The 142,879-nt window shown below is 45.8% G+C and overlaps 3 protein-coding genes across 13 annotated transcripts in view; 2 read left to right on the top strand and 1 right to left on the bottom strand.

Moving 5' to 3' along the window:
• Nucleotides 1–31,949, bottom strand: part of ENTPD3 (ectonucleoside triphosphate diphosphohydrolase 3) — a 35,650-nt gene extending 3,701 nt beyond the window's left edge. The window contains exons 1-11 of the mRNA XM_020993403.2: nt 31,487–31,949; nt 29,390–29,443; nt 28,345–28,389; nt 21,089–21,216; nt 17,857–17,974; nt 14,490–14,640; nt 9,815–9,974; nt 8,582–8,815; nt 4,066–4,338; nt 3,805–3,915; nt 2,034–2,171 (exon numbers count right to left, since the gene is read on the bottom strand). Of these exons, the coding sequence (XP_020849062.1) occupies nt 2,034–2,171; nt 3,805–3,915; nt 4,066–4,338; nt 8,582–8,815; nt 9,815–9,974; nt 14,490–14,640; nt 17,857–17,974; nt 21,089–21,216; nt 28,345–28,389; nt 29,390–29,429 (1,398 nt within the window). The 5' untranslated portion in view covers nt 29,430–29,443; nt 31,487–31,949. The remainder of the gene's footprint in view (nt 1–2,033; nt 2,172–3,804; nt 3,916–4,065; nt 4,339–8,581; nt 8,816–9,814; nt 9,975–14,489; nt 14,641–17,856; nt 17,975–21,088; nt 21,217–28,344; nt 28,390–29,389; nt 29,444–31,486) is intronic.
• Nucleotides 31,950–81,521: 49,572 nt separating this feature from the next.
• GGCT (gamma-glutamylcyclotransferase) lies at nt 81,522–89,682 on the top strand. The gene is made up of 4 exons (XM_020993363.2): nt 81,522–81,957; nt 84,221–84,366; nt 85,817–85,952; nt 88,978–89,682. Exons 1-4 carry the CDS (start codon nt 81,811–81,813, stop codon nt 89,113–89,115), a joined length of 567 nt encoding a protein of 188 aa, XP_020849022.1. The 5' UTR covers nt 81,522–81,810; the 3' UTR covers nt 89,116–89,682.
• Nucleotides 89,683–92,624: 2,942 nt separating this feature from the next.
• NOD1 (nucleotide binding oligomerization domain containing 1) lies at nt 92,625–139,071 on the top strand. Of its 11 annotated transcripts, none has more exons than XM_020993243.2 (12): nt 92,625–92,795; nt 114,035–114,340; nt 116,544–116,718; nt 118,499–120,320; nt 122,917–123,000; nt 124,872–124,955; nt 125,404–125,487; nt 127,047–127,130; nt 127,816–127,899; nt 129,771–129,854; nt 132,548–132,631; nt 138,261–139,071. In XM_020993243.2, the coding sequence occupies exons 2-12, from the start codon at nt 114,140–114,142 to the stop codon at nt 138,328–138,330; spliced, it is 2,856 nt and encodes a 951-aa protein (XP_020848902.1). In that variant the 5' UTR covers nt 92,625–92,795; nt 114,035–114,139; the 3' UTR covers nt 138,331–139,071. The 11 variants fall into 11 exon arrangements, 9 of the variants coding, with proteins under 9 accessions (XP_020848902.1, XP_020848904.1, XP_020848905.1 ...); XM_020993245.2 differs by lacking the exon at nt 92,625–92,795 and adding an exon at nt 94,131–94,479 and having other exon boundaries at nt 138,755–139,071; XM_020993242.2 differs by lacking the exon at nt 92,625–92,795 and adding an exon at nt 94,132–94,479.
• The last annotated feature ends 3,808 nt before the right edge of the window (nt 139,072–142,879 follow it).

Below are 142,879 nucleotides of genomic sequence, written 5' to 3'. Positions count from 1 at the left end.
CTCTGCCTTTTTCTTTGAAAGAGAAAAGTGGGGAAAGGCAGAGGGAAAGGGAGGAGGAGAAGGAGGGAGAGAAAAGAGAATGAATGAAAAGGAGAGAGAAAGAGAAAGTGAGAGAAAGAAAAAAGAAATAGATGGAAGGACAAAGAGAGAAAAAAGAAAAAAGGAAGGAGAGAGAAAGGGAAAAAAGAAAGAGAAGTAAATAAAGTGAAAGAAGAGAAAGAAAGGAGGAAGGAAGAAAAAAGAGGAAAGAGGGAGGAGAATGAATGAAAAGGAGAAAGAGAAAACAAAGAAAGAAAAAGAAAGAGGGAAGGAGAAAGAAAAAAGATGAAAGAAAGAAGGAAGTAAAGAGGGATAGAAGGGGGAGAGAAGAAAATGAATGAAAAGAGAAAGAAAGGGAGGGAAAAAAGAAATAAAGAGAAGGAAGGAGAAAGATAGAAAGGGAGAAATAGAAGAAGGAAGGAAAGAAGGATGGAAGGAGGAAGAAATTTGCCAACTTTAGATACAATATAAAATTAATAACAACCTGTATAGTAGCCTCAGATGAAATCTATTTCTACAATTCCCTAGCAAAATCCATTCTGTCTTTCTTGCGGTGCACTCCAATAGTTACCAGCCTGATCCTACGGAGGATGAAAACGTTTTTGTTGCCTTAAACTCTTACTGTTGTTTGCAGGGGATAAGATGCCAATTATGCAGGTCATTATTCTTATTAAGTCAATTCCACATCTATTTCTATTATCCGGAATGAGATCACCCATGGAAGCCAGATAAAAGTCATAACTACATAATTTTATTAGATGGAAAAAAAGGAAGCCAGGAAGGAGACTTCTCATACCCTCAAGTCATCTTTGGGCTTCTCATATTTCTAAAACAGAAATTTCTTCTCATAGGAAACATAGTACTAGCTGAAGATATTGACAGGATGAAACTTGAGCCAAGATTGGAGCCTCCTAGCATGAATGGCCATGTCATCCACTCTTCCAGATCAGGCAGGAGCATCCCAGAACAAAAGCAACGATTCTTTAATGAAAGTCTTTTTTTAAAAATGGTTTTGCTATTTTATTTATTAAAGGTACCAAAATCTTTTTGGCTCTCACTGAAAGAACCTACTTTTAATAATGGTTGAATAGGCTTCCTTTTTAAAAAAATTTAAATTATGGAATAAAACAAGCATTTCTATAACAGTACAATAAAAAAAAGATGATTGTACATGAAACTGCAAATCTGCTATGCACATTTCTTGTATGTTTCTTTCAAATATACAACAAAATTATCATGTAAATTTCTTGTTTTCTCTTTTTTCTTCCCACACCCCCCCACCCGAGAGATCCCTACCATTAGACACAAATATCTATATCAATATCTATAACTATATGTATGTTGAAAGTCTCTAAAAGGAGACTTCTCAGCCTTTTTTTGGTAACTCCATGACTATTAACTGTCAGGAAGCTCTTGTTGAGAGATAACCTAAGTCCTTCATGCTATCATTTTAGCCTATGGTAAAGAAGGCAGAAGAGCTGGTCATTATTCTCTTTAAAGGGAGGGGGAATGTGTAGAGGACAGTAGGTACACTGAATTGAGAATCAAAGGACCTGGGGTCACATTCCAGCTTAGCTACCATGGCTAGTAGCCATGTGACCCCAAGGTCATTTCTCTTGGGGCCTCTATTTCCTTCTATCTGTAAAATGAAAGGGGGTGGTACTTCCAAAGTCTCTTCCCGCTCTAAAGCTAATACCTTCCTGTTCATGACTAACATTGTTAAATTGCTCAAAAACTTAGTTCCTTAGCTCCCTCTTAGTAGTCTTAGGCAACAACCCGTCGTCCATTTGAAAGTGGGGTCAAGGACATATTCAACTCAGATTGCTTTACCTTCCTCCATAGTCCACAGGAGCACCGTCAGACAAATGCTTAATTTAATGAGAGTAAAATCCACCAACATCCAAGTTTCTAAATGTCTTTCATGTTAATGCATTTACTTGGAGAGGGAGGAATAATGGGAGAGAAGAATCAGTAGCCTTTTTTTTTTCACTTACTTCTTTTTTAAAATGTATTTTAGGCCAAGTCTGTCTTGAAAATTTATAGCCATATATTAGCAGATGATAGATATAGTGAGCGGAGAAGCAGTAGGACCGGGCATATACCTCATCAAACTTGGGCAGCACCAGATGAAGCTGGAAAATAGATTAAAAAAAAAAACACAACGTAAAAATATGGCGGAGGCATGCCACACACACATTTTATGGATGCATGCTTCCAGAACACATGGGTGACTAAGAATAGAGATAGTAAAAGGCACCTAGATTTATCCCCAGGATAAAGGTGAGAAAACAGAGATTTAAGCTATAAAACAAGCAGTTTTCCAAAGAAGATATAAGAATGTTAATAGTCACTTGAAAAAATATACACAAACACACTAATAACCAAAGGGATGCAAACTGAAACAACTTTCTACCTCGTACTCATCAAAAATTGACAAAGATAATGAAAAGCCAAGAAACTCAGCTGGAAAGGCTGTGGAGAAACAAACTCATGCATTATTGGTAGAACTGCAACATGTAGGAACTTTTTGGAAAGCAATGTAGCAATACACAGTAAGGGCTCTAAAAATAATTATATCCTCAAATCCTATAATTCTGTTGTTGGGGAAACACTTTGAAAGTATTATCAAAACCACCACCAGCAAAAACCTGAAAGTTCAGCGATTTTCTGACTTCCTCACTGGAGGTCTTCAAGCATAGGATAGATGACTACTTGGTTGGGTAGGTTGGAGGATGGATTCTTGCTTAGTTATGGGTTGGATAAGAAGGCCTCTAACATCCCTTTCAACTTTGAGATTCTGCGCTCTGTGAGCAAAAAATTAGGAGCAACCTAAAGGTTCTATAATGGGAGAATAAATAAATTATACTACATTCATGTAATATATAATGCAATTAAAATGGATAAGCATAAGAAAGACAAAGACACATGGAAGAATATTTACAAAATACTACAAAACAAATGAAAAAAAGAGCAACTTTGAAAGAACAGTAGATACTAACTAGTAAGGGCTAAACCACCACCATGGAAAATTATAACATATCATATTAATCATCTGGTATACAAAGATGGCAGGAAAGTATATGGCTTTATCAAATAACAACAACAGAAAAGAACAATAGACACTCACTGTGACCATATAAGAGAAAAAGTACACAAAAATGAATGGAAGAATCCTGATGGACACATAGAGGGCCTGATTGAAAAGTGCTCAGAGAGGCAGCTAGGTGGTACAGTGGATAGAACACCGGTCTTAAAAGTCAGGAGGACCTAAGTTCAAATCTGGCCTCAGACACATAACACTTGCTAGCTGGGTGACTCTGGGCAAATCATTTAACCCCAATTGCCTTTTAAAAAAAACAACACACAGACCAAGAAAAAAAAAAGAAAAGTTCTCAGAACAGTCTATATATTGGAATTCATTTATCTAAGTGTAAATAATCCCAAAGCAAATTTAATTGGGCTTTCTGGTATTTGATATTTAGTGATTTAGGCAATCACTAAAGAAATAATCACTGTGTATATGCAAGCAGATCACTACCTTTCAAACCGAAGCTGTGTCTGTCAACACGTATTGATTAAGAATCCGCTATCTGCAGGCACTGTGCCAAGCATTGGGGATAGAAAGAAAGATCAAAAGACTAAAACTGAAAACCAAGCCCAGCTCTCAAGGAGCTCACAGTCTATGGGAGAAGACAACAGGCAAACAATGATGTACAAACAAGATTCTTGCAAGTCCTTAAATACCTCAGAAGAAGCCCCACTGACCTGACTCCAGCTGTGCAAACAGAAATCCCACACGCTCGTGTTAAAGGCGTCCAAAGAAAAGCTCCCCGTGAGGTTCAAAGCGTTGGCGGTATAGTAGAATCCGGAAAAAGCCTACAAATCCAGCCACACAAAAGCAATGTTACTGGACAGAAAAAGAGGGGGAGGAAGTAGATGGGGCATCGGTAGGGGCAGGATGAAGGGTTGATCGACAAATACATATTTTTTTTAAAACATTAAGTCTTCTGTGGGTTTCAATCTTACCACAAATGTCCCTTTAACCTTTGGCTGATAGATCCCATCAAACGAACAGTCTTCCCGGTCACTACAAACTTGAAAGTCGAACAGGGAATACACCTTTTTTCTGCACAAAGTGGGGTCCCCAGTCCCTTCCAGGGAAATTTTGTATCCTGGGTTGTAGTTGGCTGGCCTTAACCCTTCTGTACACAGACTTCCAAATATGTGTTCCATCGTTAAATTGGTCACATAATCCCGAGGATAGCAGGGGTTGACCAGCTTGCCTTTGTCTGTGGAATTCTATAGATTGAAATAGTAAGGCATAAGAGTCATAATTCTCTGATTAAAAATTATACTCCAGAAACGGTATAAAATTCTCCCGCCTACCTACATTACTCTCAAGTTGCTGTAAAATATAATAATAATAATAATAATAATAGTAACAACAATAACTAGCACGTACATAGCGCTTTAATGTTTGCAAAGCAATTTACAAATATGATCTCATTTGATCCTCACCAGTGAGATAAAGGCTATATTTTCTCCATTTTACACATGAAAAAACTGAGGCTGAGAGGGTAAGTGATTTGCCCAGAGTCACACAACTAGTAATTATCTTGAGTCAAGATTTAAACACTGACTCCAAGTCCAGAGTTCTATCCACTGTGTGCCTCAGCTACCTTGAAACTCAAGTATTCACCAAGACGATTTTATTATTTAATAAATTTAGAGGAAACCATAGCATAGTAAATAGAAGGCTGGTTTTAGAGTCAGCAAGACCTGAATTTATATCCTGACTCTGCTACATACTGGTTATATGACCTGTCACATCACTTAACCTCTTAGTTCTCAGGCCACTCTGGAAAGACTAAAAGTTAGGAGTTGCTAATCTGCCCAAGTGAATGGCCTTTTGTTGTGTCTGACTCTTTGGGACTGCATTTGGGGTTTTCTTGGCAAGGATGCTGGAGTGGTTTGCCATTTCCTTCTCCAGCTCATCCTCCAGATGGGGAAACTGAGGCAAACAGGATTAAGTAACTTGCCCAGGGTCACATAGTTAGTAAATGTGTGAGTCCAGATTTGAACTCAGGTCTTCTTGACTCCATGCTCTATCCACTGTACCACCTAGCTGCCCCCAAAGGGCTTTCTATCCCTGCACTAATAAAATCACAGGTCTGAACCAAAAAATAAATATAAATTAAATGATGTGATTGTACATGTAGTCTATTAGGGACCAGTCTTCATCCTAAGTAATTCTTAAGGTATAGTGGTGTTCCACTAAGAAAGTTTTCATGTGGTCTAGTTGAGAAGTAGAAGGATGGGCTAATTAGTATTTTCCACAGTTTAATTACAATGACCAAGTTTTGTCCCCAGAGAAGAATTGAGAAAATGAACCTTCTTCCTTTCATTGCAGAAGTGGGGGACTATGGGTTTGGAATATAGCATACACTATTAGACATGGTGGATACGTTGGTTGGTGCTGCTCAAATGCTCTTCTCTTTCTTTCTTTCTTTCTTTCTTTCTTTCTTTCTTTCTTTCTTTCTTTCTTTCTTTCTTTCTTTCTTTCTTTCTTTCTTTCTTTCTCATTGTTCCAAGGAATGGCTTGCCGGGGGCAGGGAGAAGGGAGGAATATACAGAGTATTTTAAAAGGTATTAAAGCTTCAAACTGCACTAAGTATCAGAAATACTAAAACTCAGAATAAGCTGAGGCTGGCAAGGAAAGCTAAGAACAGCAGTTTTAAAGCTTTCCTGCTGAAAACAGGAAGATCAAAGAAAGCAGAGGTTCTGCCCAAGTTGGATGGGCCAAAGATAAGAAATGACAGAAAGGAAAGGTGGAAGCCTCAACCTTGTTCCCGTTTTCTTTGTGAAGAAGATTGGTCTCTGGACCAGAAAGGGCAGACTGAAAACAGCTAATACGACAGCATAAGTGAGAAGATAATGAGAATACATCACTGTCCTAGGTGAGTTGAAGTGCCTGAGAACCACACCTCACTGACTGACCTGACATAGAGGATGGGTGAGTCTCAGTGAGCTTCTAAAGATCATGGGGAATGGGAGAGGCACCCACAGGAATGGAAAGAGGCCAAGATCCTGATTTTCAAAGAGAGAAAGAGAGTGGAATCTATAAATGATAAGCCTGTGAGTTTGACTTTGATTCCTAGCAGAACTGTAGAACAGATCATTAAAGGGATGTGTTACAGGAATCAAGAAATGGAAGTGATCACAAAAAGTCAGCCTGGCTTCCCTAAGAATAGGTCATGCCAGACTAACCCCATTTCTTTTTTGACAAGGTGGCTAGACTAATTGGACAGGGAATGTGGTGCAATATACCTGGATGTTAGCTAAGCATTTGACAAAAGCTCTCATGCAATCCTTTCAGATAAGATAGAGAGCTAGGGGCTAGAGACAATTGGTTGAAGATCTGATTGATTAACTGGACAAAAAGAGTAGTCATTGATGACTCAATATCAACTTGGAAGGAAGCCTCTAATGGAGTGCCATAGGGGTCTGTATTTGACCCTATATGCTTTCACATTTTTTAGATAAATTCACTCAAAGTATAGATGAGAGGCTTATCAAGTCAGAGACGATATAAAGTTGTGAGGGATAGTTAACACGAGATGACAGTTGGGGTCCAAAAAGATCTCAGTGCACGAGAATACTGAACTCAATGATTTAGTAGGAATCAATATAAAATCCTGCACCGTCTTGACTTCCCTCCTAGCTCAACTAACAGTCTCTCTCTCTCTCTCTCTCTCTCTCTCTCTCTCTCTCTCTCTCTCTCTCTCTCTCTCTCTCTCTCTCCTATCTCTCTCTCTCTTTCTCTCTCTCTGTTTCGTTTTCTTTCTGTTTCTCTCTTCTCTCTCTCTGTTTTTCTTTCTGTTTCTCTTTGTTTCTCTTTCTCCTATCTCTCTCTCTATCTCTCCTCTCTGTTCCTCTTTTTCTTTCTGTTTCTCTTTATTTCTCTTTCTGTTTCTCTCTGTCTTTCTCTTTCTTTCTTTCTGTTTCTCTTTGTTTCTCCCTCTCTTTCTCTCTCCCCCTCTCTTCCTCCCTCCCCAGCCACCTTCCCATTCTGGAGAAACCTTTGCCCCGAGGCACCACTCTCCTGATTGGTGACCCTCTTATTGGCACCATCATTTCTAGAGGGGCTCCAGTCACGTTTATGTCACTCCCAACTTGACTCATGCTATGCTTTATGAGTGTTTTCCCCCTATTAGATTGTAAGCTCCTTGAGCAAACAGACTGTCTTGTTTGCTTGTCTTGGAATCTGTAGCACTTAGCAGACTGCCTGGCATATAATACATACTTAATAAATGCTCTATTATCTATCTGTATATCTATCTATCTATCTATCTATCTATCTATCTATCTATCTATCTATCTATCTGTCTGTCTGTCTGTCTGTCTGTCTGTCTGTCTGTCTGTCTGTCTGTCTGTCTATAGTTAATTCAGATAATCAGCTTCACAAGTATAAGAACGGGTAAGACGTGGCTAACTTTTTATCTGAAAAAAAGTCCGGGCATGTTAATAGCCGTCAAGATCAATACGCATCCAGAGAGCACCAAGCCGGCACAAAAACGCTCATGTGACATCGGGCTGCGCTGAGCAGCAGCATATCGAGGACTAGAGGGGCAAGGGGCCCACGGCACTCTGCCTTGGCCAAGCCACATCTGCAATATTGCGCTTAGTTCTGGGCTCCACATTTTAGGGAGGAGAGTGACAGGCAGCAGACCAGCCAGAAGAGGGCAACCAGGAGGGTGAAGAGCCCCCGTGAAAAGCCACACAAGAGCTGGACGAAAGAACTGGGGCTGTTGAGTCTGGGGAAGAGAAGCCTTAGAGGTGAAGGGCTGTCAAGTGGAAGGGAGATTGGATTACTCCAGGTTAGAACCAGCAGTAATGGCTCTAAATGGAGGATACACAGATTTCAGCTTCATGTGGCATGCTCTGGTCCACGGGGTGATGAAGAGCTGGGCACAATTGAACAGCAACAGCAACAAAATTCCTTCACTGTTAGATCTGTCCCAAACCGGAGAAAGCAATGGGGCTCCCCCCCCTTACTGAAGGCTCTCAGGCAAAGGCTGGATGGACGACCCCTTGGGGGGATGGTATAGAAGGGAGTTCTGTACAGGTTCTGGTGCTATGGTCCTGTCCAACTGTGAGATTCAGTGATTCCATACACACACACTAGTGGTCATTCAAATGATATTTATCAAGCCCTACGGTCCCAGGTAGAAACCCTCTCCCTGGAGGTCAATTCGTTTCTTAGCCAACGTTGGTCAGGCTGTCTGACTCTTCCAGGGTTACACAGCTAACAGGTGTCTGAGTCAAGATTAGAACCCAGACCTCACTGATTCAAGTTTGTTCATTTTGCCACAGCCCCCTCTCACTTGGTCATTATTTAAACCCAAGAGATGCAGCGCAGATAGGAGGGTTTGTGTCTATGGTTTTATATATCAAGGCTTCATTTGTGACCAATCACAAATACATGAGGAAAGACTAGATACTGTCATGCCACCCCCAAGGCCCCAACCACAGCTGCATTTACCTGGAAGAGCCTTGCAAGAAACCGCTTCTCAGCTTCATCTCGGCCATAGCATTGGAAGCTGTGGGTGTAGAGAGTGTAGGTATAGCCATAGAGGGACACCTGCACCGTGCTGTTGGCACCGTGCCCAGCCTCCTCTTCGGGGGCGAATGATATCTGGGTAGAGGCCCCGCCAAGGTCCAACGCCCCTGTAGTCTCCACCCCATGAGGGTGGCTCCACGTATTCCACACGTTCTTCTACATCATAAGAAAAGGAAAGGAAACATCTAATGCTAGTTTGTCTGGGGCCCTCTGAGTGAGCTCCTATACACATCACTCCGTGCCCTGGGGAAGCGGCCGGGTGCCAGGCTCTACATCAGGAAACGTGTCTTCGGGAGAGGATTTTTCTTGGCGCAGAGCAGGCACGTAGCCATTATAGATACTTAGGGGAATAAGGTAGTGGGGAAGCCCAGTTTTAGAAGGTTCTAATCAACTGCAGTGGTACTAAGATCACAGATTTAGGGTTCAAAGGGACCTCAGGGGTCACCCTAGTGACAGAACTATAGATTAGAGGTGGCAGAGGCCTCAGAGGTCATCTAGCGCAATACCCCCCCCAATTTACAGGGAAGGAAACTGAGGCCCAGGGAGGTGCAGTATCTTGCCCAAGGGCACATACTAAGCGTGAGAGAGATCTTTCCACTACACAATGCCGTCTCCATATGGAGCCTCAATGAAGGCCCCCAGTAAGTTCACATTGTACATGTCCAATAAGGAGTCGGGACAAAACCAAGCATACGGTTTCATTGATCCTCTTTAGGAAAAGGGTAGGGGAGCTGAGAGTTGCTTTTACACATCTCCAGCACCTGAAGCTGGGCTCCTTTTCTATAAACCGGCAAAGAAGTGTCTCTCCATCCCACTCCCAGCCCCAGTTCAGTTTTATGTCAGCACCAAATTATCTTCCCAGCTGTAAGCACATGTGATTGTCTTTTCAATGTAATCCAGCAAGCATTTATGAAACACCCATTGCATGCAAAGAACTATGCTAGGCATGGGGGATACAAGAGAGAAATGAAGTCTGCCCTTCAGGGGTGTCTTTCCTGAGCAGTCACTTGAAGGGCATTTTCCTGGCTCCACACGCGTAGGGAATTCTACCCAGTGACTACGGCGGGTCAGCATGCACGGGTGCGGGCTCAAGCTCGCCACCCCAGTGGACACTAAGTAGCGAGCTGAAGAAACCCTGCGGTTGTTTGCACACACCTCCAAGACGTTGCCCATTAAATAGTTGGCTGTAATCCATCCATACACCCCTTCCTCTTGCCCAGAAATGATTTCAGCACCCCTAAAATCAAAGGGCTGAGACTCGAAGTAGGTCTGAATGCTTGCAAGGACTTCTCGAGCCGCGGATTCGTTTTGCAACCTATGCAATGCACAGAACACAAAGAGCTGAGCAAGGGGAAAGACAGATCGTCCTCTCGGCTTCACCCAGGGAGCGGGACTGCTGCCCCTCATCGCCTCTGCCTCTAGGGAAAGACTCCTGCAGGAGCAGCTGTGGCATAGCACAGAAGTACCCCGCGCCAGCTGAAGCCGCCCCGGGTAGCCCCCAAAGCACCAGGCGGCCACTTTGAAGTCGGAGAAAAGGGGTGGGGGGTCCTTGTTCTAGACCTGGCACTTCATCTGTTTGGAGGCTTCTCAGGGTGGAAACTCCCTCTACCAATGCAGATCTGTAACTTAGAGGAGCTTCGTAGGGCACTGAGCAACGTGCCCAGGGTCACACAGCAAGATGTGCCGGAGACAGGTAAAAATACTCCCTTTTATTATCGCGTCCACCAGCACCCTCCCACCGCCCAGCAAATAAGCTGGTCAGGTGGGAAGGTTTAGGAAGGGAAATAATAATAATAACAGCTAAAATTTACATAGCGCTTTAAGGTTCATATGATTGTATATAGATAGGTATGTGCATATGGATATGTGGATGTGTGTCTGCATGTATATATAGGCATGTGTATACACATAAATGTGCATATATAGAGATATGTGTATTTATGTATGTATGCGCACATATAGACATAGGTAGATATTTGTGTGTAAAGATATATGTGTATATAGAGATATATGTGTGCTTATATCATAGATATGTATATTATAAATACAGATATGCATGTGAATATGTAGATATAGATGGATATATGTGTATACAATGTATGTGTGTATGTGTGTATAAAATGTGTGTATGTATGTGTATATATGTAATCTCACTTGATTCGCACAGGAACCTCATGAGTCAGATGCTATGATTATCCCCATTTTACAGAAGAGGAAACTAACGTAGAGAGTCTGAAGCAAAATTTGAACTCAGGTCTTCCTGACTCCAGTCCAGGACTCTATCCCAAGAAAGCCTTGCAGCCTGTAAAAGAACTGGGGAGGCAGGGACTCTGGGGTGCAGCCACGGCTTCAGAGCCATTCCATTCAGGGTTAAAGCCCTTCTACCTGCGTATGTGGGGGCAGGCAAATGAAAAGGGGGCTCTTTTATCTGTTTTTCCTGTCGCATCCTCTGGGGTGGGGCAGCATCCTCCTTGTTAATAAAGAAGTCCTTTTAGCATCGGGGGTCACGGACAGATCTGGACAGGACCTAGTCCGAGCTCCTCATTTTACAGATTAGGAAACTGAGGCCTGGAGAGGTATAGTCACAGGTTGATCCAGATTTAGAGCAAGAAGGGAGAGCAGAGGTCATGTAGTCCAACACCTCATTTTACAGAAGAGAAAACTGAGGTCCACAGAGTTTAGGTGCCTTGTCAGTACTTGAATCCAGGTCCTCTGACTCAAGGGCACTCATTCCCCTTTCCACCAGCCAAAGGCTATGCCATTGTACTGCCCTTGTCAAATCCTATTGTTTCTGCCTTCCTAACGTCTCTGGAAAGTGCCTCCTTCTCTCCCCAGCACTCACAATGCCCCATCACCACCCAACCGCACCCCTGCAGGCCTGAGCATTGTACCAGCTGCTGATGCTTCCAGTCTGTCCCCCCTCCAGTCAATCCTCCACTCAGCTACTACAGCGATTTTCTAAAATGCCTGTCCACTCAGTCACCTCCCTTCCTAACAGTCCCCTTTGATTTGGTCCTGCTGCCTACCCTGGGTAAATGCTTGCTGACTGAATGGGTGAGGAGGAGGAGGAGGAAGGGCTGTTCTCCTAGAGGGGATGCTGGCATTCCTTTGAGAATGCCCTGCTACCACCAATTGTAAAAACACACAAATCACTATCTTCCCAGTTCCCATCATAACCAAACATCCAGTTTCAGCTTATTTTCTGCCTTTGCTTTTGCTGGGACTCCCTCATTAAAGGTTTTTATAATTACTTACTCTTCCTCTTAGAAAATAAATTAAATTCTGATGCCTCATAGGAAAAAACACTTGTTATGAAATAATTCATATTTAATTTTTTCAAGTGAGCCTTTTTCCAAATAGCAAACCCTCTTATGTGTTTGTTTCTGTGAGTAACATCAACAGTTTCTCACTGAAGAGGAAAGGGGGGAAGCCAAGGGGATGTTTTGGAGCAATGGTAGGGTAGGGCTAGGGAGTGGACAGGTGAGGTCATTAATCGAGGGAGCTCTGGGACAGGGAAAGGTGTTATTACCCAGGGCACGTCAGCATCTTCTCTGGAACTCAGAGGCTTAGAGATTTCCCTAGACCAGTAGGTCTAGGGAAGTAAAAATGAGGGCTTCATATTGACTTGGAAAACCACTAACATTATCTATGTTGTGCTACATTTTATTTAATCTGTTTGTTGAAGATATTTCTCAATTCCAGTCTCCCTGGAACAGTGAGGAGATAAATGACTTGGCTAGGGTCACACAGCTAGTGTGTGTCAAACATGGAACTTGAACCCAGGTCTTCTCGGCTCCAAGGTCAGATTGCTATCCACTACACCACAATCTCTCTTTGGAGCAATCATACTAGGGGAAATTATGGAGGAAAAAATGTCCACATCATTTGGGTTGAAGCAAATCCAGTCTGACATTGAATGCATCTGGGGTTCCTCAAGCAAAAAGCTGAGACTTCAAATTCTCTCCCTACTCCAGTTGCTCATCTAACGCAACTACAGAGAAACAAAGGCAGAGAACTACAGGGAGGGATGCCTGATGTATCTGGGAGAATGACACCCTCACTGGAGAGCCTAGATTTTCAGGGGAATCTAGAACATGAGAGGGCATCAGAGAAGAATGAGCCTCTTTATCTTAACAACACAGACCTATAGGCTAATGCTGGGAAGCTCATGAATTCAGACTTGGAGCCAGGGGAGACTTCAGAGGCCACTAGTCCAATTCCCCCATTTTACAGGTGAAGAAACGTTGGCCCAGAGAAGTTCATGCCTTGTCCAAGGGACAGAATCTCATGGCTGAGTATGGATATGAACCAAGGACTTGGGATTCCAGGTCCAACCCTCTTCCACCTTCCCATCCCACTGAAGGAAGTAGTTCTTGTTTCTGAAACCAAGGGCAGCCTCAGCTTGGCAGGACTTTACATGACATGGTCCCCACCCACATTCCCGATTTTAAATTTCAAGGGAATTATACAGTAGAGAAATACTACAAAGGACAGTCAAAGACAGTGGGATTGGGCCACAAGTCATGTGTCCAAATATAATTGACCCTAAAGAAATGTCTCTGCTTTAATTGAACCACCCAGTGTTTGAAATCTGTCCATCTGGTCCATGATAACCTCCAAAGGAGCTGGTAGATTTATTTGGTTTTTTTGTTTGCTTTGGATTGGACCTATGATTTCATTTGGGTAGAGTACTACCAAGAGGGAAACTACTTTTACCAATACAGACTAACACCAGGTCTTCTTAGAGAATTGCCTAGAACACTGAATTAATAATAACAATAGTAGTCAACAGTTAAATAACACCTACTATGTGCCAGGCACTGTGCTAAAAGCTTTACAAATATTATCTCATTTGAGATTGCACTTCACTAAGAAATGAGGTGACTTGCCCATAGTCACACGGCCACTCTGGGGCAGAGGAGTTTCACTGAATAGCGTCTTGGGTCCTTCCTTGCCCTCAGTCTATCAGCCTGTGACTTCTTCATTCTGAGGCCATTTCTCTACCCACTCCACCATGCTGCCTCTCCTGATTTGGATGGAATGTGGTATAAACAGAGAAGTATCAATATACTACTTTCAGTTGAACTTGAGATTCAGTCTACCATCTTGAGAAAATGGCAGCCAATAAAAGATTTTGCACGGAAATAGATCCTATAACTTGACAGCTTTTCATTATGCTTGATAGATAAAATGTAGTTATAGAAATATGTAACTGAAATGAGTGAAGCCTTATTGTTCAAAGAACAACTAATTACAGAGAAAGCTAAATTGAAGACCGTGTACTCCAAAGCCTACATTTTTCTATGGAACCACAAGGAGATGCCATGAGCAAGACTCGTTGTTGTTGTCTTTTTCTTTTTCTTTTTTTCATTGCAATGACTGTTTGCCTTCCATTAAATTGTCAAAGAAAGGGAATCATTTGGGAACCTCTAGTTCACAGAATCTCAAAATTAGAAGAACTGAGCAGGAATTCCTTCTATATTATCATTGATAAGAGGCCATCCAGCTTCTGGTAATGGAGAAGCCCACTACCTCTTGAGGTGGGACATCCCCCTTTGGGATGGCTCTCCTTGTCAGAAAACTCTTCCTTATATCACACTGAAATCTGCTCCTTTGTACCTTCCACCCACTCACTGGTCCTCATTCTGCCATCTGGGCCAAGAAGAAAGACACTCCAAAGTCCCCAGTTCTTTAAAAATCTAGTTTTCTTTCAAATAATGGGCTTCCCTTCTTCCGACTGGTCTCTAGAGACTGTTCTATGACCTTGGTGAATTCCGCCACTGAATGCTTGCATATTTCCGTAAATCGGGTAGTATTTCCAAGACCCTACCTTAGCAGCCGCATTCCTGCTGTGGCTCCCAAATGAGCCGGTGTGCTTTTGTGGAGATCAGCTGGAATCTTCTCCTTAACTCTTTGCATGCAGTCCTCAAAAGCTCTGGGAACAGCTTGGGGGTTATTTCTATAACTGGAGATCCCAGAGCCTAGAAAGAGAAGCATAGAACAGTGTTTGGCATCTCATGATTAAGAAATTCATTCAGCTTTCAGCTTTATCAGTCAGCAACAACAGATTGTCTCATTATTTATTTTTTAAAAAGTTTTAAGAATAGGATTCAGAGAGAAAAATAAGGGATACAGTGTGGTATCCTATGAGAAAGGCTCTTGTGGGTAGGGCCCATGAGGGACTGAACTGCCCCATCAGAGTGAGAGCAAGAGCCCAAGAGAGGGAATAACATGGGAGCAAAGCCTGGGCTGAAATTAATGAAGGACTGGTTTTCAAGTAAGAATCACTGATAATGCTTTAAGGTTTGCAAACTGCATTTTACACGACGACCCTGTAAGTTAGATACTACTGGTATTATTATCCGCATTTTACAGAATCTGGCAGAGAAGGGTCTTACCACCAGAATCAGAGGTAGGGCTTGAACTGAGGTCAACTTTCTAGCCTCAGTGGACACCACTCACTGTCCCACCCTCAACAATCCACCAGACTTGCCTGTTCTCTGTTCCTCGTACACGACACTCCAGTCTCCTGTCCTTTGTACTTCCCGTTCCCCATACCTCGAACACATTTCCTTCTTACCTCTGCCTCTCAGAGTCCTCTTCTTTCAAGACATGGCTCAGGCACCACTGGTTGTATGAAGCCTTTCTTAATCCCCTCAGTTACTACAGCCTTCCCTCCCATCTGATGTTTATTTGTATTTATTCATTTTACTTTTGTTTTTTATATGTATATATACACAATTAATATAATAGATATAGAATATATGTGATATATTAATATACATATATACATTGTATATGTATGTATATACAGATATGCATGTGCACATTTGTGTGTATATATATTTTATATGGGTTATATGTATATGTATGTATACACACAAATATATATGTAAATGTAGATGTAGATATAGATAGATTAGACAGATAGATAGATGGATAGACAGACAGTCAATCAGTCTCTTCCGTTAGAATGGAAGTTCCTTGTGAGTAGGAATCATTTCATTCATTGCACTTGTATTCCCATCACCTAGCACAGTGTGTTTGGTATGGAGTGGGGGCTTAAATAAATGTTTGTTGATTGATTAAATGGCCTTTAAAATTCTACGATTGTGTGAAGTTCTACTTTTTGTCTTCCCAACTCTTCCCTTTTTGCTAATGATAGGAATAGAGAATCTTACATAATGGCATTGGGATGGGAATAGTCCACTCCTTGGTAGATTGATTTCTCACTAACTTCTAGGACAGAAGCTCATTAATGGTATGGTTATGGGTGGCTCTGTGGATATCTGGGCTGTGTGGGAGCTTCTAGGTGTGGCAACCCATAAACAAGGAGAGTGGGGAAGGTGGACTCCCTTGTCCAGAGGACCATCATGTTGTCTTGGTTCTGAGGTTGGGGTGGGAGGTTGAGAGGTGGCCCAAAATTAGGGGGACATCTGGGACCAAGGATGAAATCAGTGTTAGAATATGGCTGCTACCACTCCAGAAAAGAAAACAAACAGGTCCCAAAGACTCACTAACGTGTGGAGGCACTGTCATCTAGAGGGTAGAGCATTGAACTTGGAGTGACAAGGACCTGAGCTTGGCATGTGGTGTACGGTGCTGGTCTAAACCTCATTTCTGCCAAATTGCCTTTTCAGTTTTCCAAGCAGATCTTGTCAATTAGGGACTCCTTCCTTAAGCACTTTATGTCCTTGGGTTTATTGGACACTGGATTATTGAGTTCACTTGTTTTTTAGCCTATCTTTATATAGTCTATTCCTCTGATCTACTTTTCTACTTTTTAATCAGTTCCAAATAGTTTTGATGATGACTGCCTTATAGTATAATTTGAGATTTTAGTCCCCTTTCGTTAATACCTTCCTCCTATTATTTCCCTTAGGATTCTAGACCTTTTGTTCCTGCCAGAAATTTTTGTTGTTATGTTGTGTAGCTGTAGAAAGTACTTGAATTCAAATCCTGTCTTAGTTATTAGCAATTTGGCTCTGGGCAAGTCACTTAAACCATTTCAGCTTCAGCTTTCTCATCTGTAAAATGGGTACAATAGTTCTTGTAGTGTTTATCTGATGGGATTATTGTGAGAGTCCAATGGCAAAATGTATGTAAAGAATTTTGCAAGCCTTAGCACCTTAAATATAGGTCCCTCTTTACTATTCTCGCCTGAGTCACTTGCTTGTGCAGATGGATGGATACCTGCCTGCTCGACATTCAGAGAAGCTCCCTGAAGTGTCTAATTGCCTTGGACTAATTTCAGACACCCAAAGGTAAGCCAACAAGGATGAAATCTGGGTCTCCTAAAAGGAAAGTCTAATGTAGGAACGTTCCCTTCCACATGGGAGCTTATTCAGAGGGCTGCTTAACCACACGCTACCCACACACATATCATTTTCCCACTCAGAAAGTACACATCTCATTTTCAAAGGCTCCTAAAAGCACAAGTAATTGCAGAGATCTCTCTTCCGTGGTGGTCCTGAAAATTGCTGAGGGGGAACCTCACCCTCTTGTCCCCTGTATTTTCACACTGTCCCTCTCCAAGAAGTTCAAAGAGCTTTAACTTCGTGTGTCTATACCACAAAGAGAAGCCATTATCTTATTCCCGTTGGCTGGAGCCAGGTACCTTACCCTTAGAGAGGAGTGGGGACAGAGAACCTCTAGAATGATAGAATCATTGCACTGCAGACTTAAAAGGGACCTTGGAGGATGGACTAGCAGAGCTGGGAGGGACCTGAAAAGCAGTGCGGTGTAGTGGTTTGCACACTGGACTTGGAAGCAGGAAGAATTGGGCCCAAATCCCCACCTCATACCTTCACTAGCTATGTGACCCTGGGCAAATAACCTTTCTCAGCCTCCCCCTTCATACAGACACAGGTTAAGTGACTTACTCAAGGTCACTCAGTTGTCAGCAGAGCCCTCTTCAGGCCACTGCCCTGCCTCTCTCCCTCTCCCTCTCCCTTCCTCTCTCTCTCTGTCTCTCTCTGTCTCTCTCTCTTTCTCTCTCTCTCTCTGTCTCTCTGTCTCTGTCTCTCTCTCTCTCTCTGTCTCTCTCTGTCTCTCTGTCTCTCTCTTTTTCTCTCTCTCTCTCTCTCTCTCTCTCTCTCCTCTTGTTTACCACTGAAGGAAAGACCCTCCCCACAGGCAATGCACTCAGCCCTCTCTCCCTCTCCCTTGTTATTGGACCCCCAACTGGAGGGTCTTACCTTTCACACTGCACCTATAGGTCTGATTAACCACACCTGTGTTGTTTTCCTTCTCTGCTGGCCACTGGTACACGTAGACAGTGGTCCTTGATGATCCGGCATCAAACACTATGCCGTACTAAGCAAAAGAAGGAAGGAATATCAGAGACTGATGGGGCCCCAGAACCGACTCCCCTGCCCCCAGGCTTCCGAGAGCTATCACTCAGCTCAGTTTAACAAGCATTTATTAGACATCTTTTTATGTGACTGCCACCCAGATACAAAGACAAAATCAAAATAATCCTTGAGCTCAAGCAGCTTCCATTCTATCAGGGGAGGCATACAAATATTATCTCATTTGATCCTCATAGTAACCGTGGAAGGTAGGTGTTATTATTATCCCCATTTTATAGTAGAGGAAACTGAGGCAGGTAGTGGTTAAGGGACTTTTCCAGAGTCACACAGCTAGGAAGTATCAGAGTCTGAACTCTGGTCTTCTTGACTCTAAGCACAGGGCTCTATCTGGTTATCTAGCTGTCTCTCTATCTCTGCTGTGGACACTGTTCTGTATGAATCCCATAGGCATTGAAGGCATATTTACTGACTGAGGTGGTGATATCTAAGAACCAATCCTGTCTATATCAATTTGCTTGCCTTCTCAATGAGGGAGGAGAGAAGGGAGGGAAAGAGAGAATTTGGAACTAAAAAAAAAAGTTAAAAATTGATTTTACATAATATTGGAAAAAATAAAATATTTTAAAAAAACGAAGCAATTTCATTTTAAATTTCCCCATGCACATAAAATCTAGGTCAGGCCACATTACAAAACAAAGGGACGGAAGGATAAGTCCTCCCAATATGGGGGAAAGTATTTGAAAACAAGGCTTTCTGAAGAGTCTAACATGCATATTAAGGAAAAGGGGACTTCAGAAGCCCAGTCCCAAGGTTAGGGCATGTCTGATCCCCTACGTATCTGGCTGTAACCTGGTCTTATTCCTCCAGTTTCAGCTTTAGCATTGCCTGGAGAAGACACAGAGCATTTGTCTCACCAGCCATGGGAAAGAAAGCCAGAACCCTATGCAGTAAGCCAACAGACAACAGTAAGAGGAGTGGCAGACATGCATGTAGCTACAGATGCCACACTGTAATCCTATCTAGTCTAAGTAGGAATTGTTCACGGAACTTTTTTTTTTTTAAGATGGAAGGGATCTTAGAGATCACTTAATCCAATACCTTCATTTCACAGTGGAGTGAACAGACCTAGAAAGGGTAAGTGACTTTCCTAGGATCAAACAGAAAGTTAGCAGGAAACCCGGACCTAGAGACCAGGATTCCCCCCCTCCCATTTTGGGGCTCTTCCCATCACACCACACCCATGAAGTAGAGCAAGCCCATTACAATCCTAAACACTGATTACAGTGCCCAAGTATGACGGCTTCCAAGCTCAGCCACTGATTTCAAAGACTAGTCCTACCCTCACATAGCCCCAAAGGAAACAAGACTAGAGTCAGGGTTCTAACTTTACCCAGCAGGACTAGACATGCTCTGTAGAACCTAGAAACTAAATGGAGAGAGACCAGAGTGGTAGAATGAGAGGGCCTGGGTTTGAATCCTTATTCTGCCTGGATCTCAGTACCTGTATGGTCTTTGGATAAGCTGCTTCACCATTCCTGGGACTCAGTTTCCTCACCTGTAAAATGGGAGGGTTGGTCTGGATGACCGTGAAGGTCCTTTCCAGCTCAAAACCTATGATCTGACTTTGACAACAAATATTCGATGAAGTGCATTCGAAGAGGGTCTGGAGGATGTCTCCTCCTGCCCATCTGGTAGTCACTCCTCCACGACACCACGGCCAGCAAACAGGACCTTTACAAACAGCTCTGTTGTCAACTCCAACAAGTTTGATGTAGAAAAGGCTTGATCAAAGGAGGGTGTGGATTTCTCAGCTACTTCCAGCCTAGCCACAGGCTCACAAGACCACAAATAACAGAGTAGGTTTGAGCTAATTAGTCCTCACCGACAAATGAGAGCTCTAAGGGAAATTCAGGGTCACTAAATTCAGTTCAGCCAGCTAGGCTCTGCAGGATACGGAGACAAAACTGTCTCTGGCAGGAGTTTACATTCTAGTGCATGATTATTTCTTCAAAGCCTGTTGAGTTCTCTACCCCTCCCCCCCACATTAGACTGTAAACTCTGAGGGCAGGAACTATCTTTTACCTTTCTTTGTACTCCCAGCCCTTAACACAGTGCTTGGCACATAGGACTGCTCATGTATAGCCTGCATCAAATTGCTTGCCTTTTCAAGGAGCAGGGAGCAGAGGGGAGGGAGGGAGACAATTTGGATAGTGCTTAAGAAATGTTTGTTATTCACTAGCTGTGTGACCCTGGGCAGGTCACTTAACCCCAATTGCCTCGTGGCAAAAAAAAAATGTTTGTTGACTGACTGAGCAACCCTGTAAGGGAGGCACTCAGGAAGTTAAGAAGTAACTCCAGTCTCCCACAGCTGGTAAATATCAGGAGTGATTCTCTTCATTCCTTCTCCCTTCAGCCCTGCACTAGGAATTTATCCCCCTTCCATAAGCTTTGAAAACTGTGGCTCTCTCTTGCCTTTGAAGTTACTCTCCCTGTTGTTTACAGCTCTTCACTAGAGGCACAGTACCTACATGGGCACATGTTCAACCTAAATACCCATGTGCAACTAGGGAGCAGAATTAAAATTATGTGCATTGGTCCTTTTTCTGCAAAGGTGGGGGGCTACTGGTATGGAATGTTGCACGCCTTGTCAGTTGCATCAGGATTTCCTTTTCCTTCGTTATAAGGGAAAGCAAAGGCGGGGAGAAGGAGTATGCTCAGAAATGACTGGTGGGCAACAGAAGATATCAATAAAAATTAATAAATAAAAGCAATTTAAAATGAGTATTTTCTTCATAGTCCACCCTTATCCCCACCACCTCCAGGGCCTGCACTGTGCCCTGAGTGGCTGCTGTCTCCTTAGTCTCGGCTCTGAACCAGAGACAGAGTGAGACAGTTTGGGGTGTGGCTGCCCCCTCCATCACCCAGCGGATTCAGTCATCACCACAGAGCCTATTCAGAGTGTGAGTGGCACCTTCCTCCCTCCCACTAAACAGACTTGACACAGAAAATCTTCTCCTTACTCCCAGATCTTTCAAACAATGGAGTGAAGCCAAACCCACGTCACACTGTCTCTACAGGCCTCCCCACTTCACATCCCCTTAGTCAGGGATCTTCTTACCTTCAGGCCTGGGCCCAGGACTTCTTTCTGGTTGATCTGAATGAGCATTATAGCCATCAGCACAGCCACACTTATGAGCAAGACCACCAAGGCAACCACAGCGGGGGTCCGGGACAGGGCCTTAAAGCCTAAAATGGAAAGACCGGCCCCAATACATATAAGGACCCAGGCAGCACACAGTCATTGTCCTCTTGAGCTGGGTGTCTCTGGGGAACTGACCTTAAGATTAAGAGCTAGAAGGACATAGAAACCACCCAATTCATTCCCTTCAATGTACAAAGGAGGAAACAAGCCCTAGAATGGGGAAGGGGCTCCCAGGTAATCAAGAAGAGAGGGGGGATCTGAATCCAAATCCTCTGGTTTCAAATCCATCTCTTTTCCTTCTGTCTCTCACTCCAGGACTCTGCTGCTCTCATGGCAAGTATGCAACTCCCCTCCAGCTAAGGACTAGTCATTTTATGGCCATTCTACAGATGAGACCATTGAGACCCAGGGAAGTAAAGTGATCACTAGCTAGAGACTTTGGGATTTCAAACCCAGGACAGCAGAGTCTGATCCTGCCAGATCCTTTGAGAAGTACAAAGTGCTCTAAAAATGTAACGTGCTTCATATCTCCAGTTAAAACAAACTCACTGTGTGTTGCCAGCTGACTGAAGGGCACTCTCTGCTCTAAGTGATGGAATATTTAAAAATGTTCCCATTAGTGATGTCTTGTCCTTAGGAACTGTAAGTTCTAAGTTACTCAGTTGTTGGAAGGCAGTGCTTGCAACCTTGAGGTTACAAGCCCAGCCAACGCTTCCACATTGCCAATTTCTTCCAGGTCTTCATTTTGACCTTTCTGTATTGTGTTAATACTTTCCCCCATCCCCCACCCTGGGAGAAGGAGTCAATCTTGTAACCTGGCAGCCCAGTAGACCCAACCCTCCTCTTTGGATCTCTGCCTTCTCAGTACTGTCTTATCATGTTAAGTCATACGTATCAAATAACCTCTCCTTCACCTTCCACCTGTACAAGGTGATTTTCCTAAATAATTAACAACAATAATAATAACTCCCAACATTCATACAGCACTTTAAGATTTGCTTAGTGCTTTATAAATATTTTCTTCTTTGATTCTCACAACCCTTCAAAGTAGATGCTGTTATTATCCTCATTTACAGTTAAGGAAACTGAGGCAGACAGGTTAAGTGACATGTTGAAGGTCACACAGGTAGTAAGTGTCTGAGGCTGGATTTGAACTCAGGCCTTCCTAGTCCAGGTCCAGTGCTGTCTCCACTGGTGTCGCCCCAGTGTGGGGTGGGAGGTTTTCTATAGCTGAATCAATTTCTCCCAATTGCATAGGACCTCTCTAGCATCTCTCCCCTAAGAGAGAAGGGTCTTGAACACATCTCTTTGGGATTGTCCCAATTTTCCTTCATTTGCATCATCGATTATGAACTCATAAATCTCAAAGTACTGGATTTGAGATCAAGAAGACCTGAGTGTGTGCCATCACACTCACTCACTAGCTATGTGACCCTGAGTAAATCACTTAACCTCTGTCTGCCTCAGTTTCTTCGTGTGTAAGACAGGGCTGATAGTAACTGCAGTACCTATCTCAGAGACATGTCATGAAGACCAAACGGGATCCTCAGACCCCAGATCTAGAACTGGAAGGGACTCAGAGGCAATAGGACAATGAGCACCTGTGCCAGGCATCGTGCTGAGGCTAGAGGGAAGAGAGGCAATCCCGCCCACCATTGCTGTCACTTTAGGAGTAATCTGAGCTGGAAACCTGGCTTACATAGAGTTGGGGAAACTGAGGCAAGGTGAAATGTCTTGCCCAAAGTCATATAGGTAGTAAGTGTCAGAACCAGGATTTGCACCAAGGCCACCTGATTCCAAATCTAGCACTCTTCTCACTGTACCCACAGAACCCCCATTACCAGGTAACAACAGAAGCACCGGTTCCAGGAACCCCTGGGTTTGCAGATTAAGTGCAAAAGTCACTCCCCCATGTCAGAAGCAGGGCACTCCTTTGTAAGACAAATTGTTTTTGTCATTGCTGTTTTTTCCTCTAGTGACATGGGTGCTCGGAAGAGGCACAGCTGGAAAATCTTAGTGGAAAAAGCCCCAGATTTGGCCCCAGAAGACCTGGGTGCAAATTCGAATTCTGCTGAGATCATCCTTGTGACCTTGGACAAGTCACCTCATCTCCCTTGGCCTTTGGAAAATAAGGGGGTTGGATAAGATGTTTTCTAAGCTTCTTTCCAGCCCTACTCCCCCGATGCCATAAGGAGCTCCCTGGAGCCTGGCTCCACCCTCAAAGGCCTGGGGGAGGGGGGGAGAGGGCCTCCACCCCCCAGCCAGCCCAAGCTCTGGGAAGCAAAATCCAAAGCTCAGCCTCGAGGAATTTTCCCAGGTGGTGACTTCACTAAGTGGAAGGACCTACCTCTCCGGCAAGTTGTGGCCTGCCCTGCTGAAGGTGCACCTTGGCCCCTGGAGCCTTAGTAAGCTTGAATCCTGGGCTCTCTGCTCACCCACCTCTTCTCAGAGCCCTGGTCAGCCTAGGCTCTGTTTGCTGCTGGTGCATTGCAATGGACATTGAAGGTGTGCAGGGGAAGGGACGGATTGGAGATGGTGAGAAGTTTGGGAGGTGGGTCCTAGGAAAACGGGATTCAGGACGAGGGGATACGGAAATACTGGGAGGCTGTGAGAACCGGACAGTCAAGGTCATCTTGTCCAACCTCCTCATTATAGATGAGAAACTAAGGCCATGTAAGTGACTTGCCCAGGGTCACACGGCTAGTCCATGTTTCTGAGGCAAGACTTGAACTGATATTTTCCTAACTCTCAACGTTATGGCATGCTTCCTCTCCAGTCTCCTTCCTTGGAGACTTTAAAGAAAACAGGCTGGGGGCAGCTAGGCTGCGCAGTGGCCCTGGTGTCAGGAGCACCTCAGTGCAAGTCTGGCCTCAGACCAAACACTTGACACTTAACTAGCTGTGTGACCCTGGACAAGTCACTTAACCCCAACTGCCTAAAAAAGAAAAAAAGAAAAAAAAAGTAGAAGAAAACAGGCCGAAGGGGCAGTAAGTGGCTCAGTGGATAGAGCACTGGCCCTGGAGTCAGAAGGAGCTGGGTTCAAATCTAGCCTCAGACGCTTACTAGCTATATGACCCTGGGCAAGTCATTTGACCCCAATAAATAAAAAAGAAAGAAAACAGGCTGAGATAACTAGTGTATTTTTTAAGCTCCAGCAAAAGACGGTGCGGCGTGGTGGTAATTGGAAACAGGAAAGAACTGGGTTCAACTACCACTTCTGACATTCACTAGCTCTATGGTGACCACAGGCAAATCACTCTTCCTCTCAGAGCCTCAGTTTCCTTCTCCGTAAAATATTTGTAAGACTCAACAACCATCTATTAGGCTCCTCCCATGTGCCAGATACTGTACTAGGTGCTGGGGATGCAAAGGCCAAAAAGCCCCCAGATCTCCTGCCTTCAAGGAGCTTACATTCTCCTGAGATGATGATGGCACTTGGAGCAGCAGCTTTACAGGTTTATCATTGTTGTGAACCTCAAACGAGATGCTCATAAAACATTCTGCAAACTTTAAAGGGTATATGAATTTCAGATGGTTATCATTAGAATAAATACACGTTTATGACTCAGAAGCTATCACACACAGGAAGAAGACAGGATTCTGCCTTGGAGTTATGCCTGGCACCGTGTATCTGACTCTGGCTGACCTTAGAGGTCATCCAGCCTGATCCTTTCATTTTACAAATGAGGAAACTGAGGCCCAGAAGAGGTGGAGTTTCTTGCCCAAGGTCACATAGGCAGTAAGTGAAGAGGCATGCCTTCAGTTTCTTCTGAATATCTCAAGTAGGGTATCCAGCTCCAGGCTAGACACTAATGGCCATCAGTGAAACTATCAGTGGAAGTGAAGGATTCCAGCCTGATATTGTCAGGAAACAGCCCACCTAAAAAGTATTTCTATAAAGGCATCTGTAAGTTATAGCTTAATTAAAGTCTTCAATTTAGGAAGATGTCATCCGATCAGCCTTTATCAGTTTTCGCCTGAATGATCATCTAATGTTTTCTCAGTCCTTGTTTGTGGCCTTGCTGAGATAAAGAACAGGACTGGATAGATGTGTAGGAATCGTGACGGGGAAAGGAAAGGAGCCTGGCCTTTCTAACAAGACCATGATAAACTTCCTACAGCCTCCAAGTCATAACATAGGCTATGGTTCCTTGCTTAACTTCATCTTTCCTTACCCTTATTTTTCCTGACTTTCCATGTCACTAGAGGAAAGAACAGCAATGACAAAAACAATTTGTCTTACAAAGGAGTGCCCTTCTTCTGACATGAGGGAGTGACTTTTGTACTTAATCTGCAAACCCAGGGGTTCCTGGAACCGGTGCTTCTGTTGTTACCTGGTAATGGGGGTTCTGTGGGTACAGTGAGAAGAGTGCTAGATTTGGACTTTCCATTTTACAGGATATGATTTAAGGTATATGAAGCACCTTACAGCTTTCCTGTCAGGGCATTTTGGCAAGGTTAGGGTCCTTTCAACAGACAAAACAGTGATGCCAGGATGGAGTGAGGAAGAGATTGAGTATAGTCAACAATTCTTGGCATGCAGTAGGTGCTTAACAAATGCTTGTGGATTGGCTAATATCAAGTCAATTACTTTAAGCAAATGTCTTCCCTCTCTGGGCCTCAGTTTCTTCATTTGTAAAACCAAAGGGCTGGATGAGGTGACTTCTAAGGCACCCGGAAGCTTTAGATCCATGAAATGGATAAGCAGAAAGTAATAATGAGGCCAACCGAAAAATGTGGCTGTAGCCTCATCAATTATATCTCCCCTAGCAAACTGTCAAGAACTGAACTTTGCTTTATTTCTTCTGGCTCAATGCAAATGGGCTTCATATCATGGTCCCTTTAAAAGTCAGGAAAAATAAGGGAACAAAAGATGAAGTTAAACAACGAGCCAGGAACGGTTGGGTGATTTTCCATTTTATCATAGATTGAGAAGAAGATGGGACCTTGGAGGCCAGCTAGATCAACTTGCTCATTTTGAAGGTGAGGAATGAGCCCCAGGACTTCAGGTGACTTGCCCGAGGTCACACAACAAAGAGCAGATCCGGTCTTTGAACCCAGGTCCTTTGACTCCAAAGTCAGTTCTTTCTCCCTTGACCTCCCTTGAAAATATGGCTATTAAACAAGATTTGGGAAGTCTTTGGAGAGACTTCTTCATCATCCTCTTGGTCATTCATAAGCTCCTCGTACTGGGCCATTGTTCCATCAACCAACTGTCCACCTATCCCATCCCCATCTCTCCATAGCCCGAGGTTCACCGATGTTCCCTGAGCTCCTACTCAGTCCAAGGCACTGGGCTTGATGCCGACCCCAACTCTTGCTTTTGGTTTCCCTATTCTGATAATTATTTCAATAGAATTCATTTTCTTTGCAATCCTATGCATTTTGTTTTATGCACTTAAAAACATTCTTCTGAGAAGAGGATCTAGGCTTTACCAGACTTCCAGGGGGTTCCATGACACATACAAAAATTAAGAATCACTGATCTCTCACAATTGCCTCATTTTACTGATAAGGAAATGTTAGATGACGCATCTAGGGTCACATGGTCGGTGACAGAGACAGGACTTGAACCCAGGTCTTTTGACACCTAAGGCAGGGTTCTTTCCCAGATACTTCACTGCCTCTTAGATTCCCATATTCCCATATTCCAATGTGCCTATGAGCTAATCTAACTCCCACTGCCTCTTAATTCAAGCAAATGAATTCAAGAGAAGCTACCATATTTAATTTCCAAGTGTCTTTTAGAATAACAAGAGAAGCTACCATATTTAATTTCCAAGTGTCTTTTAGAATAACAAGAGAAGCTACCATATTTAATTGCCAAGTGTCTTTTAGGATAACAAGAGAAGCTACCATATTTAATTGCCAAGTGTCTTTTAGGATAACAAGAGAAGCTACCATATTTAATTGCCAAGTGTCTTTTAGGATAACAAGAGAAGCTACCATATTTAATTGCCAAGTGTCTTTTAGGATAACAAGAGAAGCTACCATATTTAATTTCCAAGTGTCTTTTAGGATAACAAGAGAAGCTACCATATTTAATTTCCACATGTCTTTTAGGATAACAGAAAATAGTTCAGTCCTAGGGATGAACTAGCACTGAGGGCATGCTCTCCTTTAAATCCTCCCAAATTGTAAAACCCATTTACTAGAAGAAAAGCAAAAAAATAAATAAGAAACAAACAAACAGAAAGAAAACACTTCCTTAGGTTAGGAAATCAAAACCAAAGAAAAGTCCTGGAGAAAATCTGTTTGTAAGGGCTGCCTAAAGTGGAAGGAACTAGCATAGCATAGTAGAAAAAAATGCTGGTTTGGGAGTCAGAGGACCTGGGTTCAAATCCCAGGTCCTTGGGCAACTCACCCTATGGGCCTCACTTTACTTATGTGTAAAATGAGGAAGTTGGACTCCGTGGCCTCTAAGGTAGCTTCCGATTACAAACCTCTGATCCTATTAATCTCCAGGCCCCTGATTCTGCCAGCTGACTCGTGGCGGGCCTCTTGAGGAGGGCTATGAGTACAGAGCTACAAGGCAGCATGATGGGACGCGGCGAAGGAATTGGGGATTGTTAGTCTAGAGAAGATTCAGGAAAGACATGACAGCTATGGTCAAGTATTTTAAGGGTTGTCTTTGGGAAGAGATTCACTTTGCTTGTTCGTTTATTGTGTTCCTTCTCAGAGGATCAAAGACTTCAGGAGGGTGAGGTCTTGACTTGCAAGTGAATTGGTTTTAAATGAGGCAGATTTTGCTTGGCCCTACCTAGAGGGAACAATTAAGAAGAATAGGAGGAAGTGGAGGATAGACTGATTTAGGAGAGATATGAGAAAAAGCTTCCAAACCATCATAGCTGCCCAGAAGCTAAATAGGCTGCCTTGGGAACGGGACCTTCCTGGAGGTCCTCAAGCAAAGCAGCTTGTCAGCTACGTGGCAGAGGGGAATCTTATTTATGGGACTAGGGTCCTTCCCAAAACTGAGTTTTATATGATTCAGCAAAACTTTCCTGTAAAAATTCCTCTTTCCAGCAGTTTCCATGGCAGGAAGAGTAAGTTTTCCTCTACTCTGGTTCAGAAAATGTCACCACAACCCAATCAATATCCATGTGGAAGGTGCCTTGTGGGTTATGCAGATAATGCAGAGGTTTGGCCAAACATTTCAATTATATATTTCGTACCTCGCTGTGGCAGAGCTTGGGATTTCCACGATACTGGAACGCCAACTGCAAAAAAATAAAAATAAAAAGCCACCTAGGAATGCTGGGCAGAGGTTCTGCTCATGCCCAGCTTGGCACCTCTGGACAAGTGTTTTGTGTGAAGGATGTAGGTATACATTTCTTTCCCATGGAGTGTATGCAAATAACCTATTAAGAAAAACTTCGATTTACCAAGTGCTCAAAAGTTTGTAAAACACCTTACATAAATGGGAGTATCTCATCTGAGCTTCACAAAAACCCTGGGAGCAATGTTCTATTAGTCCCATTTTACAGGATATGATTTAAGGTATATGAAGCACCTTACAGATATGATCTCATTTGATGCTAAACAGGGAGGCAGGCCTCTTGGGTGCAGTGGGAGGAGTGGAAGGTTTGGAGTCAGAAGACTTGGGTTTAGGTCATAGCTCTGCCTCTTCTCTGGGTCTCAGTTTAGCTCATCTGAAAGTGGGATGACAATTTGACTAGATGATCTCCAAGAATCAATCTGCAATCCTATGATGCTCATAACAACAAAATGAGGTAAATACTACTGATATCATTAGTCCCATTTTACTGAAAAGCAAAACAAGAGAGGTTGACTTGCTTGTCCGTGGTGGGACAGCTTTTAAGTGCCAGGAGCCTGGATTCAAAACCAGATATTCCTGATTCCGAGTTCCATACTCTCTCCAAGATGCCATAATAACACTTCTGCGTCCTAGATTTACTGGTTAATTTATTCTAGAACATAGTTTCTTAATCTGGGATCCATAGATAGTCAAGGAGTCCATGGACTTAGATGGGAAAAAGAAATTGCACCTTGATTTTCACTCACCTCTAACTGAAATTGAGCATTTCCTTAAATTATTTAAAAATATGATTCTGAGAAGGGGTCCATAGGCTCCAAGGGGGTCCATGACACAAAAAAGTTAAGAACCCAGTGCCCTGTTCTTCACCCAGGTTTATGCCCTAAGCTAAAGCCCATTCCCCTAAGGCTCAAAGCCATTTCTTCTCTTTCCCAGATACTAACCTGGTTGTTGGCAGGGTTGACGGGAAAGAACGGTAAACATCTTCCTTTTTTAAACTGTGAGATAAAAAACCACATCAAGACAATCTTTATTTATGTAGACATCAACTAGTGAAAGTCAAAGTAACTTGCGCACATTGAAAAACAAATACCCCAGGACACCCTCTTCCCTCCTCAAATCAAAGCATCAAGGTCATGTTTGGTGACTGTAGTTATTCAGACCAGGCAAATAAACCAAGAGTCAGTTTCAGAGTGCCAAAAGTCCTCAGGCTATCATGGAATCAAACCCCTTTTATTTTACAGAAGAAACTGACCTACAGCACTTGCCTAGGTTCACACAACTAAGATGCATCAGGGTCCAGGTCTTCTGAGTATCATGGTCCAGTATTTTTTTCTACCACTCCATGCTGTTATCATCATGCATTTTAGAACAAAGTCCTGTCAGATAGGAGAGTTCAAAACGACTTTGAAGACTTCATTTTCAGAAGCTATTGCTCACCTTACTGTTATTTATGTAGATGGATATTTTGTCCAGCTCCTTAAAGAAATAGCTGTGTGGCTCAGTAGATAAAGGACCTGTGATTTAAAACTCAGAAGAAGCTGAGTTGGAATAATACTCCAGCTGTGTGACCATGAGCAAGTCACTTAAAACTCTGTGTACCTCAAGCAATTCTATATTACTATAAATAGACTCTAACAAGGAGAATATTCACTCAGTAATTCCATTTATTTATCCAGGGTTTGTACCCTGTCAAACTCTTACCTGTTAGAATGCAAGCTACCCGGAGGCAGGGATTTTTACATTTTGTCTTTGTTTCCAAAGTGTCTAGGACATGGTAGACATTGAATCTTTTTAACTGAATTGACATTTGGGGAGCTATGGCAGCTAGGTGTCATCTGAACCTGAAGTCAGGACCATCTGAGTTCAATCCCACCTTACGCATTAACTCTTGTGACCCAAGGTAAGTCACTCAACCTCCATCTGCCTAAGTTTCCTCATCTGTAAAATGGGGATAATAGCACCCACCTCACAGGATTGTTGGGAGGATAAAATGAGATGATATTTGTAAATCAATTTGCAAACCTTAGAACATTATATAAATACTAGCTATTATTATAATTATGCTTTGCCTCTTCTGAAATTGATGAAGAGAGAGGGACAAAGTATGTTTCCTAGGGGTGTTGGAGTGATTCTGTTAACTCACAGCTCTTGCTTGAGACTTTCATATTGGAACATCAATTGCAAATCCTAAATTATTATCAATGATTTAGAGCTAGAAGGTATGTTGGAAATAAGCAAGCCCCACACCTTTTTTACGAATGAGAAAATCCCGGATCAGAAGGGAAGTGACTAGCAGGCAGTAAGTAGCAAAGCTGGGTTTTGAACCCAGAACTTCTAACTCCAAAGCCCACGTGTCTACCTTCACTCTTTGGCTCTCCCCAGATGATATTTAAGGTCCCTTCCATCTCAGTCTGGGAGGCTATAATTTTACCCAAGGGTCCCAAAGCCTTCTAAAACCTAACAGGGCAAAGATGAAAATCTTTCTTGTAAAAGGTTCAAGTGTCCTACCTACAGGCTGAGGCAAGATTCTTTCTCCTCAGAGTAGGGAGCCCAGCTAAGCAGCCTTTTACCACTCTGTTCTCTGGCTCACCAACTCCAGGGAAGACGCTTTGGAAGTTGTGCTGGTCAGCATCTCTTGGAACGCTTAATGACAGTCTAAGAAGGTCTTAGCTAGCTCTGCTCAGCTGAAGATGTATGATCTGAATTTTTTTTTTCATTTTTCTTGGGGCGGGAGAGTGGGGGACGACTGGAGTCCCCTGGGCTTGAGCCCTCTTCCCTGCCTCTAACACATCTGTCCATCCTTTGCATGCACGCGTTCATTACGTCCCGCGTGTCCGCAATTGTCTCGACTTCCCCCCCGGGATTCGGGTCTGCCCTTATCTCTTCCCCCTCCCCTGAACCCTTAGGAATCACGTTCACTTTCACCAGTTTTCTAGATAAGCAGTTCGAACCCCCACCCCCAACTCTGGAGGCTATCCCGCCCAGCGCTTGGGTTACGCTCTTTCCCAGTCCCCCAGGGGCAGTCTGTCCTTCCTTACCAGCCCTCGAGATACAGGGAAAGGAGGCGAAGATCTGATCTGTCAGACTCCGGTCTTCGGCCGCGACAGCAGGCGGAGAGGAGGCGGACGCTTGGGAAGGGGAAGTCCGGAAGGTGGGGGTCGGGAGGCCAGGGTACCTGCCTCGGGCTGGAGTGACTGTAAGCGCGTAGGAGAGTCACTCTCTCGTCACTGGGGAGGTGGGGAAGGCATGGCAGTCTCAGGGAAGGGGGAGCAGCTTCCGCACCACCTTTCCTATTCGGAGACTCCCCAGGGGTTTCCTACAGGCTGTCAAAGTCCCCGGGGAGATCCCGGGTAAGCTCCCCCGGCTCCAGACCGCAGAACGAGGTAGTGGCCCGCCGGCATTCCCCGCCCCTTCTAAGCAGGCTGCACTTTGTCATGTAATGAGTGGCCCAGAATGATTTTCTGCCACCTCTCGCCGACTGCCCTCGCCTCCGACCTTCTCAAGCACAGCAGCAAAGGATGCTCCCTGGGCCCCGCCCCCATCTCCCCAGCCTGCCCAGGGAAGGCGCCCAGTGGGTTTTGGGTGGGAAAGAATATGGCACCCAGCCTGCTGGGAACCAGGGCAACCCGAAGGCACTGAATGAAGCAAAGGGCACCGGTGCCAGCCCAAAGATCGAAGGATCATAGCTACAGAGCTGGGAGGACTCTGGGAGACAGTCTGACATAACTCCCTTCGTTTTACAAAAGAGGAAACTGAGGACCTCTGGGAAAGGTTCTCTGCCAAAGTCACACGCGCAGTAAATAGCAGAGTTGGGCTTCAAATCCAGGTTCTCAGCCTCCAAAATCCACTTCCCCCTAGGCTACCTTGTCAGACTCTCCCTTCTCATAGTGCACCCTTCCCCCAACACTTCTATATAAGTGAAATTGTGTTAGACTATGAATGTCAAGTTAGAGCTTGAAAGGGAAGAAAAGGGGAGGAGATGTCCCAAAATGACAAGGTGTAACCACCAGGGGGAAGAGAGAAGGAGCTGGAAGCCTGCCACACCTACCCTGCCCTCAGGCAGGCACCAGCTCCCTAAGCCACTCTACCAGGCTGATCTACGAAGTGGAGTGGTAGGAAGGGGTCCAACTCGTGGTCTCTCTCCCACTACCACATTACACATTTCTACTCTCCTAACAGCCCAGGGCCTTCAGGAGTCATTGGACAGAGGACCAGGGAAATTTGAGCTCCAAAGAATGGGGGGGAGGGGGACATCTATTACTCTCTTTTTACAGTTGAAACAATCAACTCAGAGAGATGAAAGAATTTGCCCAAGACCACACAGCTAGGAAGTGGCAGAGCCAGGCTTTGAACTCAGGTCCTTTGGCTCCAAATCCAGGCAGGTAAGTATGCCCCCCCCTGCCCCCCGCTGCCCTCCCCTAATTTCTGCACTTTGCAGACAGCTATTGCAACATTTCTCTGGAGGAGCTGGGTATAAACCTAGTATGAGGGGTAGACCCATGGTCTGCTGAAGGTGTAGGCTCACCCTAAACCTGAGAGCTCAGATTTGGGTGCCAGTCCTGGCCCTTACTCTGGCAGGGTCATTTTAGGCAAATCCTGTTGCTCCCCTAGTACTCAGTTTCAAGCTGTCTTGTGTGAAGTACAGACCAAAATATCTCTCTTCTAAAGAGGCCACAGGATCAAATCTGTAAGACATCTGCAGGAGCACGGGAAGGGCTAAAACGCTCCCCCTCCTGCCTCCACCTCCCAGCTTCCCTGGCTTCCTTCAAGTTCCAGCTCAAATCCCGCCTTCTAAAGGAAGCATTTCCCCATCCCCCTTAATGCTTTCGCCTCAGATGCTTACTCTCAGTTAACTTCACTGGTTCTTTGTCACTCCATTTGTAAAATGAAAGGGTTGGTGCTGATGACTTCTAATGTTTCTTTTAACTTGAAATCTCTGGTTTTATGATACCTCCCCATAAGCCCCCCAAGAGGGAGCTGACCAACAGGCTGGGACCCTCCTCTGATCAGTTGGTATTGTTCAGTAATGTGGGCTCTTCACTACCTCATTCTCACTAACCCTGCTTCTCTTCTAGGCACAGTTCTTGAATGACAACCTTTATATCACTAATTCTGCTCAGTTCTTTGCAATTGCAAATGAAGTAATATCTGTAAAACATTTAACACAGAGTCTAGCACATTGTAGATGCTTAATAAATGTTTCTTCCTCTCCCTCCTTCCTTTCTTTTCTCCTTCATTCCTTTCTTTCCTTTCCTCTATTCTACTTCCTTTCCCTCCCTCCTTTCTACTTTCCTTCCTTTCCTCTTTTCTACTTTCCTTTCCTCCTTCTTTCCTTTCTTTCCTTTCCTTCCTTCCTTTCCTCTTTTCTACCTTTCTTCCTCCCTCCCTTCCTCCTTCCCTCCCTCCCTCCCTCCCTTCCTTCCTTCCTTCCTTCCTTCCTTCCTTCCTTCCTTCCTTCCTTCCTTCCTTCCTTTCTTCCTTCCTTCCTTCCTTCTTTTCTTCCTTCCTTCCTTCCTTCCAGGTCAGGTGTTAAACAGCTTGCTCATGCTCACCTTGTACATCTTCATTCCTTTATGGGTGACCCTCAACTTTAAATCTTTGGTGTCTGTGGCATTCTGTGACTCACAGTCACACATCACCGGAAGAAAGCTATTATTTAAAAGAAGGGCTTCCCTTTTGAGAAGAAGCTTGGGGTCATTAACTACACTGTGCAATTTCCCTAAGATAATTCAGCCCTTTTTCCCCTTGTTCAATTCTGGGTCCAGTTCATTGTTCATCTGCCTTATTGGCAGATGCTTGTCCAAGACAGATATGCTGAGGGTCCAGCTCTATGAGTTGCTTGTCCAATATATCATTGTTCGGACAGTAGACATTTTTCACACACTTGGCTTCTCCTGTGTGGATTGTTAGGTTGAAGTCTTTTGAATGATTTCCCAGGTAGCTGGGTGGTGCAGTAAATAGAGCGCTGGACCTAGAAGACCTGGCTTAAATCTGGCCTCATGCTTCCTAGCTGTGAGACCCTGGACAAGCCATTTGTCACTGTTTCAGTTTCCTCATCTGTAAAATGGCCATGATAATAGCATCTACTGCCCAGGGTTGTTTGGAGGATCAAAGGGGATAATATTTGTAAAGTGTTTAGCACAGTGCCTGGCACATAGTAGGCACTTAATAAATCATTCCTTCCTCCTTCCCTCCCTCCCTTCCTCCCTACATCCTTTGTACAAATGCCCTCAATCCTCCCTTGTAACAATGAAAAACAATTAAACAAAATCTATGGCTGCAGTCATTGCAACTGTTCCCATCTACCATGTTAGTCACCCACAATCACCTGTCCTCGGGGTTCAGGATCAGTCACTGAATGTGGGGCTCCTCCCCCATCCACTTAGCCCAGTAGAAGACAACCCAGCGTCTGAGTCTTCATCTTGGTAGGACCAGGGACTCTCTTTTCCATCTGTTCTTTTCCTTTTTGATGCCCTCCAGCATGTACATGCTAAAAGGAAAAGTGAGTCCTAGGAGGCTTTGGCTAAAATCATGGAACCTAGATCTTGAAGAAATTCTTGAATTCAATTCAATTCAACAAGCATTTGTCAAACATCTACTGTGTTCCAGGGGCTGGGGTTACAAAAACAAAAATGTGCTGGAACTGACAGAGAAGCTAGTATTTATATAGGCCTCTAGGGTTTGCCAAGTACTTTAGCTATGTTATTTCACTTAAGCCTCACAATTATCATGAACAAAAATGACCTCTCTCCCAGAAACGATTTTGTATTTAATTTTCTAGCGCTGTGGTGCCCCCTCACCCCCAATGTAGTAAGCTCTTTGAGAGGAGGGAATGGTTTGTTTCTGTCTGTTTCCAATGCCTTGAAAAGTGCCTGACCCATAGTTAAGGATCATTGAATGAATGAATGAAGGCTAAGAGAAAAGGCATTGGTAAAAATACAGGGGCTAAAAGTATTGTTTACCGGATGTTTTGCCTCTCGGGAAAACAACATAAGAAATAAGCACATAGTTAATGTGGATGTAATATAACAGCTCTGACACAGTGTTTATTATTAGGCAATATATTGAATTTGCAGCTGATAAAATTGGAATATACTAATTAAACTTCCTGTCAACCTTCCAAATTCTGCAAGAACTGGCATTGCAAGTTCAAATGAATATTGTTTTCTCTTGCCTCACCTACTGCAACCCATATACCTTGGAGCATGGTAAAGCTTATGAGGTGGCTTCCTAGGACAGCCATGCAAATACTATTACCCTGTTTTACAAATGTGGAACATGACAACATTGCCAAGACTCTCTTTCTCTAGCTCCCCTTGCTTCTCCTGTAAAAACATTAAAAATTTGGGTTCTGACGGCAAAATTGTAAGCAGGAAGGTGCAAATGGAGTTTTGCCCTCGGGTGGCACTTTACCAGATGCCTGAATTCTTGATCAACAGACAAGCATGTCCCATGCTCTGGTCACAACTGTCCTGTCTGCCCTGAGTAGACAAAATTTTGTCAGATGTCCTGGTGGAACCTGAGGTCACTTACCACCATCTCTTCCATTCTTCCTCTTCAGCCATGTATCCATCTGTGTGTCTTAATCACTCATGCACAGCAATAAATAAAAGCTATTCTGTAAACAGATACTGCCCTCTAAATTTGCAATAGCTCCCTAGTCTCTCAAAGGGCAGGGGGGAAAACAGTGTTCTCTGAAACTCCGATCATTTCCCCAACAAATGTTCCAAATTATTTCCTCCACTCACTAGGAAATTAGTCTGAACCTGTCCAGCTATCCGGTTACATGTGACTAAATCACTGGGAGTTGTACCTCTGTCCTTCTTTTCCTCCTATTCACCCCCATCGTTCCTTGCACTTCCCCCACGCCTTAAACTCCTTCCTCTTTGTTAATGGCAAGCCTGAACAAGTTTTCTTATTATACTGTGGTTTACACATAATTCCTTTCTCTGGAGTGCAGGGGATACATTTCACATATCTCTAGGCAGAAAAAAACAAAATGAGCAGATGTGGCATTTGTAGAAAAACCAGTTGGGTGTGCTAAGAAATTTGAGGATAACTGGCCTGTTTGACAGGTTTGCTTATTGTAGACCCTTATGTTCAATTCCGGGCAAAACAATTTAGGAAGGAAATGAATAAGCTGGAGAGGGTGACCAAGATGGCAGAAGGCCTGGAGTTTATACCACATGAAGATGAGTTGAAGGAATTGGGGATGAGGAGACTTGGGAAGAAGAGATCCAAAGGAGACCTGATGGTGGTTGGTCTTCAAGTATCTGAAAGGCCATCATAGGAAAGAAAGGTGAGACTTGTTCTGCTGAGCCACAGGGGGCAGAACAATGAGGAACTGGGAAAAGGTGGATTTAGGCTCAAAGTGAGGAAGAACATCTTTTTTTAATTAGTTTATTTATTTTTAGTTTTCAACAATCACTTCCATAAACTTTTGAGTTTTAAGTTTTCTCCCCCTCCTTCTCCACTGCCCCAAGACAGCACACAATCTCATATAGGCTCTACGTATACATTCCTATTAAAGATATTTCACATTAGTGATGTTGGAAGTAAGAATTAGAACCAATAGAAGGAACCACCAGAAAGAGGAAACAAAACACAACAGAAGAAAAAAAACAGCAAATAGTATGCTTCGATCTGCATTCAAACCCCATAGTTCTTTCTTTGGATGTGGATAGCATTTTCCCTCATGAGGTCTTTGGAGATGTCTTAGATCCTTGCATTGCTGAAAACTGCCAAGTCTATCAAAGTCAGTCATCGCACAACGTGGCAGTTACTGTGTACAGTGTTCTCCTGGTTCTGCACACTTCACTCAGCATCAGACCATACAAAGTCTTTCCAGGTTTTTCTGAAATCTGCCTGTTGCACAATAGTATTCCATTACCATTACATTCATATACCACAACTTGTTCAGCCATTCCCCATTTGAGGGGCATCCTCTCAATTTCCAGTTCTTTGCCACCACAGAAAGAGCTGCTATCAATATGTTCGTACATGTGGGTCCTTTTCCCATTTTTATGATGTCTTTGGGCTACAGACCTAGAAGTGCTATTGCTGGGTCAAAGGGTATGCACATTTTGATAGCCCTTTGGGCATGGTTCCAAAGTACTCTCCAAAATGGTTGGATCAGTCAAGAAGAACATCTTAACAGTCATAACTGCTTTAGGGCTTCTGTAGCAGGCGGTGAGTGAGCGCTCCTTCTTTTGAGGTCTTTCTACAAAGGCTAGATGACCCCTCAAATGAAATAATGGAAAAGGGGTATCTTTTCCAGGTGGGGCTGGGCCAGACAGCTGCCGAGGCCCCTTCCAAATTTGAAATTCTATGATTCAGTGATCCTGAGACTCGCCCCTAGTTGGATGTGGGTCACAACTGAAATCTATAAGCACTTTTCTTCTGTAATAATTCCACCTTTATCTATAGAATATCACTTCTCCCAAGCCTTCCCAGTTGTCTAGATTGGGTATTGGATTTCTGAATCTTACAATTCACCTGGTATTGTTTTAATGCTTTGCAGCTCCTTCCTAAGGAAACTGTTGCAAAATGTAGAGCCTTAGTAGGTTTTGTTTTCTTATATATCTACTGTTTTCCAGGGTGTTCATTCCTTCAGCAAGCATTTATTAAGTACCTACTATATGTTGGGGATACAAAGACAAACAGGAAATAATCCCTGCCCCCAAAGAGCTTACATTTTACTGAGGGGAGGGCAGGGGAATAGACGTAAGTAAATAAATAAAGAATAGCTACAATAACCTTGAAGGGGGGCACACTAACAAATGGGGAATCAGGGCAGGCTTCCTGTAAGAGGAGGCACCTGAGCCTTGAAAGAAGCTAGAGATTTTAAGATTCAGAAGTAAAGGAGAGCATTGTAGGCGGCCTGGGCGAAAGCAAAAAGATAGGAGATGGTACATTCTGCAAAGGTAACTCCCTAGTGTCATAGTCTTAGCAATTTAGAATTAGAAGGAGCTTCAGGAGTCTTCTTTGTCTGATACTCACCCCCTACCATTTTACAGATGAGATAACTAAGACCCAGAAAGGTGATGTAACTTGCCCAAGGTTGCATGGAAAATAAGTGGCAGAAGGAGAATTTGAACTCAGGTACTCTGATTCTAAATTCAATGTTCTTCTATTCCTCAATTGGCAAATGATCAAAGGATAAGAACAGGGAGTTTTCACATATATACATATATATGTATATATATATGTATATATATGTATATATATAGTACATATGTATATATATTATATATATTAAGTACATAAAATATATAAAAGTACATAAGTATATACATTAATATATTTATATATATATTAATGTATATATTAAGTACATAAAATAAAATACAGAATATTGCAAAAGAAACCAAAGGTTAGTGAAAATAAAAGTGTAATTGTTATCCTTTCTAAGTTTACAGACCCTCTGAAATCTATCCATGGACCCCTGAGGGAGGAGGGAATCATGGACCCCCAGGTTCAATCCCCTTATTTTTGTGGTTGTTGTTTCTAATTAATTAATTAATTAATTAATTAATTAATTTTTAGTTTTCAACATTCACTTCCATAAGATTTTGAGTTTAAAATTTTCTCCCCCCCCCAAGATGTAAGGTATATGTATACATTCCTATTAAACATATTTTCACATGAGTCATGTTGTAAAGAAGATTTAGAACCAATGGGAGGAATCACAAGAAAGAAGAAACAAAACAAAACAATGAAAGAAAAAAGAGATCAGATAGTCTGCTTCGATCTGCATTCAGACTCCATAGTTCTTTCTCTGGAGGTAGACAACATTTTCTATCATGAGTTTTTTGGAGTTGTCTTGGATCATTGCATTGCTGAGAACAGCTAAGTCTATCAAAATTAGTCATCACACAACGTGGCTGTTACTGTGTACAGTGTTCTCTCCTGGTTCTGCTCACTTCAGTCAGCAACAGTTTATGTAAGTCTTTCTAAGTTTTTCTGAAATCTGCCTGTTCATCATTTCTTATAGCACAATAGTATTTCATTACATTCATGTACCACCATTTGTTCAGCCATTCAATTTCCAATTCTTGTCACCACAAAAAAAGCTGTTATAAATATTTTTGTAACGTGAGTGCTTTTCCAATTTGTATGATCTCTTTGGGATACAGCCCTAGAAGTGCTATTGCTGGGCCAAAGGGTATGTACAGTTTTATAGCCCTTTGGGCATAGTTCCAAATTGTTTTCCAGAATGGTTGAATCAGTTCACAACTCCACCAACAATGCATTAATGTTCCAATTTTCCCACATCTTCTTCAACATTTATCATTTTCCTATTTTGTCACATTAGCCAACATGATAGGAGTGATGTGGTACCTCAGAGGTGTTTTAATTTGCATTTCTTTAATCAACAGCGATTTAGAGCATTTTTTCATACGACTATACATAGCTTTAATTTTTTCCTCTGAAAACTGCCTGTTCATATCCTTTGACCATTTTTCAATTGGGGAATGGCTTGAATTCTTACAAATTCAACTCAGTTCTCTATATATTTTAGAAATGATACCTTTATCAGAGACACTGGCTGTAAAAATAGTTTTCCAGCTTTCTGCTTCCCTTCTAATCTTGGTTGCATTGGCTTTGTTTGTGCAAAAACTTTAAAAAAAATTTTTTTAGGCAATTGGGGTTAAGTGACTTGCCCAGGGTCACACAGCTAGTAAGTGTCAAGTGTTTGGTCTGAGACCAGATTTGAACTCAGGTCCTCCTGACTTCAGGGCCAGTGCTTTATCCACTGTGCCACCTAGCTGCCCCTCTGTGCAAAACCTTTTTAATTTAATGTAATCAAAATTGCTCATTTTGCATTTCATCATGTTCTCTGTCTCTTGTTTGGTCATAAATTCTTCCCTTCTCCATAGATCTGACAGGTAAACTATTCCTTACTCTTCTAGTTTGATTATAGCATCACCCTTTATATCTAAATCATAGACTCATTTTGACTTTATCTTGGCATAGGGTGTAAGATGTTGGTCTATGCCCAGTTTCTGCCATGCTCTTTTCCAGTTTCCCCAGCAGTGTTTGTTAAATAGTGGGTTCTTATCCCAGAAGCTGGAGTCTTTGGATTTATCAAACAGTAGATGACTATAGTCATTGACTATTGTGTCTTGTGTACCTAACCCATCCCACTGATCCACCACTCTATTTCTTAGCCAGTACCAAGTAGTTTTGATGATTGCTGCATTATAATGCAATTTAAGAGCTGGTACCGTTAGGCCACCTTCCCTTGCATTTCTTTTCATGAATTCCCTTGATATTCTGAACCTTTTGTTCTTAGAGATGAATTTTGTTATTATTTTTTCTAGCTCTATAAAATAATTTTTTGGTAGTTTGATTGGCAAAACAGGCAGTTTTCTAAGGAAGAAATCCAAGCTACCTATAGCCGTATGAAAACCTGCCCTGGGCTCCTTTTCCTCTTGCGCAGCTTTTGTGTTTGCACTCGGCCCCTTGGCTTCCGACATGCAGAAGGGATGCTGGCGAGCTCGTGGATCTCTATGTGCCCCAGAAATGCTCCGCGAGCAACAGGATCATCGGGGCCAAGGACCACACGTCCATCCAGAGGAACGCGGCCGAGGTTGACAAGGTCACAGGCAGATTCAATGGCCAGTTTAAAAGTTATGCTATTTGTGGAGCAATTTGTAGAATGGGAGAATCTGATGACTCTATTCTTCGGCCAGCAAAAAATGATGGTATCATTTCAAAGAACTTCTAATTGAAGAAATCTTGTGGAAAATGTCTTAATAAACCAGAAAAATAGCAAAAAAACAAAAACAAAAACAAAAAAACAAAAAAAAACCTGCCCTCAATCATTACAGATCAGGTAAAAATGCTAATTAAAATAACACGGAAGTTCCATTTCACATCCATCAATTTGAAAAAATGACCAAAAAGGTAAATGACAAATGTTGGAGGGGTTATGGGGAGATAGGCACCTTAACGGACTATTGGTAGGGTTGTGAATTGGTCCACCCATTGTGGAAAGCAGTTTGGAACGCTGCCCAAAACCTTTCTAAACTGTGCATGCCCTTTGACCCAGCAATACCATTACTAAGCCTGTGTCCCAAAGTGATTAAAGAGGAAAAGGTACCACCATATGTACAAATTTTCATATATATCTCATATAAATAAAACATATGTGTGCATATATGTATGTATATATGCATCTATACATGTGCATTCACATATACATATGCCTGGGAGCTCTAGCCATAGTGATACAATAGTTCAGGATTCCAGACCAGGTATCACAGCCAGACCAGCAGGAAAGGCCAGAGACCAGCCCGGTGGAACTGTGTGAAACTAATGCTATGTAGGAATGGAGTCAAACTGTGAATCTAAAAATCATGGCCCCATTCCTAGATACCGGGGCAGTATGGAGAGGATGATGTCCACAGGTGTTGGGGGACAGTGTGTATGTTTACTCTTGCTATATTTTTAAAGTAAATATCTCTTTGTAAAAGTTAATCTGGTCTTAAATGTTGTTGTTCAGTTGTGTTCAACTCTTGGTGACCCCCTTTGGGGTTTTCTTGGCAAAGATCCTGGAGTGGTTTGCCATTTCCTTTTCCAGCTCATTTTACAGGTGAGGAAACTGAGGCCAACAGAGTGAAGTGAATTGCCCAGGGTCACACAGCTAGTAAGTGTTCGCGGTCAGATTTGAATTCAGGTCTTTCTGACTCCAGGCCTGGCACTCTATCTCCTGCACCACTTAGCTGCCCTAGCTGCCTGGTCTTAAGTAGCTAAATGGAAACGGTATACTGATCACTAGGCCCCTAAAAATGGAGGGAAACATCATTGATGGGGGCTCAAGTCAATGGCAGAGAAAAGATTCCCAACCCCTTTAGAGTGCTGGAAAAACATGAAGCGGTGAAATCTGACAGGCCTGGTCCTGAGAGAGTAGGGCCTGGGCAACATTGTTATGTAAATATTAAGCATACATGAACTGAATTAAAATGATGTGTCTTCCAGTTAGTCTAGTAAAAGAAATACATTGGCGGGGGTTCATGGCTGTGGTTTTGAGTGGCTGTTAACCTAAAATAGCTGGGTGCAGCTAGGTAGTGTGGTAGATACAGTGCCAGGCCTGGAAGACTCATCTTTGTGAGTTAAAATCTGGCCTCAGGCACTGTGTCACTTAAACTTGTTTGCCTCAGTTTCCTCATCTGTCAAATGAGCTGGAGAAGGAAATGGCAAACCACTCCAGTATCTTTGTCAAGAAAACCCCAAATGAGGTCATGAAGAGTCAGACATGACTTTAACAGTTGAACAAAAATCCAAAATATCCTTTAGACCTCGGGTAGCTTTCTGGGGATCCAGATGTGAGGAGGCCCTGTATACCATGCTGGTAATGGCATGATACTGGAGAGCTCCTTCCATCATTCTTCCTGTAGCTGATTTCCCCTGAGTATTTAGAGACTGCCATTTCATAGGAGAGATACCAGGAAATTGTATTATGGTTGGTAGATGGAGACTAGCCTTGGTCATGAGACAGTCGAATACTTTTAGAGCATTTTATGAGCCTGTGCCAATGATATTCAGTCTTGGGTATTTTCCCTTTGTCATCATTGAGGCATTCACATGTGGGGAGGAGGTATTCACCAAGTATTTATATTTGTTCATAACTTCTGGGGCTTTAATACTCACAGACACCCTCGTACGTAAGAATTGGGGGAGCAAGTTATGATAACTTGGGTGACACACCCAGCCCAGCCTTGCCTTTCTGGACTCTGCTTATTAGATTTGCTTCTAACTTCTTGTCCACAAGCAGGGTAGGGTGCCCTGGGACCCCGGGTCATCGGATAGACATTATCTCATTGGATTCTCACAACAACCCAGTCATGTTGCGTGTATTATGATTCCTACTTAGTCCATGAGGAAGCTGAGGCCCCAAGAAATTGAATGCTTTGCTCAATGTCCTACTACTTGTCATTGTCAGGCAGCAGAACACAGACTCGAACTCAGGCCTTTGGACTTTCTACTCTAGCGCATTTTCCTCTCTTCTATGTGGTCTTTTGATCTTCACACCACTGAGCTAGAGCTAATGGTCAGTGTGGCCATGGTATCCTTAAAGTTGAGTTTCAAATACTGATTTACAAAAGAAACAGGAAAGGATCTGCATTTGGCAGCTGAAGAGGAATATTAATGACTACCCTTAGAGATGATGCAGAACTCTTCAGCGATGGTTCTCCAAGCCCTTTCATGGAGTTCCTGGAATCTCAGATTTATAGAATTACAGAAGCCCAGAACTAGAAGGGAATTCAGAGGCTAACATTCACATTTCTTCTACCTCATGTTCAATTGAGTCAACAAGCATTTATGAAGCACCTACTATGTGCCAGGCACTGGGCTAAGCACTGGGGACACAAAGGAAGGTAAGACAGCCCCTGTCCTCAGGGAGCTTGCAGTTTAATGGGAGAGACAACGTAGTACAAGCAAGGTCGAGACAGGAAAAACTGGAGATAATTGAGGAGGGAAGTGGCCAACCCATTAATCTCCAGAGGCAACCCATTCCACTTTTAAATAGTTCTAATTATCAGCAAGTTTCCCCTCAGGTCAAATCCAAGTGCATGGTAGATAGAATTGTGCTAGGAAATAGGAAGATCGGAGTTCAGATCCTGCCTCAAACACTTGCTAGGTGTGTGATTGTGGGCAAATTACCTCTCTAAGCCTCAGTGTCCTCATCTGTAAAATGGAGATAATGAGAGTAGCCACCTCCCAGGGCTGTTGTGAGGATCATTATAAAGCACTTTGCAGCCCTTAAAAGACTATAAAATGCTGCCTTGGCTCTGTCTCTGTGGAACTTCTACCCGTCACTCACAGTGGAACAATACTGCCTACCCATTTGTGTGGCGAAGATGGGCAAAACGCTCTTCCTACGTTGTCTAATTTCACCTGTAGAACTAGCAACATGGGTGCAGGCATTACTAACCCCATTTTAGAGGTGAGGAGACTGAGGCTCAGAGAGGGAGGCGTAGCCACCCAGCTAGGAGGTATTGGAAGCTGGATTGGAATCCATGTCTCCCTTGACACAAAGTCCAATGCTCTTTCCAGGGGAGCCTATGATATGGAGGCGTGTGGATGTGGATGTATTACACAGGCAGGTTATTGGTGTGATCTGTCCTTCATTCTCGAAGAGGACCATGACATCAGGAAGGTGATGCCTGACATGCAAGTGAATTGGATTTAAGTGAGGCAGGGCTGTGCAAAGTCACCAGCCTCACTTTCTCCTCCATCTGAGTTCAGTGGACAGATATAGATCAGGATGACTGGAGATGGCCCAGGTCACAGTGGGAGACCTTGACCTTTTCAAGCTGAGCACGTAGGCAGGACAACAGTCCTGGAACCCTGTGGCAGGTTCTATGGAGGCGAGAGGAAAGGCTCAGCCCTCTAACATTGGCTAAAGCAGCTCAGTAGCTGAACACTCTCCCAGGTCGGATATAATCCCTGGGGGACCAAGTTAGAAGTATAGGATTTCCAGGCACGAGGGCCCCTTTTCTATTGTTAACTCCTGAATAACTAAGTGACCTTTCCTCTCTCTCACAGAGACCTAGAATTATGAAAAGAGCATCAGAGGCCTGGGTTCTAATCCAGACTCAGCAATTGATGAGCTCTGGGACCTCAGCCAATACTCTTCTACCTCTCTGGGCCTGGCATCCTCACTTGTAAAATGGGCAGTGTGTGTGTGTGGCGGGGAGGGGTGGCTGAACTCGACACATTCTAAGATCTACCTCCGCTAGCTAAGTCTCTGCATCTAGGATTTCCTCTTAAGGCACACGGAGCAGACGCCACTTATGGAAGAATGGAATTCTGGTGGTCATGGTGTAGAGGGCTATAGATGTGAGAGTCTTTGATGAAGAGAGGAAAGATTGAGAATTAAGAAACCGGCCAAGGAGAATCAGGTAGAGCAGCACTCTCTGGCCAAATGGAGACTCTGGGTACTGTGGGACTGGGAGGTTCCTTTGCTCTGTTGAAAGACTTATGAAAAGACAAGGACAGGGCCTGGTACCTAATAGATGCTTACTAAATGCTTATTGGAGGACTAGAGGAAAGAAGGAAGGAAGGAAGGAAGGAAGGAAGGAAGGAAGGAAGGGAGTAAAGGAGGGAGGGAGAAAGGAAGGGAGGGAGGGAGGGAGAAAGGAAGGGAAGAAGGAAGGAACAAAGGAAGAAATGAAGGAACAGAGGGAGGGAGGGAGGAAGGCTGGTTGGACAAGAGGAAAGGCAGGTACCAGATGAAAACACAATCAGGTGGAGATGGGGCTGGGGGATTAGGATGCACTTTGGACCACTCAAGATCAGCCAGCCAGGCTCTTTCAGGCAGTGTTTCCATGGTAACCTCATAGTTTTGACAGCATGGCAACCACTTGCTTAGCAAGGCACATCTATTCTGAGAAGCACATTTCCCTCATCAAGTGAGAAATAAAAAAATTCAATCACTTCCAAAAGAAGGAGGAGAAACCTTTTTATTTTCTATTGAGGGCCACAGACCCACAAAAACTAGTGCTGCAAGGCCACGTAACTAAAAGTGCAATACAGTGGGGCTACAGGGGTGTGTGTGTGTGTGTGTGTGTGTGTGTGTGTGTGTGTGTGTGTATGGTTTGATTTTTTTTTTTGGGGGGGAGGTGTTTGTTGTTTAAGAGAGTGGAAAAACATTCCACTCATCCACTTTTTAAATTAAGAATAGAGAATACAAAATATTAATCAATATAATAAAACATGTAACATCTTCAGTAATTTTTAGCAGTAATAATATGCCACGGACACCCTTCCCTACCTCCTTTTCCTCTACCCTTGGAAATTTTCCAGGTCTCTCATGTATATGGTACTTTAAGATTTGCCAAGCCCTTGTCATATCTTCATCTGGCCTTCTTACCAACCTTGTGGGGTAGGATTATAAACCCTCTTTTTTACAGATAAAGAAACTGAGAGATGGAATGATTTGCCACAGGGCACAGAAATAGTATGTGTTAAACACAGGATTTGGACCTAGGACTTGTCCTAGTAATATTTGGCCCACATGAAGAAAAGAGAGTCTAGTACCAACCAAGGAAGCTATCCTCTTCCAAGGTCTGACCCCATCGGGAGGATTGGGTTCAATTTCAGACACCGCATTTCAGAAAGGGCACTGATAAGTTGGGGAGCGTCCAGAGGCAGGTGACTAGTGTAGGGAAAGCTTTGGGATCATGCTAACAGAGGATTAGGCAAAAGAACCAGAGATGTTTATCTTGGAGAAGAAATGACTTGATTATGTTCCTATATTTGAAGAGCCACCATGTGGAAAACGGATTAACTCTGCTCTGCTGGGTCTCTTGAATAGAGAACCAGTAGCAGTAGGTAGCATCAGTAGAGAAACAAATCTGAGCTTGATGTCAGGACAAACTCCCTAATGACTGGAGCAGTCCAAAAATAGGGTGGGCTGCCTTGGGAGAGAGGATATGAACTGTCCTCACTAGAAGTCTTTAAGTCAGAGTCGCCTGATGACCATGTGTTGGGGGAGAGAGGGACAGAGACAGAGACAAGGATATGGACAAGAGAGAGACAGAAACAGAGACAAAGTAAGAGAGAGGAAGAGGCAGAGGCATGCACACTGAAACACATTAGAAGAGAACCCACTTTTGGAGAAGGAAGACTGGGACAGGATGGAAGGGTTGGGAAATGAATGAACAGATACCTAGAGGAGAGTGAGAGGGAGGAGAAAAAAGGCAAGCCCAGAATCTCAGGCTTCAGAGCTGAAGTTCTTCACCTTTTGTGTGACCTGGACAACTGAGGTGAAGCCAGTGATCCCTTTCTCAGAATGCTTTTAAATGCATAAAATAGAATGCATAGGATTACAAAGGAAATAAATTATATTTGAAGAGTATGTGTGTTGCTGATATAGGTATGTCCACATGCACTGTCTAAATGTGGTTCATGAAGAAGCACCAACTTGCCTACCCATTTACAAGAGAGATTTTTGATTCCTGCCTGTGGAAGCAGGAGAAGGGGCTTTGTTACTGGCCAAGCAGTTCTCTGACACAGAAGAGTACTGGGCTAGAATCATATCTCTCTGGCCCCTAAATATTGCTGATCTAGGGGAATTATTGTTTTTAGACTCAAGCTGCATTCATGGTCACCATTCCCTAAAGAAGAAGGGGTACCCTAAACTTACTTCTTCAGGTTTGACTCTTTCCCAATAAATAAGCCCAGTCTCAAGACTTCCAGCTCCTTTCATGTCTCCCCAGAGTCTTCCTTCAGCAACCTGAAGCAGGGTTGGCCTCATCCATCTTTTCTCTAGAAGCTGGAAGCTAGAAGAGTCCAAAGCAACTGAAGAGCCTGAATCCACCCTGCAGTTCAAAGAAGATTCAAAGAAAACTCAAGAGATTGAAGCTTTCTCTCTTCTCACTAAGGGTACCTCACACAGGTATGGGCATTGATTGATCTCCACTAATAAAAAGAGAATCCTCTACCAATGGGTGGGACTGGGGTTACAGTTAATTACACGAAAGACCATAATGAATATTGAATTTTGAGCAAACTCATTTATCCAAGAAGACAGCAAACAAAAATCAGAGGTCTACAGATTAGAATACACCAGAACATACACAGAGTGAATGAGTTCTCCCACCGGGAGCAGATCTCAGCTCAACCAAGAAAGAGTACTTGGGAAAACTGCCCGAAGTCTCTAGGGAGGCAAGCTAGATATAGTGAAATGCTGAGGAGTCAATTTCCCCCAAAGCGTCTGCCTTCCTAAGTCTGTTCTCTCCCTCCACCAGTCTTTTCCTGAAGATCGCCTGAAACCATGCGTGACCTCTCTAGGAGGGAGAATTGAGAACTTCTCTCCTCCCAAGCTCTGTTGCCAACTCCACCCCTCAAACAGGCAATCATTGTAAAATCATCATTGTTTCCACGAATGAAGAGCATTTTATGCAAATGCTCCAGGATTGAAGCTGGGGTTGGATATTGGAATAAAGATATGATTCATTCCTCATCCAGGTCCATGGGTTCTCTGACACCCTTCCATGTATTGTGGACCCCAAGTTAAAAAGCCCTGTTTTAAAGGGCCATTAGAAGTCTCCTGGTCCAGCCCACACTCAAATAGGAATCCCTTCAGTGAAGAAAAGGGAATTGGGACAGAAGAAGGGACCAGTTTCGATTTAAGGGGGGGGAGGGATGGAATGGAGTAGGTTTCCCTCTGCTGCCAACCCTCTTCTTGCTCTAATATTAAAGGAGAAAAGTTGATGGGAAGAAGCACAGGCAGGGGGAAGGAAGATGTGTGAAGGACATAAGTCAACCCAGTAAAGATTTACTGCACATTTCTATGTTAGGAAAGGGCAGCTAAGTGGTAAAATGGATGGAGTACTATGACTGGAGTTGGGAACACTCATCTTCCTGAGTTCAAATCTGGCCTCAGACACTTACTAGCTGTGTGACCCTGGGCACTCTGCCTCAGTTTCCTCATCAACAAAATGAGCTGGAGAAGGAAATGGCAAACCACTCCAGGATCTTTGCCAAGAAAACCCCAAATGGGGTTATGAAGAGTCGACATGACTGAAATGACTGAACAACAATATGTATAAGGAAATGCGCTGGCCCTTATGGAAGGAGGGTATCAAGAAGATGCAATACCTGTCCTCCAGGAGCTAACAGTTCAGTTGGGCGCTTCAAAGAAAAGCCAGGGAATTAAAGCCTCTGTCAAGTCCAAATGCTCCAATCTGTCGTCTCACTTTCTCCTGTGTCAAACCCAAAGGGGGGAGGGGTGGTTTGCAGGTGTGGGAGGGGAAGAGGAAGAGGAAGAAAGAGAAGAAAGAGGAGAGGGAGGAAGGGAAGATAGAGAGGATAAGAGAGGAAAGGGAAATGGACTTTCGAGTCATTCTGGAAGCCACATTCAAGAGCCAGTTTCCCTTCTGACTTCACAGTGGATGGTTCTCCACACCCCTAAATGAGCTTACAGTTGATTGTGATAGATGAAGAAGCCATTCAAGAAGAACAAAAATCTTCAAATAGAATGAAAGAAAATGAAAGGGGAAAAAAAGGCTCAACAGAGCCTGTCCTCATGCCCTAATCCTCGTCCCCTCGGTCATCATCCTTTTGTCAGTGAGTTGCCAATTATATGGGATGCTTTCATCTCTTATTTTATTCAGTTACATATGATTAAAAGCTTTTTAAAAGCTAATTTTCCAGACCACCAGAGAGCTTTTTCAGTTTCAAAAAAGCAAAGCTGATCGGCTTTCTTGGCAGATATGATGACTCTCACTCCGCCTCACACAGTTCATAGCCTGCGATTTCATTGTGCGGACAGGCTCCAACAGGGCAAAGAGGAGAAAGAACAGGTGAGCCACATGACTGAGATAATATATCATTTGGTGCAGAAAATGGTACGCAAGGTCCTAGCATAGAAGCAAGGAATAATAATAATGATGCTCTTAACGATGAAGAGGGGGAAGATAATAATGGCTATTGCACATTTAAATACTCAAAGGATGTGATTTCATAAGCATGGGAACCTCTCTCCATCAATACAGATAGCAACCCACCCATGACTCAGTAGATAATATCTCCCTAGTTATCTGGTGCACTAGGGTTTGCAAAGTACTTTACATGAATTATCTCATCTGATTTGATTCCAGTAACAACTCTGTGAGGTTGGTACTATCATTATCCTCATTTTACCAATGAAGAAACTGAGGTTAAGTGATTCAAGGCAAGCTCTTCCTGACCTTCCTGTCAAGCTTCCTCTCAAGTCCTTGGCAGCTGCTTGAGGCACGTAGAGATTAAATGACTTACCCAGGACCCCACAGTTAGTTAACGAAAGAAAGGGCCTGTGAGCCCCCATCTTCCTAGATCAAGCCTGATACTCTCTCCTCCAGGAGTGCTCCACGCTCTCCCTATTACTGTTCAATGTTGGCACGGTAGTCACCGCATTTGTCAACTTCAGTAACAGACATATAATGTGTAGCCAGGCGTCAGAGGTGTTAAATGATGGAAAGGAAATCGTTTCACTTTTTCACCCTATTTATTCACGATTTAGATGGAGTTTTGGTTTTGTTTTCAAAGGAAAAACAGCACTTTCTAAGTCAGGTTTGAGTAGAGGTTAAATGCTTTGTAAGCATAGAGTGATGCTGGTAGTGAAGCCGACAAGCATTATGTACCCGATGCTGGGGATATGAAAAAATAGAATAAAAAAATAAAATAAATACAGCCTCTGCCTTCAAGGAGTTCACAGTGTATTGTGGGTGGGGGGACAACATGCAAACAGCTATAAACAAACAAGAACAGACTGGATAAATTGGAGCTGATTGACGGAGGGAAGCCAATTAAGCATTAAGGGAATGCTTTTTGTAATAGCATAGAACCAGGGACTAAGGGAGTGTCTGTAAATCAGAGATTAGCTGAACAAGTTATGGTATAGGCATATGCTGTGGTAGGCATGTACTATAAACCTAGGTCAAGTATTAAGGGAAACCAAAAAAGGCTTTTGTAGAAAGGCTTTTATCGAGACTTGAAGGAAGCGGGGAAGCCACGAGATGGAGATGAGCAAGGAGAGAACTCCAGGCCTGGGAGGAGGGGCAGCCAGTGAAGATGCCCCGAGTTGGGAGTTGGGGTGTTTGGGGTGAGAAACAGCCAGGAGAAGGGGCAGCCAGGTGGTGCAGTGGATAGAGCATCGGCCCTGGAGTCAGGAGGACCTGAGTTCAAATCCATACTCATACACATAACACTTACTAGCTGTGTGACTCTGGGCAAGTCACTTAACCCTAATTGCCCTCACCCCAAAAGAAAAAAGATTTTCTAAAATTAAAAAAAAAAGAATAAATTTAGGGGACAGCTAAGTGGCACAGTGGATAGGGCACCGGCCATAAAGTCAGGAGGACCTGAGTTCAAATGCCAACTCAGACCAAACACTTGACACTTACTAGCTGTGTGACCCTGGGCAAGTCACTTAACCCCAATTGCCTAAAATTTAAAAAAAGAAAAAAAAAAGAGAAACAGCCAGGAGGCCGATGTCACCAGATTGTAGAAATCTAGTGGACTTTTAATCATCGACTGAAAAAGCCCAGTGGTCAAGGATCCTACCCACAAAGGAAGCAAGGTATTTCTGGATTTGGGACAGTTCTAGGAACTATGTGTGCCCTGAATTCAAAGCTGGAAGAGAAAAGAGAAGGGAGATCTTCCTCATGCCTATTACTGATTCTTTTAGTGGCAGAGCAGGGGAGGGGGAGGGATGCCTGCCATAGTTAGGATTCTCTTCCACAGGCGATATTTCCCACACCTATTATTGACCCCACTGAGGAGCAAAGCAAAGGAAAGGGAGGCTTGTCACACTGCAGTGATTCATTGGAATGGAACACAAGGCAGTAATTAGGGAGTGTTGGAAAAACAATCAGGAAATGGTTAGAGAGTGCAGATTAAGAACGTCCAATTCCCCTTGGGGTGAATTCAGAGGAAGATGTACTATCATCCCTTTGCATAGGCAGATTTCTTAGCCTAGAATACCCCCCCCCTTATTTTTCAATTAACAAGCATTTATTTTTTTTCTTTGCCTCCCACCCACCAACCCATTCCCAAATTAAAAAGAAAAAAACCCTTGTAACAAAAACGCACAGTCAAGCAAAATAAATTCCCAGAAGAGTTGTGTTGAAAAAAAACTCTTCCTCTTCCTTCAGAAGGTAGGTAGCTCTTTTCTTCAGTCCTCTGGAATAATGGTTGATCAGAGCTCTAGAGTCTTTGAAAGTTGTTTTTCTTTAAAATGTTAATGTATAAATGGAATGATGCATAAATTGTTCCCCTGGTTCAATTCACTTCACTCTGCATTAATTCATTCCAATCTTCCCAGTTTTCTTTGAACCTCTCCTTTTTATCATTTTTTAAAGCATGTACTCTGCCATAGTATATACCTACCACAGAATATACCTATACCATAACTTGTTCAGCCAATCTTTTATTTATAGGCACCCCCTATCTCATTACAAAAAGGGCTGCTATAAATATTTTTGTACCTATGGGACCTTTTCCTCCTTCTTTGCCCTCGTTAGGGGCACAAGCCTTGTAGAGCTATTATTACTAGGTCGTGGTTCAGGGAGTTTTAAGGCATAGTTCCACATTGCTTCCCAAAATGGTTGTACTAATTCACAGCTCCAGCAACTGTATTAACGTGTCTGCTTTCCCACATCCCCTCCAACGTCTGTCACTTTGCTTTGCTATTGTCTATGTCAATATGGCGGACCTGAGGCTGTATCCCCTTCATCAGGACTCTGCAGTTCTTTCAAAGGAGGGCTTGGGTACCACCTACCACACAAGTTTGGCTTTGCTTTCCTGAGGCCTTTCCCCTCCAGTTGCTAATACCCTCCCGCTCTCCTCAAATTCCTTTACATTTATTTTGCACAATTTTGTATTTGAGAAGTAGCATGGAATAGTGGGTAGAGAGCTGACCATCAAGTCAGGAAGACCTGGGTTCCAGTCTTATCTCCCATACTTATTGACTGTGTTATCTTGGCCAAGTCCTTTAACCTCTTAGTGCCCCAGAGCGCTCTCTAAGACAATAAGCCGCAGCACAGTTGCCCATCTGCCCCGGTGGAGGATGTTTTCCTCCTGGGAATTCCCTACAATGATGAAATGATAGGTTTATGTCCCACAGGCTGGATATTCCACTCCCCCTAGTTGGTCCAGGCACTGGGCTAAGCACCAGGGAGACAGATGGCCAAAAGAGGGAGAAGACAGAACTCTTTCTTGGGCTGGAGTTCATTTGCCCTCCTTGGTCAAGTAGCCACAGCGTGGGAGCGGGGAAGAAAGCTAACTAGAAGCTCAGGATCCAAATAAAGCCGTCGACTTGCCGATGGTTTAGGGAGCTCTGTAGGTACTTTAGTGGTTCTCCTGGTCGCAGTTACACAGGAGCACACGACTACTCTCCAGAGTCCCAGGAAATCTCCCCTACTGGGGACAAGGACTCTGCTCCCAACTGCTCTTGCCTCTTTCTGTGCCTCCAATACCAAGGCTGAAATCCCCCCCCACCCCAAGCTGACATCCTTGGGCGCTGTTGGATGCTGGTCTCGCCTCCAACACTGACAGTGACAGCAGCATGGGACCTGTGCTCCTCCAGTCTCTCTCTTTTGCCAGGGAGCCTGGTCACCTTCCATCACAATCCCCGCACAACCCAAGTCTAGCATCCTCGGTGGGCTTGGCCTGGAGCTGGTGTTTCATCTGTGAGAGGTGGGGGGCATGCCAGGCACCAAGACAGCCTTTTGAAAACTCCCAGAAAAAGCACAGGAGCCAGAGTCAGGAAGAAATGGGTTCAAATTCTGCTTCCCACTCCTCCTAGCCATGTGCCCCTGGGCAAGTCTTTTCATCTCCATGGGACTCAGTCTCCCCATTTCTAAAACTGAGATAACAGTGCTTGTGCTACCAGCCTCACTGGCCTGTAACCCAGATTGTGGAGTGGTATAGAGATTGAAGCCACTGGTCTCATTATGACATTATCATAACTGACTTCTTTGGTAATTCCCAAAGACTTATCCAAGCAGATGATGACACATAAGCCGTCCCTGATTCATACAGACCAGTAAGTAACCCAGCTGGGAAAGGGTTACGTTTCACATTTAGAGGGTTGCCTTCTCTGCCACCCCCCACCCCCAGTCCCTACCATTTCCTCTCTAAAGTCCTTTAAAAAGAGACAGCCGGTTATCTGGTTCCCAGCGGGCTACAGGTGCCTGAAACAATTAGGCTGCCATAACTTCATTTGGGCGTCCTTGCTTGAGCTCATGGAGTGGAGAGTTATATTCTCAGAGAGAGGAAAGTGCTATTTTTGCTCCTTAATGTCTCCATGTTTTCTTCTGGGACTCCGCTGGCAAGAGCCCAGAGGGCTAATGGTCCCATTCCTGGCAGTCAGAACCCTTCTTGCTGGGGGCCTGCAGCCCCATTTACCTTTTGTGGACAAGGTCCATGGGAAGCTGAGGAATTTCACGTCCCTTTTTTTTTGGTGATGATTTCACTCTCGTCTGCCCTCCAAAGGTTTTGCCTTGAGTGCACGGATTCCAAGTCAAGGCCTCACAAGCCACCATATTCTGTATTGTTTAAACCTGCCTTTGGTGCTGACTTTTAAGATCGGCCAAAGTTAACAACTAAGAATGACTAGCATTTATATAGTGCTTTATGGTTATGTAACACTTTATGTAATAATGATTATAACCAATAATAATAAATATTGGGCTCTGAGGGTTACAAAGTGCCATACAGATGGTGATTGGATCCTCAGAACAACTCTGTGAGATAAGGGCTATTATTATCCCTGATTTGCCCAAGGTTATAGTGTCTGAGGCCAGATTTGAACTCAGGTCCTGCTGACTCAAGGATTATTCTGAAGACCGCCCTTGAGTAAAAGGCAATAGTTAGAATAATCAGCTAAGTGGTCTAACGGGTAGAGCCCCTAGCCCTGAAGTCACAAGCATACGTAGGCAGCTCTATGAGCAAACAGCAGTATCAGAGGCAGAGGAAGGGTCCGGCAGGAACACTCCCTTAGGAGTGTGAGCTCCCCCTCTATCCCAGGCCAAACTCAAACACATATGGGGTCCATTAATCCACACATAACAATCCCCATCGGCTGTATATTACCTTAATTTAAAATGTAATATTATCTGTGTTCTATTGAACTTTTATTTATTTTGTTAAATATCTCCCAATTACACTTTGATCTGCTTCAGGCTGCACCGGAGAATGTTATGGGACCCATGCAGTCACAGGGTTGCTACATATTAGATACCGCCACTCTATAGGCATATCCCCTCATCTATATTCACCAGCCACAAGTGCTTACCATGCATGTTCCTGGTGCATTTTCCCTTGTCACTGATAGTGTGGTCAACTGAGGGAGGATGTTTCCTGGGAGTTTAGGAGGGAGGCAGTCCTCCTCACTTATCTTGCTATGTTATTTAATTACTCATACTTTGCTTTAAGCTAACAGACCCTTTGGTTGCCTTGCAAAAGAGACACCTAGTGGGGGCTCATGGGCTTAAACAATGCCTTGACCCGAGCAGCTGTCAGGGCATATTTGTGAAGGGGATCCTTGCTACTGGAGAACATTGGCGTGGGAGTTAACTATCCTGTACAGCTCTTCAGGCCCCAAATGATTATGCAAATTTAATTCCAATCAGGCTGTACCTACTCAGCACAGATTTCTGCAGAAAAAAACTTCAAAGAATTGTTTTTCCATGGGCTGTTTTGGATCAAAGGAAGAGCAGTAGGAGGCCCTGGTGTAGAGGAATGAACAGGTGAAAGATTTATTAAAGGTGAAACTCCTGTAGGGAGTGGATAAAGAGGCACATCTCTCCATTCCCTCGTGGATAATTAGCAGAGAGAGAAGTTGAGAAAGAGCCTCTGGAAAGGCATCATGTGCTGCCTGATCACTGTCCTGCAATGTGTCTCTGTTCAGCTTGGTTCCTAAGTCACTCCGGGGTCCATTTACTGGGCCCTGACCCCAACCCTTGGCCCATCTTCCATCAACAGCAGGAACCCCGGAGGGGCCTAGAACAAAGCCATCCTCCTTGCCTGGAGGAGTCCCCTAGATAATGGGGAGAAGGTGCAGGGCAGCTTCCCTTGGGCCTGTAATAAGATTTTATGCAATCTCTCTTCTCTAAGTTTCTCTAAGCAATGGCCAGTGATAAATCCTAGGCCCTCTGGGTAGCGACAGTTGAAAGGCCTTCATTGAAAAATGAAAAGCTTGCCAGTGGAGAGGGTCCCATAAAGCAGAGGTTACACCTGGGCCTGAGAATCCCATGCCAAGATAATCACCAAGGAACCTGGGCTCCTCTCCTGCCTCTGTGGCCTTGAGCAAGTCACCAGGCTCTCTGGCCCTCAGTTTCCCTATCTGTAAATGTTTATTTTTTTTTGCTAGGCAATGGGGTTAAGTGACTTGCCCAGGGTCACATAGCTAGTAAGTGTTATGTGTCTGAGGCCGGATTTGAACTCAGGTTCTCCTGACTCCAGGGCTGGTGCTCTATCCACTACGCCACCTAGCTGCCCCTCCCTATCTGTAAATGAAGGGATGGGACTTGATGGCACAAAAGGTCCCTTTGAACTCCAAGTCTAATGCCCTAGGGCACTATGCCAAGGCACTGGGGGGAGAGGGGGCTCAATTGTTTCTGTTCCTGGGGTCTGAGGTATGATGGGCTTGTTTTTGTGGTTGATGTCTGGTTATTTTGCTGTATTGTTTAAGTGAGGATGACTCCATAACCTCCTCTGAAGCAGCTCAACATCTCTCCTGCTGCAGCTTTTATTCTCAGAAAATTACCTGAGGTGACAGGAGCCAGGAACCCACAGCCCACTGTCCACTGCAGGCCTCAGCGTTCAGTCCTTGCCTTCAGGGGGCTTTTACTCTACTGAGGAGGGTCCATCGAGCACAGAGAATTGAAGCCAGGTCATCCTCGGGGTGTGGGGTGGGGGATGGGAGAATCTAGGCAAAGCAGGTGGCCCCCAGCGGAGCATGGAAGCAAAGCGAGGCACCTTCTGAGCCTGGGGGACGAGTCTGGGAGTCTGGTGGGGAGGATGACTGAACAGGCAGGGAACACAGGGGAGGCTTCCAGGCTGTGCCTTTGACTGTGGTTGTTTTTAAGGGTGTGTTTTGTTTTTATACACAGGACACTCACTGACATAAATACTACCACCACCCCCATTCCGGGTGTTCTCCCAGACTCTGCCCCCCAATATGCTCTGACCTCATCAGCTCCCATGGGTTCAATTATTATCTCTATGCAGATAATGCCCAGCCCTCCTCTCTCCCCAGTTTCATCCCCTATCGCCAATTATCTATTGAACATTTAAGCTAGATGTTCCCTAGACATCTCAACCTCAGAATGCCCAAAGCAGAACTCATTATCTCTCCTCTAAACTCACCCTCTTTCCAGATTTCCCTATTTGTCTCAAAGGCACCGCTATTCCAGCCCCCTGACCCAGGTTTGTATCTTCATCGACTCCTCCCTCTCGCTCCCCCCACGTCTCTGTTCAGGTGCCCACACTTGCTGTTTTTATCTCTGCTAGCTCTCTCAAATGCAATCCCTCATCTCCCTCGAGGTCGGTGCCTTCCCTCTGGGACGATCTCCGCTAGCTTTCTCTTCTTACTCACAGACCCAGGCTCTTTCCACACTATGCCTTCCTATCAGGTAAACATATAACATCATAACATTATTGATTTAGGGCTGGAAGAGATCTTAGAAGTCAATGCATCCAACCCCCTCGTTTTTAAAATGAGGAAGCTGAGATCCAGATGGTTAAAGTGACTTATCCAGGGTCACACTGTTGGTGTTGCATAGGATTTGGACCTCAGCACAGTGCTCTGTGTACTACTCCACCATGCCTTTTCAAGGTAAGGAAGTTGTCCTACTGACTTGTTGGGTTACCTCCCTCGCTGGCCAATGCCAGGGTCTCATCACCCCAAATTCCCTACAATCTCCTCCTTTTGGATGCTCCAAAGTGCCAATCTTTTCCATTTGGATTGCATGAATGTCTGCATGGAAAGGGATCACAAATCTTTGGGTAGAGTCACTGCGAAGGGCCAAGCTCTCCTCATCAAGCAGGAGGAGCCTCCATCATCCCACCATCTTGGGGGAGAGGTCACAGGGACTCAAGAGCTTATAGTAGGGAACGTTCCTGGGACCCATGCCCATCAAATCCATTGTCACTCAACTGCTCCCAGGAACGTCAAAGAGGGAAAAATAAGGTAAAGAGAAGCATTTGACAACATAGAGCCTTGAAAAGAGATTTGGAGCCAAAGGACCTGGGTTTGAATCCCGCCTCTGAGACTTAGTAGCTATGTGGTTGGGGAAAAGTCCCTCATCTTTTCTGGGCCTTGGTATCCTCATCTGTAAAATGAAGTTTGACAAGACAAGCATTGAGATCCCTTCCAGCCCTAGACTGGGAATAACATTACTTCCCAAGGATGGCTCAACAGCTGCCTTCAAGGGTTTACAGGCCTGTGATGGAGAAGGCTGTAACCCGTTTCTACAACGAACATCTACTTTGGGGAACTTTACGGATAACCATCAAGCCCCTGTGTTAATTTAGCTGTGGCTAACTCAGAGCGCAGGGGGGCTGGATCAGAAGTCAGGTTTCTTCCACCCCATTTCTTTGGTTAAAGGGTCTGCCTCCATGCAGGAGAAGGGCTCTCCCTACTTGACCCATAGCTATTTCGGCATTTCCCAGCCTTAGCTTGGGAGCACTCCTGGGGATGTTTATTTTCCTTCAGGGTCTCAGGGGTGTTGGAATCCCAGGGAAAGGGGGTGACATCATGGGGTAGCACCAGGCTGCGGTGTCTTGCCTATTTTTATTCCCTCTTATCTGCAGGGCCCAAGAGCACAGTGTTGTCTGATGACCCCTGAGAATCAGACCATATTTAGATGCAAGAGGCACTGAAGGCAAACTTTCTCACATGCCTTTGCTCTAACCAAGAAACCTTCTCCTTCATGGCTGCTGCATTAGGGGTTTCAGAATCTTTTTTTTTTCCTGTATCTAGATGAAGTTCGTCTTTTTTGCAAAAGACTAGCCTTCCTGCAGTTCTTCACACACAATATCATGTCTCCTACCTCTGTGACTTTGCACAGGCATGCCCTCCTTCCTCCCTCCAAGTGACACCTCTTACCTGAAGCCTTCCCTGATTTCTCTAAAGCTTTTCTAGACCCTTCCCCAGCAAATTACTTTGTATATAACAATGTGGGTATATCCATCTCCTGATAGAAGATAAACTCCTGGAAGGCATTTCTGTCTTTGAATTGCCGGCACCCAGCACAGTGCCTGGCACAAAATGAGCCATTAGTAAAGGCTTATTGGGGCAGCTAGGGGGTGCCATAGTGAACAGAGTGCCAGACCTGGAGTCAGGAATTCAAATCTGGCCTCAGACACTTACTAGCTATGTGACCCTGAGCAAGTCACTTAACCCCATTTGCCTCAGTTTCTTTATCAGTCTAATGAACTGGAGAAGGAAATGGCAAACTACTCCAGTATCTCTGCCAAGAAGACCCCAAATGGGATTATGAAGACTCAGACGGGACTGAACAACAACATTGGCTTTCCTGAGCTTAGCTTTAGGAAAGCCACAAATGGAAGACAATGCCCTCATTAGTTTAGCCTTATTTGATTTTGATGCCTAGCTGATTCATTTACACCATAATGGATCCTTAGGCTTGGGGTTACAGCTCCTCATTTGGGCAGATCCAATATGACAGCTGAAATGTTATTACTGGAAAATATTTCAGGGCTCCCAGTCAGGTACTAGCTACCCTCGGAAACTCAATTATGCTCCCTGCAGGGTATCAGGAAACAGTATTAGTCAGAGGAAAATGCTGCCACTCTGAGCTCTGAGACACACATTGAAGAGATCAGGATACTACTAAAAACTCATTCATCCATTTAAATGGCTCCTCTTAGCAATGGATGGATGGATGGATGGATAGATGAATGGATGGATGGATGGATGGATGGATGGATGGATGGATGATTGGATAGGTAGATGAATGGGTGGGATAGGGTGTGTGTGAGGTAGAGGTGGGGGTGTATTCTTTACCGATGAAGTAGACCTGCCCTGAAAGTATTACTACCTATTCAAGAGCCCTTTGGCCTGCAATCTCCATTCTCCAGATAATAGAATTTTAATCAATATGATTCTACTTCAGTGATAAAAAAGGAACCCATCCAATTCACCAGGACCAAGCATTATGTTTTACTACGTACTTGGTTTTAATGATTGTGTGACTAGAGTGCGTGTGTTAGAGGCAGCTAGGTAGAGCAGTGGGAAGCATGCTAGATTTGCTGTTAGGAAGACCTGAATTCAAATCCAGCCTTAGACATTTACTTAGCTGAGTGACCCTAGGCAAGTCACTTAAACTTTATCCTCCTCAATTTCCTCAACTGTAAAATGGAAATGATAACAGCACCTACCTTATGGGGTTGTAGAAGCTTCATGTGAAGTTCTCTGCAAGCCTCAAAGCGCTATAGATACGCTAACCATCATGATGGATCTTCTTTGAAGGCGTAGTCTTTCTATCACATGACATTCTGTGGGATTACTCCAGGTGAATGTCTTTTTCTTCCATTAGTTCCCAGCACAGGATTAGATGTCTGTATCTTCTGTCAAACAGTGTTTTGCCTGGAACTGTACACAAAACTTCAGATGTGTCTAACCATGGAATGGGAGAATCTGCCCATTGTCTTGAATAGTATGGCTCTCTTCTCTAATCCTCGCACCACACAGATTTTGTTTGGTTGTTTTTTTAGTCATTTCTACTCTTTGTGACACCATTTGGGTTTGGGTTTTGGGGGGGTTTTTTGGCAAAGATACTGGAGCGATTTGCCACTCATTTCCTTCTCCAGCTCATTTTATAGATGAGGAAACTGAGGCAAATGGGGTTAAGTGACTTGCCCAGGGTCACACAGCTAGGAATTGTCTGAGGTTAAATTTGAACTCAGGTCTTCCTGAGTCCGGGCCCAGTGCTCTATCCACTGTAGTGCCACCTAGCTGCCCTGCCACAAAGATGCAAAAGGGCTATTCCTAAAGCTCAGGTCTGACCATGTTACTCCTCCACTCAGGAAGCTCCAGTAGCTTTCTATTACCTCTACATCTTCCTCCTCACCTCCACTCCTGTTCAGTTTTCTTCCAAGCTCAGCTTTGTGCTACTACTGCACAAGGTATCCCTGTTTCCTACATTCCCTGAAGAATCAAAATTACCACTGACGCAACAGAGAGACATCAGGCTGAGTTAAGCAGACTACAGCATATTGCAGTGATGATCTGTGCCTAAGAGGTGCTGTAAACAATCTCATCTGAGAAATAAATGGTAGGAAAATGAGTTGGACCACTCACCTAGGAAAGAAAGATGGATAAGAAATGGACCATACAAGCACAGCACTGATGCCTGAGGAATGTCAGGGGACCCAAAGGGAGACCCCAGAAAGTTGAAGGAATCATCCATGGAGGATTTGTGGGAGGACAAGGACACGAATCACAGAGAATGTGTATCAATGGTGATCTGTCCTTCCCACACTCTTTGGTCCAGTCACATGGGCCATCTGACTTCTCCTCACACATAACTCTCTATCATCTGCATGCCTTTCCACAAACTCTTCCCCATACCTAGAATACACCCCTTCCTCACCTCTGCCCCTTAGAATCCAGAATTTCCTCCAAGGCTCACTCAGATGCTAGCTTCTACATGAAAACTTTCCTGATCATCCCAGCTGCTACTTCCTCCCTCTCCCCCATAATTACCTCCTGTAAGGGGTAGGGAGAGATTTGGCTCTCCCACCCCCCTGGTTTAGGATGAAATTATAAGATGACATAAAAGTCAACCTCAGGATTGTCCAGTCACTCTGTTGTATCCCTTTGTGACTCCATAGACCATAGCTATCCATGGTGTTGGGTTTTTTTTGTTTTTTGCAAACCCCAGGATTACCTCCCAGGATAAAATCATAAGATAATAAGCTATTGATAAGTTAACAGATTCTGAATACTTTAGGAGTCTGAAAGCCTTGGCAAAGTTAGAAGGGTAGATCTCCATTCACTGGCTGAAGACAAGCCTGAACTTAGGGCATGCACTTAAAAGTCAGTCCACTTAGTTTAAGAATGTTCAGCAGCTGAAGGGACTTGAGGATGGGAACCAGCAGAACCTCCCCCTCTCCCCTTCCTCTACCCCCTGTCACTGGCCATGGAACTGATCCCTTCACCCAGAGGGAGACACCTCATTAAGCAGCTGGAAAGTCAGTTCAAGAAGGTTCAAGGCACAGTTGAGGAAGCAGAGACATACAGTATAGTAGCCAAGGAAGCAGAAAGGTGGTCACTCCAGGCTAGAAGCAGCTTCTAAGCATCCAGAACACTAGAAGCAAAAGAGAGAGCTGGATGAGCAGTAGAAAACAAGACATGAGCCTCTCAAGGACTCCAGAATCATAGTAACTCAAAAGAAACATGAGATGCACAAATGTAGAATATCTCCACTCCAGATGTTCATGTGGACCATTTGTGCCTGACCTGGGGTAGAGCCTTCTGAGTTCATATTGGTCTGATCAGCCAGACACACTGTACCTTGACTCCAACGTAGTGATGGCACTTTTGTCCTTTTGGAGAGCAAAGGACAACCAGCAACCCTAGATTCATCTAGCTAAGAAATGACCAAAACTTGGCTCAGAAATGCAATTTTTCTGTGATCGCACAAGTATCTCCATAACACAGCTAAAGGCTTCCATGTTCCTGCTCCTATCTTTTCCTTTCTTATCCTTATCCCTTCTGTCCTGGAAAATCAAAATATCCACAGTCACTTTGGCTTCCCCCTTTCTTTGGCTCAGGCAAATGGAGACAGCTGGAAATAGCAGCCCTTGGGATGTTTCGGTGGCTTGGAAACCCAGTCAACGAGTGGCCAGCTTGTCCAAAAAGAATGAGACAGAGTTGGTCATGAGGATCCTAAAGGGCTTCCTAGTTAGTCCAATTTCATGCTTCATTTTTTACTAAAGATAGAAGGAAAGAAATAAAAACATACTGTGTGCTGGGACAGTGCTTGCCAGCTTCTCTTGGCATTATTTAGATTTTGGCAGCTTTCGCATAGAAGTACCAGTGCAAATCTTCCTGTGACCATCATTATCATCTTATCAAATCCAGCCCCAGATACTTCCTAGCTGTGTGACCTTGGGCAAGTCATTTACCTGTTGCCTCAGTTTCCTCAACTGTAAAATGGGAAAAGTGATCACTTATCATCTCTGACTCTGTGGTTCCTTGTCTTCCTTCAAGGTTCAGCTAAGGTGCTTTCTCCTCCTAGAAGCCTTTCATAACCATCCTTCCTTCCCCACTCCCAAAAAGTGCTGTCTCACTCTTCAAATTACCCATAAGTTCCTGATCTAAATTAGAAGCTGCTGTTGCAGACTCCACTACCACGTATATTTCTTAAGGGTACAGACTGTCCCTTTTTATCCATATATCACCAGTGCCTGACATAGAATAAATGATTTTTAAGCAGCACCTGCCTACATGGTCCTGCTTTATTCTGTGTCACTATTTGTCAAACAAGCCGAAGATCCCCAAATAAAAGACAAAGAAGCATACCTCCCTCCTCCTGAAGGCTGCTGGGGCAGAATTCCATCCCCATTGCCAGAGGGGTTCACTGTCTGGTGGAGCCCTACAAGATAGGGCTCAGTCTGGAGGCTGAGAAGGGGAGGAAGACTGTTTCCAGAAATGACTGTGATGCAAAAACAATAAAACACTAAAAGTGAAAAATAAAACCAGAAGATTCAAATGAAATGAACCACTGAGACTTCCTGTTGCCTATCCCTGAGAACAAGAATCAGTCACCCTCATTTTCAGCCTTTCCACTGATTTCCATTTTAAAACTGGAATCGTGTGTACAGATACAACTTCCTTCAATAGTCACTCATTTTAAAAAACTCCTGCTATATCCCAGTTACTCTCCCAGGTGCTTTGGGGGATGTAGTCCCTGCCCTTAGGGATTGCTCCTTTATCACCCCAGAATCTGATCCAAGCTGCCCTGCCCCAGCAGTCTTCATTTCCATTCAGTCACCAATACCAATCGAATTCAGCCCCCAAGAGACACAATCTTAATGTTGTGCTCAACTCGTCTATGCCTGGTAGAATTTTTATTCTTTCTAGGCAGCTCGTTTCTTGGAATGAGTTCTCCAGAGTTCAGGGGATGTCCTCTGAGAGTAAGATCAGTAGATAGCCTGAGAGAGACCAGGATGGAATAAGATTTAGAGAGCTCTTAGGAAAGAAACCAATATGGTGGAAGGGCATAAAGTCATGCCCGACGTGGAGGATGGAAGGAAATCGAAGCTCCTAGCTCACTTAACCTGGGATGCCCTGTGTAAAAAATGGATCCTGCAGCAGGAATTAGAAGCGACCTCAGAGGAGGAAGGAAAAGGAATGAACATTTATTAAGCGCCCATTACATGGCAGGAATTATGCTAAACAAATACTATTACATTTGATTTTCACAGTAGCCCTGGGAAGTAAGTGCGATTATGATCCCCATTTTACAGTTGAGGAAACTGAGGCAGCAGAAGTTAAATGACTTGCCCCAATGTCTCACAGCTAGGAAATGTTTGAAGGTAGATCGGAACTCAGGTCATCCCTACCCCAGGCCCAGCGCTCTGTGCACTATGGCACCACCTATCTGCCTCTAGAGGCCATCTGGTCTAACCTCTTTAATTTCACAGATGAGAACACTGAGACCCAGGTTGGTTAGTGACTCATCCAAGGTCACAGGGTCAAGTCTGAGGTAGCCCCAGGTCCTGTGACTCCAGAACCCATGCTCTCTCCACAGTGCCATGGGTCACTTCCCAAGGTTTGTTTGAAGAGGAGCCCTAAGGCCACCATCTGGAACATCCAAGCAAAGGGATTAAGTTCTTTGGACAGCAAAGGATGGAACCAAAGTGGTCAACAGAGAGTTCAAATGCAGGACACTGAGGAGACAATCAGGCAGCTTCTAGTTGTCCATAATGTTCAAGCCACCAAGCTTGGATGGATGTATTCCCCCAAGGGAACTGAAAAACATGGCTACAATTGCTGAGCAGCTGTCAGCGAACTCTGAAAAAAAAATGAAGAATGGGAGACGTGTCCCAGAACTGAAGACAGGCAAATCTTGTCCACATTCTCAAAGAGGGGGGAGAAGGGGAGTGTCTGCCAACCATCTGCCAGGGATCTTGGACAAAAATCCTGGGAAAACTCTAGGATTTATGAGTAAGCAGGATGTTTGGTGAGAATTGAGAAAGGGAAGCCACTAACACCAGGAGCTTGATCAAGAGCGCCATGCCAGACAAAACTCACTCTATCTTATCAGTGTTACTAGAGCTAGTAAATGTCACATAGGACATATATATGGATTTTAGCAAAGTTTTGACAAAGTTTCTCATACTATTCTTGTAAACAAGATGGAGAAATGCAGGCTAAATGATAGTCCAGTTAGGTCGATTCCAAGATGGTTGAATGGTGAGACCCAAAGAGTAGCCATTAATCAACTAGTGTCCATGTCAGAGAAGATCTCTAGCAGAGTGTCCCAGGAATCCATACATGGCTCTTGGCTTGGCTTATCAAAGTCAGGAGAGGTGGATAACTCATCGGATGGCTGAGGCAGTATCCAAAAAATTCCCAACAGTCTAGAATGTTGCCTCAAATCTTAACAAGTAGGGCACCTAGGTAGCATAGTTGGTTTCCAGTTTAGAATTGCAATGTATGTGTGCCTGTGTGCTAAGCTGTAACTTCCTTCATTCAACATGAACTTGGAATCAAGGAAATCTGAGCTTAAACCCTTCCTCAGACATATCTCTACTGTGATTCTGGGTAAATCACTTAACCTTTCTCAGCCTCAGTTTGCTCATTTGCACAATGGGTAGCCTACTTCACAAGGTTAGAATCAAATGAGACAGTATTGGCAAAGTCCTTTGCAAACCTTAGAGTGCTAAGTGTTAGCTGTTATTATAATAAGATGATAAGACCATGGATTTAGAGCTGGGAGGGACATTAGGGGTCATCTAGTGATCTTTACCTTTAGGGATGAAAAGAAAGTCTTAGACCTGGGTTCAAAAAAATCAATTCTCAAGTCAAAAAGTGGTGTTGTCTAAATAGCAGTTCATATTTAAGAGAGCTAGGGATAGGGACAGTTAGTAATCTGCAAAGGCCAACACAGTAAAAGTCTTCCCCCCCTCCCCCGGACCTTTAATTTTGTGGGTAGATCAGTCCAACACTTGGATTGTCTGTTTTTTCACTCTTGCTCCCAGAGTCGCCTCTTTTCCAATCATTTATGTGCTGATGGTGACTTTTACACCATTTCTGGTCTGCCCAGTCATCCTTGGTAACACATCCCATGCCTACTTACACCCAGCAAGCGTCTTTGCATTGCCCCTTGGATCACCTCCCTTTGGAAGGCTGTGAGATCTGCTGTCAGATGACCTCAGTTCCAATTCTAACTCTTGTTGTCTGTATGAGACCTTGAGACATCACTGAGCTCTTCTGGATCTCACTCTCCTCAGCTCTGAAAGGAAGGTACTGGGCTGGTTCTAAGGTCCCTTCCCATTTCAGCTTCTCTGCACGATCCATAAACATGTAGCATCACCAGGAGAACATGGATGTTAAAGACAAAAAGATGGCCTTTGGCAGGAGTGGGTGCACTGGGATCTAGTGAGTGCTGACTGGCAGTACGATTCAGGAAGGATTCACTCCACAGAAGCTGCTCTCTGAAGCTACCATGGTTCTCTGATGGGCTTTTCCTCAGTTGTCATCTTCTTGACTTATCTGGTCCACTCTGCTCTGTTGACTCATGGCAAAATGTGTGCAGTTAATCCTTTATGGACGCTCTTTGGGTCTTTCCCAATGGATAGCATGAGTTTCCGCTCAAGCAGGGTGACATGCAAAGCTTACTCCACAAGGCGCTACCTCAGGAGCAAGCCTCCAGTCTCTGTCTCTTTCACACTAGCTGAGTGTGTTTGTGGAGCTTTGGGAAGAGATGTGGCACCAGCTGCCTGAGTACACAGTCCTGCCCCAGTGTCTGCAAAGAGAGGACACAAGGACTTACTCACAGAGACCATCAGTCCTTTCTTCCTCAAAACAAACTTTGGGAACCACCTCCACCCTTACTAACCCCATATTTGTAGTGTCTTAGAGCATAGATCTAAAGCTACAAGGGGCCTCGGAGACCAGCTGCTCAAGCCCTTGTTTTATAGGTGAGGAAACTGAGATTCAGAGAGTTGAACCCAGGCTGGGTCACCCCAGGTGGTCAGCCATCCTCAGAGAAGCATGGGACCTGTTTTCCTATGCCTGCCAACGGCTGTCTTTGTTGGCATGGTAGGTATAAGTTGGTATTTCAGGGTTATTTGCATATGCATTTTTGTTATCATTAACAGCAAATAGTTTTTCCTTTGCAAACAAAAAATGTGTAAAGAGAATAAACATTTATATGAGTCTGACTCTGTGCCAGGCACTGTGCCCAGCCCTGGGGATATGAAGGAAAACAAAACAGAGTCCCTTTGAGGAACTGAAATTTTAAGGGACAGCCTGGGGGGTGAAAGAGGATTTCTGCTCCCCACAGTGACCACAGGCCCCCATACTCTCCAGCACCAGGAAAGGACAGCCCAAGGACCTGTTGCCTAGCCTGTCTTTTCTTGTCCCTGTTGCCGTTCAGCCATGTCTGACTCTTCACGATTCCATTTGGGGGTTTCTTGGCAAAGATACTGGAGTGATTTGCCATTTCCTTCTCCAGCTCATTGTACAGATGAGGAAACTGAGGCAAACAGGGTGAAGTGACTTGCCCAGGGTCACACAGCTAGTAAGTGTCTAATGCATGTCTGAACTCTATGAAGATGACTCTTCCTGATTCCAGGTACGCTGCTCTGCGCACTATGGCGCCACTTAGCTGCCTGTATTAGACTGATCTCCTTGAGAGCTGGAACTGTAGGAGCTTAATAATAACTGTTTGTTGGCTTGACTTCTTTGGGGGTAAGGAAGGGACCGTAGCCTTGTTTTATAGGTGAGGAAACTGAGATTCAGAGACTTGAACACAGGCCGGGTCATCCAGGTGGTCAGCCATCGTCAGAGAAGCATGGGTTACAATCCCACATCCCGTTACAGTGGAACAGCCTGCCTTCGAAGCTCCCCAAGCTGCCTCTGGAAACCCTTGGGTAGCTCACCCAGCCAGGCTGCAGATGGCGGCCTCGTGATGCTTCTGGGATGACCAGAGCACTGGGGAGGAGGCAGGTTTGAAGCAGAGGGAGGCTTCTTCACCCTCCGGGATGAGCTCCCGGACCCTGAAGTACAAGCATGAGAATCAGCAGCTCATGTGGGGCGCTCGGTGCTAGCATCACCATTTTGTAGACCTAGGGCTGGAAGGACTGAAGATGCCATCTGGTTCAACTCCCTCATTTCACAGAGTAGGAAGCTGAGGCCCAGTGAAGTGACTTTGCCAGGGTCCCACAGTCTTTATGGAGCAGAAGCATCCCCCCTAGACAGATGGGACAAGCCCTCTCATCCAGCCGTGTTTTTGAGCTTGGTCTCCCCAGGCCAGCAAAGAAGGCCCTCACACCGGGTCCTAAGAGAAGCAGCTAATGAGGATGAATCCTCCCTTCAGCACAACCCAAATCCAACCCTTTAGCTTTCAAATCCCATTGACTGAGAAAGAACATGCATAACTAGCACTGATCTTTATTTCACAGTGGAGCGAGGGCGCCCCCTCGTGGTCCAAGTGTTCTAGTGCAAACGCTGCTGGTCAGCGAACCTACTGTTAAGACGCCCTGCTCGTCTCACCCAGCGTCATCTCCCCTCTGTGTTCCTCAGGGGGGCAACAGGAAATGGGAGCCTGCGCCGCAATGCCAACACCTCCTTGTAGTCAATCAGACCGGACACTCCATCTTCCCTTCTGGTGCATCAGTGCGCTGTCACGCTCCGCCTCCTCACTGCCTGGCTGACCGCACACACTCCTTTCTGCAGTAAACCTTTCCTGTCCCCCTGCCTGGCCCGCCCCCCCCCCCCCCCCATCCTTGAGCGCCCAGACTGGGTTTTTGCCTTTCTTTGTATTCTCCAGTGCCCAGGCTCAATGAATGCTTGTTGACCATGAGGCCAGAGGGAAGGACAGGGGGTGCCAAGCGCCGGCACAGTCAGGTGTCCAGGTGTGCACAGCTTGATCCTGGGGGCTGCCGGAGTAGATGACTTCTAAGGTCTCAGCCAGCTCTAGATCACAAATTTCTGAGCAGACCAGCCGAACTGTGGCCACAGAAGGCAGCCTGGACAGTTTCTGATTCACCCTCCTGCGGGAAGGACTAGATAATCTCTCTGTGTCCCAGACTGAAACTGCCTTTGTTGTAACTATTTGGAATGGGATGCAGTGTGGTGCAGTGGTCAGGGAGCTAATCCAGCCTTGGACCAGAGCAGAATGCTCTCCCCACACCCCTTTCCGCCAACACAAGGCATTTTACTCCTCTGCATTGGCCCAACCCCGCAGCTATGTGTGTCAATTAATAGTTACTAAACAGTCGCAGAGTCAGTGTTGGGTGGTAGCGCATGCAACACTGGGCCTGGGGTGAGCAAGACCTGAATTCAGATATAGTCTCAGACACTCACTGGCTGTGTGATTCTGGGCAAATCATAACCTCTGCCTACCTCAGTTTCTTCAACTATAAAATGGGAATAATAATATCATCTACCACCCAGGATTGTTGTGAAGATCAAATGAAATAATATTAAAAAAAATTAGCACAGTGCCTGGTGTATGAGTACATAACAAATTCTGCCTGTATCAATGAAATCACAAGTTCTGTTCTAAAAAAAGAGCCACAATTAGCTAAGTACTATATAAAATATTCTTCCCTCAAGAAAGAAAGAAAGAAAAGGTACTCTGTTCTTTCCTAATTTAAATTCACAGGCTCTGACTTTCTTCCTGGTGCTTAGCTTTGTCATCTGGTTAGTGTCTGAGTCTCCTGAGCTAGGCAGACCAAGTTTTTAGTCTTCTGGCATTTCGCGTGACGCATGGATGACAGATCATCCCTCTGGCAAATTGTCTGGCTTTTAGATCTGAGAAGACCTAGCAAATGGATCTGAGGTAAAGCAAAAAGTAAGGTCTTGTGAAGCAGAAAGAAAAGGGAAAGCCTGAGTGATTTAAAATAGACCCAAACAGGGCTGAGGAATGCACATCAGGAAAATGGGGCATGACACGGGTAGATGGTGGGGATTGTGAAGAAGCTGAACTCCGTCTCCCTCCCCCTGTAGAATCCCTGGATTCCTCGGGGCTCAGCTGAAGGTGTGCTTGCTATGGGAGGCTTTTCTTGATCTCCCACAGTGCCAATGTATCCCACCACCCTACAATCTTTGATTTACTTTGTCTATCTTTGGAATGTAATCATAGAAGAGTAGGGGCAGGAGGAAGTTGTGGGAGTAAATCAATCAAATTACCTCCAGGGTTCAAAGTAACTAACAAGAAGGGAAACCTTTGAAAAATTGAATCAGTTCATCAAATGTGAATCAGTTCAACTAAATGTGAAGAGGGTCTAGCTATCTCCCTTCAAGGGTGTTTCAGTGAGGTGACAGAAATCTCTTTGGATTGGTCAAGAGACTCGGTCACACCCCATGGGGTCTGTTTACAACCAGAATCTAGTTTGGAGTCAAGATGTCCAGAGGAGGGTGGCTGAGGCTGGAAGTTCCAGCCTAGGCCCCGAGAAGGGGCCTCGGTCTAGGCCTTACTCTCCTTTCCACTCCCCTTGCTTAGGAGGGGACCTTGTGGACTTCAAAGACAGATTCAAGATTCTACAAACAATGCAGCAGAAAATCGATGCCGTATCTAAAGGGGACATTTTGACACTCCAACAGAAGGACTTCTAAGAACTGTGTTACCTTTCCACTCCAAGCGCTCTCTAAGCTTGAATCCACTTTCCCCAGACACTGTATGGACTGGTGGGAAAGTATGTTACAGACTTTGAGGTTTTGCTCCAACTTTACCATTTTAGTAAATAATCCTTTCTAAAAGTTAATTAAGTCTGGCTGACTGTCCTATCAGACACTGCCAGTTGGGTTGTTGAGGTCTGAGATGTTGAGACCCCTCAAAGACCGAAGGACAGGACGGGGTGGTCTGGAATGAATTCATAAACTCAAGCAATCGTCAAGTTAAGTCGGCAAAAAGTTTATTGTTACGCTTTTCAGTGGGCAAGGATTCTTAAGGAACCTACAAGACATTGAGGGTGGAGCTAGGGTTTATATGCAAACGTGGATGGGAAAGGAATGCCAGGGATGCGAATTAGGTAATCTAAAGGTCCAGGTGTCTTTGGGAGCTATGGAGGGAGATGGCAGAGGTATGGATCTTGGGAGTCTGGCAGGAGGAAGAGTCCTTGGGCTGGGGAGTGGTTGTCAGAGACAGTGTTTCTGAGACTAGGGAGAAAATGGGGTCCAAGAACAAGCCCAAGCACCCGAGCACCCCGTCAGGGGCTTGTGATCCTCAGAAAATCACACGTCCCTGAACTCTCACTGCTCTAAAGGAGATAGAGCACACACCCTCTAGGGGTCCAACCTCTGGTGAATTGGAGCTGGGAAAGCCAAGAGTCTGTGGTCTGCTCAAATGTGCAAAGGTTTTTCCCCTGGTGCATTTAAGTTCCTTGAGGGCAGGGATTGTTTATTCTTGTCTTTGTATTCCCAGCACCTAACTCTTTATGCATACTTCCTTAAATGTTTGTTAATTGACAGATAAGTGAAAGCTTTGCCCCCTCAAAGCCAGTCTCCACTCTCTTCTTCATCTCCTCCCACCCTCCAATATTCACTCAGCTGTCCAATCCTGTAGATTCTACTTCCACAACATGGCTTCCATCAGTACTCTTCTCTCCACTCTCAAAACCACCACCCTAGTTCCGTCTCTCAACTGCTCTCCACTAGACAATTTTTTAAAAAACCACATTCTACTAATATTTTTTATTTTTCCATGTGCCTAAATGTTCTCCTGTATTCCCTGTTTTCTCTACCTCTCCCCCTCCCAAAAAGCCACCCTCTATAACAAGTAATTTCCCTAGATTATTAAGTACAACAGCATATTTTTTGCAGCGAGGAAACCTACAGGAAGGAGACCCATTACTGCTGGATCTGTCCTCTTCCAACTGTGTGCTACAGTTACCCAAAAATAACACTCAGAGATTTTCTAGGTATAAAGTGAAAGATTTATTACGTTCTCGTGAGAAGAGGGCGGCTGCTTCCTCCGGAAGTCCAAGCGAAGCGAGGCGAGACACAAAGGTCAGAACAAAGGTTATATAGTCCTAACGCAGAGACACCCACCCACCACTGGCTGTAAATTCCCATTGGACAGGAATTTCAGCCTTACAATCTAAGACGCGAAAATCTACCCCAGAAACAAGGAATCTCATTATAATACTACCAATCCTAGCTATTTTATCCTTATTTAGCATTAGCCATTACCTAATACTAATGTAACAGTACAGATCATGTGTTTTCTAGGAACTTGAAACTTGGGCCTATTCAGGCCAGCGTAACCAACCTTGAGTTTGTAACAGTCTACAAAACTGTTACACTCAGTCAATCTGAGAGATCTCACACTGTTTACATTGTCTCACTCACAACCATTCTCCAACTGGCTGGCAAAAGATATTCCTCAAGAACAAATATGACAGGGCAGCTAGGTGGCACAGTGGATAAAGCTTCCAGCCTTGGAGTCAGGAGGACCTCAGTTCAAATCCGACCTCAGACATTTGACACTAACTGGGTGACCCTGGGCAAGTCATTTAATCCCAATTGCCCCCCACACCATGCATACAAAAAAAAAAAGACTACTTCTCAAGAACAAATCTGACCTTCTGAGGCTTGCTATTGACTCAAAGATAAGGTAGAATCTCCTTTATTTGCCGTGTAAAGGCCGTGACAATTTCCACTCACCTTTCCAAGTTTATCTTACATTATGCCCATCACACATTCTATGGTAGCTAGTTTGATGTCCCCCTAACTTGGCTTTCTACCTCTGGCGGGCCTGCGACTTTGCACTGGCGGCCTCTCTGTGCCTCCTCACCTCTGCTCTCGAGTGTGCAGCTCGCTCCAAGTCTTAGTTCACGGACCTCCTACAAGGGGCCTTTCCCGATCCCACAGACTGTTTCCCCTATACTCCTCTCCAATTTTTTTTTTGAGGCAAGCTTGCCCAGGGTCACACAGTTAGTGAGGGTCTGGGACCAGATGTGAACTCAGGTCCTCCTGACTCTAAGGCCATTTCTCTATCCTAGCCACTTAGCTGCCCTTCAATTTAGATAGATAGATAGATAGATAGATAGATAGATAGATAGATAGATAGATAGATATACATACGTATATATAGATAGATAGATATAGATATAGTGAATTTATCACCAACAAACACAAACTTCACAATGCAAAGTATAAGAGGATTCCAGAAGAAACTTTGAACATCTGTGAAATCTAGCTTTATATAATACAAATGTATTAAATATATGTGTACATGTTTGTATGTATTTATGTGTGTGTGTGTGTGTGTGTGTATAAAATTCGTATGCATATAAAACACCAAGATAGCATCAAAATTTCTCTACTAAGTCCCCCTCTGCATCTTCATGCCACAGTGGCTGGAATGCTGGGCCAACCTCAGAGCAGAGGCAGATAGATCCCCTGACTGCTTCCTTCTGGCCATGATGTCAGGTTTCCTCCCTACTGAGGCAGAACTCCATTTATCTCTAAAGGCAATCCTTCCCCTCAGGCTTCCTCTTCCTGCTGGTGTCAGGGTATTAGGGCAAGTTTCTGAGCCCTGGAAGGTCTCGGGGAAGGACTGTCCTTCCCACCAGATCCTGAGTACATGGCCTCCTAGGCAAGCGTGTATCTGGGATTCAGCCACCTCCTGCTCGTAGCGTCTTTCCTTGGGTCCAGGGTCTTGTGAGATCTCAGATCTGACACCATCCTCTACACCAAGCACCTGACCAACAGGTTATTGGCTATCAGAGCCAAGAGAGCAGCAGAGCAAGGAGAGGAGAAGCAGACAAGCATTTATATATCACCTCCCGTGTGCCAGTCACTGTGCTAAGAGCTTAACAAATACCTACCCTTCCAGGTAGGTAGAACAGCAGGCAGGGAAAGTCACCCACAGAGAGAAACCAGCAGAAAGAAAAGAGCCCACTTAGGGTTTACCAGGCTGTATTTAGAACAGATGAAATGTAAAGTGGCTAGTGAGCAGCCCCTACAAAGGTCCTGACAGGGTGCAAAGCAGCCTCCAACTGACTTTAATATTTCTGTGCATCTTTACAGTAGGGTTCCCTTTTCTGTGCATCTTTACAGTAGGGTTCCCTTTTCTGTGTGGTAATAAAACTGCTTATTCCACCCCTGACTCATGTTGATGCTGTGGGAACCTTTCTTCCTTCCTCTTCCCTGCTGGGGAGGACCCCTGAGACTAGAACCGAAAAACAGAATTGTTCCCCAGGAATCTGAGCTGTGGGGGGTGAGGCAGGGCAAGGGTACTAGCTCCCCTATTGAGGAACCAGATAGCCTCAGAGCGATGATTTAAGGCAAATTGGGAGGGCAGGTGAAGAGGACTGGTGAAAAGTCCCAGCTCCTCGGGCCTCAGCTGTGTGCCACCTGGGGCTGGGTCTGCAAACGCACCATTTTAGAGAAGTATTTTCCTGGGTCGGTGCAATGATTTGGAATCATCAGAAGCAGCAGATCTCACACAGTCCCAGGAATCAAGCTTCTCCGAAGGTTGGCATTCTTAATGGAATGGCTAAAAAAACCCAAACAAGTCTGTTTATGAGTATGTTATGTAACTAACCTATGTGTCAGCACATCACATTACCTGGCTGGAGGCCGCACCCCAAATTCTGGGAAAACGTCTCCACTGCACAGCCTAGTGGACTGGCTTCCCAGCTGGTAAACATACAGACAGCCACAACATAGCCAAAAGGAAGCAACATGCTTCATATCACCAGCAACAAGAAAAGTGTTGCTCAGTTGTGTCCGACTCTCTGTGACCCATTGGGGGTTTTCTTGGCAAGAATACAGGAGTGGTTTGCCATTTCCTTCTCCAGCTCATTTTACAGATGAGGAAACTGAGGCAAACAAAATGAAGTGAGTTACCCAAGGTCACACAGCTAGCGTCTGAAGTCACATTTGAACTCAGGTCTTCCTGACTCCAGGTACTTTATCCACTATACCACTTAGCTGCCCTAACAAGAAAATCACAAGACCCTAAACTCCCACAGTTTCTCTGGTCCTATAGCTTCCCTTAAGGGGGAGATAGGTGGTTTTTTTTTTTTTTAATAAAATTCCTCCTTGGTGGGAATAAGATACCAGAGAAGACATTTCCTATCTTGAGGGCATAACCCTTCCCTCCCCCCACCCCCATAGGAGGATGGTGGGCTGGGGGCTGGCAGGGGCAGCTCTGAATTCCAGAAGCCATTGTCTTTCCTCCCAGAGAGACCTCAGGCCCCTTTGCTTTTTAAGTTATGTGCTGAGAAGGATGTCTGAGATCTTTGCCTAACCTGTGTTTCTTTCATCTGGACATCTCTTCCCCACTTGTTCAAGGCTTGGGGTGGGGCCAGGTCACAGTTCAGTTTATTCTCATCAGACCTTGGACAGGAATAGATTACCTGGGGATCTTGAGGCCTACTGTTGGTCAAAACCTCTGCCCCAGCTAAAGCTACATTTTAAGTAGCTCCAAGAAACAGAGATGGCCTGGACACCAGCTTTTCATTCTTCCTAGTCAGCACAGCTACATGTGGAGGACGCCCAGAGCAGCGCAGTTGTGAGAGCCCTGTCCTGGTCTTTGCTGGAGGGGAATTCTCTGAACTTTGTTCTAGAAAGATCCTTCTTGTTGGGTTAGTCTAGAAGTAGGCTGGCATCTTGCCAGAGGTGGTATAGAGGCCCAGAGTCGGGAAGACTCCAAGCTTACCCCTACTTGCCTCCTTCAGTTAACCAAAATGTTAGTTACACAAAAGACCACCACAAATAGTGAATGCAAACTCATTTATTCAAGTAAATAGGGAAATGTATATAGACTGGAATACGCCAGAAAATAAACAGTGAAAGGGCTTTCCCACTGGGAGAGAGCTCTCAGCTCCATGAAGAGAGAGGCCCTGATCCATCTATAGGGAAACAAGCCGTGCATGGTGAAGGGTCAGTTTCAAAGGCAGTCGGATGTTTCTCCTTTTCTTCGTACAGGGAAATGCTCATGTTTGCTAAGTGCATAACAATAAAAGGGGAAAAAACTTAAAGAAATTATTTGGGACAAATATAGGAACTAAATCAAACTTCTCTAAGGTAGAATTTTTTAAAGAAAACGAATATTTTGTTAGAAACTTAACAATGAACATTAATATAAATGACTAAACGTGATAGCTATTTACATTTAACTAAATTGATTTCATGCATTAAATAATCGTGAAACTCGTTCAGTCACTTCTTTCCAAATCCCAATCAGGATTCTTTGAATGTTCATTTCTCCCGAATTTTTCCTCACATTTGGGCCAAGTAGAATCTTTTGAAAAATTTCCAATAAAAGTTGGGTTTTTCCCAAGTATGAACTATCCTATCTACTCTAACCCATATAGTCCTGGCACCCAGAAGTAATCACTCTCTCATTCTAGGACTGCATAAAGTTCACTGTTGCTCCCAAGACTTTCGGCAGAATGGAAAACAATCAAACATGAGCACAAGGGTTTGTAACAACTAGACCTCACCACATAATCTGTCCTGTCAATTTATTAGTGATTAAATTTAATTTTAAAAGCTAATTTATATTTTTAAAAGTACTAAAAATCAAGTTACAGTGAAAAAAAAGGAATTGCTCAATGAACAGACACTCCAAATTGGAAGTCTGGAAGGAAAAAATTTCTTTTTGCAGAAGAATTATTCATTAATATTTACAGGCACTAAAATGTTTTCATAAGTAAATGCCAGTATTCAAATGTTCAAAGTTGACTGGCCTCACAGGATCTACCGGTCTTGTTAAAGACAACTAGGTAGGTTTCCATGTAGTTGCCTAATCATAAAACGTGTAAACTACTTTACTGGTACTTTGGGTTGGAGATGGGGTATGATGGACATGTGTGATTTCATCACTGTGAGAAACTTCTGGTGTGGAAGGGAAGTTTATGCTGGAAATGGTTGGAACCTGGTATGGAAACCTGGTTTTAGACAATAGGAGAAAAGTTCATTTATCAGAGCCCAGAGACCAAGACTGGGTGGTTCTAGTAGGAGATGCTTGAGGAGGATGGCGGGAGTGGAGGCAGCTTGATTCAGACACAGCTAGGAGGGCCAAGAATGAGACTGTTTCTAGGTGACAGCTGTGTCCCCCAGAGGCACACATTTCTGCTGTCACTGGATGGACCCTACGGCACAGACTTGAAGTGGTTACTACTGCCTCTTGGCTTTCCTGCGGCATTGTCCACTCAAGACAAAGTGTGGGATTGGAGACAGCCAGATCGGTAGAAACCCCTCTCCATTTATAACACCCCACTGGTTTTCTTGTGACCTGAAATACATTCTTGAAACGCTTGCATTGCCCATGTGGAGGAAGCCCTCTAACTGAGGTGTTCCTGTCTCCATCACACTGCCATCTTGAGCTCCCATCAGATAGGCCTGATGGACAGCGTGGGAAGTCATTCTCTGGATGTTCTGGACATTTCTTTTCCATGAGTGCACTGCTCTGATACTAGCATGTTCACTTCCTTGTCACAACAAAGATGAAGACCGATGGACTTGAGTCAGTATGTAACAGGGTCAGGAGTCACAAGAGAACCCCAAGAATCATTAGATCTTATGCTTCTCTGCCAGACTCTTCTGCAATCCAGTGAGATGATGGACAGGCCAGTAATGAAGTACTCCCCAGCATTTCAAGATCAGACTCAATATTATAAATGTTAGCTACTATGATAATGATGAAAACCTTTGCAGCTATGTTGTTCGAGGGGAGAAAGCATCATGGGAGAAAGCCCCCAAGAGGGTAACCTGGAGATGGGTCTGCAACTACCACCTGGATACCCAGGACCACTCCCACTCCAGACATCAGCAGCAACGGCAGAAAGCATTTATTATGCACCTACCATGTACCTGGCTAAGCGCTGGGAATATAAAGAGAGGCAAAAACAGCCTCATGGAATTTACCTTCTAATGGGCAAGATCCCACAAAAACAACTATGCCCAACATCCCTTCTGTCCTTGGAAGGGGAGACCCAGCTAGGAAGTTTTGCCAAACAGCTTCTGCATTTGTTTTAAGGCAAATCATTAGCCAGATTCAGTTAGCTTGGAACCGTGGGTTCCTAATGCCACCGAAAGGTGATTGCCTGGGTCCTGGGAAACCGGACCCCATACGGTGCAATCAACAGGAGTGTTTACTCAGTTCCCCCGTGAGCAACTCTCTGGTTTTGATTGCTTCTTTGGACACCCAGAGCTACCTAATCAGCTGAGAAGATCCCAGCAATGATGCTAAGTAGAGGTGGTGATTTGGGTCAACTTTATCCAAAGGTCTGGGGCTCTCTCGGAAGAGGATAAACAGGAAATGAGCGGATGGGTGGAGTATTCCACCGGCCAGCTGCCTACCCAGCAGTCTGACAAGGACACAGGTGATTTGTATTCTTAACACCCTTTTAATCCCATATCTCTAGGGAAAGTTAAAAATTGATTTAGTTGTGTTAAACAAAGCCAAAAGGTGAAATTCAAGAGCATTATTCAAGGAGAAATTCTGAAACAATACTCTTCCCAGATGCGAAGGGAAGGTGAATATTCCTAAACCCCTTTACAATTGTGCATGCTACAAAGCTGATAATAGTTAACTATTAATATTAATAGTTAACATAGTACTTACTATGGGCCAAGTACTGTGCCGACAAGCTTTAGGCCCCTAGCTGCTAGGTGCTAGCAGAGTGCGAGGTTTGGAGATAGGAAGACCTGGGTTCAAATCCAGCTTCAGAAACTAACTGTGTGACCCTGTTTGCCTCAGTTTCCTCATCTGTAAAATGGGGATAATATTACAGCCCTTATCAGCCAGGGTTGTTATGAGGATGAAGTAAGGTAATAATCATAAGGTGTTAAGCACAGTGCCTGCCACATATTAGGTACTTAATAAATGTTAGCTATATGGAGTTACATATGGCGAATTTACGGAGATCCTGGGGGAAAGAAGGGAGGAGAGCGGTATCTGCTCCCTCCCCTCAGGGCATTTCTTCAGTGGCCATCAAGGTCTTCTCAGTCAGTTGCCAGAGCCCAGAATGCTGCTGGACCACATTACTGGATATTCGGGGCACACTGCTTCAACCGGCCACAAGCCCACCTAACACAACCAGGCACTTGATCTTTTTCCACCTTGCCCATAAGGGCATCATGAGTCTGGGCCCACAGCCTTACTGAAATCAGACTGTCCTCTCCATGGATGGCAGTCCCCTGATCCATTAAACCTTGAAATAAGCTTCTACTTTCTGATTTTTCGGCCCGTACGTTTAAACTGCAATATGATTTCCAAGTGCCTGATGGACGTCATGGAGACTGGAAGCCATCTGATAAAGCCACAGCCTTCCTCAAGTGACCTTAAGGCAGCATGATTCGAGAAAACGAGTTTGAGAAGAGAAGCTTGATGAAGCAATGAATAAATAAGACATAATGAAAAAGCAATGAATAAATAAATGAATAAGCAAGACAAAGAAGAAATAAGACATTTAGTAAGCGCTTACTGTATACACTGCTGGGGACACACACACACTTTTCTATGTGTGTGTCCCCAGAGCTCTCAAGGAGTTCCTGTTCTAATGTCGAGACAATCCAGAGGGAAGGCTTCAGCTACGAGTCGCTAAGAAAGGCTCCCACCATGTTTGCTTTTCTACGAACATGGAATCAAGTCCGGGAACCTTGAACACAGGCCCAGAGCCCTCAGCTGCCCTCCTGGGAAGCAGCCCCCATGGAGAGGCAGCCTGGACCCGCTCCTGCAGGGGCTGCACACACAGTCACCGAAGGCCCTGAGTCCTGGGCACCAGAAATCGAGAGGATTTTAGAGTAGAGATGACGCTGAGGACCCTTTGCTTTGGGGCTGCTGCCCCCAAGGACTATGGGACTCCTCCATCTGGCTGCAGCTGGAACTGTCCCTAGGGGTGGTCTCCCCATCGGCTCCCTGAGAGAGGGGCGGTCTCACTTTTCTCCATGCAGGGATCTGTACATAGCGCTCAATCAATCAATACGTATTAAATGCCTACTATGGGCCAGGCACTGTGCTAAGCACGGGGGGGGGGGGGGGGGGGGGGGGGGGGGGGGGGGGTGGGTACAAAAAGAGGCAAGAGACGATCCCTGACCTCAAGGAGATTCCTGTCTAACAGAGGAGACAACAACCAAACGTGCAAGGAAGTAACCAACGGAGGGAAGACACTGGAATTAAGAGAGGATGAGGAAGGCTTCCGGTAAAAGAAGGGATTTTAGTTGGGACTTAAGGGAAGCCAGGGAGGTCAGTGAACATTTGTTGTTCAGTGGTCTCAGTGTGACCAACTCTCCGTGACCCCATTTGGGGTTTTCTTGGCAAAGATATGGAGCAGCTTGTCATTTCCTTCTCCAGCTCATTTTACAGATGAGGAAACTGAGGCAAACAGGGTGCAGTGACTTGCCCAGGGTCACACAGCTAGCAAGTGCCCGAGGCCGGATTTGAACTCAGGAAGAGGAGCCTTCCTGACTCCAGGCGCGGGGCTCCCACGCATGTGTAGCTCTAGCACTGAAATGGGGCCAAATCCCCTATTTTGTCGATGAGGAGAATGAGGTCCTGAGAGCTCCTGTGGCCAGACGAAAGCGTCCTGGACTTTGGGGCAGAGCATGGTCCCCATCCCAGTTCTCCGACAATTTCTTCCCCTCTCCGACCCCGCAGGGCCTTCGGCTGCAAAATGAGGGGCCTCCGCTGGCCTCCAACATCGATGAACTCTGAGACGAAGGGGAGGAAACTGACCGAGCCGGCTCCGCCTGCCTCTCGGTGGCCGCCCGGAGTCAGGTCAGCGAGGCGGGCCTGCGGGCGGTGCAACACGCGCCTGCTCTCCCGCCCCTGCAGCCCTCCTCCACACGGAAGCGTCTGGGGCTGTCCTTCGCCTGCTTCTCTCCTCCCCTGACACCTTGACGATAAGCCACAAAGGGACCGCTTGGCATCTAGCCTGGTTACCCCTCCCCCCCACCCCCTGCCCTCACATTCTTCAGTCCAGCCAAACCGGCTTTACCGTGGTTTTCCATACTTGACGCGCCATCTCCCGCCTCCGCGCCTTTGCAAAAGCCACTCCCTCGCGCCCGCAATGTTTCCCCTCCGCCACTTGGAACTTCACCTCCTTTCTCGGTTTAGCCCGAGGGCCACCTCCTGCAAGAAGCCTTTCTGGGTGCCCCAGTTGGCTCGGCCAGCCCACGATCTAGGCCAGACAGCTTGGACCAGCGCCCAGGTGTGCCTGTCCTGCTCTCCTCCCCACTCTCTCATTTGCCGGAGTTTCCCTGCGCGACCACGCCACTCCACCCACCCACCAATGGAAGGAGAGGGGAGGCGGGGCCTTGGATTCCTGTGACCAATCAGAAAGACGCCCGGGGACAGTTGTGTTTGGGAACTGTTAAAAGAGCGGGCCGGGAGTTCGGGAAGGTGGAAGGAGGAGCCGGCGCCGGGTCGGCCAATCAGGGGGCGCTGCGCGAACGAGCCGAGGGCCAGCGGCCAATCAGGGGAGGCGTTGCCCTCGGCCCGCCGTGCCGCCGGTCCCCCGGCCGGGAGCGGGCAGCGGAGCACCGCGGGCAATACGCTTGGGCTCCGGGAGGCCTCCGGATCGACCCGGCGGGGAAGGGAGCCTAGACGCGGGCCCCGCAGGGAGGCCCGGCGCGGCCTGGACCTTGGCCCGGCCCTTGTCCCCTCCCCCCGCCGGCGGCCGCGCATGCGCGCAGCGGTCCATGGAGTCGTGGGGTCTGGCGGCGCACGCCGAGCCCGGGGCGTTGGGGGAGCACTTTCTGTACTTCGCCTACGGCAGCAACCTGCTCAAGGAGCGGCTGCGGCTGCGGAACCCCTCGGCCCAGTTCATCTGCGTGGCCCGGTTGCAGGTCAGGAAAGGTCAGGGAGCTGGGGCGGCAGGCGGGGAAACTGAGGCATGCCCCCCCCCCCCGCCGTCGGGGCATGCGGCCGGCCCTGGGGCCCTGAAGTGGACGGGGGCAGTGGTGCTGGACGATGGTCGTCGGACCCGGCGTCCACCCGAACGGCCGGAAGGCATGGCCCAGGGTAGTAGCCCAGCTGGGCGCCGAGGCAGGATCCGAGTTCAAGTGCTGCCACTGGCCGGGTCGGCTGGGACCCCTGGCCTCCGCCCCCTCCGTCCCTCTGCCCCGAGGGCGGATCGCTGGTCCTCATCTGTGAAATGGGATCAGAACCCGGAGGAGGGATGGACACTTGCCGGACACAGCCTTCTGCTTGGGGTTGGGAAGGCGTGGGAGGCGTGGGGGAGGGGCGCGTCCGGAAGGGTCTGGACGCTAAAAAGCCAAGGCACCAGCGAAGCTCTTGTTTAATGAGGCGGTGCCCCTGCTGGGCTCAGCGCCCAGAGGACCCTGACCCCTGCGCGGCTGCCCAGGGTGGGCCAAGGGACGCGGAACGGGGCCCCCATCAGAGGATGGCCAGACAAGGGCCCCTGGCCCGGGGTGGTGGGAGGGGGCTCACCTGCTGGCCTGAGGCCAGTCGGAACCTGACCGAGACCCAGCCAAGCTCCCAGGATCCTAGAACTAGATTTGGAATTGGAAGGGACCTTACAGGCCCTCCTTTCACAGATGGGGAGACTGAGGCACAGAGCATGGCCTTGCACCCCCCCACCCACCCCCGTCTGTCTGAGGTGGTATACAAACCAAGATCTTCCCGACCCTTCCGGGGCCCTGTCTACCCGTACCCTGCCCAAGGTCATGGAGGTAACAAGGAGAAGGGCTGTGGGCTCCTAGCCCTGCTGCTCCTCCCGCAGGTGGCCATGTCTACCCTTCCTGAACAGGAATTACCAGGGACACACTGCTTCACCCCTCGGTGCCCCATTTACAAAGGGCAAAGTGACCTGAATCTAAGGGCCACCTGGGAGTTGGGCCTGGCTGTGAAGTGGAAGGTCTTGGTGTGGGTCCTGCGCCCGGCCACCTCTGCCATGGTGAGGTTGTTCTAATGGCCCCTTCTGTTGGAAGGGGGGGGGGATAAGCATTTGTTAACTGTCTACTATGTGCCAAGCACTGTGCTAAGCGCTTTACAGATATCTCATTTTGTCCTCACAGCAGCCCTGTGATGGAGGTGCTGTTATTGTCCCCATTATACCGCTAAGCCCAGGGTCACACAGCTAGGAAATGTTTGTGTCTGGATTTGAACTCAGGTCTTCCTGGCTCTTCCAGGCCCAGCACTACGCCCACTGCACCACCTAGTTGCTGGAATCATGTCTTGTCCTTCTCTGAGGGTGACCCAGAGTTTCTGAAGTCACCCTACTAGCCCTGCCCAGTCCTCTTCATCTAAAAAAGGCTTTGGTTGTGGCCTACCAGGCACTGTCATTGGAGGGCCAACCAGAGCACAGCACCAGAAGGTTGGCCACCAGGTGTTGAACTAAAAAAAAAGTCGCTCATGGCGGTCTGTTAAAGTGGAGAGGTATCGTGATCTGGGAAGTGTCTACACAGCCGTGAAATCCCAGATTTGGTGATGTTAAAAAGCCACTTTGCAGCCTGTAGCAGTAGGTGACCAACAGAGTGAAGTGTGGGTGTGTGTGGGTGTGTCAGGGGGAGAGAGGAAACAGGGTGACCGTTTGGGCCAGCAACCCCTAATATGATTGCTTCTTCAAATAGTCAGTAAACCAGATGAATCTAGTTTGTGAGGTCCAGCAGAAATCCTGTGTGATAACTAGGTCTGTGTCCACCTTTCCAGAAAGGTCTGGCAGATAACTAGCCAGCTGAGGACAATTGGCAGCCGATTGTGACAGTCTTTGCAGACTGATTGTCAGTTTCACTGGTATTTATTCAGAGTATAGGCACAAAAATCCACTAGGGAAGCGAAATCTTTAGAGACAGGAATAAAGGTATTTGTATGTTTAGTTAAGGGTTTGATGGATGGATTGTGTATAGAATACAGAACCTCCTTTTAATGCAAGCCACTCTAGGGGAAAGAACAAAGCAGACCAGTAAAGAATTCCTTGGATATTAAATGACCGTAAAAGTGGAGGAGCCTACAATGTTTGCCATTGATGAGAAAATGCTCATTAGTCCGTATTGTGGATAGGACAGCCTTAAAAGGAAATCTTGATACTGAGGGGATCTCGGAGCAGAACCAAAGACTGATCATAATTGCACTGGTTTTCCTTTACAGGATTTCAAAGTTGACTTTGGAAATTATCAGGGTGTAACAAGTACCTCTTGGCATGGAGGTATAGCTACTATTGTTCAGAGCCCTGGAGATGAAGTTTGGGGAGTCGTATGGAAAATGCACGTGAAAAATATAAGTTCTCTGGATGAGTAGGTGACTCCTAATTACACTTTAAATAATACTAACTTAGAAAGAATATGTGTACGTTGGGTTCTTCATGGTGCTTAGCCCAGTGCCTGGCGTACATCAGGCACTTAACATATGCTTGTTGACTTCTTAATGCTATGTAGCATTAAAAAAAAAACAAAAGAAAAAGAAAAAAAAGAAAGAGGAAAAAAGAAAAGAAAATACTATGTAGCATCTCAAAGTGTTTATTTTTTTAATTATAGGGATGTTGGGCCTGCTCTATTTAAAATTATTTTAAACCAAACTTATACCAAGGGGTTGATTTTGTTTTCACATGTCTGTGATGTACTTTGCAATTTATCAGGCTTGTTCCAGCAGAATGTAATTTCTTTTTCAGAGCCCTTGGAGGGGGGACCCTTTGCAGTTTCTGACTCATCTGAAGATAAATGCCTTTCTTTCTTTTTCTTTCTTTTTTTTGGTAGTCATTTGACTTTTGGAAAATAAATACATATCTAGAAATTTTTTTACTTTAGATTCTGAAAAATGAATGTTTTAAACATAATTTGTTGCCTATTTCTTAGAGATTTCAAAAGATGTCCTAGCTTTATTGGAACGGTTCTTATAAAATGCCATTTACTTCTGATGGGAGTGGTCTAGAACAGTCATGCAGTGATGTAAACATTAAGGGAGCTATCCTTCTTTATGTCATTAGTCCTTTCTGAACTCTGCTCTAGTGCATGCGGTAGCAATCATCTACCAAGCTGGGGTGGGAGAGGGGCCCAAGAGGCCGAGAGGAATGGATCAGCTGTTCTTGATAAAATGTCAGATACTTCAGTAGGAATTAGAGACACCTTTTTCTCTCTCTCTCTTTAGAAGAGATAGACATTTTTGCCAAGTTCCATACATTTATTTCATAGCAGAAAGGAATAATATTGCAGGGGTGCATAGATTGCAATAACTACTTAGCAGCATGGTGTTGATATATTATTTTTCTGATAAGAGAAGCTGAGAGTTACAAGTGAAGTCATATTCATTTGCAGGCTTACCTGGTCTAAATGATTTGCTTTTAAGGCCAAAGGCCGCTTATCCCACTATTCCAAATTACTTCTAAAAACATTTAGAACATAAATGTACCAAAAACGTCTTGAGTAGAGGTCCTGAACCTGCAATCTGTAGGCTTTTTTAAAAAAGTTCTGATCGCTATCTAGCTATAATTGGTTTTCTTTTTAATCCTCTGTATTTTATTTGATGTATTTAACAATATGGCTCTGAGAAAGGGTCCATAGGCTCCCCTAGATTGCCAAGGGGTCCAGGACACTCACGTGGTGAAGAGCCCCAGGCTAAAAGAATCAGTATTTTTTATACAGCTGGATTTTCATTCTGTGTGTGTGCTCCACTTTGAGCAAAGGATCTTGCAGAATACATGAAACTGGGAAAATCCGCTTATGGGGGACATCTGGTTCTCTGTTTCAGACAAGAAGGAGTTGGAAGTGGAACGTATATTCCGATAGAAATTGATGTTCGCAATCAAGAAGGGAAAGTATTAACCTGCCGAAGTTACCAGATGCTAGATTACGTCCCTGCGCCCCCCTCACCGCACTATAAAAAGGTAAGGAGTGGTGGAACACAGACCTGCGGGAAATATCTGTTTGGAAAGAAATCTGATTTGTTTTAGGGGGAAACCTGTCTCTAGTCAGTCAGCATAGTAGTGTGGAAAGTAGGGACGGTTTGGAGCTCAGGACGTGGGTCCACATCCGAGCAAGTGACTGCTGCTACGACTTGTGTGTCCTTAGGAAATCACTTACCTCTCAGAGCCTCGGTTTCCTAATCTGTAAAACATAGGGGTTGGAATAGATGATATCAGAAGGCCTCAGTAGCTCTGAATTTATTATCCTATAGGCATCCACTTGTCATTAGAGAAAAGGATTTTCAGTGTCGTTTTGGTTTTCTTAATTATGTTATGTTTTGTTCTGGAAGCAGAAGGGAATAAGCCATCATACACCGCCTACTATGTGCCAGGCACTTTAGATGAATTTCATTTGGTCTTCACAATCACTCTGGGTTGGAGGTGCTATTATTATCCCCCTTTGTAGGCAACTGGCACCCCAGTGGTTAGAGCGCTGGGAGAGCTGAGTTGCAGTCTAGCCTCAGACACTCACTAGCTGGGCAAATCCCTTCACTTCTCTTTGCCTTGGTTTCCTCATCTATAAATGGGGAAAATAACAGCAGCTCCCTCCCGGGGTTGTTGTGAGGACCAAAGGAGACAGTATGTGTAAAGCATTTAGCACAGTGCCCTGCACACAGTAGGTGCTATAGTAATGCTAGCCATTATCTAACAGCATCAGTATCATTATAAAGCAGTTAGCACAGCTTCACCGGGTACGAAGTAGGTGCTGTCTAAATGCCCATCCCTAATCTGCAGGCCCCCCCCAGTGCTTTTCAGCCCTCCAGCTCTTTTGGCTTTTGCCTAGAGTGAAAGTTTACCAAATGTGTTGAGGTGAATCTTATTGAAAAGAAAAAAACATATTTTAAGAAAGTAATTATCTCTTAATTTTAAAAAAATTAATTTAACTTAAAATCTAGAAATACAACTACAGAACACCTTTTATTTACAGAAATAAAAGAAGACAAATTCTTATGTGTTCTGAAAACACAAATTGATTTTTATAATGGGAAACTTCTTTGCTTAGGTGGTGACTTTGGGTGTAGAACATTGTGTCCTACAGGACTGAGTTGCTGTAGTCTGATTGAGTTGTCTTCTTCCTCTTTTTTTTTTTCTTTTTTGGTGAGGCAATTGGGATTAAGTGACTTGCCCAGCCTCACCTAGCTAGTAAGTGCCAAGTGTCTGAGGGCTGGATTTGAACTCAGGTCCTCCTGATTCCAAGGCTGGATCTCTATCCATTACACCACCTAGCTGTCCCTCCTCTTTCTTTTTTATTGTTATAAGAGATAGCTTTCTGGGTGAGGAAGAAGGGGAGAGACATATTTGAAGGTGAAGGTTATAAGTAAAGATGATATCAACAATTTAAAAAAATTTTTAAATATTAATGGAAAACATGATTTCATTCATATTATGATTCCAGAAAGACATCAAAGAAAAATAGTTTGCTCTGAGCAGAACATATAGGTTCTTGCCAAGTTGTTCCCAGTCAGCCACGGCCAGCTAAGTGCTAGGCTCAGAACCCGGGCTCATCTCTGACTGTTCCCTCTCATTTCCTCCCCACCCCCACATCCAGTCAGGTACTAAATTCTAGTGATTGCTGAATCTTTAATATAGATACATGATTTAATATAGATACCTAATACAGAAATACCAAGGTTAGCTTCTCATCACCAGTGCACCTGCCAGACCTCTGCCCAGTGACTTCCAATGGCTTTCTATTACCTCCTAGGTGAAAAATGAAGCCCTTATTTTGGCATTCAAGGCCTGCCTCTGGTGTAATTTAAACTGTTCTTTTTCGTGGGTTTTCTTTCTATGCAGAAAATATTGGGGCAAAAGGTGTTAGTGGGTTAATAAGTTGGGGAGCCTATACGCACTAGACAGATTCTAGATACATCCTATATTTGTGACAGTCATGTCTTTCAAGGTGAGTCTTTATATACTGATGCTGAAACTAGGGAGATCATTTCACCCATCTAGTAATTAAGTGTTATAACATTTTAACAATCACAGAACGACACCACAGGGGGCCATCTCCAGTTGTCCTGAGTGTATCTGGCCACTGGACCCCGATGGCTCCGGAGGAGAGAATGAGGCTGCTGACCACACAGCCCTCCCTCGCCTAAATCCAATTTACTTGTATGTCATGGCGTCACCTCCCTGATGTCATGGTCCTCTTTAAAGAGGAAGGACAGCCAGCAACATGACATAGTACCAGGCAGCAGGAAGTGAAGGAGACAGTTTCTACTTAAAACTTCTCAAAGAGATTCTGGGTGTAATTCCTCAGAGCCGGACAGTGATGTAAGGGGCGAGGAGGGCTGCTTACAGCCCCGGGCCTATATGCGGGGTCTCTGCAATCCCAATGGGGGAAATGCCATCAGATTAGTAGAGGTGTTTTGGGACCGCTCTTCTCTGTCTCTGACCCAACTAGGAAACAGCTTTTGTACATTCATGCCCTCTTGATGGAGTGTGAGCGCCATGAGAGCCCTGACAGTCGTAGGTTTTGTCTGTGACCTGCACTGCATCTCACACAGAATCAATGCTTGAGAAGTGACTGGGTGTGAATTGAATTTTTAAAAATGCTTTGTTGATAGTTTTTGCCTTTCCATCACCTTCATTTCCCACTGTATCCATTCACCCAACCCACAGCTATCCCTTAAAACAAAAAATAAAAAAGGAAAATCGGGAAAAACCAGTTCAGCCAAATTAACTCCCATGTTAACCAAATCTGACGATAAATGCTGTGCTTGACACCCTGAGCCCCCCTCCCCCTCCTCTACATCCTTATTTGTTTATGCTTATCCTTTTTGTTTTTAAATGCTCAATGTATAAAACAAGGCATTTTATACTTTGCATGTAGGCACTCATTTTCTTTAAAGGCCTCTGCTATCTGTAGTATGAACACAATTACCCCCTGCCCATCCTAGCCAACCGGCCTTCTGAAATCCCTCTTTCGTTTTCCATCCATTTCCAGGTCATCTGCAAGGGTGCCAAACAGAACGGCCTGCCCTCTGACTATCAGAGGAAGTTAGAAGAAATTGAAACGAATCACTACGAAGGACCCGTAAAGGTGTTTGAAGAAATTGAAGCCGTCATCAAAGAAGCATTGTAGCAGATGTCCACTATAATTTTAGACCATGTATCTAACCGACTTTTTGCCTCAATTTATTTTCATTACTGTCTCTCCTTGACACTTTTGCATTTTTTAAAATATTTGATAATATGAATCCCAAATTGTCCATAATAACATTCAGGTGATATCACTGCATTAATGTATTCATAACCATTTTCTGAAATGCTGCTACCCATTGGTAGTTTCTCTTGTTTCTAGCTTTCTACGGGGATTGGGGTCAAGGCTAGGCCATGACAATTGTGAGACAGTGTAAGAATTGTGCCTGGTGAAAATTCTTCTTTGGACAAAGGCTATGATTTTAGGTGTGGTGTGATGAGAAGGAGACTTACTTACGACCTTTCCCCAAAGTATGGGGGGGGGGTGCTGCTTCCTTTTGTTTAGCTAGGGTGGGGAAATTGGAGATTGCTTGAACTAAATGGTGATTTTGATAGTAAAATGAATGTGAATGCTCTGTTATTGTTAGAGGAATACCCTGACCTCGTGGTTCCACATGGATTCTGCTCTTACACCAGATTGGAAGAAGTAAAAGTTTTTATCTGAACCATCTGTGCTCTGTGTGAGAAGGTTCCTGGTTCCTCGTTTTTTCACCGTCATTGTCTTGGCTCCTTTTTCATTGTGTGTGTGTGTGTGTGTGTGTGTGTGTGTGTGTGTGTTCCCATAAATTAAACAAGGCTTTTGAAAGCCTAATCTACAAGGTTGTGAAGGGGGGAGGGATAAAATGTCTCCCTCATGGACCATGAAGCCGAGTTCTTGGCAGTCTAAGGGCTCGATAGAGAGCTTCCCCCCCACCCCCAGCTCTGATCTGCTCGCAGGCAAATCACTGAACCTTCCTCAGCCTAAGCTTCTTCATCTGTAAAACGGGGATCATAATAACTCCCACCTCCCAGGGTTGTGAGGATGAGAGGAGAAAACAACAGGCACTCTCCAATTGCAGCCCCAAGTTCAAGGCCCCTGAGTGTTGACTTTGTCCCCTGGGCCAACCACAACCTCTCAGAGCTCCAAGCAACTTTGTGAGGCTAGATGTAGAAGAGAGGGGAGGGGCTTCCTCCTCTGGGAGTTCCCTATAACCACAGGTCTCATTCCTGTGCCTGTGAAACGATGTCTTTTCTGGAGGAAGGACTGCTCATTTCGACAATCATCCTATCCCATGGTTGGTTTATGTGGAGAAATCACCACCTCAGTTGCTGTGGAGAGTGGTCGTCCATATTTAAGACAGGTCTCTGACCAAAGAGGAATCATGTGGGATCATCATTCTAGAACTGGAAGGGTCCCCCTGAGGTCTAGGGAAACACCCCTTATTTGGCAGTTAAGAAGACTGAGGCTCCTTCTGGCTCTTGGCGCTGGAGCTGACGGGACCTCGGGAGCCCACAAGCCCAGCCTCATTTTCCTGGTGAAGAAATCCGGGGGTGTGGAAAGTCAAGTGACTTCCCCACAGTTGCTCAGGTGGTGTTATAAAGATGGCCCCAGACTCAGTTTGATTCTCGAGAGAAGCAGGGGCATCTCCTTGGAAGGAGAGAAATACGCACAGTAAAAGAAGCCAGGGCAAACTTTATAGTTAGTAATTGCCTAACTCCTTCCTTCTGGATCAGTATTGGTCCTAATCCTTTTGGGTTACAATCTTCCTTATGTGCCCCACCCCTAACATACTCTATGTGCCTAGAATTGTGTGATCCCTCCCCCCCCCCCCCGACTCCGACAGAGAAGTTAGCCTGTCTGTACTGATTTCTTACCTACTTATGTGGAAACTTAACTCTTTCATTTCTCACAGGTAGTAAACATCAGAGAGGGCATTTGAACTCGTGGCCCCTGACTCCAGCTTTCCAACCTAAGCAGCAGGCTTTTGAGGTCCAGCTGTTGCATCTCTGGCAAGATAAGCCACAGTGGCTGGACAGATCATACTCTCTATCCTTCAGACCAGATGGTTGACCAGATGAGTCAAACCTCTCCCACCCTGGCTGTATCATCAGGGCCCCAGGACCTGGCTGGGACGTTCATGTACATACTAGAATATCAGTCCCATAAATTAATTCCGCCACACAGAACTCTACGTTACCCCAACAGTTCCCAGTGGGGCCACTGACCCTCACTGGCATAGCTCCTGAACCCTGCTTTGGAAGGAGCCTATTTCCATATTCCTAGTTGCTACCAAAGTAACTGACGTTTCCAAAGAAACTGATGGTAATTGAAGGACTTGGAAATCTTCAGACAGCTTTGCCACTTACAGATTTAAGGAACAATTTAAAACCACCTAAACCACCAGGTTTCCAGCTTCACTCTTCCCTAAAAGGCCAATTTTGTACTGTTCGATGTGCCAGGGTCTCTTATCGGGGCTCCTTCTAGTTCTGTATAAAGCGTAGCCCTGGTTCTGCTTTTTTCAGAGCTTCAGACAAGGGTAAACTTGGGGGAATCGCTTCATTTATTAGGTTTCCCCGTCTTTTGTGCTAACAAGTTCAAAATTTGTTTTGTTTGTCATGAAATCACAGGGTTTGCTGCTGGATGAGACCCCAGGAATCTAGTCAGTCCCCTTCATTTTACAGATGAGGAAACTGAGGCCCAGATTGGTGGAGTCACTTGTCCAAGGTCATAGAGTCAATAATTCGAATTCAAGCAGGAGTCAGAACCCAGTTGCTGCGCCTCTGAGGGGAACACCCTCCAACTCTCCACTCCATCTATAATGCCAAGCTTCCCTTTGCATTAGTGAAACACGCTTGCATTGCCCTAGGAACCACGCTTTAATTTTTTAACTTTTAAAATCTTTTAAAAAATAGTTTTCACTCTTATTAGTGACCCATTAAAAGCCAGTGTCATGCAGACAGCCTTGGACTCAGTCTCAGCCCTGGTGCTTGCAGCCTCTCTGAGCCTCCTAATAATGCTCACGTCTATATGGTGCTCTAAGGATCACATGGTATTTTACATAATTAACACTGTAGATTAGATTTAGAAGTAACATCAGGTCGTCTGACTCCTCATTTTACAGATAACTTGCCTAAGATCCTGCAGGTCGTAGGAGGCAGAAAATTTGAATCTGGCATTTTGAGGGCTGCAGGGAGTTTTTACAAAAATCTCATTTTATTCTCACAACAACCCCAGGAGGTAGGAGCTATTATGATCCCCATTTAACAGATGAGGAAACTAAGGCAGTCCAAGGCTAAGTGACTTGCCCAGGGTCACACAGCTAGTGAGTATGGGAGGCTGGATTTGAAGTCGGGTCTTCCTGATCCAGCTCCAGCCGTTGTCATGGTCACCCAGCTAGAACAAGTCAGAGATGGGGCTTGGACCCAGGGCTTCTCGACTCAAGCCATTAGGTCCAAGTGTCCTCTCGCAGATAGTTGTATTTTTACAATCTTTTACAACTTTCATTTTCCCTCACCAATGTGGAACCACAAGGTGCACCTATTCCTGTGACAGTAACAGAGCATTCACAAGCTCTGACTCCTCCCCCCTTCCCTTCGGGGCACTCCCCTTCCCGCCCCCCCCCATGCCTTGGCTCTAAGATCCCCTGGCGTACTTCTACAGGATGCCTCCCAGCTTTCCACTTAACTGCTACCGCCTGCCTTCTGAGTTCCTTCTACTGATTCTGTATCTAGCAGTCAGTCAATAAACATTAAGTGCCTGCTGTGCCAGGCATTGTGTCAAGCGCTGGGGATACCAAGCAAAAGGTGAGCAGCCCCTGCTCCCAAAGGGCTTGCAGTCTCATGGGGGAGAATCACCAGAGGGAAGGCTCTAGAATTAAGGGGGATGGGAGAAGGTTTCCTCTAGAAGGGGGGATTTTAGCTAAGGCTTGAAGAAGGAGGAGATGAGGAGAGAACATTCCAGGCATGGGGCACAGCCAGGGCAAGTGCCCAGAGTCGGGAGATGGGCTGTCTCCGTAAAGGCACAAACACGGAGAACGACAGTGGCCCAGAGAATGTCCGGTGGGTGTGAGGTGTGGACAGGTTGTAAGGGCTTCGAATGCCAAGCCAAGCAAGAGATGAATTGGTGTCTGCCGGAGGCCACAGGCTGCCGCTGGGGTTTATTGAGTTGGGGGGTGGTGGGGGGAAGCATGGTCAGACTTTTGCTTTGGGAAGCTCCCTGAATGGAGGCTGGAAGAGTGATGGAATGCATGAATGAAGGGTGAGGAGTGAGTGGAGGCAGGCGGACCCCGGCTCCAGCCCAGCACGGATTGAGGTAGTCCAGGCGGAGAAGATGAGGGCCTGCCCCGGGTAGGGGCAGCATCGGAGGAGAGGAGGGGGGCCAGCATCCCAGGGACGTTAGCAACGTGAACTCAACCGGCACTGGCAGCATATTGGACGTGGGGATGACAGTGGAGGATTCCCCCGGGGCTTTGAGTCTGGCTGAAGGGGAGCATAACGCTGTGTCCGCAGTAATAGGGAAGTCAGAAGGAGGGGAAGGTCTGACGGGAAAAGAAACCCACATGGACGTGGTTATTTCCCGCGACTCCTCCATTAGAATGTGAGCTTCTGGAGAACAGGGAAAGTGTTTTTACCTTTCTTTGTAACCCCAACGCTTAGCACAGTGCCTGAGACTCTTTAATGCGGGCTTGTTGACTTCCTCATCTGCAAAATGGGGGGGGGGGTTGGTCCAGCCCTAGAGTTTCGGGCAGTGTATATACCGCATTACACATCCGTAGCCCCCCCCCCGAACTAAGGGGAGGGAGCGATAATACCAGTCTCCTATCTTATCGGCCCTTAAGGACGCAGCTCGTCCATCTTTTCATCCGGGTCAGACAACTTTTTAGTGCTGTTCCCCGGTTTCTTCTGGCTGACCCTCACTTTGCAAGCTCCTTTCTGACTCCTCAGGCTCATTGCAAAAGAAAAGTGCCATTGGCACTTTGGAGGCCCCGCGGTTTGGCCTGGGCGGGCAGGCAGTACCCATCCCCCAACCCTTAGATGCTTCAGAGTAGGGGGGCAGGAGGTGCACCGAGGACCCCGGGGAGGTGCCGCGCGTCAGGCTCCAAGCCCTTGACCCGCCCCTCGTCCCCTCTCCTCCCCCTCCCCACTTCCGGCTCTCAGTCGCCAGGCCGCCGCCACCTCCAGTAGCTCCCGGGCCGAAGCTGCAACGTTGTAGCCACATTGCGTGTTCCTGGAGGCCACGGCTGAACTTGGCCGGCGTCAGTGCTCTTCGCCGCCGGCCGGGGGCAGCTGCTGCGGGCTCCGGCTGCCTTCCGGGCAGTGTGGAGGCTGGGGCAGCGCTGGCAGCAGCGGGGCGGGGCTGGTCCGGTGTCCTCCCTGCGCACTTGGCCCGTCCCAGCCGGAGTGCCTGCGTCCCCTGGGTCTCCCCGCCCTCAGCTGGCGGCTGGCTCGGTGGATCCTCCCCTGATCCTTCCTCCCAGCTTCGTAGGACGTAAGTACCCCGAGCTAGAGACCCGGCCCTGGGGGCCCCTGCCGGCGGCGTTTCTAGGGGTTCCTCGGGCTTCAGATGGGGCTCGGGGGAGGGAAGGAAAAGAAGGGGCGGGTTGCCTGATCCAACCTCCCCTGGACCAGCCTGGGACCGGACTGGACCAGACGGCGCCGGAGTTCGCTTGCTCCTTACCCTGCTGGGTGGAGGCGTCAGTGCTTACCCACTCCCAGTTGGTATAACTTTGGGAGATGAAAAAACATGGGCGCGAGGTGGGGGCGAAATAGACTGAAGCCTCTTAGAGAGCAGCCCGTCTACCCTGGGGTCCTGCTTCTTGCCTTTCTCAGAGTCGGACAGCCGAGGGGGGTCTCTGCCTGTACAGTCCCCTTGGCTCACTTGGCTGTGCGATGGAGAGGCCCTGTTCTGTAGAGGTCCGAACTCCTCTGGTCGCGCGGGGGCGGGGAGACAATGCCTTGCAGAGATCCCTGGACCTTGGCTCCAAAGAGCAGAGGATGTGCGGGGTTTGGGGGACAGTATGGGAAAAAGAAGGAATTCTCGATAAAGCCCCAGTGGGCCACATTCCGATAAGTGCAACTCACCCTTGACCACTGGAAAGTAAAGTCGGAGAGGTCCCTTTTCTATTAAGTGAACCAGTTTAAGGATGAAGCTTGATGATGTCGGGCATGAGGAGGAAGGGGATGCGTGAAATTGCTACTCGGCTTTCTTTTGAAACGTGATTCTAGTGCTTAGAAGGTTTTAGGTCCTAAGACAGGGCCGGGAATTTTTCAAATGGACAATTTCTCAGACTGAGGCTGCCCTGCTCCCGCCCTGCTGTTACTGCCTCCTCTCATGTTAGATGCCAACGGTAGGATCTTAGAGCCAGGCAGATGGGTGGCTGGCAGAGGAGAGTATAACCATCCGTACCGAGAGGCAGGACTCCGGGTTTTTATCTGTCCTCTGATGTTTGCTACCTATCTGACCTTGGTGAGCAGAACAGTTCCCTGGAAGCAGCGATGGGTTGGGAATCAGAGTACCCGAGTTCCAATTTTGGCTCTGCAGTCACCTGTATGATCACGGGCCAGTCAAGGCTCCTCTGACCTTGACCTCCTGTGACCTCCCCTTAGAGAGAAGTTAAGGATAAGATCTCTGGTAAGAGCGAAGAGAAGGGGAACAGAAAACGCACTAAGAGGAGAGTTTCAGAGGTTAAAATCAGGACTAACTCTTACTTTGGTTTTGGAATTTGGATTGGAGCAGCTAGCCAGAGTTCTGGACAAAGGTTTATTTGGGGGACTTTTCCCAGTCCTTTTTTCATTCCAAAAAGCTTTCCCCAGAAGTCCTTCTTCCTTCTATATTTCTTTCCCTTTTGACCAAGAGCCCTGTCCATCATTTCCTTTTCTTTCTTAAGGTTTTCTGGTTCCTTGCCACATGCTGCTCAAGGGAAGCCTTATCTCCATGCCCATCACCCTCTGTGGGGCTTTACAGAAGTGGGAGCCAAGTGGCCTGCTTCCTCTGTCTGCTTCAGACCCTCCATCAGATTGCCCTGATGTTCCCAGCTCACTCTGCCCCCAGGAAAGTAATTTGTATTTACCTTCTATTTGGTATGAGAGATGGACAGCCCAGCATAGTGGGAGAGCTAGCGGTGAATCTGAGAGTCCTGCCCGTGCTACATCCCAGTTATATAATAACCCTGGGTGAATCACTTAACCTGGAAGTACTTTAGGCAGTTCCTCTAAGGCTAGACAGAGAAGGGGAGGGAACAAGCATTTATTAAGTGCCTACTGGGTGCCAAGTATCATGTTAAGCACTTTATAAATAAGATGTCAAACTGCATAGATAGGAGCTTCCTATGTCAGTGACTCACTGGTTCAGTCTTTATACACTAATATTTTACACATATTTATATGTATGCATGTTGGCTTCTTCAAGTGAATATCTCACTTTTGCCTTTATGTCTCCAGGGCCTAGTATATAGTAGGTGCTTAATAAATGCTTGTTGATTATTTGGTTGTTAGCTCTTCTGCAACCAATCATTCCTCTCCTTTTTTGGGGGGGAGGGGTAGAGGAAACAGGCATTTAATAAGCGCCTGTTATGGGCCAGGCACTGTGCTAAGTGATTTGTACATATTATTTCATTTGATCCTCACAACAGTCCTGGAAGGTAGGTGCTGTTATTCCATTTTACAGTTGAGAAAATTGAGACAGACAGAAGTGAAGTGACTTTTCCCTGTGTTTCAAAAATAGAGCTCTTAGAGTTTTGGGTTTTTTTTTTAAACTCTTGAGCACACCCCATTAGGACGCACATTTTGAAGATGGGCTTTGTCGAAGGCAAGGGCTGTTTGGAGGGACTTTTGATTCATTATTTTTTTGTTTGTTTGTTTGTTTTGGTGAGGCAATTGGGGTTTAGTGAGTTGCCCAGGGTCACACAGCTAGTGTCCAGCGTCTGAGGCCAGATTTGAACTCAGGTCCTCCTGACTCCAAGGTCAGTGCTCTATCCACTGTGCCACCTCTATGCCCCTGTTTGATTTATTTTGAAATGGATGCCAGCTCTTGACCCCCCTGCTTGGATCTGCCCCCTTCCTCAGCCAGGCTCTTGGAGCCAGAGCTGAGCCAGTCTCCACTGTCAGAGAGCCTGGCAGGGCAGGTGTAGAGTGTAGGAATTCTGTAGCTGAACCTTTCACCCTCGCACTCCTGCTCCGTGACATTCATGATTAATAATTGTGCCTAAGAATTTCTTCAGTAGTGGCTCTGTTTATGTTAGAAACCCAAGTAGTGAGACAACGAAGACTTAGCTTTCCTGTTTGATCATCAAGTAACTGAAGCCAGGTCTTCTCCTGTGCCTTTAAGACCAAAGGATCCTTTTGAATCCAGTTCATAAGCATCTATTAAGCACCTACCATGTACCCTGCCAGGTGATGGGGTTGCAGAAATGAAAAACTATATTGTATCTGCCCCCGGCTAGTTTATAATCCAACCTCAAGAAGGATTGAATGGGGTAGTCCAGTGGGAAGTGTACTCATTCGGAAGATCAGTATTCAAATCCCCCTCCTGCCTGTATGATCTTAGGCAAGTCTGTGTTGGACCAGCTCCTAGGACTACGGATCCAGAACTGGAAGGGACTGCAGAGATGGTCACCCCTTTGTTTTGCAGATAAGGATGCTTAGGACTAGCAAGGGCCTTGAATTATACCCATTGTAAGACTCAGAGGTAGGATTTGAACATAGCTCCTCTGGCTCCAGAGCTCCTGCTCTCCCACTAAACCAAGCTGCTCAATCCTTCCTGAGGTTGGAGGATAAGCTAACTGAGGGCAGGAGCTATGTTTTTGCTTGTGTGTTTGTTTGTTTTTCTGGGCTTCTGATTTTGTTGGTGTAAGGAACTCTCTATGAGGAATCTCTCTCTACCAATGCTGATCTTTTCTGCAGTTTAGAGTCTCAGTGGGTTACCAGCTGAGGGCCATGGAGAGGATCCCATGGCTAATATGTGTCCTAGGCAGCCCGTGAACGCAGGTCTTCCTGACTCCAAGGCTGCCTCCCCAACCCACTTCCCCAGGATGTTTCTCTCCAGTAACCTCACAAGTCCCTTCCAATTCTGAATCTACCATCTCAAACAGTTTGTATGTTTCAGATTTCTTTTGCATATTTTTTTCCTTTCTGGGGAGTTAGGCAAGCTGTAGAATTGGGAGGATTCAAAATGCCAGACATGCAGAATTCTTAATCTTGCAAAGGTTGGATTGTAGGCTGTTATCATAGTCTGTAAGAATGCTGTTTTTTCTCTTCTGGGTAAATTTAGTTGTTTGTAATATGCAATACCTTTTTTTTTTCATTGCCTTCCATGAAAGTGTAGACTTGTCTCTTGCAAAATGCCTCTTGGGCTCATTAGATACTGGTTTGATGACAATCGTGCCTTCCTGCCTTGACTCATGTCTTAGGAGGAAAGGAGTTTGAGAAGTTGACTTTGTGGTTAATGAATGCTTATACCCACTGCCAAAGACTCTGACTACTATTCTCCTGGCACTGACCATAGACCAGAATTTGCAAGGACTCTATTGCATAGAAGAAACTTCCTGCCTTTACATGCCCATGGACCAGGGGCTGCAGAGATGGCTGGCTTAAGGAAACCACTCACACTGTCCCATTTGTGTGATCAGTTAGGATGTGCATTGCATTTGGGGTCAGCACAGCGAGAGGAATGACATTTTAGCTACACGAAGTGGGCAAGTCCCTTCCCTTCATGCCTCAGTTTCTCCTCTGTAAAATAAGGGGATTGCACTGAACCAGGAGTTCTTAACCTGGGGTCATAGAACCCCAGTGTGTGGATGGATTTCAGGGCATCTGGGAACTTGGCTGGGCTTTAGTCATAAATGCAGGCAACAAAATGGGGTTCAGAGAAGGGGTCTAGAGGCTCCAGACAATTGCCAAAGGGGTCCAGGACACAAAGGAAGGTGGTGAAGCCTGCCTTGCGGGGGAAGATCCTGCAGGTCCGTTCTTGCTCTAAATCTTTAGATCTCGGAGGAAGAAGCTAACTAGCCTCCTGGTCATTGCTTCCAGATTCGCTCCAGGTCCTCAGTGGTCCAACAATTTCCCACCTCCCTTGGAGCATCTTCCTAATAACTCTCATTTCCAAAGCACTTTCAAAAAAACAAAAACAAAACATATTCGTTAGTTGAATCCATCATGTGGAGTGGGCAGTAGAAAGATGAGTATCCTAGTTTTACAGAAGAGGAAACTGAGCCTCAGCCAGGAGGAATGAGCCATGGAGGATCAGAGAATTGGGAAGTCACAGAGTCAGGATTCAAAGCCAGGTCCTGGGATTCCAAGTCCAGCATTCCCTCCACTCTGCTGTGAATGAATGAACGAACAAATGAATGGGATGGATGGATGAATGTGTTACCCTGTGCTAAGCTGGGGATACAAACAAACACAGAATTGAGAGGTCTCTGCCCTCAAGGAGCTCACATTCTAATATGGGGAAACATGTCCTGAGGAATAGTGTTTCAGGAAGTCACAGGGATGGTGACTAACGCTATCGAGTAATCGACTGACATGTTCTTTCCAGGAATGATGATTTGATTTCTGAGCCCAAAGCTAGAGAGGGAAAGTAGGGGTGGGGATGGGCAGCATTCTCTAGCAAGCTGGCCAGGGTGGACAGCGGGAGGATACATGACCACAAATAAATGAATGAGGGTGGCAGCAAGGTCCAGGAAACCGTCAAATTCATCTGAAAGAAATGATGTTGGGGAGGGACAGCCCAAATTATATGATGGAGGCGGTTGGTTTTGTTTTTTTCTGCAGAGTAGAGCTATTTACTGTTACTGAGTGAGTGTAACTAAATAGGAGGGAAGAAAACAAATATTATTAAGTGCCTACTGTATACCAGGCATTGTGCTAAGTGCTCTACAAATATTATCTTTGATCCTTAGCAATCCTATGAAGTAAGCTATTATCCCCATTTTTACAGGTGAGGAAACTGAGGCTGAGAGACATTCAGTCAAACATTGAGGAAGTATCTGGTGCCAAATTTGAACTCAGGTCTTTCAGACTGCAGTCCCAGCGCTCTGTGTTACATAGCAGATACACACACACACACACACACACACACACACACACACACACACACACACACACCCCCCCCTCCATGGTATAGAAGTATGGGAAATTTTCACAGTTTATACTTTTGGGGTAGTTCTTTTTTTTCTTCTCCGTGTAAAACTGGAAGCCAAGTGATGCAATATCTTGGCTTGCCTTGGAGTCTGGAAACCCTGGTGTCTGCACCCTGCCCTTGACCCTCTACTTTGTGACCATGGACTTTTTGACCATGAACCTGACAGATCTCCTCTCCCCCCACCCCCATTTGCTATGACTTACTGTCCATTAAAGGTGAGTTGCTTTCCTGCAGCAGATGGAATGAAGTTGCATACTGGGACTTCCCTGGATGAGTGGAAATCACAGATCTGGACACCCCAAAAGTGCAGAGTTTTGTAAGGCTGCCATGATTTGCTCAGGAAAGAAAATTCTTATGTAACTTTGTTATATAGCCCTTTGAATTCATGGGATTATAGGTCTAGAACAAGAAGATGGCACATATCCTGGGCTCCTCATTTTTTCAGATAGAGAAACTGAGACCCAGAGAGGTCATGATTCTCATGAGAATGCACAGAAAGTAAAGTGATTTACAGGGTGCTTTCCACAGTATTATGTACACTGTACAGATGAAGAAACTGAGGCTCAGAGAAGTTAAGTGAATTGTCCAGGATCACAAAGCTGGCAAATGACAAACCCAAGTTTTGTGACACTATGATTTTCTCATGTCACTTACATATGGTGGAAGATCAAGCAGATCACCTGATTTCTTAGCTGGTGTGAGTCTGGAAATATTGTGTTCGAGTCGTCATGGTGGGATGGAAAGAGTCCTGGATTTGGAATTGGAGGGCTGGGGTTTGAATCCTGGCGCTGCCTCTTAGAACATGTGAGACCTTGGGCAAATGCCTCAAAAAATGGGGGAGGGGTGGACTAGATGACTTCTGAAATTCCTTCAAGCTCTAAATCTTCAGATCCATGATCTGAGTCTCAACTGATTTAAGGACTTTTTTTACTTCACTTGAACACATTTAAAAAGTACTGTCTGTGAACCAAAACTGGAAATTCAGCAAGAGGAACCATGTGGAAAACAAGCCTGTTCTTTGTCCCTGCCATTGCTATACCACCCTCCCCCTCCTTTTTTGTGGGGTTGAGGAAAATGAATCTTTTCATAGAGAGAGCAGCTCTTCCTTGGCCTCCTTTTGAAGGTAGCCTTTGTTTTGTATATTTCATGATACATACAAAAGGCATCCTGCCTTGGTGTCTAGAGCACAGGGCAGGCCTTGGAGTCAGGAAGACCAGGGTTCAGATATTGCCTCTGACAGTTACACACACACACACACACACACACACACACACATCCCATTAGCCATACAGGCTTTCCCCTTCAACCCTCACTAGTGGTCTGGAAAGTTTCATGTCATTTTAAAAGAAAAAACAAAACAAAACATGAGACTGTTGTTGACAGAAGTGATTAGGGCGGATTTACAATATTTATTTTGACATAAATGTGGTTCGCGCAACATGCCAAGACTGCCAGCTAGGACATAAGGAAGACAGACAGTGGCTAGTAATTAAGCATTCCTTCACCTAGAGGTGTGTATCTACTGTTTTTGGAGCATGGTTCTAGGTTCACTGAGGCAGAGGAAGAGTTCAGATAAAATGAAATGCCAACCCTCTTAGAACCTCTGTTCTTGGAGGATGATTCATTGGGATTGGGGACTTCTGGTATGGAAACTCCTTCTACTAATGCAGATTGCTGCCTGTTACCCAGAACACTGAGAGGTTAGGAGACTTGCCTAGGGTCAAACAGGCAACATGTGTCAGAGGTGGGTCTTGAACACAGGTCTCCTGACTTCGGGAACAGCTCTCTAGCCACTGTGAAGGTAGCCTCTAGGGAGGAGGTGCAATATTGCTTACTTCATGAATTAGATGAAAAAGATCTCTGGGAGATCTCAGAGGGAGTGTACCTCTACCAACAGTGGGAAGCTGTGAAGGCTTCCTGGAGGAGATGGCATTTACTTTAAAGGATGGGTTAGAAGAGTTCAGTGGAGAGAGCAATGGCTTTGCTATCAGAGGATCTTGGTTTGAATCCTACTCGGTTCAAATGTCTACTTGTGGGACCTTGGTAATTCACTTTTAACCACTCCAGACCTCAGTTTCCCTATATGTAAAGGGAGTTAAGAGATTGCCATGCATTTCAGGGCTTCAGGTATGCGCGTTCTTAGAGAGCAGCCCCATTTTTCTAGATTGGCTAGTGTATAGATATAGGACAAGAATGTGAGATAAGCTAGTGCTACATTCTGGGCAGCTAGGTGGCACAGTGGATAGAGTGCTGGGCCTAGATTCAGGAAGACCTTAATGGTCCTTAACAGCTGGGAGTAATGAGAGAATGATCAGTCAGTCAGTCAATAAACATTTATTAAGCTCCTACTATGTGCCAGGCACTGTGCTAAGGGCTGGTGATACAAAAAAAGACAAAAGATAGTCCCTGCCCTCAAGGAATAGGTACCCCATTTCCTGGAATTGGTAACCATATACACAGCTGCATTCTTTGAAATGACATTTGATTTATAGTGAGGTGTGTAATTCCTAGCCCTTTGCCATGTATTTTCTATGCCTTACTTGTCTTCTCTCTCTCTCTTTCTCCTCCTCCTCCTCCTTCTTCTCCTCCTCCTCCTTCTCCTCCTCCTCCTCCTCCTTCTCCTCCTTCTCCTTCTCCTCCTCCTCCTCCTTCTCTTTCTGTCTCTGTCTCTCTCTTTCTGGCCCTCTTTCTCTTCCCCCTCTTTCCTATTTCTTTTATTATTTCTGTTAGTTCCCATCATTGGCTTTCAGGGAGGCACATGTCAGTTCAGTTCTTGCGTAGATTATACTGGAAGAATAGCACATCCTCTAAGGTGGGATCTGTGAATGCTTTAGGAAAAACAACCCAGCACAACCCAGCCAGCTCTGCTACTGGGGTGTGAATTGGTTTTGTGGCTCTCCCTTGGTGTGCGAAGTCCTCTGCTGGAATACCAACCAACCAAGTGTAAAGGACGGTTCCAGAGTTAGCTGTTGGTGCTCACATCTTCTTCAGGCATCAAACAGCTCTCCGTGTTCCTTGCTGCAAATCTGCAGTTGTAGTGTCAGTAAGTGATGATGATGATGTTGTCGATAACTTGAATAGAGATGCATGGTCTGAGAAGAGAATGCTTGGTGGGCAGGGCGTGATGTTCAGAGCTTTCCAGGCTATGGTGCTGATGAGGGCAAGAGCTGCTCTCCTCCGCTCCGGAGAGGAGAGCTGAGCCCCATTGCCACCCTGGTCACTCTTCTGGACTCATCATAGCTTCTCGTGATCCTTCCAAAGTGTGGTCCTCAGCCCGAGTGGAGTGCTCCCTATGTGATCAGACCGTTCCTCCTCTTGGACACGACATTTCTCTTACCACCGTCTGATTCTATGTTAGATGTCTTGGTTGCCTTGTCCCAGGCAGACTCCACTGAGTTTGTGGCCCACAAAAAGTCCCGGGTCTTTTGGACATGCCCTGCTGTCTCACGACAACAACAACAGTAACAACAATAGTTATCCCTTTAAGGTTTGCCGAGTGCTGTACAAATATTATTTCATTTGAGCCTCACAACAACCTTAGGAGATTGGTTCTGTTATCCCCATTTTACAGATGAGGAAACTGAAGGTGACAAAGGTTAAATGACTTTCCCAGTGGCACATAGCTAGGAAGAGTCTGGCAAGATTCAGACTCAGGTCTTCCTGACTCCAAATCTAGAGCTCTATTCACTGAACCACACGGCTGCGTCAGTAATACGAACAACTACTGCTATAGGCCTTTAGAGCCTACGGAGCTCATAACAGCTTTGGGAGTTAGTTCCTATAGGTGTTTGTCCTTTAGTCTCAAAGAAGACCATGACATCTGGGAGGTGATGCTGTGACTTGCAAGAGAATCGGTTTGAAGTGAGAGAGGGCTGTGCGACTTTACAGACAAGGAAACTGAGACTCATAGGCGTCCGTATTTTTTTTATAGCATTTTATTTTTCCAATTATATGTAAAGACAATTTTTAACATTTATTTTTACAAAATTTTGAGTTCCAAATTTTTCTCCCTCCCTCCCCTCCCCTTTGCTGAAAACAGTAGGCAATTTGATATAGATTATTTATGTGCAATCATGTAAAACATTTCTGTATTGGTCATGTTGTGAAGGAAGAACAGACCAAAAGGGAAAAAAACACATAAATAATAAGAAACTGAAAGTAGTCTGCTTCTATCTGCATTCAGACTCCGTCAGTTCTTTCTCTGGATGTGGATAGCATTTTCCATCATGAGTCCTTGGATCACTGTATTGCTGAGAGGAGCTAAGTCTATCAAAGTTGGCCTTCACACAGTGTTGGTGTTACTGTGTACGATGTTGTCCCGGTTCTGCTCACTTCACTCAGCATCAGTCCATACAAGTCTTTCAGATTTGAACTCAGGTCCTTCTGACTCCAAGGCTGGAGCTCTATCCACTGCACCACCCAGCTGCTCTTGCTCATCATTTCTTATGGAACAATAGTATTCCATTACATTCATATACCAGAGCTTGTTCAGCCATTCCTCAATTGATAGACTTCCCTTCAATTTCTTGGTTGTGTTTTTTTTTTACCACCACGGAAAGAGCTGCTATAAATATTTTTGTACATGTAGGTCTTTTCCCCTTTTTTATGATCTGTTTAGGATGTAGACCCCATATTGCTGGATCAAAGGGTATGCACAGTTTTATAGCTGTTTGGGCATAGTTCCAAATTGCTTTCCAAGAGCTGGGATCAGTTCACAACTCCACCAACAGTGCACTAGTGTTCCAATTTTCCCACATCTTCTCCAACATTTATCATTTTCCTTTTCTGTCATATTAGCCAATCTGATAGGCGTGAGGTGGTATCTCAGAGCTGTTTTAAATTGCATTTCTCAAATCTATAGTGATTTAGAGCATTTTTTCCTATGACTATAGATAGTTTTAATTTCTTCCTCAGAAAACTGCCTGTTCATATCCTTTGATGATTTCTCAATTGGGGAATGACTTGTATTCTTACCAATTTGACCCAGTTCCCTATATATTTGAGAAATGAGGTCTTTATCAGAGACACTGTCTATAAAGATTGTTTCCCAGCTTTCTTCTTTCCTTCTAATCTTGGCTCATTGGATTTGTTTGTGCAAAAACCTTGTGGTTTAATATAATGAAAATTATCCGTTTTATATCTTGTAATGCTCTCTCTCTCTTGCGTGGTCATGAATTCTTCCCTTCTCCATAGACCTGACAGGTAAACTATTCCTTGCTCAGAGAGGTCTGTATTCACCCCTAATCCCATAGAGCTAGTGTCAAAGTGAAGACCTGAATCCAGGTCTTCCTGACACCAAGCCTGGCACTCTCATTGCTGGGTCTCATTGCTCCTCTAGCACCATATTCCTTGCCCTGTGTTAATGTAGTTTGGTTTTTGAACCTATGTGCAGAATTGCATATTTATCTTTTCCAAACTTTTATCTCATTAGATTCTGCCCAATGTTCTAGCCTTCTCAAACGTCTTTAGATCCTGACTTTGCTTTCTTTTCATTTGTAAATTTGACACATTTGCCTTGATGTTGTCCTCTAAGACGTTTATAAAAATGTTGAACAGCCTCGGATCAAGGACAGATCCTGGAGCTTTGTAGTGGAGACCTGCCTCTAATGTTGCTGTCATTCCAATCACGACTCTTTGGGTCCGGTCATTCAGCTTCTTCCAGATCCCTCGAATTGTGCTGTCATTCAGTCTACACTCACACTTTCCCTCTTGTCCACAAAGATATCAGGAGAATTTTGCCTTTCTAAAAATCCAGAATTACTGTGCCCATTACATTTCCCTGATGTACCTGTTGAGTAACCCTGTTTAAAAAAAAAAGGAAGTAGGGTTAGCATAACCTGATTTTGATAAACCCCTCTCAGTTCCTAGTGATCATCACTTCCCCTTTTAAAAAGAATTTTTTTTTGTTTTTTGGTTAAGCAGTGGGGTTAAGTGACTTGCCCAGGGTCACACAGCTAATAAGTGTTATGTGTCTGAGGCTGGATTTGAACTCAGGTCCTCTTGAATCAAAGGCCAAGGCTCTATCCACTGTGCCACCTAGCTGCCCCCAAAAGAAATATTTTTAGTTTTGATAGCTTTTGTTTTCACATCAATTTTTTTTTCTGTGTCTCTTCCCCCACTTCCCCCCAGAGAGCCATCCTTTATAAGAAATTTAAAAAGTAGGGGCAGGTAGGTGGCACAGTGGCTAGAGCTCCGGCCTTGGAGTAAGGAAGATCTGAGTTCAAATATGGCCTCAGACACTTGACACTTACTAGCTGTGTGACCCTGGGCAAGACACTTAACCCTGATTACCTCACCAAAAAAAGAAAAAAAAGAAAAATTAATTTTAAAAAAATTTTTACTTTTTTTTTTTGCTTTTAGGCAATTGGGGTTAAGTGACTTGCCCAGGGTCACACAGCTAGTAAGTGTCAAGTGTTTGGTCTGAGGTCGGATTTGAACTCAGGTCCTCCTGACTTCAGGGCCGGTGCTCTATCCACTGTGCCACTTAGCTGCCCCTAAAAAAAATTTTAAAAAGAAAAATAGGAAGAAGAGAAAAAAAAATCAGCACAACAATCAATACATGGCAGAGGTGGGGGTAGGGGGGGAATTGTGACAATGTATGCAGTATTCCTTGCCCAGGAGCCCCTTTTCCCCATCTGCGCCAAGGAGCAGGGACACTGTTTTCTTCTGTCTCTTCTTCAGCATCAGGCTTCTTCTTTATAATTTCCCAGCATTCATCTCTGGTTACTTTGTATCTGTTATTCTTTCCATTTATGTCATCGTGCACATTGTTTTCCTGGTACTACTGCCTTTACTTGCATCAGTTCATGTGAATTTTTTCATGCTTCCTCTGTATTCAGCACTTTCATTGTTTCTTATAACACAGTTATATTCCATTACTGTATCATAATTTGTTTAGTCATTCCCCAGTTGATGGGCATCTACTTTATTTCCATTTCTTTGTTACCATCAAAAGTGCTCCTGTAAATATTTTGGTGTCTGTAGAACATTTCTTTTCCTTAGTAATCTCCTTGAGGCATAATCTAGCAGAGGAATCACTATTTGTTTGCATAATTCCAAATTGCTTTCCCAAAGGGGTAGTACTAATTCACAGCTCCACCAACAATGCATTGGTGTGCCAAGCTTTCCTTAATCTCTTCGATTTGACTATTCTTATCATTTTTACTTCTCTTTTTAAGTGCTCACCAGGCATCTCATTAAAAACACATTCCAGATTTTCTCCTGGAGTGGAAGGAAAATCTGTTGGCCTGTAGTTTAAAGATTCTTTTCTTTTCCCTTTTGAAAACTGCAATTTAAACAAAAATTTTATTGCTGTATCCAGTCCTGTAGGACCCCTCTTGTTCTCCATGGTTTTTAAAAGAACTCTGACAGCATCTCAGAAATCACAGTCACAGCTTCTTTCAGGACCCTATGATAGATATTATCTGGGCCTTGACCTTGTTCAGATCAGGCAGCTGGGCACAAGAATCCGAACTGGAATGACTGAACCTCATGCAACCTAGACCTGACCAGGAAGCCCTTCTAAAGGCTCATGTAAAACATCCCTATTCAGTCACTTGGGTTGGACTCAATGGCCATGGGGGGTCCTTCTGACTCTCATCTTCTCTGATCCCCAGCAAGGGGGATCTTGCCTCTCCTTGAAGACTTCCCTCGGAGGGGATACTGTCACTTCCGTTCCACTTTTAAATAACTAATTGTTAGGAATTTTGCTGTCTTCAGCTGTTTGAAGGGCCTTCATTTGGAGGAAGGCACACTTGATCTGTTTGGCCTCAGGGGGCAGAAGTTGAAGGGTCCTATTTTAGGTTGGTGTCAGGGAGGACTTCTACCAATTGGAGCAATCCTGAGGCGGCCTGGGCTGCCTGGACGGGAGGTGGACTCCCCTCCCTGGGCTTCCTGCAGCTGAGATTGATGACCCTTCAGGTGTGTGGTAGTGGGGACTCATTGGTGTGTGTGGGTGGATATGGCCTGTTCCGATCTTGTAGCCACTGAGATCCGGTCCTGAAACGCCTTTGCATCTGGCACAGTGACTTGTACCTAAGAGGCGATTAACAAATGGGGTCAGGAAGAGTTGGACACGCCTGAAAAACAGTTGAACAACACCTGCCGACCAGCAACTCTGGGAGCAGGCTTGTAGCTTACAGCATGGCTAAAATTCCGTGCCCCCCTTTCCCAGAGAGACAAAACTTCACATTCATGGAGGCATCTCCTTCCCTCCCAGTATCCCCTTGACTCTTCCTGGTGTGACCCTTCACCCAATTCCGAGGCCAGACACACCTGAAACAGGTCCAGGACAGGTCCCATTTCTGGTATCTTTTACCTTCATTCTATTTTTTTTTTTTTGGTGAGGCAGTCTGGGATAAGTGACTTGACCAGGGTCATATAGCTACTACGTGTCTGAGACTGGATTTGAACTCAGGTTCTCCTGACTGCAGGACCAATACTCTATCTACTGCTCCACAGATGGCCCTCCCCTTATTCTAATTTAATTGACATTCTTTGGCACAGGCCCCTAAAGCCCCATCCAAGCTTTGGGGGCACTAGTGTGGTACTCTTTTCGGAAAGGATGTCACCGGGTCATCTTGACCTGTCCCTGGTTGGTTGGCACACTCAGGGGCTTCTGGGAAACGGGCTCCTCATCCTTTCTACTCCCACCTCCTTCTGCTGCCCCATAATTCTGGTTTCCTGCTTGTTAGCACCTGTATTTCCACAGATGACGTGCTTACAAAAACCTGTAAGTCTAGACAGTCCACGTGAAGCTCTTCTGACAGGGTTAAATTCCAAAACCATAGAAACCCATCCTAGGTTCATCTTAGGTTTCTGGCCCTTTCCTTGCTGCTCTTGGCTTCTTGCCACACCCTCTGCAGGTCAGTGCTTTGGCTTGACCTTAGTCCAGGACCCAAGCTGGAATTCAAAGTCAGGCCTTCAGACTCAACCTCAGATGAGGAAACCTAAGCCCCACGAGGTTTATCAGCTCACCCACATCATAGAAGCCGAGATTTGAACCCAGGACCTCTGACTCCAAATCTGTCCTTCTTTCTGTTGTTCCTTGCCTCTAAAAACCTTTGGTAAGGGAGGCAGTGTGGCAGTGGCCAGAAGACTCCTGGGGATCTGGGGTCCCAGCCCCAAGCCTGGCTTCATGCTGTGTCTTGAGGTCTTGAGGCTATGCGATTCCTGGGACAGCCTGGGTATACACTGGAGTATACATGTTCCTAAGCTCCATAAACATTTGGGCAGTAACACAGAGGCCTCCCTTAAGAAATAATCGTAGGGGGAGCAGCTAGGAGGCGCAGTGGATAGAGCACTGGCCTTGGATTCAGGAGGACCTGAGTTCAAATGCGGCCACAGACACATAACACTTACTAGCTGTGTGACCCTGGGCAAGTCACTTAACCCCATTGCCTAGTCAAAAAAAGGAAATAATTGTAGATTGATTGATTAATTTGGGTGTTAAAAGTGTTGGAGTTTCTGGAGGGTAATCAATTGGAGCTCCAAAGCCTTGTTAGGAGCTCCAGACCCAGCATAAGGTCGGCCAAGTCTACCTTCATCCTTATATCCAGCATCACCAAGTGTAATAAGAGGAATAATGATAATCATTTAGAACTGGTTCGCTCTGTAGAGATCACTGAGCCCAACCCTCTCATTTCCCCTCTGCAGAAACTGGGCCCAGGGAGGTTGTGCCTTGCCTAGGAACACACAGCTAGCGAGCATCGGAGGCAGGACTCAAAGCCAGGTTTTCATGACCCCCCCCATCCAGGGCACTATCCATTACACCACACAGCCTCTTCCCAGTTAGAGTAACAAACCAGATGGTTTTCTTTGTTTCTTTTTAAGTGCTTACTCATCATGATGAAACAACACTTGAATGGAAAGGGCATTCGTGAGAGGCTAGGATGGGTAAGGAGAGAAAATGCCTTGTAGATCAAGAAAGAAGGAATCTGGGAAGGCTGGAGAGAGAGTCTCTGACTCTGAGGCCTTTCTCAGGGGATCTTCAGATGACTTACCAAGCAGAAGCCTCTTCCACCAGCCCTTTGGGGAGGGCGAGTAGAGGGGTGTGGCTCCTCCTTTAGGGTGAGAAGTGAACCCCACTGAGACACCTGTGACTGAGCTAAATCATCAGTAAGAGAGGCCAAGATTTGGGCCAGGACAGGCCTCCATTGCTACTACCAGACCACGTTCTTCTTTTGAGGTACTTTCCCCAAAGTGAAAGGTCCAGACCCACAGTTTTCTGTCATGGCATAAAGTGGCTGCTTCTTGTTGCCGCCTTTTGCTTCCTGACTTTCCCTACCATGCCCCTGTTTCGGTTTCAGAGGGTCACCAGACCTTGGAGGTCACCCAGTGCATTCACCTCACGTTAGAGGTGAAAAAACCGAAGGCTGGAGAAGTCGTGACTTGCCCAAGGGGGTGGGAGAGAGCTCAGAGGCCTTCATTACAGATGAGGAAAACGAGGCCTGGGGGATGTTAGTGGCTCATCCAGGGTCACACAGGCAGAAAGTGTCAGAGCTGAGGTTCCAACCCAGGTCCTCTGAGGAGCCCTGGCAAGTACCAGGGCTATGAAGTGAACCTTGGACTTTAACTCATTTTTAGCTTTACAAAGAGCTGTTATCCTCATGGACTTCAAGACCACATACACTCCCTCCAGAGGTAGCTGCCCAGGGCAGGACAGTAGGAAGGCAGAAAGTCAAAGAGTGGGACTTGGGGCCTCGCCTTTATCAGTCAGGTTCTTTAACCAGCTGAGCTACCTGGTCCAAAACAAACCTTGCTGATTGACTCTCTGACTGCCTGGCCTACTGGCTGCTCAGAAACCATGTGACCAATTAGCAGGCTCCTCCTTTTCAGGATTGCCACCCAATGGAGCCTGGAGCCCCGCCAGGCCATCCCAAGCCCAACACACCTCCACCTGGCTGTGGCCAGGTTCACCTGGGAGTCAAGAAACCTGGATTCTCATCTCAGTTCTAGCATTGACCTTAGGCACACTAACTCTCTGGGCCTCAGTTTCCTAATCTATAAAATGAGGGCATTGAACTAAATGATCTCTAAGGTCTCTTCTAGAGCTAATATTCAAGGCTCTGCAGGCCTATGATGCTAATGGTTCTAAGATCACCCCGACTTGTCTGTTCCTCTTCCTGTGTGCAGAGTGCTAAGGACTTGTGCCTGTTTTTCTTAATAAATTTTATCTCTGTGCAGCCTTTCTGTCTATTAACTTTTGCAGCTTTCTTTCCAGTTCTCTGATTTTTTCTTTATCTTTATGACAATGATAATAATTACTATTGCACAAACAAGATCAATGCAACCAAGATTAGAAGGGAAGCAGAAATCTGGGAAACGTTTTTTACAACCAGTGTCTCTGATAAGGGCCTCATTTGTAAGCTATGTAGAGAACACAATGTAGAGAATACAAGTCATTCCCCAATTGAGAAATGGTCAAAGGATATGAACAGGCAGTTTTCAGAGGAAGAAATTGAAGCCCTCTGTAGTCATATGGAAAAAATGCTCTAAATCACTATTGATTAGAGGAATGCAAATCAAAACAACTCTGAGGTACCACATCACCCCTATCAGATTGGCCAACATGACAAAACAGGGAAACAATAAATGCTGGAGGAGATGTGGGAAAATTGGAACAATAAAACATTGTTGGAGTTGTGAAATGATCCAACCATTTTTTTTTGGCTAGGCAATGGGGTTAAGTGACTTGCCCAGGGTCACACAGCTAGTAAGTGTTATGTGTCTGAGGCCGGATTTGAACTCAGGTCCTCCTGAATCCAGGGCCGGTGCTCTATCCACTACACCACCTAGCTGCCCCTGATCCAACCATTTTGGAGAGCAATTTGGAACTATGCCTAAAAGGCTATAAAAATGTGCATACCCTTTGACTCAGCAATAGCACTTCTAGGGCTGTATCCCAAAGAGATCATACAAATGGGAAAAGGACCCACATGTACAAAAATATTTACATCAGCTCTTTTTGTGGTGGCCAAGAATTGGAAATTGAGGGAATACCCATCAATTGGGGAATGGCTGAACAAGTTGTGGCGTGTGAATGTAATGGAATACTATTGTGCTATAAGAAATGATGAGCAGGTGGACTTCAGAAAAACCTGGAAAGACTTGTATGGACTGATGCTGAGTGAAGTGAGCAGAACCAGGAGAACATTGTACACAGTAACAGCCACATTGTGTGATGACTGGCTTTGATTGACTTAGCTCTTCTCAGCATTACAAGGATCTAAGACGACTGCAAACGACTCATGATGGAAAATGCTATTCACATCCAGAGAAAGAACTTTGGAGTCTGAAGGCAGATGGAAGCAGACTATTTTCTCTTTTTTTGCTGTTTCTTCCTTCTCATATTTTTTTCCTTTGGTTCTAATTTTTCTTTATAACACGACTTTATAACATGACTAATATGGTTTAATATGACTGTACATGTATGGCCTATATTAGATTGCATGCCATCTTGGGGAGGGGGAAGGGGAAGGAGGGGGAGAAAATTTTAAACTCAAAATCTTATAAAAGTGGATCTTGAAAATTAAAAACAAATATTAAAAAAATAGGTAATAATTACTATTACTCACATTTATATAATTTTTTAAGTTTACAAAACCCTTCCTGTGGATTATCTCATCTGATCTTCTCAACAAGCCTGGGAGGTAGGTGATGTTATTTCACAGTTGAGGAACCGGAGGCTGAGAGAGTCTAAGTGACTTGGCCCAAGACCACACAGCTCATAAGAGGCAAGATTCGAAGCCAGGTCTTCCTGATTCCTGGTCTAGAACTCAACCCCCTGCACCACACTGCCTACTGATTGGCTGCTGTCATTAGAACCCCTCCATGAGAACCTCATGCTGATGTCTCAGCGGCAGGAAAACGAGCCTACGTTCTCCAAGACTATGCCGTGGTCTTGGCGTGTGTATGTCTGTGCCTGTCTGTCTGTCTAGATTGTAAGGTCCTTGAGGACAGGGACTGTCTTTTGCCTCTTTCTGTATCTCCAGAGCCTAGCATGGTCCCTGGCTCATAGTAGGTGCTGAACAAAGATTGATTGATTGATTGATTGTCCATCCAAGGACCAGCCTGGTTAAGTTCAGAGGGGATACCGAAGGATGGGATTTTCAGCGGGCCCCCATGACAGAAGTTTATGAGAGCTCAAAAGGCAGGCGAGGACGACTCTGCATTAGTGAACAGGACATAATCATGGATCCCGGGGCCCCTGAAACGTGTTCTCCAAGCACATATCCTGAAGTTCAGAACCTAGTGACTAAAATTATCAGGAACTGAAAAAAGAAGTGATACCAGCAGGATTTTCTTTTTGCTTGGCTTCCTCTTTTTATCCCTCATGAAGCAACTCTTCCCACTCCTACTTAGAAAATCCAGTTGCCTGATTTTAAAGAGAAAAGTTATTTTCTGGAGTCCAGACAGGCAGAATTGTTAAATGAGCATGAATAACTTCGTAGGATCGAACCTTTTGAAAATAAAGTATTGGTAGCTGTGTCTCTCAGGCAAAATCCTTCCTTGTACCAAATCACCGCCTCTCCTTCTCATCCCAGAGAGGACTACCGCAAGCAGAACATGGGAAGAGTTTTGGCCTTGGAGGGAGGGAGACCTCAGTGCAAATCCTGCCCCATACATACTCACTAGCTGTGTGACCCGGGCAAGTCACTTAACCTCTGTCTACCTGTTTCCTCAACTGTAAAATGGAGCTAAGAATGGCACCCCCTTTCAGGGCTGTCATGAGCACCAAGTAAGATAGTATCTGGAAAGGCCTTAGTACAGTGCCTGGTGCAAAGCAGATGCTTCATAAATGTGTATTCCCATTCCTTCTCTTTCCTACTTTTGGTTCAGCAGAAGAAAATGAAGGCACTGGTGGCTTGGTTTCAATAATAGCTTGTTGCTTTTATCTTTCCAGGCCCTTTAGTGAGCAAGGAGAAGCAACAGGCATGAAGAGTCTGATTGCCAAAAGACCCCAGAAACAGATGCAGCCAAAGATGAATTTGGGGAAAGTCCCTTAGCCATGGAAATCCAAGCCCTCCCGGAGGTGACGGCAGTGCCCAAGGACCCCCGCTCCTGCATCAGGCTGCTCAAGGCGGACCGAGAACGGCTGGTCACCCACATCCGCAATGTCCAGTGTCTGATTGACAACCTGCTTGTCAATGAGTACTTCTCTGTGGAAGATGCAGAGATTGTGGGTGCCTGCCCCACTCTGCCGGACAAGGTATGGTCTTTGATGGGTCTGGGGGTGGCACAGGGGCCCCTCCTCTGGCCTCAAAGACCATTGAGAATGGGATGATGTACCCATTTATTCACCAATTCAGATGTGTGTGTGTTTGGCCTTTTTCCTTAATAGAGACTTTTTATTTTGAGTCAGTAGAAGAATCTCAGCAAATGTGCTAGAGAAGGGACCTTGGCTCTGTAGTCAGAGAATCTGGGTTCAAGTCCCAACTCTGATGCTTACTGTGTGTGTGTGACCTTGGGCAAGTCCCTGATCCTCCTGGGTCTCAGTTTCCTCATCTGTAAAATGAAAGGTTGGATTGGGTGGCTTCCCTTTCAGCTCCAGATAAATGATTCTGTGATCAACATTCCCCCAACAGTTAAGCAAAACGACCTGAAGAATTGGTTCTGACTCACTTACACTGCTGTTTTAATGTTAACCGAAAAGGTAGGATGTGTGCTTTCACTTTCATAATTTGAAACCAACGTATGCCATTGCATTTTCACTGAGTTTTGTGTCCACGAAGTATTGTTTTCACCCCCTGTTGTTGAAGCCACAGAATGGTAGGGAGGGACTTCAGGGCCCTCTAATTTAACTCAACCTGAAAAAGAATTCCCTGCACACCATCTCTGCATTGACAGATCCGTGGAAGGAGGACCCGTGCCCTCCCAAGGCAGCCGCTGGGCTTCTCGGCAGGAGGCCGCAGTCGGCCTCCTGGTCGCTCTGTGGTTCTTCTGGCTCTGCTCTCTCCTGCCTCTGTTTTGCTTGGAGGAGCAAACAGCTTCCAGATCACAAGATAACCGCCTTCCTTGCTAACTCCTTCCCTTCAGGCTCTTTGTGGTTCTTGCTTCTGACTGGTAAATGAGTGAAAGATAAGAGTCTTAGTGCTAATGGAACCATTCAGTCCTGGCCTGTGAACCTTGGGCGGCTGCTGGTCTAGTGAAGGGATGAACGGGAGTAACCCGCCAGCTGCCGAGCACAAGAATGTCCTGAGCTGTCTGCATCACAAAGGGGTGGGGGCGCCTCCCTCTGCAGGCTCTGAAGCATCGCGTAGAGCATCAGATTTTTTTTTTAGTTGTTGATTTGTTTCTCTTCTTTTTCTTTTTATAACAAAATCTTTATTATAAGGGATGGTTCTTCGGGATGGAGAGGGATACAGTGGGACATTTAGATGAGGTAAAAAAAAAACTATCAATGAAAATTTACGTTAAAAAAAAGTGGGGGAACAATCACATTTCCCTTCCTAGATTCCATCACTCATCTTTTAAGAAGTGTGGAGATTACTAGCTGTGTGACCCTGGGCAAGTCACTTAACCCCAACTGCCTGAAAAAAAAAGTGTGGAGAGCTTCTTGTAACTTGGGGGGTCATAGGGAGTTCCCCACTGTGACCCTAAAGACCATCCTAGAATTTGTCAGAGGTGTGCTAAAGGACATTCTCAGTCACATGTGGGTCCAGCTCCTGCAATTTTTTTTTTTTGTGAGGGCAGTTGGGCATAAGTGACTTGCCCAGAGTCACACAGCTAGTGAGTGTTATGTGTCTGAGGCCGGATTTGAACTCAGGTCCTCCTGACTCCAGGGCCGGTGCTCCATCCACTGCGCCACCTACCTGCCTCTCCTGCGATTTTTAAAAAGTAAAAATACTTCAACAACAATAACAAATCCTTCTTGGATAGTGGCTGTTTACTAGAAAATTCCTCAGGGATCAGAGTCCCTAAGAAGGAGCCTCAGAAATAGTCTGTGGCCCTGGTGGTCTTGCCCTCTCTCCTCCTTAGGCAGGGGTATGTTTTGTCCCCGGAGAATAAGGATGCATTGTGTCATCACTAAAATGATAAGGTATCAGTCAGGCCCATTTCTCCCTTGACGCTTCACCAGCACCATGCCTGGAGGGTGGTCCAAGCTGGTGAATATTTCCCTGAGCACCCCATTTGTGCCTGGAAAGACTATAGCATTAGAGCAGAGATGAGGAGGGAAAAGAAAATTCCACAGGAGTGGCCTGTGGGATCAGCAGTCTCCTGGGTTTCTCCAGTTCACTTCTTAGTCAGGCAGTCCATTCCCCCGGGGTTCCACTGCCCAACAAGCCCATGCAGGCAGCAGCTCAGTTGGGGCCCGACCCAGCGGCAATACCGGTGTGTGCCCAGGCACCTCTCCAAGACAAATAGAGCCGTGGGGGTGAGCTGATGCCCTGCCTGTTTGTCATCACCACTAGGTCCGTAAGATGCTGGACTTGGTTCAGAGCAAAGGGGAGGAAGTGTGCGAGTATCTCATCTCTGTGCTGCAGCAGATCCCAGACGCATTCATCGATCTGCAGCCATGGCTGGAAGAGATCCGCTTCTCGCCCTCAGAGCTTGTGAGGGGCAGAATAATTGTGAACACTGACCCTGGTAAGCCAAGGAGCCAGCTGGCAGACCACGTCACTGGGGCATTATTTGCCAGGAGCTCTGGGACTTCCTACAGCATTCCCAGTTCTGAGCCTTACCCTGTCATCTCTCGTAGGAAACACTCATTGTTTTCCTTTTCAATCAATCAATCAATCAATGAGCATGTAGTAAGCAGTTACAGTGTACCAAGCACTGTTAGGCCTGAGCATACAAATACAATAAATAATTCCTGCTTACTCAGTTCACGGGATCTACATAGGCTAGGTACCCTCAGATCATTCAGTCATCCAGCAGCCATTTATCAAGCACCTACTGTGTGCCAGGCATTGTGCTGAGAGGTACACAGATTGAAACAATCCCTATACACAAAGACATTCCATTCTAATGGAGAGACAACAAAAATTTACATAATTGTGTACATACCTGCATCAGTATGAAGTCAATGAACCCAGAGTGGCTTAGGAGGGAGGCTGCTGGCAGAGGACGGCTATCAACAAAGGCTCCCTGGAGAAAAGGTTGCTTGAGCTGTTCATGGAAGGGCATTCCAGCCCTGTAGGCCGGCCAGTGCCAAGGCAGAAAGGATAGATGAACAGCACAGCATCTGCTCGCATACCTGGGTCCGGTTGACCAAACTGCTTTTTTATTTTTTGTTAAAAAGAATACCCACCCACCCACCCACACCATATGCAGTCTGTTCTCAAGTCTCACTGACACTCCCTTTAAAACATCTCTCAAATATGGCCCCTTCTGTCTGGGCACTGCTGCCCCCTGGTGCAGGCCCCCCTCACCTCACACTTGGACCACTGCATAGCCACTGGTGGGTCTGCCTACCACACCCTGCCCTACTCCCATCCTGCCTCCGTTCAGCTGCCCACGTGATCTTCCCAGAAATCAGTCACCTCCACTTTCAGGAAGTTCCAGTAGATCCTTATTACTCCTTGGATCCAGTATAAAATCTTCTGTTTGGCTCTGAAAGCCTTTAAAAGCTCAACTCTGCAAGTTGCTTCCTCATACTCTGTGTCCTGATGACATCAGCCTCCCTGCTGTTCTTCATACATGACATTTCACCTCCCCACATTTCCCCTGGCTCTTCCCCATACTCTCCTTCCTAATCTCCCCCTACTTTCTCTGGCCTCCTTCAAATCCCAGCTAAAATCCCCCTTCCCCAGGAAGCCTCTCCTGATCCCCCTCAATTCTGGTGCCTTTCCTCCAAAACCACCGCCAATTTATCCTGTGTATAAAACTTGTTTGTACGTAACTGTTTGCATGTTTTCTTGTCCATCAGAATGTAAGCTCCTTGAGAGCAGGGACGATCTTTGGCCTTACTTTGCATCTCCAGCCTTTAGCACTGTTCCTGGCACACAGTAGGTACTTAATAAGTGCTTATTGACTTGACTTGATTTTTACAAGGGATGGCTCTCTGGGTAAGGCAAGAGGGTTGAAATGTTTGGATATGAAGATGATGTAAAAACAAGATATTAATAAAATATTTTAAAAAGAATGCATGTTAGGTGAAAAGTTAAGGTAATTTCTTCCTGAATCACAATAGGCTCCTCCTGATATTAGAATCTTTCTTGCACAGGGTAGAGGAAGCCAGCTTCTCATTCTTGGAAATGACACTGTTTGCCCTCACCTCTCTCTCTTTCTCCCTTCCTTTCCTGTTCTCCCTTTCCTCCTCCTCCTCTTCGTCCTTCTCTCCCTCTCTCCTCTCCCCTCTTCTCCTTCCTCCCTTCCCTCCCTCTCGCCCTCCTGCCCCGTCCTGTCCCCTCCGCTCCTCCACCAGTAAGCAGGTACACCCAGAAGCTGCGCTCAGAGTGGGGCCGGGATTCCAAGTTCCTCACCTCCTACAGTCAGAAGGAGGAGATGCTGCTGGCGGACACATACACTGAGAACGTTATGGAGCTGCTGGACTTTCGCAACGAGAGCCTGGGCACCGTGAGCAGCCTGGGCTCCCTACTGGACGACCCCGCGGGAGTCATCAACCAGGAGGGAGAGACGGTCTTCATCTTTGGCGATGCGGGCGTGGGCAAGTCAGTGCTGCTGCAGAAGATGCAGAGCCTGTGGGCGCGGGAGGAGCTGGGCTCGGAGGCCAAGTTCTTCTTCCCCTTCCGCTGCCGCACCTTCAGTTGCTTCCCCCCGAGCGCGGCCCTCAGCCTCCGGGACCTGCTCTTCACGCACAGCTGCTGCCCGGAGCTGGATCCTGACGCCGTGTTCGCCTTCCTCTTGCGCTTCCCTCAGTCCGTCCTCTTTACCTTTGATGGCTTTGACGAACTGCATTCGGACTTTGACCTGAGCCAGGTGCCCGACGCCGCCTCCCCGCTGCAGCCCGCCCACCCCCTGGCCCTGCTGGCCAGCCTGCTCCGGGGCAAGCTGCTTCCGGGCGCGGGGAAGGTGCTGACCTCCCGCACCGGCGTCGAAGTCCCTCGTGCCCTCATCCGGAAGAAGGTGCAACTGCGGGGCTTCTCCCCCAGCCACCTGCGGGCTTACACCTGTAAGTTCTTCCCGGACCGGGCTCTGCAGGTGCGAGTTCTTAACCAGCTGGACGCAAGCCCCCACCTGTGCACCCTGTGTTCGGTGCCCTTATTCTGCTGGATCATCTTCAAGTGCTTCCAGCACTTCGACGCCACCCACGAGGGCGCCCATCATCTGCCCGACCAAACGCTGACTCTCACAGACATCTTCCTGCTCATGGCGGAGGCCCACCTGAACCGAGCCCTGCCCACCAGCCTCCTGCAGCGGAACATGCGGAGCCAGGTGGAGACCTTCCGCTCGGGCCGGGAGACTCTGTGTGCCCTGGGCCGGCTTGCCTACTGGGGCATGTTGAAGAGTCTCTTTGTCTTCAGCCAGGAGGAGGTGGAGGCCTCCGACGTGCAGGAGGGGGACCTCCAGCTGGGCTTTGTCCGGGCGGTGCCGGAGCCCGGGCCCGTGGGAGACCAGCCGGCCTATGAGTTCTTCCACATCACTCTCCAGTCCTTTTTCACGGCCCTCTTCCTCATCGCTGACGACAAGGTGAACACGAGGGAGCTCTTGAAGTTCTTTGGTGAGTGGACGCCCAGGGGGCAAAGCGCAGCCTCCATCCCGCTCCCCTTGCTCAGGTTGAGCTGCCTTGGGGGGAGCAACCTGGACAAGGAGGACCCCTTCCGAAACAATGACCACTTCCAGTTCACCAACCTCTTCTTGTGCGGGCTGCTGTCCAAGGCCAAGCAGAGGCTCCTTCGGCACCTGGTGCCAGTAGTGGCCCTGCGCAAGAAGCGGAGGGCTCTCTGGAGGCACCTGTTTGCCAGCCTGCGCTCTTACCTGAAGAGTCTGCCCCGCACTCACACGGGGGAGTTCAACCAAGTGCAGGCCATGCCCACCTTCATCTGGATGCTGCGTTGCATTTACGAGACCCAGAGCCAGAAGGTGGGCCAGCTGGCCGCCAGAGGCATCTGCGCCAACTACATCAAGCTCACCTACTGCAACGCCTGCTCTGCTGACTGCAGCGCGCTCTCCTTCGTCCTGAACCACTTCCCCAAGCAGCTGGCGCTCGACTTGGACAACAACAACGTCAATGACTACGGGGTGAAGGAGCTGCGCCCCTGCTTCAGCCGCCTCACGGTCCTCAGGTGAAGCCTGCTGCCAAGCTCGCCCGCGCTGGGTGAATGGCTCCCGACGCGGTGGAAAGACCCGGGCTTGGGTCCTGGCGCTGGGTGCCTGGGCCGGGTGGCTTCCTCATTCATTCATTCAGCGAGTATTTATTGAAGCCTGCTCAGATGGGAACTGGGGATTCACCCACCAAGGCAATAAAATGCCTGCCCTTAGGGAACCTACATAATCCTGGGGAGAAGGTGAACATTCACAAATAAGGGAAAGCAAAATACATGCAATGTAATCTCCAGAGGGAGAGTGCTAGAAGTGGAGGGAAAGGGAAAGCCTCTCAAGATAATAATAGTTAATATTTACATAGCACCTACTGTGTGCAGGCACTGTGTTAAGCACTTTACAATTGTCTCAACTGATGCCCACAACAGCCCTGGGAGCTAGGTAATTTAGGAAACGGAGGCAGGAAGAGGTGACATGATTTGCCGAAAGTTACACAGCTTGTAACTCAGGCCAGATTTAAACTGGGGTCTGCCTGATTTCAGACCCAGCTCTCTATCCACTGCAGCACTTGAATTAAATGAACAGATTTGGGCACGATACCTCCTAAGTTTGAAGGAGTTAGCTGAAGTCATTTATGGTGTACAAATCCAGGATTCCCGGGAGCCTTAGAAATGTGTGATGCAGTGAAAAGTCAGGAGACACCTGGGTTCAAGGTGCTGTTCAGAATCATCCTTGATAGAATGTTTTAAGTTTGCAAAGCATGTTACATATGTCCATCCATTTGATTCTCTCCACAGCCTTGTGAGCAAATGAATTAACAAAAACATTTCTTAGAAGTGTTTTCTATGTGCCTAGCACTGTGCTAAAGCTAGGGATACAAATACAAAAGAAAATTAGTCCCTGCCTTCAGGGAACTTCCATTCTATTATTAGGAGGACTTAGGTGGAAGAAGGGTGACCAGGCCTGGCTATTTGGGCCTGAGAAGACACTGGGTTAGTGACTGGAGACAGAGGGGAGCTAATCGACAGGTGCTCTCCGGGAGGAGGGGCAGTCATGTATGGTTTCAGAGCTGGGCAGAGAGGAGGGAGAAGCCAGGAGGGGAGCTGGCAAGATGGTGGCCTGAGTGGAATCAGAAGATTGGTTGAAGCCCATAGCTACACACTCACCAGTCGGGACAGCACAGGCCCCAGGGTGGGAGTTCCAGAGCTGTGGTTGAAGTCCCCTGGGAAGGTGCCACCCCTCTATTGATCCTGTCTAATTTATCTGGTCTATATCTTATTGATATGTAGTTGCTTGCATGTTACCTCCCCCTTAGACTGTGACTTTTTTGAGAGCCAGCCCTGTGTTTTTGCCTTTCTTTGTATCCCTAGCACTTAGCACCATGCTTGGTACACAGTGGGTGTTTAATAAGTGCTTACTGACTGGACGAAATCTGAAGTGACTGCCAGCAGTGGATGGCAGGTGCCAGTTTTCCACCGGAGTGAGGCAGGCAGGACAGATGGCAAGAAGACAGCCAGGATAGGATGTTATGTCTGTGCAATGGGTAAACTTAGCCCGATTTTGCAGTTAAGGCCATCAAGGCCCCAAAGGAGGGGAATAGACATGCCCAGGGTAACACATCTAATAGGTTTTAGATCCAGACCAGGCCCTAGCTTGTGCTGCCCCTCTCCTTCCTCTTCAGGCCCCAGTTTCTTCATCTGTGAAAAGAGTTGGTTTGATAAATGGTCTTTGAGGTTCCTGAGCTGGAGCTCAAATAGTCTGTGAATCTGTGAGTCCCTGTGAATTTTCCACAAATAGTCCCTGTTGAGGCACCCTGGAGAGAGGGCTGAATTGGGAGTTGAGTTAGAATCCTACCCCTGCTACTCACTCGCTGTGGACCAAAGGCAAGTCGCCTCCTTTCTCTGAGACTCGGATCCCTCTCTAGATGAATGATATGGGTCCTTGGCCACGTTATGGGAAAGTCCTGGTTTTAGAGCTGTGTGGGACCTTTGCTGTCCTTGAGTGCAGCACTTTCCTTTTACAGATGAGGACATGGAGGTCAATAGAGCTTAAGTGACTTGTTTAAAGTCACAAAGTCTGTGGTCAGATTTGAATCCAGGTCTTCCATTCTCCAGATCCAGCCTTCTCTCCATTTCTCTACACATTCCTTGTTAAATGGGTCAAACTTGAATGAAACTAAGGGGCTCTTTGGGCAGCTAGGTGGCACCATAGTGCACAGAATGCAGGGCCTGGAGTCAGGAAGAACTGAGTTCAAATCTAACCTAAGACCCTCACTACCTGTGTGACCTTGGGCAAGTCACTAACCTCTGTCTTCCTCAGTTTCCTCATCTATAAAATGAGGTTATAAAATAACAGCACCTACTTCACAAGGTTGTGAGATAATATTTCTAAAAAGTACCTAGCACAGTGCCTGGCACATAGTAGGTGCTTGGTTAGTGCCTGTTCCTTTCTCTTCCCCCTCTTGAGCCTGTGAGCAGCATGGTATTTCAGGGTCTGTGACAGCCAGCAGGGTCATGCATCTTAGCGTCCATGAGAACTGCCCTGTGGGTAGCAGACCCAGGCTGGTAAGAAGTAGCCAGACCAGCTTGTCCATTCTGTTTATTTCCTGTTTCCTTTCAGACTCAGTGTGAATCAGATCACCGACTCTGGTGTCAAGGTGCTGTATGAGGAGCTAACGAAATACAAAATTTTGACATTTTTGGGGTATGTATTTTAGGGTGTGGATGGGAACAATGAGTGTGAAGCTTCAGTTTTGGGCGTACAACCCATGGTAAGACATTGCCCTGGGAGGAAGAAGACTTGTGTTCTAGTTTTGACTCTGCTGTGCGACACCAAACAAGTTAATTTCCCTCCTCAAGGCCCTAGTTTTCCCAGTCTGTAAAACGGGGGGAGGCAGCCAGTGACCTCCAAGGTCCCTTCGAGGTCTAGCCATCTAAGATTCCCTGACAATCCTGCAATCTCATTTGAAGCTCCAAGTTTATGTCTATAGCCATGGCGTTGACCTGCCATCAAGGAGCAAAATGGCCCCAGGAAAGGCATGTGGGATGAGGACATGCATCTGGAAGGGGACGATGGGCTGTCTTGGAGATGCCTCCATTCAAGTCTTCCTCTGGTGCCCTTGATGACATGTAAGGCGCTGGAAGGCCATGCCAGCAGGCTCTGACAGGTTCCCCCGAACAGGAACTACTTCAGGTCTACACCTGAGGAGGGGATGTGTGTTTGTTGTCCAGAAATATCCTGGAAAAGTGGGGGAAGGAGGGCTGGAAACAGGGTCAATTTTTGTAACCACGGCAACCCTTGAAGACCATCTTTGGTGTTCTGTAGTGAAAAAAGCATGGCTTTGGGGTCAAGACACTGAGTTCAAAACTTTCATCTAACACTTATTCCCTGGGTGATCTTGGCCAAGTCCCTGGACCACAGTTTCCTCATCTGCAACATGAGAGGGTTGGACTGAGTGGTTTCTGAGGTCCCTTCTAGCTCTGTATCAATGACCCCAGCAAGTTGTAGAGGGATTGCTATATCTGCATCACTTGGGGGAGAGGATGAAATAAAAAGTAGTGACTTATTTGTGGGTTAATTTTAATTTCCTCCAGGCTTTTGGAATCTCTTCCCTGGCCTTGTCACCCCAGGCTATGGTACCCACAGAAAGAAAGAGAGAATGAGAGACAGAATGAGAGAGAGAGAGAGAGAGAGAGAGAGAGAGAGAGAGAGAGAGAGAGAGAGAGAGAGAGAGAGAGAGAGAAAGAAAGAAAGAAAGAAAGAAAGAAAGAAAGAAAGAAAAAGAAAAAAAGAAAGAAAGAAAGAAAGAAAAGACCTAATAAGCTTGCCCCAAAAAGTGCAATGGAAAGGCATCTCCCCTGACTCTTTCATGGAACTGTGAGTGCAGAAGCAGGGGAGGGTCCAAGGGTGTGGAATATTGTATATATTGACAGATTTTTCTGATGCATTGATTGGTTTCACTGATTTTTCTCTTTTAAATTCTTTCTCGTAATAGTTCTCTGGGAGGGGTGTGAGGAGAGAGAGATTGAATAAGTGAAAACAAGAGACCAATAAAAATTTGTGATTTTTAAATGATCCTAGTTTTCAAGATGGAAGAGAACTGGGAAGTCATGGAGTCGACCTCTCATTTTACAGTTGAGGAAAATGAGACTGAGAGGGGAAGTATGTTGCCCCCAAAGTTATATTAGGTATCTCAGTGGTTAGAGTGCTGGCCAGGAAAACCTGAGTTCAAATCTGGCTTAGAACTGTGTGACCCCAGGCCAGTTACTTAACCTCCATTTACCTCAGTTTCCTCATCTGCAAAACAGGATAACAATAGTACCAACCTTCTGGGATTGTTTTGAGGGTGAAGTAACAGAATAAGTATTTAAAGCACTATAAAATTGTAGGTATTATTGTTATTATTATTTGTATTATACTTATAGTAATTGACAGAGCCAGAATTTGAACCTGCATCATCTGACTTCAGACCTAGTGCTTTTTTTCATCACAGACTTTTGCCTTGTTAAAGCCCCCAGACCACATCACGCCAAGACGTCCTAAAGTTTTGCCTGAAACTGTGATTTCTCTCCAAGGTTATACAGTAACCAAATTACCAACATTGGAGCCAAATACGTTGCTAAGATCCTCGAGGAGTGCACGAATCTCACGCACTTGAAGTGAGTTAAACTGCCTTGGGCTGGGGAGGGGGCAGATGGGGAGGGGAACAGAAGATGAGATGGGGAAGGGTGTCTGGTTGGTGTGGGGGCGGGGGATGGGATACATTTCCTCCCTTCCCTTAGCCTTTTGAAGGGTCATTAAAATTCAGAAGGGAGTGGATAGTCAGTTTCTGGCATGTTAGCCATTATCTAACAGCATTATTATATTATAAAGCACTTAGCACAGTGCCTGGCACATGGTCAGTGCTATGTAAATGTCAGTGAGGATGAGGTCTTATTTGGACTCTCTTTGCCCCAGTATCCTAGCAGCTTTCTGACTTTAAGTTACCTGGTTCCTGTTGCATTCAGTAAATGATCTTCCTAGTGACCAGAAGAATAGGGGCTGGGGCATAGACTTTCTGGGTCATTCCTTTTTTCTTGTACAGAAATGTCGTAACTCTCTCCACAGACTGGGAGCAAACTATATAACAAGTGAAGGAGGAAAATGTCTGGCCTTGGCCATTAAGAAGAGCAAGTCAATCCTGGACATTGGGTGAGTAGGCGCCTGTGTGTAGAGGTGAGCAGCTCTCTAGGACGCTGGCCTGGGCCCCCTACAGGCCATCCTGGGGACTCCATTAGATTGTAAGCTCCCTGAGGGCAGGGATTGCCTTAACACTGTGCTGCACACATGGCAGGCACTTAATAAATGCGTTGTTTGATATTTATATAGGCCATGCCATCCTTGTGGTGTTGGCATCAGTTGACCCTGTCACCTTGCCCTCTTGTATCTGCCCCATTTACTACCACCTAGGAAAGGGGGTGGGGAGCAAGTTTCGGGCCACGTGACTTCACATGACTTCAACTATTCCCTCTGTTCTAAGAGCCCCTACATCTCTGGATCTAGCCCCAGGTTCTCCCACGACCTCCTGTCCCCTTCTCTGACTCATGAAAATAATCACTAGCATTTATATTGTACTTTTAGGTGTTCAAAGCACTTTACATATGTTATCTTATTTGGCCCTCAGCAACAACCCCGGGAGGTAGGCGCTACTGTTATCTCTATTTTAGAGATGTGGAGACTGAGGCTGAGAGAAGCCAAGTGACTTGCCTAGGGTCACACAGCTAGTAAGTGTCTGAGGCTAGATTTGAACTCTAGTCCTTCCCGCTCCTAGTCTAGTGCACTATCCACTGTGCTACCCAGCTCCCTATAACTGCCTGCTAGAAATCTTTAGCTGGATGTCTGAGACTGAGTTCAGGTTACGCCTCCCCCAAGAAGACTTCCGGATAACTGCCCCAGACAAAAGAGTCCTCTCTCTTCTCCGATTCCCCCAGTGCTTGGGGGCTGGACCTCTTCTTCGGCCCCTTAGCATCCGTTATTCTTCCTGCAGTGGACTGTAGGCTTCCTGAGGACAGGGCTGGGCAGTCTAGTCTGTCCATATCCCTCCTGCCAAGCCCACAAGGCCCTCCCACTGAGGAGTGGCTTCATGGCTGAATTCCTCAGAGACACTAACGTCAGAGGATCATCTGGTAGAGAGGCCTAGAAGGATTTATCTCCCCACCTCCCTGAGTTTCCACGTCATAAACATTCTTCATATCAAGAACGTGCATGCAAAGTATAAGACAGCATGGTTGGGGCAGCTAGGTGGTGCAGTGGATAGAGCACCAGCCCTGGAGTCAGGAAGACCTGAGTTCAAATCAGCCCTCATATACTTGACACTTAAGTAGCTGTGTGACTCTGGGCAAGTCACTTAACCCCATTGCCTACCCCCCCCCAAAAAAAATGCATGGTGTCCTGGGAAGATCTCTGGTCTGGTGTCACAAGGCCTGGCCCTTTCATGTGCTCACTCTGTGATCATAGGCAAGTCACTTCATCTCAAAACACAAGATGACTTGCCCAAGGTCACTCAGCAGGTAGCAGCACTGCGGTGCTGGAATGCATGTCCTCAACCTCCAAGCCTCGTTTTCTCTCCATTGGGCCACACTGCCTCCCACACCCACCTCTTATCACTTAGAAGAGTCTGCTAAGGCCTAAGTCCTCCAAGGGAGAATGGGAGATGGTTCCAGTGGGCCTGGCTTGGGGATACTGAACTCTCTCTGACTTTTTCTTCTCAGAATGTGGGGCAATAAGATAGGAGATGAAGGGGCCAAGGCCTTCGCAGATGCCCTGAGGAATCACCCCAGCTTATCCAACTTGAGGTAACCAAAGTGCCGCCTCCTAAGACCACTCACTACCTCTGGGGTAACTTGTTTTGAGGATGTGGTGGCAGGCCCCACTCTAAGCCCATCCAATTTTCCTCTTCCCTTGCCTGGTGGGGGTGGGGGAGGACAGGGGATTGGCTTGTGCCAGGGTCCCTACCTTCTCCCCTCCCCCCCCAGCAGTATCTCTGCTTTCTCATTCTCAGAATGCTAGGTGTGGAGAGCTGCCTGCCTTCTTATCCCTTTACCTCTGTCCCCCTCCTCCTAGGTTTGGCTTCCTCACTCTCAATTCCCTTCTAGTCCTGCCTCTAGGCTCTGGGCTTTCCTGTTACACTGATTGAAGAAGATGGGACCTGAGCCTAGTGGCCTTGTCCTGGGAGCCCTCCAGAGAATTTCCCCTGGTCTGCAGCTCATATATGGCCACAACACAGCCTGAAACTCTCTAGGCCATTGGCACTAGCGCCACTCCCTGCATTTGCTAAAGTTTTCCCTGGCTTTGTCCTGGGCTCTGGACATAGCTCTTTAGCACAGAGATCAGAGAGAGGTTTCTGCCTTCAGCCAAAAGATTCCGTCATTCTGGTTGGGAAGCAGATACTCAACAGTGGCTTCCCTGACCACTGCCCAGTGACAGTGGAGAAATATCTGGGATCCCTAGTGAAATGTCCCTTGTGGTTTTCCTTTTCAGTCTTGCCTTCAATGGCATTTCCACGGAAGGAGGCAAAAGCCTTGCTCAAGCACTCCAGCAAAACAGCTCGGTGAAGATAGTTTGGTAAGGAGCAAGGGACCTTGGCATGGAGGACCTGGGCTCGGGAATTCTCAAATGGTCACCGCATGTGTTTGGGTTGGTACATCAGTCAACAAGCTTTCAGTTGGTGCTGTGGATAGAGTGTAGAGCTGGGAGTCAGGCAGCCCTGAGTTTGAACTCTGCCTCAAACATTTAACAGTAATGTGATCCTGGCCAGTTAGTCATTCATCTCTTAGCCTCAATTCCATCATCTGTGAAATGGGGATAACAATAGCACCTACTCCACAGTGTTATTATAAGGATCCAGTGAGATGCCTGTAAAGATCTTGGCCAGTGTTACAGTGCTCTGTACATGTCCACTATCATTATGATTTATTAAGCACTAACTACATGGCAGGTGCTAGGAATACAGGGAATAAGCAAGGCTCTCCCGGGGGAGCTGGGATACAACAGGCACACAAATAAGTACAACACGATGGGGAGAGAGCTAACAACGAGGGAAGCAGGAAAGGCCTCTCGGAGGTGGGGAGGCACCCTCAAGTCGAGTCTTGAAGGCCAGGGGTCTGAAGAAGAGGGAAGGGCCTTCCCTCTTTGGGGGCTAGCCTGGGCAAAGGTATGGAGGTGGGACGTGGGATGTCACATGTGGGGAACGGCGCTCGGTCACTTTGGCAAGAGCACAGAGTGCGCAAGGGAAGGAATTAGGCTGAGTCGAGAAGTGGGACTGAGCATGAGGGTCTTATAATAATAACCATAATTACCAACATTTATATGGCATGTGCAATGTGCCCAGCACTGTGCTAAGTGCTTTATGATCTCATTTTGATAATATGAATTAAAGCCAACCTGGAGTTTGTACTTGCTACTTATGGCACCAGCCTCTAGCGTCAGGCTCTCATAGCCTTGAAATAAATCTATTGAGACAGTTTGTTCTGACCAAGTAGACGCTTTCCAACAAACCCTTTTACAAAGCACGTTCTCTGAGAGAACTGACTGATTGCTTAGTAGAAAGGAGGGATGTTCCTTTAACTCTGGCAGGACAGTATTGACATTGACCCTTGTGATTTTGTGCTCTCGCCAAATTGACTGTGGGTGGCTGCAGTCATTGCGTGTATATTATCCCTTGGGCTCTGCTTTCTTCACTCAGCATCTCTTCATACAAGTTTTCCCGTGTTCTCTATGAATTCTTTTTATTTGCTATTCCTCACACTGACAAAACAGTCCATTCCTTCACAGACCAGTGTTCTCAGCTCTCTGCTCTCGATGGGCACGTAGTCTACCTTCACCTTTTTGCTTATGACCAGTGATGATTCTGTAGATATTTTCACACCTATTGGGTCTTTTATTCGCATTCAATAACCTTGAAATACAGTCCCAGTAATGAGATCATTGAATCAAAGCACATGAACCACTGGGAAGCTTTCCTTCCATTTTTCAGATTGTTTCCCTATGAGCCCACCAGCAATGAGTGAATCAGGTGGCTTGTGTCCCTCTGCCCTTCCAGCAATGAGTTTCTCATGTCATAACAGCTTCCCTGACTTCATGGGCGATTCACCACCTTTTCCAAACATTGGTCTGGCCATTTAGTTCTTGGTGATGAGGGTCCCTTTCTAGAGAAGCAGCCAGATCAGGAAGATGGGGTTGCAGATCTGCCCGTTCTGGGACAATCACCTCTGGCTGAAGGCCAATGGACATTCCGCACTAGCGCCTATCTCCGGTGCCTCCATGGCCCCTCTAGTCTTGTCTTCTGTTTGGGTTTATCTTTTGAGGGATGGAGGCCTTGCCTTCCTGGCCAGTCTCTGTCAAGCTGTAAACAGGGCCTTGACCTCACGTGCTCCTGTGGGCTGGCATTTTTCTTTTATGCCCAGGGTGAGCTAACCACGTCCTCTCTTGTCTAGGTTGACCAAAAACAACCTCGATGACGAAGTAGCGGAGAGCTTGGCGGAGATGCTGGAAGTCAATCAGACGCTGAGAGATTTGTGGTAATTTCAGTAGCTCCCACCTATAGGATTTGTTAGACCAGGGACATCAAACGTATATAGAAACAGGGTCACTGACCTGTATATAAGGATCCCTGCAGCCACATATTGACTTGGAAAACCACACATGACCATTATCTGTGTCCTGTAGTATTTTTACTTATCTTATTAAACATTGCCCAATGATGTTTTAAGTCTGATCTCGACGGCTGTGGCTGTGGTGTGTACGTGAACCTGCCAGCGTGTGATTTTGCTGAGCCCTGGGCTGAATACTGACAGATTCGCCCAATAAAATAGCTGAGGGCCCATGACAGGGCCTATGCCATTGAGGGGAGTATGGAGGGGCAGTGGAGATGTACGGATTCTGGACCTGCCACTTGTGACAAGTCGCTTACCTGCCTTGGCCTCCATTACTGCCTCTATCCAGCGACAGGGCTGGACGAGATGACTGCTGAGGCCCCGACGCTAAACCTCTTGTGTCTGCTCTACGTGTCTCTTGTGTGCCTTTACTATATATTTTTACATGTTGTATCCCCTGTTAGAACATAAGCTCCTTGAGGGTAGCAAATGTTTTGCTTTTGTCTTTGTATCCCCTGCACGGTGCCTGGCACATAGTAGGTCCTTTATAAAATGCTTGTTGACTGATTAAATTAGGACGATCTTAGGATCTCTGCCAATGCTGACCATGATAGAAAAAAGTCAGGGCCTGGGGGTCTCCCTCTTACTCCTGGACATGGCGAATAGCACTAGGAGATGTCTTCTTTTCCCCATTTCCCTGACCCAACCTTTAAGAGGGGCAGCATGAAGGGCGGGGGAAGGAGGATGTAGTGGAGGCAGTCAGGCTAAGGGTGGGCAGGTGTCCAGCTGGATTTGGAGTGAGAGGATCAGTCTCATGGCCTTGTAAACCTGCCCCAGTTTGTTCTTGGTAATCCTGGTCCTGGGAATGACCTCCCTTCCTGGGCCAAAGTGAGCGTATCTAAGCCTCACCAATGGTTATCACTACCATTTTGTGATGGAAAGGATACCCAGCTAAAAATTAAGAGACCTGGGTTTCTAACTAACAATTAGGCCTTAATCAATGAATTCTTCTTCTATCGATTAAAAAGCATTTATTAAGAATCTCTAGACTAGGTGGTCCCAGATCTGAACCCTATGATTGCCACAGAAATGAGGAAAGCTCAACCTCCCCCCATCTCCCACTTCACCTCCCAGCTCGGTGTTGCCAAAACAGTTGCCTGCTGGGAATGTGTGGTATAAGCCAAACAAAATATTCAACCTCACTGCTGTGGGATACCTCACTGTTTGCCTCTTGCTTGGCCTGGGCACCAAGCTAGAAGGGTTTGCCCCAGGGGAGCCTTTCAGAAACACACTGTACTTTGCAGCCACATCCCCCGACCTTTGTAGCATTTGGCCCCTTCCTTCCTTCCTAGAGGACAAAGCAGAGCAAAAGTGAATTCGTAAGTGGGCCCAATGAGGGACAAGTTCAGAATAATTCTTATCAGGCCATGAATGTTTAATGTCAGTAAGCCTTCATGGTACAGAGCTCCCTGTCCTGTGCAAGCCAAGTCACATGGGTTCTGGGAAAGGCTCAGCATGCCTGGCAAACAGTAATGCACCCAACGTGAGTTTTAAGCCTGGCTTCAGGCACATGAGGATTTCAGCCTTGCTGTGACTCTGAGGGTCATGGCTACATCCCAGCACACTGACCTATGGTAGAAATTCTACTGGGACCCATGAAGACGTTCAGATCATGGCAGATGAAAGCTGTTTCCTGCCCTCTGCCTCCCTCTTTCTCTCTTAGAATGTGGAGAGGATCATAGATATGAATCTATGGAAGAAAGCCCAGAGGCTCTCTATCTAGACCAAGCCCCTCATTTTTCAGATGGTGAAACTGAGGCCAGGCAGTACTACTGTAACGTAATAGTTTCCTACACCTAGAGTTGGACAAACTTAGAGGCTGCCTAGACCAGCCCCTCATTTTACAGTTAAGGGAAGAGAAGCCTACCAGGGTTAAGTGACTTCTCCAATGTCACACATAGGTCACAAGCAGCAGAGTTAGGACCTGGCTTTGTCTCAGTAGCTGCTCACGTTCATATTCATTGTTCTAGAAAACACTCTAGAATAGGAGAGTTTGGAGATGGTCAAGGGAGGAGACTGAGGCTGAAATCCTGACTTTGTGCCTGTCTATGTGGCTGTGAGCAAACCGCCTAAACTTTATTAGCCTTGACCTCCTCATTGCCCCATCCAGCCCCAACCATCTGTACATTTAGGTCACTAGTCCTGCCCACCACCCTCTATTAGAGCCCCTCTCTCACGTCCCTGGAGGGGAGTCAGGAAGCTTCTGCTCGACCACTTCCAGTGATAGGGAGCTCTCTCCATACGAGGCAGCCCATTTCATGTTGGAAAGGTCAGCTAATGCAGCCTGGGAGTGTCTCATGAGTCCCAGCTGGTTACAGCTTAACCCCACTTAACACTGGAAATCAATCCATTTTCCTTCACCATAAAGCAAAGGGCATCTGCATCCTTTGGCAGCCCCATGACGGGGCTTTCTCACTAGAAGCTGGAAGGAACTTCGGGAAAAGCACATCTTAGCGATAAAACGTGTTTTGTGTCTCTGAGAGCTGGCCGTGTCTGCTGCCCTCCCGCCCCAGGGCCACGATGAGAGTTGTTTAGTACAAGGTGCCTTCTTTTTTCAGGCTCATTCAGAACCAGATCACGGCCAAGGGGATCTCACGCCTGGCGGATGCTCTCCAGAAGAACTCAACCATCCTGGATATTTGGTATGGCCCAGTGCCCTTCCCTGCCTTGTGGGTTGGGGTGGAAACATTGATGACATATTTGGTGCTGAAGATGAATCCCCTTTATAGTTCTTAAATCCCAGAAGGTTCAAGTTGATATGATAATGAGTCTTGGAATGACACTTCTCCCAGTTCCTTGGATTCGAAATATATTTCCAGATAGAGTTTTGACTGAACTGTGCTGCCTCGACTTTCTAACTTGGTTGTGCTAATGAAGAATTGCCAAATGGCTTGCTTCTCCCTGTATTAATAGGTGATAGACTTTCCCCTCCCTATTCTCTCTCTCTGCCCCACCGCACCTAAAGAGGTTGGCCTGGATGACCTCTCAGTCCCCTCTCATGTCTACACTGAAAAAGCAAGCTGACTCCAATGTCTTGTAATGGCCAGTTTTGGTTCAGAATAAGTGATGAAGCACACTTCTGTCATCTCTGTAGAGAGATGGGCAGCCATGGTGGTGTCAGACGCCATGGCTCTGTCCATTGGTTTCATCAAAGCATTTTCCTTTGTAGCACCACCTCTGCTCATTCTTCCAACTTCTGTTCATTTTGGCAGGGAGGTCCACAGAAGGGGATTCTTGGGGGTTCTATCATTGGGTCACAGAAGGCCTGGGATACTCCAGTCCTATCGCTCATGATCCCATCTAGGACACTCCTACCAGCTGATATCAATTAACTTTGACAAAAGAATATTAGAAGGTATAACAAGGAAAGACATTGTAAAACCATCCCCCAAAACAGGTGACTCGGGCTCCCTCTTCACACACTAAGTCTCTGGGAGTAGTGAGATCTCATTTAAAGGGGTTGCTACAAAACACCCCCAACCCAGGGGTGAGTTGCTACCACCAGCTCCAGGATTCTCTTCATCAGTGGGACTTCAGGTGGCCTTGATGGATGTCACCTGACTGTTCCCATGATGTATCTCCTGGTCACCCAGGCATTCCCATCTCACAATACTCATTAGCTAAGATCAGCAAAGAATGAACAGCAAAGAAACAGGGGCACCATGTACTCATAGACACATGGCAGCCAGGTAGGAGTAGAGCTTCCTACCGGGCAGCCCACAGCCATCATCCTCATTTGAAAGCTGCTAGATAAGAGAATGAGAGATCACTTGCTCAGACTTTTTATCTGCACACTCAGTTCCCATTAGCCTTTACTGAATCATTAGGCCTTCCGACTCTTCAGCCAACCAGGAGACTTTTCATTGTTATCCTCAGGCCAAGAAGCACAAAGTTTGTCTTCAGATCAGCTTTAAAGACATTCATGGTTGGGGGGGAGGGGTGCGGTTGTGTGAACAAGGAAGGGTGGAGCATAGAGGCTTTTTTTAGGGTACAGTCTTGAAGTAGGAAGTAAGTGGCCATCTGTTAGCTTCTTAATTTAAATAATGACCCTTGCTAATTATGCACTGAACTCACTTGTTTCTGGTCTTTCCTGAAGATGTATACCCTCTACATTTCAGTGCTCTGAGGCAAAGCTCTAGGTGTCCAACCCTAGGTCCAGTCTGCTATAGGACATGGTGGAAACAGGAAACAGTATAGACTGGAAACATTGGAAACAGGATCGATAAACTGAATACATGATTCCCAAAGAGCTAGGCTGCTCAGCAGTAGGGAAGGGTCAGCTTAAGCAGGAGAGGGGCTGCTTTAGCTTCTTTGTGTACACAAATGGTTCTTGCCACATCTGTTAACCTCCCAGGCTTTTCTCCTGTCCCCCACAACCAGGGTATGAAGCTGCCCCTCAGGACGCAGGAGGGACTCCTCCTGAGAACTGGGCAGAGCAGAAGAGCTCTCGGTAATGCAGAGAGTCCGGGCTTGGCTGTCGGCGTTCGTGTTCTCATGCCCTGCTTTTGGAGGGATGCAGAGAGGGCTGTCTCCGGGAGGGCCAGAGGGCCATATTGTTGACTGCTTGGTCAATGGCCAGGGAGGCAGACTCCAGTTAGGGAATACAAAGATAATCCTGGTTGCAGTTTCCAGAAAACAGCTTCCGGGAAGACTGATCAAGGACCTTGTGGTATTAGCAGCTGCAAAGCGGTGCCCACCCCTTCTGTCTGAACACTGTGTGGTTTTAAGTTAACAGAGTTTTTGTTTTAAAGGGAAAAAAAATCTCACACTCTTTTCCCCTAGTTTCAATGTAACTCCCTACTCCCTCTTTTGCTGGGCAGACAGTTAGCCAGAAGGCAGGCCATCCTTTGCTCACTGTAGAGTCTAGAGGCCTGGATCTGTGTCACACCTGCCCCATTCAGGCCACATTGGGGTATGGGGCTCAATTCTGGGAGCCACACTTCAGGAAGGACATCTGACGAGCAAGTGACTGTTCAGAGGAAAACAGCCTCAATGAGGGAAAGCCCAAGGCAAATGGCCAACCCATCACTAAGCATTTACTGTGCACTTAGCATCTGCTATGTACTCTGCTAATACTAGTGATGCAAATTAGCTGCAAAAACAGTTTCTGCCCTCAAGGAGCGTACATTCTGATGGGGGAGACACAGACACGCAAATGATTACATGGGACATAAATGCAGAGTGTATGGAAGTGTTGCGGGCTGAGAGGTTGAGAGGTTGTGACCCCTCAAAGACTTAAGTACATGGGTCATCTGGAATGAATTCACAGACTCAAGCATTCTTTAAGCCAAGGTGGCAAAGTTTATTGTTATGCTTTTCAGCGGGCAAGGATTCTTAAAGGATCCTGCAACCTTAGAGAGGTACAGTTAAAGTTTATATAGGATAAAACACAATAAAACATGTGCCAAATATGCTAACTAGGGGATTCAGGGTGGGGTTAGGGAGTGGTTAAGGAGTGGTCAGTTCTTAAAAGAACATGCACTTCTTGTACCTACTGCACAGGGGTTTTACCCAGAATTCACTAGGAAAAGCCCACAAGGGGGGCCACATGGAGGTGTGGTTTTAGGCCTGCTACGTCATTAAATCAACCAGAGTTCAGGGTAACTGAGAGTTGTCCAGTCTGCCACCAATCAATGTCTTGTTTGACAAGATAGATGTAGGGAGTATACATATGTCTTAAGTCTAGAATACAGTTAGTGAGGAGCCCAGATAATAAGGTAGGGTGGTAGGATAGTATAGTAGTGGGTAAGAATGTCTTTATGACCCAGTGCAAAGCCAGTTTTAAACTAATAAATCCTTCAGGTGCTGTTCGGAACTGCACCAGGGAGAGATATGTGTCTTGCTGGGGCCCACTCATGAGTAATTGCTAAGCACAGGGTCCTTGGGCTGGTGAGAAACTGTCAGGGACAGTGTTTCTGAGGCTAGGGAGAAATTGGGGTCCGAGTACGAGCACCCAAACACAAGCACCCAAGTACCCCATCAGAAGGGAGCTTTGGATGAGAAGGCTGGAGGAACTGACCCTTGGGCTGCCTTGTAAAGGAAGCTCAGGATTGAACACAGCAGAGGTTAAGAAATAGCGTTCTAGGCATGAGGAACTGCCGGTGCAAAGGCCCAGAGATAGGAAACACCACGTATAAGGAACAGCAAATAGGCCAGGATGCCTGGAGAGTGTGAGAGCAGGAGTGATGTGGGGAAAGAAAGGGCCAGATGGAGAAAAGCTTTGAATGCCATGTAACAGAAGGAACCAGGAATATTTAACCTGGAAATGGGACAGTGGTTGCTGTCTTGAAATATTGATGGAATAGGGCTCAGACTCATTCTGCTTAGGCTTAAAGTAGAGCTTTTTTTTTGTTATTAATTTATTTTGATTTGTCAACAATCATTTCCATAAGTTTTTGAGTTTTAAATTTTTCTCCCTCTCGCATCCCTCTTTTCTCCCCAACATGGTGCATAATCTGATATAGGCTGTACATATGCATTCCTATTAAACATATTTTCACAATAGTGATGTTCTAAGTAAGAATTAGAACCCATAGGAGGAACCACCAGAAAGAAGAAACAAAACAAAACATAAGAAAAAAATAGCAAATAGTATGCTTCGATCTGCATTCAAACTGCATAGTTCTTTCTCTGGATGTGGATGGCATTTTCCACCTTGAGACTTTTGGAGATGTCTTAGATCCTTGTATTGCTGAGAAGGGTTAAGTCTATCAATATTAGTCATCGTGCAATGTTGCTGTTACTGTGTACAACATTCTCCTGGTTCTGCTCACTTCACTCAGCATCAGTCCAAACAAGTCTTTCCAGGTTTTTCTGAAGTCCACAAGTTCATCATTTCTTATAGCACAATAGTATTCCATTACATTCATATACCACAGCTTGTTCAGCCATTCCCCAATTGATGGGCATCCCCTCAACTTGCAATTCTTGGCCACCACAGAAAGAGCTACTATAAATATTTTTGTGCATGTGGGTCCTTTTCCCATTTTTATGATCTCTTTGGGATACAGCCCTAGAAGTGGTATTGCTAGGTCAAAGGGTATGCACATTTTTATAGCCCTTTGGGCATAGTTCCAAATTGCTCTCCAAAATGGTTGGATCATTTCACAACTCCACCAACAATGTATTAGAGTTACAATTTTCCCACATCTTCTCCAACATTTAGCATTTTCCTGTTTTATCGTGTTGGCCAATCTGATAGGTGTTAAGTAGGGCTTCTTAACCTTTGTTGGGTCCTGGACCCTCGATACCCTTCCCTCCCCCCATATTGGCAGGCAGGTGAAGCCTGTGGACTTTTTCTCAGAATCAGTTTTCCTGCCCACATTCAGAATTGAAGGAAATGTTAAATTTCATTTGGAGATTAGTGAAATTTAAAATGTCATTCCTCACCTCCCTTCAAACTCATGGACCCCCTGAAATCTATCCCTAGACCCCCGGAGGTCCATGGATCTCAGATTAAGATGAGGAGGCTGGTCTTCCTCAATGTCAGGAAATGAGGAGAAGATCAATGCATAGACATTTCCAGGGGGTAGATTTGGGTTTGTTGGAAGGAAGAACTTCCTAAGAAAGCTAGGAAAAGTGGATTGAGCTTCCACCTGAAGGGTTAAGTCTTTGGTTGAAGGCTGGGTGAGCACTTAAGATGAATCTTTGAGAGGGAACTATTGGGGCAGTTCCATGGCACCAGAGTGCATAGAGTGCTGGCCTTTGGAATCAGGAGGACTTGGGTTCAAATCCAGCCTCAGACATTTACTAGCTGTGTAACCTGGCCAAGTCACACAACTCTGTTTGCCTCAGTTTCCTCATCTGTAAAATGAGTGGAGAAAGGACATGGCAAACCACTCCATGGTCTTTGCCAAGCAAATCCTAAATGGTGTCACAAAGAGTCAGATACGACTGAAATGACTAAACAACAGAGAGGGAACTGTTGCTTGGGTATGGATTGGATCAAATGGCCTCTGTGGTGCCTTCTGTGGAAAACAGCAGCTAGAGTCCCCTGCTTGCAGCAGCTGGTTAGGCTTGTCAAGTGTGTGGAAGGGCTACGCAGGTAACAAACCTCAGAATAAAAGAGCTCAGGATGCCCTGGGTCACTGTTGGTAAATTACACTCCTTTATTTAAAGGGTGCTGGGTTGTCAAGTGTAAGACACTTCGTGGGTGTCCCATCTGCTTAGAGTCCTCCAAAAACCTTGAAAACCAGAATCACCTGAATTGCTCCCCTCCCTAACACCATGTGCCCCAATGAACACTTCCTTCACTTTCGTCTTTCCTACCAGCTTGAATGGGAACCCCATCAAGCCCGAAGAGGCCAAAGTTTTTCAGGACGAGAAGCGGTTCCATTTTTGAGGAGCTGTGTCTCCATCAGCATTGCCCCATGGCAGTCAGTGCCACCAGTGCCACCCAGAAAGAACTGTGCCACGGGAATCAGTGATGCAGCATCGCCCACGTGGGACAGTAGCGCTGGGCCAGCTGTCAGGGTGGAGCCCGCTGTCAAGACTGCAGGAAGATGGTGGCCCGCAGGCACCAGGCAGACAGTGCTGCCTAAAGTGACACATTTTGCTTTTCCCCAAAATGACAGGGGAAACTGACTAGCATTTTATTGCAGCGGAAGAATCCATTTATTGGACTTTTTTTGGAGTTGTGTATATGCCACCAGAGGCTCTTGTATATAGCCAGGATTTTTTGTACATATCCATTAATGGTGCTGTGCACACGGTAAGCCCTTCCTCAACAACGAGTGAATAAAAGAATTAATTTTTCTGTGTAACAGAAGGAAGACAAGTTACCAGCAGAGCTGGCCAAGCTTGATTCACATGAGTGCCTGAGCCTCCCCTGAGCCCTGAAGGCCACCGGGTGGTGCGGTAGATGGAGTGCTGGACTTGGAGACAGGAAGACCTGAATTCAAATCCTGCCTCAGATATTGGCTGAATGAAACTTGGCAAGCCTCTTAACCTCTCTGGGCCTCCGTTTCCTCATCTGTAAAATGAGAATAATGATAGAACCTACCTCACAGGGTTGTTGTGAGGTACTAGATGTAAAGTGCTTTGGAAACCTGAAAGTCATATATAAATGCTTTTTAAAATATTATTCTTATTGTGGAAATGACTTGCGGCTGGCATCAAGATGCTGAGCACCACAATGGCCTTCGATCACAGATTTAGAGCTGAAGGGACTCTGGTGGGGGAAGGAATAAGCATTTATGTGGTCCTTATTGTGCATGAGCCAGGCCCTGTGCTAAACACTTTTTATAAATATCATTCCATTTGATTTTCATCACATCCCTGCGAGGTAGGTGCTATTTAGTAGATGAGAAGATAGAGGCAGACAGAGGTAAGATGACTTGCCCAGGGGCACACAGCTGGGAAGTGTCTGAGGTTGGATTTGAACTCAGGTCTTCCTGACTCCTGGAACAGGGCTCCGTGCACTGTGGCACCACCTTGCTGCCTCCAGAGGTCATCTAGTCCTGCCCTCTCGATATACATATGAGGAGACCGAGGCCCAGAAATGTCAAACCCCCAGCATCCAAGGTCTAGCGATCTCCAGGTTGGCATTGTCTCTCTGGGGCAGCACTGGGTAACTACATCCCAGGCTTCGGGCCGAAATGTGCTTAATAAATAGGAAGTGTTTTATCAGACTGTCTTTGTTCTTTCTCCTTCCTCAATGCCACAGATAAGGAGTAGCATATGCCCACTCCACGGATGAGGAGACTGATCCCACCGAGTCAGGGACCCAGAAACTGTTAGAATGCTCACAACTTAAGGGCAGCTAGGTGGCGCAGTGGGTAGAGCACAGGCCCTGAAGTCAGGAGGACCTGAGTTCAAATCTGGCCTCAGACCTTGATACTTACTAGCTGTGTGACCCTGGGCAAGTCACTTAACCCCAATTGCCTGGAAAAAAAAAGAATGCTCACAACTCTATAGTCCCATAGGGGAGTGACGAAGAAGGCAGCCCAACTCGTTAGTTCCCTCCCCTCTGACATGCTTGTGCACCCAGTCCAGCCACCCAGCTCTTATCCCAGTAGGGTAAGGATGCCAGACAGACCCTCACTTCTCTCTGGTCTCTTCTCGTACAGCTCTGCCCATCTTGCTCTAACTGGAGGGAAGGGAGAGTATATGGGCAGAGCTGTGCTAGCGGAGGCCAAAAAAAGGGAAATGGTTACTGAGCCACAGCCTAGCCTGGAAAACCTTCTCTGTGCCTGAGAAGATAAATTGCAGAGAAGGGACTGACCCGCATTGGGGATGAGACCTTCCATTCTGTCTCACTCCTAGGCCTGTAACCCAGCACTGTGTATCAAAGGTTTTGTGGAAGAGTCAAGGGGATGGGGCTGGACCTGAGCCTCCTGGGTTATACCACGCGAGGATGAACACCATTGGCCGGTAGATCCTCCTCTGCCCCCCCGAAGGACAGTCTCTTCTCTGCTCGGTCCAGTCACTGACCACAGCAGTACAGACTCATCTCTTTGCGGCCCAACAGATTATCGTCCCCTGGAGTCTGGGGAAATCAGAGGGCAGGACAGCCTCCCGCCAAGGCAGAGGGTCAGCAATCTTTCACCATGGGGTGACGGGTTCTGTGGAAGTCCCACCTTTAACTCACTTACTGTTCAGCTGCCCAAGAGAAGCAATCAGACTCTTGTCCCCCTTGGAAGAAAGCCCAGAAAGCTAGTACCCAAAAGTCCTTTTCCACATGGCCTCCTAACCCACTGTGGGAGACTAATAGCTCCTAAGTAGGCCAAGAGGGCGAGACTGGGTCAATGACAAAAAATTACAAGTTCTTAGTTTTGAAAAACAAATTGAACAAAAAAGAAGAAAAATATTCAGGATTTAACTAATGCTTGTTAATTGAAAGGCAGGCAGGCAACAAACTGAGTGCTTGCTATGAGCCAGGCACTGTGCTAAGCTCTGAAGTTACAAATACAAGCAAAAAAGTAGACAGTTCCTGTCCTCAGGGAGCTTACATTCTAATAGAAGATAATTCATGAAAAGGAGCTGAAATGTGTGTGTGTGTGTGTGTGTGTGTGTGTGTGTGTGTGTGTGTGACAGCCTGTAATATTGGGCCAAATAAAATCGCTTTCCAAAATAATTGGATGAATTCTTAGCCCTACCAAAAGAATATTAGTGTGACGACGTTTTAGGGAAGGCATTGACAAATCACGTAGAATAATTACCGTGAGGGGATTTTAGATCATGCCATCTGAGAATGGGCCACTAGGTGGCGCAGGGGGGGAAGAGCACCGAGAATCAGGAAGCCTCACCTTCCTGAGCTCAAATCCGGCGGAAGATGCGTACTAGCAGTGTGACCCTGAGCAAATCACTTAACCCTGTTTGCCTCAGTTTCCTTATCTGTAAAATGAGCTGGAGAAACAAATGGCAAACCGCTTTAGTATCTTTGCCAAGAGAACCCCAAATCATGAAGCATCAGATACAACTGAAAAGTGATTGAACAACAAATGTGAACTGGGAAAGTTTAGCTAAAAAAAGAGACCTGAAAAAATTGGGAAGGGGAAAGGACACACTGAGAAATGTAGGTGATACAAAAACAAAGTCTACAAATAAAATGTCGTTTTTAAAAAGAAAAACCAAACATGAAGTTACCTGACAAGGTCAACTCCCTGGTAAGGTAGGAATTGCTTACCTGGTCCCAGCAGTAAAGTTGATGTCACAGCTGAAGATGATTCATTGCTTCACAATTTAGACTACACCCTTGGGTTTGCCCTTTAAAAGGGAGGGTGGAGAATGCCAGATGGAGACGACACCAGGGCTGAGAGGTGTGAGTCAGTCTCCAGAGATCTCAGTTCCCTGGAGGAAGCTTTCACAGGTACTCCAGCAACCACAAAGTCCCTGGCCCAAGTGGGAACAGAAAGCAAATTTGCTGCAAGGCACAGGGCCACAATTTGGAAGAGCAAAACCTTGCCTCAAACCAGGGCAGTCTGGAGAACTAGAGAGATTTCTTAGCCAAAGAGTTTTGTGGACTGTTTCTGAGATCAAGGGCAAGACATTGTGTGTGTGGGGAGGAGAACAGGGTTTCTATTAAATAAACCTGCCCTATATTGTTACATTGCTTACTATCAAACTACCAAAAATTATTTTATAGAGCTAGAAAAAACAGCAACAAAACTCATCTGGAAGAACAAAAGGTCCAGAATATCAAGGGAACTAATGAAAAGAAATGCAGGGGAAGGTGGCCTAGTTGTACCAGATCTTCAATTGTATTATAAAGCAGCAATCATCAAAACTGCTTGGGACTGGCTGAGAAATACAGTGGTGGATCAGGGGAATGAATAGGTTAAATATGCAAGACACAGTAGTCAGTGACTATAGTAATCTATTATTTGATAAATCCAAAGACTCCAGCTTCTGGGATAAGAACCCACTCTTTAGCAAAAACTACTGGGAAAACTGGAAAAATGTGTGGCAGAAACTGGGCATAGACCAACATTTTATACCCTACACCAAGGTAAAGTCAAAATGCATGCATGATTTAGGTATAAAGACTGATACTATAAGCAAACTAGAAGAGTAAGGAATAGTTTACCTTTCAGATCTATGGAGAAGGGAAGAATTTATGACCCAACAAGAGATAGAAAACATTATGAAATGCAAAATGAACAATTGTAATTATGTTAAATTGGAAAGTTTTGCATAAATAAAGCCAATGCATCCAAGATTAGGAGAAAGGCAGAAAACTGGGAAAGAATTTTTACACCCTGTGTCTCTGATAAAGGCCTCATTTCTAAAATATATAGAGAGCTAAGTCAGATTTATAAGAATACAAGTCATTCCCCAATTGAGAAATGGTCGAAGTATATGAACAAGCAGTTTTCAGAGGAAGAAATTAAAGCTATCTATAGTTATATGAAAAAATGCACTAAATCATTATTGATTAGAGAAATGCAAAT

This window comes from Phascolarctos cinereus, unplaced genomic scaffold (assembly GCF_003287225.1).
Source record: "Phascolarctos cinereus isolate Bilbo 61053 unplaced genomic scaffold, phaCin_HiC Scaffold_1;HRSCAF=81, whole genome shotgun sequence".
Taxonomy (NCBI): Eukaryota; Metazoa; Chordata; class Mammalia; order Diprotodontia; family Phascolarctidae; genus Phascolarctos; species Phascolarctos cinereus.
Note: the sequence above shows the minus strand (reverse complement) of the source record. Positions and strands in the feature narration are given on the sequence as shown.

What these genes read in the sequence shown, in the direction of transcription:
- NOD1 (XM_020993243.2), top strand. Translation starts at nt 114,140, where the DNA reads ATGGAAATCCAAGCCCTCCCGGAGGTGACGGCAGTGCCCAAGGACCCC. An exon ending in AATTGTGAACACTGACCCTG is followed by an intron (nt 116,719 to 118,498) that starts GTAAGCCAAGGA and finishes CTCCTCCACCAG; the next exon opens with TAAGCAGGTACACCCAGAAG. An exon ending in AGCTCGGTGAAGATAGTTTG is followed by an intron (nt 127,900 to 129,770) that starts GTAAGGAGCAAG and finishes TCTCTTGTCTAG; the next exon opens with GTTGACCAAAAACAACCTCG.
- GGCT (XM_020993363.2), top strand. Translation starts at nt 81,811, where the DNA reads ATGGAGTCGTGGGGTCTGGCGGCGCACGCCGAGCCCGGGGCGTTGGGG. An exon ending in TCTGCGTGGCCCGGTTGCAG is followed by an intron (nt 81,958 to 84,220) that starts GTCAGGAAAGGT and finishes TTTCCTTTACAG; the next exon opens with GATTTCAAAGTTGACTTTGG. An exon ending in CCTCACCGCACTATAAAAAG is followed by an intron (nt 85,953 to 88,977) that starts GTAAGGAGTGGT and finishes ATCCATTTCCAG; the next exon opens with GTCATCTGCAAGGGTGCCAA.